This window comes from Microcebus murinus, chromosome 11, assembly GCF_040939455.1.
Source record: "Microcebus murinus isolate Inina chromosome 11, M.murinus_Inina_mat1.0, whole genome shotgun sequence".
Classification (NCBI taxonomy): domain Eukaryota; kingdom Metazoa; phylum Chordata; class Mammalia; order Primates; family Cheirogaleidae; genus Microcebus; species Microcebus murinus.
Window position 1 is genome coordinate 66,346,878 of NC_134114.1, and position 143,771 is coordinate 66,490,648.

The window sequence follows — 143,771 nt, forward strand, 5'->3', positions numbered from 1 at the left end:
AGCTGTATCTAAACCGTCCTTCCCTCCCCTTTTCCTCCTTTGAACTGTTTTGTTTGCTTCTGTCCCTTACTTTGCAGTGCTATAACCTGTTTATACACATATTTTCGCTGCTAAACCAGGTCACCTGAAGCTCACTCAACATATTAACTTGGATACTTAATATGTTTACCTGTCTCTCTTACTAGGCTGAATTTCTTGAAGGCCAGATTTACATCTTCCACTTAACGCTATTCCTTGTGCCTAGTAAAATGACTGGTCCACAGGTGCTCAATAAATGTTTGTTGCATTGAATGGAATCTTGCCATGAAAAGTCACAAAGTACTGAACTAAGCTGTGGATCTCATAAACAGGAATAAAATATATTGCCTGAAGGCGGAGTCGAAGGGAAGGGAGAGGATAGATGAAAGCTATATGTATAAGGGATGTATGTGAAGGTTTAGAGAAGGAAAAGAACGCGGCAATGTAGAGGGCTTCTTAAAGGAGGTGGGATATATGTTAGGCTTAGAAGGATAAGCTAAATTTAGATAAGTAAAGATAGTATGATAGAATAAAGCTAAAAATTAATAACTAAGGGATAGCACTCCCAAAAAACAAAAGTAGAAAACTTTACATTTTAAGTCTAAAAGGAAAGAAAAATTGCAGTTACACAGTAGAACTTAAAAGACATTCCAAAAGCTGTATGTTGAAGTGTTAAGATACAGACCAAGCTATAGGAGAAAATCATTTAAATTAAATTAGAATGAGAATAAACCATTTATTTGAAGATGTTAGAAATGAAGAACAAAATAAACTACTTGAAATTAGGAGAAAGAAATTACCTATGATAAAAATGCAACAACAAAATAAATAGAAAAAATTTTTAAAGAAAATTGATAAAATTAAACACTCTCGTAATCTAGTGTGAACTCATTCTTGGCAATAGCAGTAAAATTCTCAGATTTATGGGAAGTGTAAGAAAGGGAATAGTGCCACTAATAACTTTGGTAGTTTAAAAGGTTTAAAAATATTAAAATACTTTACACAACTTCATGCTGCCAATAAACATTCATGCAAAATGAAATAGTTACATTTTAAGGAAAACAAAGATAATGCAAAAAAGATGGAAAACTGAATTGGCTCAATAACTAGACAGTACTGAAAAAAAAAAAAGATACCAAAGTTCTATACTCTCAGAGAGCATCCAGCCCACTCAGATTTATGAGTGAGCTTTAAAAATACTTGAAGAGCTAATTTGGAGAGTTTCTTAGCTCAATTTTTGAAGCTAGCACAACCCTCAGGATCCTAAAAAACATTCAGAATCACTCAATGTAAGCTCAAAGGTGACAGAGTCTATGCATGTTGCTTACCATGATATCCCGAGTGCCTGGCTCATATTTGATGTTCATTTGTGAATATATATGCAACACCTTAGATGTTAGCAAAATCAATTTGATCTTCTCTGAAGGAGCATTTATCAATAGCCAAATAGTTTAATTTTAATATGCAAAGATAATTCAAAATAAAAATCTGTATTAAATACAATGCTAGGTTAAAGGAGATCTCCCATCCAAGTACTAACCAGGCCTGACCCTGCTTAGCTTTCAAGATCAAATGAGATCAGGCACATTCAGGGTGGTATGGCTATAGACTAGGGAGATTTTAAATGTGAAATAGAGAACTTACTTTTAAAGAAAATGAGTGAACTTCTTAGAAAGATAAAAGATTTAAAAGACCACAGATGTTTATAGCATCTTTATTCATAATTGCCAAAACTTGGAAACAACCAAGAAGTCCTTCAGTAGGTGAATGGATAAACAGTGGTACATCCAGACAATGGAATATTCAGTTCTAAAAAGAAAAGAGCTATCAAGCCATAAAAAGATGTGAAGGAAACTTAAATGCATATTACTAAGTGAAAGAAGCCAATCTGAGAAGGCCACATACTGTATGATTCCAACTATATGACATGCTGGAAAAGGCAAAAACTGGAGGCAGTAAAAAGATAAGTGTTTGCCAGGGGTGAGGAGGAGATAAATAGAATACAGGATTTTTAAGGCAGTGCAACTATTTGACTATAATGGTAGATAAATGTCATTATACATTTGTCAAAAGCCAAGGAACAATCAACACCAAGAGTGAATCTTAATGTAAACGATGGACTTTGGATGATGTAATTCATCAATGTAGGCTTGTCAGTTGTAATAAATGTACCTCTCTAGTGCAAAATGTTGATAGTAGGAGAGGTTGTGCATGTGTAAGAGCAGGGGATACATGCACTGCCTGAACTCTGCCCAATTTTGCTGTGAATCTAAAACTGTCCTAAAAAATAAAGTGTATTTTTTTAAAAAGAAAAAGACTGTTAGAGTATTTAAAATTGGTTACCTCTGGGAAATGGGACACTGATTTCCTATATCAATTGAGGCCTTTTGCTTTTTAGGCCTGTTAAACAATAGTTACTCTGAGTCTTAACTCTTCATTGGATTTCTAGGTTAAACCCACCCATATTTTACATCTCTATCCTGTTATTATGTTTCACTCTTGCTTTGCTGGAGTATATCTTCAGGAAACTCAGAAATGATATATGACAGGTAAACTTTCTGAATTACGTATTTTATTCCCATAATTGTTTTCACACTTGAAATGAAAAATGGAAATGAATGAGGCAGGTGATTATTTTCCTCCTGAACTATATTTAATATACTACATCTATGAATTACTTTGATAAAAATGCAAAGTGGAAGAAAAAGATGTATTTGGACAAAATGTATTCTACCATCCATTGGGAAAATAAAGTTCGATCCACACTTCAGATTTTGTATCAAAATATTCAAGACAAGCTAAAAGTTTAACTGTAAGAAAATAAATTATTAAAAGAACATATAATTATTTTTATATCTTGGACTTTAAAAAGATTTCTTTATCATAATTACCAAAATCAGAACTCACAAAAGAATGATAGATTTGAGTACACAAAAATGTAGAATTTTTTATATGTTTTTAAATAAAATACATGCCAAACAATATGACCAGTGGTTGACTCTGAAGAGAACAATGGGAATTGGGTAAGGGATCAGGAAAGACCCTCAATGGCAATGATTCCTTAATTATGACGCTAAAAGCACAGGCAACAAAAGAAAAAATAGACAAATTGGATTTCATCAAAACTAAAATCTTTGGGGCAGCAAAATTGAAAAGGCAACCCATGTGGGAGAATGGGACAAAACATTTGCAAATTATATATCTGATAAAGGACCCATAATATTTGGAATATATAAAGAACAACAAAATAACAAGTAACCCAATTAAAAGTTAGGCAAAAGACTTAAATAGACATTTATCTAAGAAAGATACACATATGACCAATAAGGACATGAAAAGATGCTCAACATCACTAATCACTAGGGAAATGCAAATCAAAGCCACAATAAAATACCACTTCACACTCCACCCACAAAAACAAACAAAATTTGAAAATACCAAGTGCTGGTGAAGATGTGGAGAAATTGGAACCCTTGTACATTGCAGGTGGGAATGTAAAATGGTAGAGCTGTTGTGGAAAACAAAACAGTGGTTCCTCAAAAAATACATGTGATCCAGCAATTCTACTAAGAGGTATATACTCAAAAGAAATGAAAACAGGGACTCAGACAGATAGTTGCATACCCATCTTTGCAGCAGCATTATTCACAATAGCCAAAAGGTAGAAACAACCCAAATGGCACCAGGGAAATGGAAGACAGTTTTTCCACAGGGAAAGGGGGCACAGAGTCAGAGCTCAGGTGGTGATGCCAGAGATGGGGAGCTGCTATAATTATAGATGAAGCTTTACTAGCTTGCCCAGTGCTCACCTTCTGCTTTATGGCCCCATTACTTACAGGCTGGGGACCAGTACCGGTCCGCAGCCTGAGGGTTGGGGACGGCAGCTTTAGAGGACTCCTGTGTTGGGCAGGAGTGGCCCCACTCTGGTATCTCCACTGACCATCCCCAATGACTGTGCACAGTCATTGGCTGGGTGCAGCCCAGGGTTAGGTGCAGCCTCAGCATGAATGCCGAGGTGGACCTCAAGGCACAGCCGCTGGAGGAGGGTGACTCTGCTCCTCACAGCAGGTTCTCTCCAAGGGAGATTTGAGCAGTCCGCCTTCGCTGCTGTCCCTCCAGCCCTATAAAGCTCTGGAGGGAGAGCATATCAGGAGGACAAAAAGGCAAAGGAAAGGCCCTAAGATAGGATAAAGGTTGGCATATTTGAGAAAGACCAAGAATTTAAGTAAGTTTGAAGCATAATGAGAGTAGCAAAATGGTACAAGAAGTCAGATTGAAAAGCAGAGTCCTAATCATATGGAGCCTAATAGACCATGGTGAGGGGCTAAATTATGACCCAAGTGTAACAGAAATCCCTCAGCAGGTTTAAGCCATGAATTATCATGATCTGATTTAGGTTTTAGATTCAAACTTCCTGAGACAGTAATCTATATTTATAGCACCCATTTCCTCATATTTCATTTTCTCCCACTACACAGCAAATCTGACTTACATTCTTACCTCTCTACTGGAAATGTTTTCACTGGGTTACCAGAGACACTTATTGATTGCTAAGTTCAATTGCTTCTTTTCAGTTCCCATCCTGGTTGTCCCCAGCGTCACATGTGCACACTAACCACTCACTGCTTAACAATCCCTGTCACAACTGCTTTTCACTACTGCTTCCTGGTTTCTTTGGATGGCTTTTTAAAAATCCATTCATTTAGTTTTATCCAAAATGAACTTTTTTCAGAATTCCGTCCTTAATACTTTCATTCTATCTGTAGGCACCCTCACCTCCTAAATTTCACCGACATGCTGATGACTCCAAAATTTGTCAATTTTTTGTTGTTGTTGTTTTTACCTCTAACCCTCAAGTCTCACTCTTTAAACCTAGATTTTCATCAGTGAGTCGTGTATTTCCGCCTCTGGAGCATAATATACCCAAACAAAAATAATTACCTTTTATAAAAATCCTTCTTAACTATTCTCTATCTTGGATCGTCACCAGTCACCCAGTTCACATAACTGCTTGAAATAACGTGTGTGACTCTTCGCGAATGGTCAAAGTATAATTTTCAAAATTTAAGGATATATGACTATTTTACAAATATAGAATGAATATATTTGCAATATCAGTCTCTTTAATGGGGAAACAAGCGAGATGATAAAGCTGGTTTACAGAAAAATCAGAGAAACCGGGTATACATAGCCAGTCACAAGACATATGCTGAAATAAGTTTGCTGATTTATAACGGCCTACAAGTTAACGTTCTGTAGGTCAAAATAAACTGTAATCTTTGAAGTTATCTTCTCAACTAGACAAAAATGGTTTGCATCTCTATTGGCCCAAAATGTACAAATTAACATTTTACACTATCTTAGCCCTAATCAATGATAAATAACAAGTCAAACAAAGGTATATGACCTGGAGAATTAAATAATCATTGGTTAGATTTATTAAGCAATGCTCCAGTGTAACAAACATATGGTCATCCTTTGGCCTATATCCAAGTTTCGGATATTTTTTTCTCATACTTGCCCTTGATCCTAAAACACCATTATGTGGTGATGGAGCTATATGTTAAAGATAAATCTGCCTGACTTCAATGCCTGTGTTTTTCCCCTCAAAGAATATGAGTGGTTGGCAAATTCAGGTAGCACACAGAAGATGAGCAGAAGCAAGGACTGAGAAAGGCCTCTGCTTTTCAAATTTAGTAGGCACAATAATTAAAAGAGTATGGCATTGAACACTAATACAATTCTATGGGAAAAAGAAGATCTTTGCAATAAATGGTGCTGTAGCAACTAGGTATCACACAATAAAGAAATGAACCTTGACTCCTACCTCTCACCATATGTAAAAATTAACTTGGGATGGATCATAGAGCTATTTGTAAAAGAAAACACTACAAACCTTCTGAAAAACCCATAAGAGAATATCTTCATAACATTGGGGCAGATGATATTTCTTAAACAAGACTTTTAAAAACACTAACCAAAAAATTAAAAATTGATAAATTAGACATTATCGAAATTTAAAATGTCTGCTCATCAAAGACATCCTTAGAAAAGTGAAAAGGCAAGTCGCAGACTGGGAAAAAAAATTACAATACATATATCTGGCAAAGAATTACAAATCAGTTATAAAAAATCTAAAAACCCAATAAGAATAATGGATAAAAGGCTTGAATAGGCACTTTGCAAAAGTGGATATCTTAATGGCCAATAAACATATGAAAAAGTATTTAACATCAATAGTTATCAGGAAAATACAAGGAAAACCACAATAATATCATTACACATGCACCAAAATGGCTAAAATTAAATTTAAAAAATTTTAAAGACTAACAATATCAAATGATGGCAAGAATGTGGATCAACTCTCAAACATTGCTGTCATGAGGGTAAAATGATACAACCACTTTGTAAAACTGTCTCTACAAATGTTAAACATTCACTTACCTTATGACACAACAATTTCATTCCTAGGCATATACACAAGAGAACTGGTATGTTCCCAAAGAAACTTTCATAAGACTGTTCATTGCAACTTTATTCACAATAACCCCAGACTGGAAACAACTCAAATGTCCATCAAAAGGTAAAAGAACAAACAAATTGTGGCATATTCAGATAATGGAATACCACCAGTGATAAAAGAAAAAAAAAAAAAAACTACTCATAGTCTACAACAAGGTTGACACCCATGGCTATTGTTTTGAGTGAAATATGTCAGATATAAAAGACTATACACAAATGAGTATGTAGTATATGATTCCATTTATATAAAGTTCAACAACAGGTAGAAATAATTTTATAGAAATTTTATAGAAATCAGAATAGTAGTTATCTATGAGCAGGCAGGGATGGAGGCAGTAGTGGTGGTATGTTCTGAAAAGCAGCACAAAGGAGCTTTATGGAGTCTTGGAAATGTTTTATGCCTTGATCTGCATGGTGGTTACCTGAGTGTATACACATATAACAATCATCTCGCTATCCACTTAACATTAGTGCACTTTATGCATTTTACTATGTATGTTATCCATCAAAAAATATTAGTCATGGTGCCTTTGATTGCAATTTTTGTAGGATTAGGGAAGATAGAATATAAAGGGTTAAGGAATAATGAAGCAGTAAAAAATTAACTTTCAAGAAATTTGACTTGAAAAGAAGGAGAAAATTAAGGAAGAAATAAAGATAGCAACAAGCCAAAGTTATTTTTTAAATTCCTTTAGAATTGGGAATGATTTATCAGGGAGAAGTAGCCAGTAGAGAGGTACAGGTTGAAGATGGGAGTGAAGGAGGAGAAGAGAAAGTTGGTAAGCTTTATCTACTCTATCTAAATAAAGAAAAGGAAGAGATCTACCTCCTAAATCAGAGCAAAGAAAGAGAGGCAGATGAGGAAACTCAGAAACTGTGAGAAGATAATTTGGGGACTTCACTGTACCTAGCCTCCACCTTCTTAGTTAAATATGTGGACATTCACTAAAATTCAGATGTTGGAGGAAAGATGACTGGAGGTAGAGAGCTTGATGAAGTAAATTACCTGTGTCATTAGCTGTGGAACCTTAGGCATGTTACTTTTCTTTTTGAGTTTCCTTATCCCTATGATGGAAATTACACCCATCTCACAGAGTTGCTGTGAAGATTTAATAAGTTAATGTATTTAAAGTGTCCATATAAGGCAAGCAGTAAATGCTAGTTCCCCTTTAAAAAGGTCCAGAGCTGCTGAAAACTATCCCTTATGAATAGCTAGGTGAAAACAGTGTATAATCTGGAGTCTTGATAAAAGATCCAACAGAGGATAAGGAATCCAGTGCAAAGCACTTCCCTACCATTTATGGGGGCTAGTGCAAATGAGAGCCAAAGTAAATTATGTCTAAATATTTAAAAGGTATAAAACAAGTTAGAAAATTATTAAATGAAATACGTTCAATTCTCCTGCTTTAATAAATACAGCTTGTAAAGACTTAAAGTACAGTTTTAAAGTTAGAATTTTCTGGTTCCTCGGAGTTTCACACTGAGTCTTGGTAATATAGGAAAGCCAGACCAACCCTGCCTTCTCTTCCTTCTTCCATCTCTGTCTCACACTATGGGGGCCTCGGGTGTATACCTGTGGATACTCCCACCGGCAAATTCAAGCTCTATGCTCACCATTGGCCCCCTTGGTCACCCTTGGGCTTAGGACTGTACACTCCTATGGCATCATCTTTGCCACACAGAGCCCTTCAAGGCAGGTTCAGAGCCATTTGGGCAGAAAATCCTGAGGTTCCAAGTACCTGGAGCTTCCTCCAGAAGGGGGCAGTGTGGGCTTTATGCCCTTGAGGTTCCTCTCTTCCTCTGGAGGGGCGCAGCTGAAGAAGGGCCAGAGTGGGTTCCAAAGCATGGAGCCCTGAGTAGGGGCCCCTCACATCCAGAGGTAAGGGCAACATATTAGGTCATTAAATATGAAATGTCTGATTTCAAAACAAAAGTTTTGTTTATTATATCACAAACAAGAAGCGGTACAATTAATCAAAGTATGAGCCTAACTTATGGACACAGTTTTTCCATCTTAATGGTAATTTATTTATGCCACCAGTAAAGAAGCCTAGAGAGCGAATGGCAATGAAATTGCAAAAGGCATTTTCCACAGCTTGTTGAGAATTGAATATTTTTCCTTGCAAGAAGTGGTCCAAAGCCTGGAAGAAGTGGTAGTCAGTTGGTGCAAGGTCTGGTGAATACAGGTGGATGACAGAAAGTCTTCAAGTCCATCCTTTATAGTTTGAGCAGCATTGTTTGTGCTACCTGTGGTCCAACGTTGTCTGGCAAGAGGATTGGCCAGTCTCTATTGACCAATCTCAGCTGCTTAATTGCAAGCATCCTCATCATTTCATCCAATTAGTTGCAGTAGACATCCACTGTGATCTCTACTGAACAGGTTTTATGAAGCTATCGTGGAAAATACCAGCGTTGGACCACCAAACAGACACCACTAGCTTTCAGTGATGAATATTTGGTTTTGGACTGTGTTTAGGCACTTCATCTTTACCCAACCACTGTGCCAAATGCTTGCAATAGTGAAAAAGAATCCATTTTTCATCACACATCACAATACAGTGTAAAAAATAGTTCACCTTTATGTTGTGACAGCAAAGAAAGGTAAGCTTCCAAACGATTTCTCTTCTGATGCTCATGTAATTCATGCAGAATTCATCTACCCAGCTTCTTTACCCTGCCCATTTGTTTCAAATGGCCCTATGTTGTTGGAATAGTAACGTCAAACCTTGCCACTAAATCACACCTAAGTTGAGATGATTCACTTCCACTACCACTTTCAGTTCATCATTATCCACCTTGGTCTCAGGTCACCCACATGGCTCATTTTCAAGATTAAAATCATCAGTGTACTATGTGTTCATTAGCCACATCCTTCCCAAACACCTTGTTGATATTTCAAGCTGTATGTGCTGTATTTATGCCATGATGGAACTCATATAAACAAAAGTAACATGAATATTTTACTTATCCATGGTCCACAAAAATTGCTCTTAAAAAACTTTGAAAGATAATCACAAACCAAACTGTGTGTTTGAAAGAATGAGGATTTATCTTTACAATAAAAATAATAGAAGTGTCAAAGTGAAATGTCAGTGATATCAACTGTCAAACTCAATACTTAAGAAAATCAGACATTTCATACTTAATAACTTAATAGCTAGTCACATTTGGATTTAAGATTATTCACACTTCTGGTTCTCACAGTAAATGCAAGTAGACTGTAGTACTGTTGACTAGAAAGAGCAAAAGACTTAAAAATATGCTAAAAAGATATAATGAAAATAAAGTAGAACCTAGAAATCATTAAGAGGCTCTTTTCTACTTAAAAAGTAAGCCACCTAGCCTTTTCTTTTTTTTTTTTTTTTTTTTTTTTTTTTTTTTTTGAGACAGAGTCTCGCTTTGTTGCCCAGGCTAGAATGAGTGCCATGGCATCAGCCTAGCTCACAGCAACCTCAAACTCCTGGGCTCAAGCGATCCTTCTGCCTCAGCCTCCCAAGTGGCTGGGACTACAGGCATGCGCCACCATGCCCGGCTAATTTTTTCTATATATATTATTTGGCCAATTAATTTCTTTCTATTTATAGTAGAGACGGGGTCTCACTCTTGCTCAGGCTGGTTTCGAACTCCTGACCTCGAGCAATCCGCCCGCCTCGGCCTCCCAGAGAGCTAGGATTACAGGCGTGAGCCACCGCGCCCGGCCAACCTAGCCTTTTCAGTTATCTTGATGAATTGAAAGCTTCCCTGTGAAGCATTGCATAAAACTGAAAACTATTTCTTAATCTCAGATAAATTCTTCAAATTATAATTAGTAGCTAGTAATAGTCCGGAACCTGCTTTGTGAGCCTTGGCTAAGGAAAAGGAAATGTCATACTGTCTCTTCTTTGTCTTTTATATTTCTTAAAATCAAGCAAGTTGTATTTAGATATGCATATTTGTAGATTCATGGGATGTCTTTGAACTCAAATGGTGTTCTTATTACAGCAGTCAGAAACAGAGAATTTTGCATTATTTTTTGATGAATTCTCATTAGTAATGAGGCACTAAACATGCTAGTGAATACAATATAGAGGAGAATATTAATAGGGTTATTTTTAGCTACCACCTACATGCAGCATCAAGACAACATCAAAAGCAGGAGGGAAATAATGGTTCTTTTAGTTTAATAAACCATAATGTTCCTGAAAAATTCTTCTCTTTCCTCCCCAAATTGGAGCATCTAATTATATAAGTGATTACTGTGACAACACCTTAGATATGAGGAGAAAGAGAGAGGAATGGGGAGAAGAATGGAGGGAGGGAGGGCGGGAAAGGGGACGTAAGTGAGGATGGGAGGGAAGGAGAATTAGGCCACAACACACACACACACACACACACAAAGTCATTAAAAGAAGAAAATAGTGTTTTTACTAAAGAGTAGAATGTGGGGACTAGTAACTAGAAGAGAAAGGAAACATTGAAAAAACATGTTTAGGATTTAAGCCAGTCACTATCAGAATGTTAAAGTAAAGGTAAACTTTGTGAATGTAGATAAAAGAAGCCATGAATTACAGCAGTAGCTTGCAAAAGATCGGCTAAGGAAATATATATTTTCAGATCATGTAATAAATCCTGCAAGTAAAGTTCAATAGAAGATACTGTGTAAAGTAAGAAGAAACAAAAATTACATTATGTTATATTTTATACATATATTAATACACATATATATCATGTATTATATATTATTTAAATATTTAATGTATTATGTTATATACATAACATCTTTCTATATTACAACTGTTTGAGAAGACAGCTCACATAAAAAGATCTACAAATACCTTTGCACATATGAATTGCTCAGCTTGTTTAAAAATAAGATAAACACTCAAAACTGATGAGATAGAAATTTTTACCCACTGGATTTGCAAAGATCTAAGTTTGGTAATCCAAATTTACTATGGAAAGTGTAACAGGACAAGACTTCCTTAAACATTATGAATGGTTAAGTAACTGGGGCAACTTTTCTGAGGCTTGGAGACAGTATGTATCAAAATTTTAAATACACATACCTTTTGAACCAGCATTTTACTTCTCAGAAATCATTCTTGAGATATACCTGCACTTGTGCATATAGTATGTACAAACTTTATGTAGCTTATTACAGGAAAAGATTCGAGAAATACTTGCATGTCCATGAATATAAGACAGGTTAAATAAATTCATTTACATTTACATTAAATAAATTCATTACATTTATGTCAGGGATTATTATGCACCTGTTAAAAGGAATAAGGTAGATCTGTATGTACTAATATGCAATATATTTGAAATATATCATTAAGTGAAATAAAAGAAAGTGCTGATCAGTATATATAATATACTATCATTTGAGTTAAAAAAAGAACAGTAATAAAGAGGGGCTGGGGCTACTTTATATTGTCAATGTTCTTTAGTCAAAGATCACCAAAAGTATTTACAGTTGAACAAGTTGGGTTTATTATTTTTTGCTGTAAGGGAGAAAGTGCACAATGAGGAACTTGTGTGATGTCTCAGTAAGAATGTGTAGGAAAGGACTTATTAAGGATTTGGCTTTGGTTGGGTCATTTTGAGGAAGATTTAAGGTAGCAGGGGCGATGATTGAGCATCTTAACAAATTTTATCTACAGGGAGGGCAGACTATAGGAGGATAAAGTTGTAATTGGATAAAATGGAAATCTTCCCACTTGGCTTATGCTGGCACGAGTGAGGATGGGGCCATATGTTTTTTTCTCTACTGTTTGGCAATAAATCGGTTATTTTCTAAGAAATTTTCTTTCCTGCTAGCCTGCCCTTTTTCTGGTCCTTTGGCTCAAAGGAGCAGGCTTTTGCTGGGGCTTTTCTTGTTTGCACCCACTGGCATTTCCAGATGGCTGGTTTCTCCAGCACCCCATTCATATGACCAATGTAACAGAAAGAAAACAGGAGAAAAAGGTGTGCTGGAAACCAAATAGGGGGAAATAATCAACTCAGTTGGACTTGGCAAAATTGGTGACTTCATCAAAAGCACATTTAGTGGAATGTTAGTATTGGAAGCCAGATTGGATTAGTTAAAAATAGTCACAGCATTTCTGTTGTCAACAAAGATTTATGCTAAATAAATTTTGAAATTTTTTTTTAAATAGGATTGTAGAGTGGAAGCCATCTTAAACTCACAGGTTTACTGGTAATTGGAGAAAGATTTTTTTCCTTTAAATTGATTCATAATAATATTATGAGTCTAACCTTTCCTGGTGGCCCCTTTCCCCATTATAATTTATAGCAAAGGTTGCAAACTGTCAGCCTTATGACCAGATTTTGCCCATGTATTTTGTTCAAGCTGTATAGTGTTTGCTGATACAGAATTTCTAACATTTGTAATCTTGGAAAGAAAACACGCCTTTTTTTTAGGGATACATATTTTTTTAGGGATACATATTACTAGTCTGTTTACTCTCCCCTCCAAAAAATATCATTTTGTTTCTCATACATTCCTTAGAAAACTATGTAACTGATAGGGAAAAATACCCACCCTGGGGCCCTATGGCTGAACTCAATGCTGCTTGGATACTTTTTGAATCCCACTGCTAATTGGATAACTCCTCGTGCTCCTTGTGCTTGTTGCTGATTGGATGTAAAGCTTGTTGCTGATTGGATGCTTTTTGAATCCCACTACTGATTGTATAACTCCTCATGCTCATAGTTGATTGGTTGTGTGTAACCCTAAGAAGTGTATAAAACTGGAGGAGAAGAAGAAAGCAGTGCTCAGAGGCTGATTCTCCGACCCTTTGTGTGCAGATCGGTTCTTTCCCTGGTCAGTCACTGTTAACACTTGCTGATACACTTGCTGAAACATAACTATTGAAGTATTTACAAATAAGATGACATGATGTCTTTGTCTTCAGAATCATCCAGTGGAGTGGGGGGCGAGTAGTTAGTAGCTGGCCCAGGGTTAATTATGCTATTCTTTCTACATTTGTATGTGATTGAAATTTTCCAGAATAAAAAGGGTTTTGAATGTGGGGAAGAAACTAGGGTAGTTTTTACCATTAAGAAACTTACTACTTGAAAGGCACATTATGTAAGGAGTTAAAACTCAGAAGGCAAGAGGAGAAGAGTGTTCATTGGCAGGAAATATGGCACAATGGAATTTAAAACTATGCCCGTTGACTCTGGAAGCCACACTGCAGGATGGTGGAAGCACAGCAGGATAAACATTCCTGGAGTACTTTGTGCTAATTGCTGTGTATTGTGTTTTGTTTTGTTTTGTTTTGTTTTTTTGAAACAGAGTCTCACTTTGTTGCTCAGGCTAGAGTGAGTGCCGTGGTGTCAGCCTAGCTCACAGCAACCTCAATCTCTTGGGCTCAAGCGATCCTCCTGCCTCAGCCTCCCAAGTAGCTGGGACCACAGGTATGCGCCACCATGCTGGGCTGATTTTTATGATATATTTTTAGTTGGCAAATTAATTTCTTTCTATTTTTAGTAGAGACGGGGTCTCACTCTTGCTGCTCAGGCTGGTTTTGAACTCCTGACCTTGAGCAATCTGCCCACCTCGGCCTCCCAGAGTACTAGGATTATAGGCGTGAGCCACCGCGCCCCGTCTGTGTATTGTGTTTTAAAGGTATTTTCTCATTTACTGCTTACACACATCCTGTGAGGTTGATACATATGCAAAAACAAAAACAAAACAAAACAAAAAACAACCCTGATAGTAAGGAAAGTTAAATTATTTGCTTGGGTCACAAAACTGGTATAGGATACCTTTTAGGAGAGCAATCTCACTGGAAAAGCCAGACTGCAATGGGCTGAGAAAGAGATGACCATAGACTAAAGATCACCTACAGGCTAAATAAGACATACAAAAAGCATGTTTAAAAATGTTTGATTTTGTTGCTAACTTTTAAAAATTAGAAACAAAGAACAAAGACTTTCAACTACTGGCTTTTCTTGAAGAACCGAAGATCTTGCAACATAGGTGCTGTAACACCCCCTCACAGACGGGGCACTGCTGCCCCCTTTGGGTGGGACTTACGCGCTCCTGCTTGCCAGAGTAATGTACTGCTTTCCTTAGTGCATTATGGCCTCTATAGGTATTTGAATTCATTTATATACTAATTACATTCAGCCTGGAGTGTTATGACATGCTAGCGTGGGTCTGATCAGTGAGAGAGAAAGGAGTAGAGTCTTAGAAATTCAATGTGATTTGTCCACCACATGTTGAGAACTACGCTCCAAACCACTTCTCTAGCAATTAATCCCATACTCCATGCCTGCCCTAATGTCTCTTGCAGAGTTTCCTTGTGCTCTAAATGCTAAGTGCCATACGAATGAGTGGTGTGATAATAAATGCTTAGGGATTCAGAGGAGGGCACAATTATTTCTGCAATCATTAAAACAAAGAATTTTAAAAGTTGGATCAAAACTTTATAAGAGAAGAGAAAGCATTCCAGATGGAAAGAAAATTGAAGAAAAAAGCACGAACTTAGGAAAATGTAAACACATGCAGGGAGTGGAAAGTGGGCTGGTGTATTTAAAGCTGAGGCCCCTTCATCCAAATAACTCTCACTTAGGTCTCAATAGAACCACAGAAATGTTAAAACTGGAAATAACTTACAGGTCATCTGTATCTGAAACTCTTTTTACAGATGACAACCAAGATTCCTAAAAACGTTAGGTGATTTGCTTAATGTCACAATGATGAGGAACGGAGATGACATCTGCTTTCCACTGCTCCCCTCTATACTTACCTTCGACGTGGGTCATTTATATTGCACACAAGGAGAAAAAACTCTGAGCTGCTGCTGAGTCCTAGACACATTATTTTTCCTGATCTCAAGTAGTAGTTGTCCTTTTTCTTTCATCACTCAATTTCACTCAAATTCTTAACCAGGAACCAAACTAAGAACATGCTGGGGGAAAATCTGACAAGTGGAGTGAAGGATTAAGAATAGTTGATGCATCATACCACTTTCTGCCATTATGTGATTCCATTTGACCTTCAAAAACAATTTGCTCAGCTTCTAAATTCTATATTACTGCCAAGCTCAGTGAGGGAAAGAAACTACACAATAAATTTTCAACCATCTAAAGTGGGCAGGAGGAAAGGAAGATGTGCTGGCAGGCATGTCTCATGCTCAGCATTTATAATAATAAGGATCGGAATCTGAAAATGGTAGTGAGTTTCAGTGTCGCCTAAAAGGCACTGACAGGCTTCCTCTGGCTTTCACGCCACAGTGGGTGATGCCTAGTTTGCATTTTGGAATTGAGGACTAGCAATAGAGCATAGTGTTAAGGTCATAGGCTCTGGATTTGCGTATGTATTTTAGCATTTGCCAGCTAAGTGATAAGGATTTAACCTCCCCATCATCAGTTCACACATATAAATGGTAACAGGAATAGTTCCTACCATTCTTATTGAGTTATCGTGAGGATTGAGTACCTTAATTTAGGTTTCCCCCAAAGCACACTCCGAAAATAGGATTTGGGTGCAAGTAGTTTATTTGGGAGGTGATACCAGAAAACATGGCGAGAGTGTGATGAAAGGAGACAGGGAAGGGAGAAAAGCCAATAATGACCACGTGAACACATGCATCACTGAGGCAAGCAGGAGGAGCACAGTCCTACCAGGGAAGGACCATGCATCACAGCGCTAGGAAGCTAGGAAGGGTAGTTATCCTCAACCTCACATTCCTCACTGGTTGAGGGTTGCTCCTGGGGCTGTTAACGCCCAGATACTTCTGGCCTCCCCTGAGCACAGGTCAGGAACAATCCAGAGCACAACGAAAGCCCTCCACCAGAAAGATCCAGAGCTTGAGGTAGAACACTTTTGAGTTTTACAGGAACTGTCCATCAAAGCTGCATGTGGCTTCTAGAGGGGGCCAAGGGGATGTGGGCAGGGCATTGACAGCGTCTCCTATAGTGAGATCAAGCATTTATTATACTAGTGCCTGGAACACAGGAAGCACTCAACAAGTGATATAGCTGCTTAAAGTACAAAGTGCTCAGCACCAAGATGGTAAAGGGAGAGGCTTCCCAATTAAAAAAGAGGAAGCATTATTACTAACGAGGTGAGATGAATGGAATCAAGCCAGAAACCTGGAAGTCATCCTTTACTCTGCCATCTTCTCTCCACCCCCCAACCCGCAACTTTTGCTCCATGTCCCATCAATTTGAGCACTTTAACATCTCTCCCTTCTCTCTTCTGCACCCCAGCAACACTACCTCAAAGCAGGCATTTCACATTTCTCGTTTTAAATATCATATCAACCTTCTATCTGGCCTTCCTGTCATTCTCTCCTCCTTGCTTCACTCAACCCATTTATTAGTACTATCAGAATGCTTTTTCAAAAAATCCACTTCTGATGAGGTCACCCTCTACTTCAAACAGTTCAGTGATTCACCACTTATTTCTGGGTGAAATTAAAATTCTCTGGCTTCGGATACAAGACTCCTCATAACCTAATCCTGCTTATTTATGCAATCCTATCTCCCTTCTACCTTACTGTCAACTCCTAAATCCCAGACATAAGATTTAGTGCCTGATCTATGCCATACTTTCTAATCATTCAGTGCTATTGCCTAACTCTGTCTCACCTTTCTCCATCTAAAAAGCTCCTAACTTTTATTCAGGAATTCAAGTTGGTATCATCTCCTATGAAAAACTATTCCTGATATTTCCCCTACCCCCATTGTCTGGATCAGTGATCAAATGGCATGTCTCTTAAAACTCACCATTTGTATTATAGATGCCTGTTTAATTTGTCTTACTAATTAGACCATTATTCTTTGTAAGCAGACACTGAGTATCTGCATTCTTAACAAGTATTCAAGGTGATTTTTATCCACACTGAGTTCTAAAAATCATTTTATTATACTAAGAATTTCCTGAAAAGAAGAATGTTTTTCTTTATAATTCCAGTGTCTAACATAGCTCTTACTTAGTTTGGTGCTCAACAGTAATACTTGAATTAATAAATAACATTATTTAAGTTTTGAATATTTCTACTCTTTCACAGAGATTTTATCAGGTTGCCACCTGTGATAATAAGACTCATTAAAAAATGGTTTCCTGTACAGATGGTATTTTAAATTGGGTATCTCATTGTTGATCTGCCTGACCTCCAGCTAAGTGTCTATTAAACTTGACTGGCTGTTCTATTTTTCACCCTTGGTTGCTTTAAAATCTTTTTCACGAAAAGTATTTAGTCTTATTGGTTTTGTTAATGAAATCTAGAAGAGTGGCTCTCAAATTCAGGTGTATCAGAATGACCTGGAGAGCTTGTTAAAAATAGAGAAGTCTGGGTCCCAGCCCCAAAGATTCTAATTCATTATTTGAGAAGAGACAGGCAAGACTCTGTATTTTTAATAAGATCTTGAAGAAGAAATCATCTTCTATAATAAACAGCTCTACATATCATATAGAAAGTTCAGAGAAAAGGATGACATTTCTACAGACAGATATACCCTTATGTTTTATTTCCTCTAGACAAATACTATGACCTACTTCAAAAGAGGTTATCAGCACACTTTACAAATAGCTCTAGAAATGTAGCAGTGTTGCAATATTATGCCTTGATTGGCTTGCCTAGTAACTTAGTGGACCTAAAGAGGATCCATTCTCTAATATTTTTGTCTTCCCTCTTGGCAGTTACAAAGGTAGGTTGCATACTTACCAAAGTCAGTCAAGAAATTGGGACTGTGGCCATCCAGCTTTGACTTGTGTATGCCCACATGCCTTCCCTCCTGCAGGTAGCCTTCTTAGTAAGTGACAGATCAAATCTTACCCCAAACCTTGAGTCTATTCTTATTTTCCACAACAACCACCGTGGGATCTGCAATTACCTGAACCCTGATGACAATTAAAGAGGCTGTAGGATGAGGACAAGTGTGTACCTTCCTCTTCCTCCTTCTCATAAACTATCCAGTGGCATCTTGGTAGGCTCTCTCCCTGGACCATTTTCAGAGTAACAGGTTTTATAATTTTACACAGGGACCATAAACTGAACCTATCTGTCCCTCTGTTTAATCTTTATCTCCCCTCTAGATTTTTATGTCTACCCTAGAAGGCATCATAAAAGACCAAGCATCTGTCCCAGCTTGGATGTACTCCATCATGGTACTATGCAGAGCAGGGGTGAGAATGAAGCTCTATTTTACTTAATTCAGTTTAAGCTATTATGGTCCCTAAAGTGTAAAGTTTGCTTTAAAAGTGGAATCAGGATACTCAGGAATTGAAAAAGAAAATAGTTTCTTCTTGATGATACCTGGGCTCATGCTGATCTGAAACATTCAAGGAGAACCTGGGAAAATCTCTATCATGGTCAGACAGAGTCAGAATATCTATGAGAGCTTTTGTCTCTCATGCTGTTTTTAGAAATAAAATGGTTCCATAGTAGTACAGAGTGATTCTGTTTCACATAAGACTACAAATATTTATACCATGCAGAAAGTAAATGATATTTGTGAATTTTCTGAGTTTACCTATAAATAAAAATTTTCTGAAATTATATATGTAATTTTCATAAGCCTAAATTTCAAAGTTTTTGGATTGGAGAGTTTTATAAAAGTACATTTTTATTTTATAATAAAAGTCAATAACAAATTAATATTCTATTTAATGAAATATTCCTTTGTAACCAATTTTTTTGTAATGGAGCTATTTAATAAAAGCAAGAGACCCTAGCTTTAGACCATACTTTAGAAAACATTGCTATATAACTGTATATAATATATACCTATTTATTTTATATAATTCCTTTATGAAATTGGTTAGAAACGATTAATTTCATCATTAACTTAATTTTATTATTTGGTTTAGGCTGTTTAACATCTGACAATTTCTTCAGTGAAACATCATCTTTTATTAATATTTTCTTCAATTATGAAAAGCTTTTTGTGTGTTCTAATTCACATCCTACTGAGCTTAATAGATAGAGAATGTAACCTGGAAAGAAAAAGATGAGTAGCCAAGTCTGAAACCTCAATTTGAAAAAGAGTATTAATAATTGCTTGCTAAAAATAAATATTTTTAAAATCAAAGCCTTATAATATGGAAAACAACGTGAAACTTCATGAGAAAAATTACTTTACTGAATTTCTTCAATTAAACCACTAGATGGCAATATCTTTGTTTCTTTGTGAATCAACTAGACAAATCGCTTGTGGAAAAAACACACTTATTTTTTTAAAAGCTCTTAGCCACCAAATTGCTATTCCTCAATTCTAAAGAAAGAAAACTACAGCGGAGAGAACTTTAGGACAATCAGAGAGTATTTCATTGTGTTTGGGTTGTAGTAAATTAATGTCCTTCCTTAGCAATCAGAGAAGTCACTGGGTCACTGAGTCAGAAAAAGGAATGGCTGCACTTTGGAAGACATAAACTTCCAAGATTTTAGGCCTGTAAGGAGACTTCCTACAAAATACAGAGTGACACCAGTATTCTTGAATGTCTTCATTTCTTTTGACTAATATTTTTCCTTCCTCACTTAATTTCACCTTCTCTAAAACTTCTTTTTCTTCTTTGTGCATTAAAAACCAGAGTCAAGGGTAGAAAGAAAGTTTTAAGAGGAGATAACTCTTGTGATGGAGATTTCTCTACCACACATAATTTTGCACACTGCATGGTAAAACGATAGTCACCATAGCCAAAATGCTCTTTCTACCTCAGGATATCTACTATAAATTTTTGCATAATTTAGGTTTACATATTTAGTAACCTGAGTTTCTTTTTGAACTGAACCTACTAAAATACAATCAACAAAACATTATGCATTTTACTACTAAATTGTAATGTTCAAAAAGTAAAAATACATATATAATTTTTATTCTCACACAAATATAAAATGAACATAATAGGAAAGATTTTATTCAACTCATTAACAAGGGAATCGGTTTAAAGGAGAATTTCAAAAACACATATGCGTACACACATAAAATCAGGAGAGCTGAAAAAATTTGCTAATAGATGCAAAACTGGCTAATACTCTATAGGTAATCTTTTCCTCGAGGCAGACATCAATTGTATTTCTACCAAACAAAATTAATTGACTTGCATTACTATGTATAAGTATTACTTGCATTATTGTTAAGTTATTGCAAGTTAATTTCTGCCCATATTGAACTGTAAAATAGCCTCCTTATTGGAAAGTGGACCAAAGATATACAACCTTATATAATCAGATAATCTCCAGAAGATTTGCTAAACTCAGTAATCTCTTTTGCCCATTTCCAAGTAGTAGACAATTTTTCCTAACATTGCCATTTTAAAAAAAAATAATTGTGTTGGTGGGATGAGTGATATACAAAAGAGCCTGTTCCATATGCTGCAATATGAGGGCAAACCACAAAGAGATATTTTTTTGCACTAGATTTCCTACACAATTGGTGAGCATAACCAATGATTAAATCAGGGACACTGCCAGTAAATTTTGGAACAAATTAAGCAGATAATGGGTTTTCTTAGCTCTGATAGTAAATGTCCTAGAAGGTAAGCAAAGAATTGTCCCCAAATTAAAAGAAAATGGCCGGGCGAGGTGGCTCACGCCTGTAATCCTAGCACTCTGGGAGGCTGAGGCGGGTGGATTGCTCAGTCAGGAGTTCAAAACCAGCCTGAGCAAGAGCGAGACCCCGTCTCTACTATAAATAGAAAGAAATTAATTGGCCAACTAATATATATAGAAAAAAATTCACCAGGCATGGTGGCTCATGCCTGTAGTCCCAGCTACTTGGGAGGCTGAGGCAGTAGGATTGCTTGAGCCAAGGAGATTGAGGTTGCTGTGAGCTAGGCTGATGCCACAGCACTCACTCTAGCCTGGGCAACAAAGTGAGACAGGAAAGAAAGAAAAGAAAGAAAGCAAGAAAAGCAAGAAAGCAAGCAAGCAAGCAAGCAAGCAAGCAAGCAAGCAAGCAAGAAAGAAAGAAAGAAAGAAAGAAAGAAAGAAAGGAAAATGGAAATGAATTGCCTCTGACTTTGCTCACTATTTTAAGTGTAATGTGTTGCCACTCAACCTTCTCAAATCTGGAGAGGTGTCTGAATTTCTCCAGACACTAGATTTGGAAAAAAAAAAATTAAGAGAATACAATACATCCATGAACTAAGAAAAGTCAAGGTTCGCAAAAACACAAATACCTTCAAGACCAAGGCAGATAAATAAAATGAGTAAAGCAGGCTGGATATAATATATCACACAGTATGGGAACCATGACAGTTTGGGAAGCTCATGCCCCATCTAAAGAGAGAGACAACTCTTTTTTTTTTTTTTTTTTTTTGAGACAGAGTCTCATTTTGTTGCCTGGGCTAGAGTGCTATGGCGTCAGACTAGCTTACAGCAACCTCAAACTCCTGGGCTCAAGCAATCCTTCTGCCTCAGCCTCCCGAGTAGCTGGTACTACAGGCACGCGCCACCATGCCCAGCTAATTTTTTCTATATATTTTTAGTTGGCCAATTAATTTCTTTCTATTTTTAGTAGAGACGGGGTCTTGCTCTTGCTCAGCCTGGTTTTGAACTCCTGACCTTGAGCGATCCTCCTGCCTCAGCCTCCCAGAGTGCTAGGATTACAGGCATGAGCCACCACGCCAGGCCAGAGACCACTCTCTTGATTGATGATAAGTAGAGATACAGACCCCAAATTGCCAGATTTTCATATTTTCAAGAGAAACAAGAAAACAAAATTATGTGCATTCTCCTGATTTTTTTTATTTGCTGACCATTTAACTGAAAAAACAACCTAACAAGCAAACAATTATGTGGCTTCCTTTCTTCCCCCAAAAAAATTGCCCAAGAAAGTTATCTAGAAAACTTCTCTTCCATTTGAAGTTTGTTGAAGGGGCAAGTTCTGGGACATGGGAGTGTAATTGGAGAAGTAGGGGCAAGAATTGAGCAGCAGTGAAGAGCAGGCAAACAGTAAGAATGTATAGACTTGATATCTATGAACCAACTGGGAACAACCAGAAACATAGGGAGATAACTGTACAACATTGGTCTTGGGAATAATTTTTTGGATATGATACCAAACACAGGCAACAAAAGCAAGAATGAACAAGTGGGACTTCATCAAACTAAAAAGTTTCTGCACAGAAAAGGAAACAATAAGAAGAAAATGCAAACAATCAAACAGGAAAAAATATTTGCAAATCATATAAACAATAAGGTGTTAATATTCAAAATATACAAGGAACTCATAAAACTCAATAGTAACAAAACAACCAGATTAAATAATGGGCAAATGGGCAAAAGATCGGATTAGACATTTTTCCAAAGAAGCTATACAAATGGTCAACAGGTATATGGAAAGTTGCTCATATCACTAATCATCAAAGAAATGCAAATCAAAACCACTATGAGATATCACCTCACATCTGGTAGGATAGCTATTATCAAAAAGTCAAAGGATAATAAGTTTTGGTAAGGATCATTATACATTGTTAGTGGGAATGTAAACTGGTACAATCATTGTGGAAAAGAGTATAGAGGTTTCTCAAAAAATTAAAAGTAAACCTACCATATGATGCAGCAATCCCACTTCCGGGTATATATGCAAAGAAAATAAAATCAGTGTGTTGAAGAAGTATCTGTACTTTCATGTTCATTGTAGCATTATTCACAATAGCCAAGATACTTAAAGAACTTAAGTGTTTGTCAACAGATGAATGGATAAAGAAAATGTGGCATACATATACAATGGAATATTATTCTACCTTAATAAAGGAGAAAATTGTGCCATTTGTGACATGGATAATAAACCTGAAGGACATTATGCTGAGCAGATTAAGTCAGACACAGAAAGGCAAATACTGTATGATTTCACTTATATGACTTTTTTTCTAAAAAAAAAGTCAAACTCACAGAAACAGAGAATAGAAGGGTGGTTATCAGGGATAATGGGGTGGGAGAAATGGAAAGATGATGGTCACAGTGAACAAACTTGCAGCTGTGAGAGAATAAGCTTTGGAGATCTAATGTACAGCATGACCATAGTTAATAATAATAATGTATGTGTACTTGACATTTACTGAAAGAGTAGATCTTAAGTATTCTCACCACACACACACAAGTAACTATATGAAGTGATGGATATTTTAATTAGCTTGATTGTAGTAATCATTTCACAATACATATGTATATATCACTTTATATACCCTAAAAATATACAATTTTTATTTGTCAACTATACCTCAATAAAGCTGAAAACAAACTAACAAACATACAAACAGAAACCTGGGTTTCTGTTTACCTTTAGAAGGGGAATAATATTACCAGCAGTGTTTCTTAACCCATGGTCTGAGCACTAGAATCATTTCTGGAAATTTTAAGCACTCACAAATATTTGGGCTTTTAAAATTGCAGACCCCCATAGACACAGTTTTATTTGGTTTCTGTGAATCTCAGGCATTCATACTTTTAAAACTCCCACTTCATTTAAATGTACTGTCAAGGCTGAAAATTGCTATATAAAGAAATTAAAATATGTGTTTATTTATTTTCTTATTTATAAATACCCCTGGATTTTTTTTAAAACTTGGATGACAGGTATGGAATGGTCTGACATAAATTTTGGAGTTGATGGCATACTTGTAATTCACTTTTGGGAGGTCCCTGGATTACCTGATAAAGACTGGCAGTCATTTGCTGAACAATATGTGAACTGCAAAAATCAATCTGTGGTGAGCTGCTTCACACCGTTTCAAACAAGTCGTATGTGGCATCGCAGGTTCCAGGGTGAAGAACAGCAGGATTTTATTTGATAATGGTGAATGGACTCCCATGCAATGCTGGGAAGGCCACTAATTGATGCAATAAAAGTTCAGCTACATGGACACTTTGCAAAGCTCAGCATTTTGGGTAATCATTTTCTGGATAGCTTCATGATCCTTCCTTTAATCTTCAAAACCAGCTTTGACCATGTGGGATGCAAATAGTTCTGGATTGTTTTACAGACTTCTTGTTTGCCTAAGAAGTTTATTGATCATAGTTGAATCTTTTCTTGATAACATAGAATCTTCATTCTACCAACTATCACAGGGTCATCAGTCAAGAAATTGAAGTGGAAGCTGAAAATGCTAAAGTGAGAAGGGATCAGCTAAGGACAATGGGTCAGGAGAACTCCACTTCCTAACTTTCAGGGATTCATTCTTATCATGGCTTCCGTCCAGGATCATATAAGATTAAACTCGTAAGATACTTCACCAGGGGGCTGGATGGTACAAGAATATCAAATTTTCCAAATATTAGTGTTCTAACAATTAGCACATTTTTCCTAGTTATTCAAGAAGTTGAATCAAAATTAGAACCTAATTTATAGATTTATCTTGAAAAATCTCTGTGTCTGGGACTCAAGATTTTTATGCCTAAAAAGTAAAGTCTTCTCTGTTTTTAAGGAGTATAGAGAGGTGGTGGAGAGTGTGCACTCTGGAGACAAACTGCCTGGATCTCAGTCCTGGTTCATTTATCTGTTCCCTGTGTCCAGAAAAGAGTGAGTGAAGGCAAGATATTATTATTTTATTGTGAGGAGCAAATAATGGAAGTGAAACAAAACATTGTTAGGTGTATGATAAATGCTGTAAAAAAAAAAAAAAAACAAGTGCTAAATAAGCAAGCCAATATGAGAGTAAGTCATATTAAAGGATAACTTCAAAAAAAGTTAAAATCATGGCTCTGATATAGATATAAAATGAACATGTGCCAAAGATTCTACTTAGCTCATTCTCAATGAGAGAAATCAGGAAGATGTTATAACTGGTTCAGAGGACAAGTCAAAGAGCAGCGATATCTGTAGATAGAAATGTTGAAATGAATTTGCAAGGGGGACACAAACTGGCTTTTTGGTGTGAGGGTGTCCTGTTGTCCTTCTACCAAACAGGAGTTATTTGCACGTCATCTACAGACAAGAATTTCATGCATTTCTGTAGTCTAACTACCGCTTACTTACAGAGTGGTAAAATAGCTCAAAGGCAATGAAAAGTACAGAATCCCCATACAATCAGATAACCTGAAAGGGTATACTGTGTTGTATACACAATGCATGGCTTTCCCTTGAAGCATAAATTTTTCCCTATAGTCTCTTCTCTGTGATCAAAATAACATCAGACAAATATTATTCTCAAGCACAAAATAAGGCTCGTCTCAGCAGGCTTGGTCTGATTATTTACATAGTACAAAGTGTGAATTACCATACAGTGTGAATTAGTGTGAATTACCATAAAGTGTGAATTACCATACCATACGGGTCTTTTTAAAGATTGCTTCCCAAAATCTAGAGGCATATTGAACAATTACAAAATTAATTTCTGTCTATAAATTTTCATAAGAAATTTTAGACTGGATCTTTAAAAACCACTACTATTTACTACACTTGTGTCCTTAATTCCTTTTTCCCAAAGGCATCAACTACTTTAAAATCTTTTGGTATCATACAATTGTCTACTTTTATACTGCATTTCTTGATTTTTTTTTTTTCTTTTTTTTAGTTTGCCATAATCTACTGACTTCCCACTATGGAAGATAAGTGTTTAACTATTTTTAAATCACTATTCCCTCTCTCCCCACCACAGACACACACTTCCCATTTCCCCAATTTCCCTGTATTTGTTAACAACTTTCCTTTCCTAAAATCTTTTGTTGTTCCTTAAGTTAATAATTTTTTATGTATTTATCACTAATTTCATCATCTAAATATCCTTCAGGAATGTAAATCTCTTCTCAATATGGCTTTCGGTATATGTATTTAAATTTATCAGTGGTGGACTTTAGAATTCTGTAGGGGGCGAGTGGCAAGAAAGTCAAAGTTGGAAAGCATAGAATTTTTTAAAAGCCCTTTGTTTTCTTTTAAAAACGAAACCAGAAATTGCAAGATAAGTAAATATTTTAAAATATGAAGAAATGTCTTAAAGAATCCTAAATTGGTTTTCTCTAGAGATTGGGATTTCGGGGTAGGCAACAATAAGAAAAAACTGCTGGCTTTCTGTTTTTTGTTTTTGTCATTGTTATTAGTCTTGTAATACTATCTGAAGTTTTAATTGAGTATTACTTTGATGAAAATTAAAAGGAATTCTTATATTTTAGGTGAGATAAAGGTATTGTGGCTTTATATAGTCCTTATCTTGTGGACATACAAACCAAAAACAATGAAATATCTACTCTGACTTTACTTCAAAATAATACAAAGGGGGAGGGTAGTGGGAAGGGATTGGTAGTATAGATGAAACAAAATTATGGGTTGATAATTTTTGAAGCTGGGTGATGGGCCAATGTGATTTCATTATGCTATTATACTTTTGTATATATTTAAAATTTTTCTTAACAAGGAATGCTTTAATACATCTATTATTAATACCCTCAGAGATGTCATTATTTTGCGTGGATAAAATAAGAACTGGATGATGTATAGACAATTAGCAAGAAGAAAAAAATAGCTCTTAAAAATATGTAGCAGAAACTTCATAGATATTTTGGATGATATTGTTGAGAAAAATCTCAAGAGTAAACCAAATGAATGGAAAATAGCAGAAAGATGATAAGAAACTTAGAGCAGGTTCTGGGAGTCCCGTGATTTGAATAATAAATGTTCCAAAAAACAAGACAAGAGAAAACAAATCGGAGGATATGATCAATGAAATGATTCAAAAGGATTTATGAAAGTACAGTCTAAAAATGTCAATTTTTAGACTGAAAGGACTGCTTACCAAATGAAGATAGATCCACACCAAGATACAAATCATGAATTTTAAGAATACTAGGTACCAATAAGAGAGCCACCCACCTCCTCATTTTGGGTAGAGGGCATGTGGTTAGACCACATATAAAAGATAAGAATGACTTGAGTCCTTAAAATTTATCCTGGATGCCAGAAGACAAATGAGGAATGCTTTTAAAAATTTTGAGGCCTCTCAACCTTGAATTTTAATTTTGTATACAGCCAAGCTATCAATCAAATGTGATGGTAGAATAGAAACATATTCATATACTGTGGTTGCCTTCTGCTAAAATAAGAAAGTAAACTACTAAAAGGTGAAAAAATATGACATTAAGACACATGGTTTCAACACAAAGCAAAACAAAGGAATCCCCAAGACAATGTTGAGAAAGTTCCTCAAACCACAGGAATCTAGCAACAAAACCATCCATATTAGAGCAGATCAAAAGGCTCTAAGAGATACTTTTTCAAGATGCTAAAACGGGAGTGTGAGGGGGTCGTAACGTTTAGAATATAAACTTTCACTGCACATAAAAAAAATCAAGAAATAGCAGTATAAAAGTAGACAATTATACCAAAAGATCTGAAAGTTAAAGGAATCAAAAGTTGAGAGTAAGGAATTAAGGGAGTAAGTGTAGTAAATAATGGGGGCAACTTACTTTTTCAAGTTAAAAAAAAAAAAAGAACATTTGAACACATATCTCAGGCCCCTCCCAGGGCCTTGAAATGGGCCCATGACTATAGGTTGCTTTACTTCATGGTAAATCTAAATTAGCCTCCAATCTTTCCTGAAATGGGGGGAGAAAACTGACAAATAGTGTAGAGTTAGGGAAGACTTTGGAAGGCTAAATTCCAAACTGAATCAAAAAGACCTTCACCCTGATTCCTAGAGTCACCTTGTACCATCAATTTCTAAGCGTTTTAGGGGGATCTGTGCTATAAGTAAGATCACTTCTTGGCTTTCTTCATTCCTGGACCAGTTTTCAGCTTTCTTGGGTTTGTCAATTCAGTTTTCACTCATCCATCAGCTTTTCAGTATCCAAAAATATTCTTGCTCCTTTATCATTCTTTTTGCTCCTATGAGTTTATCCCATTTAAAAAAAAATGCCTTTCCTGTCATTTTATTAAGAGTTTCAGAAAACAGTAGAAGTTAAGGTGTACACTCAGACTGTCACTCTTAACCCAAAGTGTGAATGTGTCAAATCACGGCTCAAAATTGCTTCACAAGATGACTGGAGCACTTTAAAACACACTTGGCAGCACAGTGTGAAATATCCAATATTCCATATTCTCAAAATTTCTGTCTGGCTAAATTACCTATTTTAATTTTCATTTCCCTGATTACTAGTTCAGCGTTATTTTATATGTTCAGCGTTATTTTATATGTTTATTGGTCCTACGTGTTTCTTCTTCCATGAATAATCTGTTGCTACTCTCAAATATGCCACTTTGGCACAATTGATTATTTTAAGCTGAAAGCAACTAAGAAAATGCAGATGCAGGAAAGCCTCTCTGGCCTCCTCCTTGCTACCTAAAAGCAGGGCATATAACTTCCCATGAGAAAGGTGCCCTCCCTCCCAATATCATGAAAAGAACATTTTTATCACTGGAGATGGGGAGTCAATGACAAGATAAATCTATACAAGCAAACCTCCTAAAATAACCTTTGTCTTCCATTAGTTTCTCTCACATATTTTTTTCTAGTCACTTTCCTACAATTTGCCACCGCTAGCCAAAATTCTTTTTCCTTTGTCTTGTCACATCTCCACAATTTTTTCCTTTCTTTTCTCTTTTCTCTTTCTTCCTTCCTTTCTTTCTCTTTTTTCTTTCTTTTTTTTCTTTCTCTCTCTCCCCCTTCCTTTCTTATTCTTTCTTCTTTTTTCCTTTTTTTTTTTTTTTTGAGACAAAGTCTTTCTTTGTCACCTAGGCTGGAATACAGTGGTATCATAATAGCTCACATCAACCTCGAATTCCTTGGCTCAAGCAATCCTCCTGCCTCAACTTCCCCAGTAGCTGGGACTATAGGAGAGCACCATCACACCCAACTAATTTTTTCTATTTTTAGTAGAGATGGGGTCTCATTCTTGCACAGCTGGTCTCAAATTCCTGACCTCAAGCAATCCTCCCACCTTGGCCTCCCAGAATGCTAGGATTTCAGGTGTGAGCCACTGAATCTAGCCTATCATTTTTTCTTAAATGGGATATAGGCTCTTAGGGCTGTCAGCTTCTGTGGTTCTTCATTTCTTATGTATTAAGGCCTCTGTGTACATGTAAAAATATTAACATCAAATAAAATTTGTTTGCTTTTTTCCTGTTAATCTGTCTTTTGTCCAGCCACAGAACTAAAGAAGGTAGAAGAAGAAAGGTCCTTCCTCCTTTACAGTAGTTTACCTTTTTTTTTTTTTTATTGATTTGTAGGCATTTTTAAAATTGGCTAATAAATTTTTTCTATTATACAACTTGTGACTATTTTCTTCTAATCTTTCTCTCTTTAACTTTCATTATGGCATATAAGTTCTAGGACATTTAAAATTTTGATTTAATTTTGCTTTTTGTTCCTGTATAAAAGCAGAGCTTCCTTATCCTAAGGTGTCAAATATGACTTAAATTTTCTTTTAATAGATGTGTGGTTCTGGTTTTCACATTTGGGTCTTTTAACCCATTTGGAATTCCTTTTTATAATGGCAGGAGCCATTTTTCTCACATCAACAATTTTAAGATTTATCCAATAGTCTTTTATCCAGTGATTTGAAATGCCATATTTATTAACTACTAAAGGCTTATACTAGTATTTTTCTGTTTCTGAGTTCACCATTCTTTCCTACAAATTTGACATCTTTTTCACCAGGTGTTTTTCAAAACTGCACTTCATATAACAAACATCCTTGCAAGAAATCAAATGGAAATTTGCTAATGTTATAAAAAATAGCAATTATAGATTGAAATAAAATGTCCACTTTAATATTTGTTACACAAATGTTTACTTACATTTATCTGAAAGTTATAAGAGGACAATTTGTGCATGTCACATTCATATTACTAACTATATAAGAACAAATAAATACACAGTCATTTATTCAACTATATCAGGATAACATACAAGATTTTTGTTTGTTTTAGGTTTCTCAGTTAGAAGGAAACATCAAGTAAAGAAAATGAATTTCCAAAGATTAAGTATTAACAATATAAATAACAAAAATTACTCCTAAATGCCTTACATTTTAATAACTTTGAATTACACTTACATACTAATATTTCCAAAAATCATAAATTACAACGGTCACTGTCAGGGTGAAAATATATTTTTTAAAAGTTTTAAAAAGATATGTTATTATGCATTAACATCATTTGATTTATTCTTGGCACATGTGGCATCTCAGAAAGTAAAATACACTTTGCCAATTTTATGTTATTGTGCAGGTATGAGAGAAAGACCAGTTTGGGGGCAGACAGACCTGTGTTCACTTACCAGCTTTATCCAAAGTTGTGTTGTTTGATGCTGGTCAGTTACCTCTTGGTGCTGGGGCTAAGATTAAATTTAAAAATGCATATTTAAAATGTATATCAGGGACACCCAATAAATGATAGCCTTCCCCCAATTTATTCACATTGAAGCAATAGCAAAATATCACAGTCTTATATTGTTGTACAATTTGAAAAACTGAAAAAAATAGGGAAATTAAAAAATAACATCAATGTGTTTTAAAAAATTACACTTTTAATAAATATGGAAATCCTTCAGGAGGCTTAAGTATTTTCTAATAAAACATAGTGCCTACTAAACCCTGATTTAAAAATAAAAAAGGCTTAACATGATAAAAATGGTGAATGGTTAAGGACTTTTGGTTTTCCTTTGTGCTACTGATATAAAAATAATGGCTATATTTAAGGCTTATTAAATGATTATAGTTGCCCTGAACCTAATCTATATTCTTGATGTTACACTCATGTGAAACAGACCTACTGCCTTGAATGAGCATCACAGAGAAACTTCTGTGATATTCTGTATTTGAACCAATCATGGCCTCCTTTCTGATTCTAAGTAAAGGTTCATTGGGTGGCATGTGGCAGTTCAGCTCATCTTTCATTAAGGATGACTCATATACACAATACAAGTCCATTTTTCTCTTGCTAAATACACGGTGTTTGGAAGATATGGGATTCCTGAAAATTAAATTTATATTGTCACAAGATATAGACTATTCTAGACAGCAATGCTCACAACCCTATCCTTGTATCTTCTTGTTTCCCACTCTGACCATCTAACAAATCATCCTTCCAAATCTGACTCAAAAGTGCCTCCTTAAGGAAATGTTCCCTAACAAAATTTCACACCCTTTCATTTATATACCTTACACTCATGCATAATATATATTAACTTCAACTTGCATATATTATTAATGTTTTGTGTGCTTTCAACTTCCAGCTATAATGTTGTCTCCTTAACTTTTTAAGCTTCCACAGTGTTTAGCGCAGTGCTGTACATGTATATATGTGACTGTATATGTATGCATGTGGGGTTGTATGTGTGTGTTTGAGTGTTGAATAAATAAATAACTAAAGAAGCTGGGGGTCTGTAGGGTAGAAAAAGTTTCATAATTTTTCAGAAATCAAAATTGCTGGGCCTTCCTAATATTAAAAAATATGATTTCCAAAGCTATCTCAGTTTAGTTTTAGAGACATCCATAATAAAAAGGCAGTGGAAAAAATGTTTAAAAAACCTTTATGAAATATTCCAAAAGGCTTTTTAAGAAATTATTATTAAGAGCACCAAATCAAAACATTTTACCAAATAGTGGTATAAGCTTTCTTATGACTTTATGAATGTAGACTTCTGTATTTAAGACAAAGAATACTGAACAGGAATAGGTGTTGTGAATCAGGATTTAAAAAGGCAATTCACTCTAAGCCAATATCTAGTACATATTTTGCAATTAATTTGAAAATTAATTGAAAATCCTTCTGTAGTACATATGCATGTTATGTTAAAAGAACAGGTTATATCAGGATGTTGTAGATCTTTATAGTTGTTTTGATACTGTAAAACATAACATAATACTGAAATTGCTATTGAACAAGAAAAGTTTTGTTTATAATAACTGTTAATATTAAAATAGGATATAATAAAAAATTATTCTCAATGTGTATATTTTCAGATTTGCCTGACAGTGTCCTTTTGAGAAATCTGACAATTTGCAGTTAGGTTACAGACATTTGAAATTCACTTTCATGATTGAAAATATTACTTACATAATAACAAACAACAATATATAGTAGCTTTTTACTGAAACACTGTGCAATTTATATTTAAAGCTCTGCAATAAAACCAAATTCATAGTACTTTTCATAAGTTAAATCACAAACATATCATGTGTGCTATAATTACAAAAACAATAAATAAACAAAAGGAAGCATAAAAAATTCAGGACCATAATAATGGAATATTTTAGCTGTCATTCTAAATGTTAGTTTATATGTCTGTATTAAGTTCTAATGTATTTTAAACCCAAGAATCTTTATCTTTAAATAATATTCTAAAAAATATCAATTTTGGAGTACAAACATAAAACTCTATATACCTTTTTTCCTAGGTCATCTAGGAAATAAAATAAAACAAATGGGAGGCAAGGACAGTCCTTTCTCTTGTTGCAAAATACCTCCTTGCTTTCCCATATACTTCTGTGTCATTTCTAGAGAAAATATTACAAGATGACAGCTTTGGCAAATTATAAGCTTACTTAAGTGGTTTCTTACTTCGAAGAAAGAAAACAATTTAAACTAAGAATTTCCTTTTTTGGCTTATTCATTCTTAATCTTTTCTCAATCTTTCTTTATACAATAGTGGTAGAAAAGCACTTCTGGAAATGCTCACTATTAACCATGTAAATAGCACAGAATGAATTGGATTAATTTATGTAATTAATCAAAATAGATTATCAGTATAGATACTAGGGTGAGGTCCTAGAATTTGTTACACGTAGAGCTAAGCTTGCAAAAGATCTCATGGCAAAAGTAGAAACTTTGTGACATATCCCAGCTTTTGAAATATAGTTAGAAGCCAATCGAAAAAGCCTTTCAGCACCAAAAGTATTGAAGTGCCCAGGAAGCACCTTTTCTACCAGACCTCTGTCCACTAATTCTATCAGACGTTCACAGGTTCCAACATAGTCATTTATCCTGCTGTACGGGAGCCAGTCAATAAATGATCCATCATACACGACGTCCCCACTGAAGAGAATCTTTCGGTCTTTGTCATGCAAGCAAATGCTGCCCCTGGAGTGACCTGGCATGTGCATAACAGTGAGCTGTCTGTCACCAAGGTTGATCACATCCCCTACAAATGAAAACAAAATTTACAGATAAAGATGTTGTACACTTGACTTCAATCATTTGAAGAACAGAAGAACACTCAATGGTTTCAAAGAAATCGGGAAAGTGATGCTTATTTTACTTTTATTTCATAAATACTATATTTCTTAATGATCATTTAAAAATAAGCTGCCTACATTTCATTCCTATTGTTTGTTAGACTACTGTTTGGCAAAGCAGGTAATGTGGAACACTACGTCAGCAGGTTATTATGATACAAAAAAAAGAAGATGATTCTGTCGTCAAATAATCTGAGGAACTCTCACTTTATAAGCAGCTTTCTTTTCTTCAAGACTTCTAAAACTTTTAATATACTAGCATATATTGTGGATACACACACAGTAGATATAGTTGTACAATTTCTCAAACTTTTTTGACCATGAAACTTTTACTTTTAAGAACATCCATGCTATCAGTATCCCTTAACACAATTCATTAGTGTTGCTCTAGTGAACTGTATTATATTTTGCTCCTTCTTGTGTCACCTTGTTGGAATTCAGACTTCAGGAACTGGTACAAATGATGATGCTCTGGCTAAAGCTATTGCTGTGAGGATTAACTGTCCTTTATCTCTGACCTAGGAAACTTACATCTTCTGTCAGAATCTATTACGCTGGCTAACTTGCTAACTTGAAAGTAGGGTCAAATGTCAGACTTTTCACAGTTATTGACAATGAGGAGAAAATAGAGCTATATTGGTGCAAATCTGCTGTGTTTCATTGAAATTTTATCAGTATTAACTTGAAGTAAATTATAAATTAAAATATTCACATCATAGTTGTTCATGCAAACACACACATAGGGAAAAAACAAAAAAATATATAGCTAAAAAGTTAATAGAGGAATTAACATGGTATAATAATCAGGATTCATTAAACATAAAAACACAGAGATTGTCAGAATGAATTAAAAAGCAATAAATACACAGTCTGCAAGATAAACTATAAGGTCAAAGACAAAAATAGGTTGAAAAGTTTCATCATGTAAATATTAATGAATGGGAACTACAGTGGGAATATTAATATAAGATAAAATAGATTTTAACATAAGAAACATTACTAAAGAAAAGAGTTATATTTTACGAAGATATATGTTAAGTCAATACATTAAAAAAATAACAATTATAAGCCTGGCATGGTGGCTCAAGCTTATAGTCTCAGCACTGTGGGAGGCCAAGGCAGGAGAATTGCTTGAGGCCAGGAGTTTGAGACCAGCCTGGGTAACACAGTGAGACCCAGCTAAAAGAAAAATTAGCCAGGCATAGTGGCCTGCACCTGTAGTCCTAGCTACTCTGGAGGCTGACTCAGGAAGACTGCTTAAGCCGAAGAGTTGGATGTTGTAGTGAGCTACGACTGTGTCCCTTCACTCTAGCCAGGGCAACAGAGTGAGACCCTGTCTCCAAAAAATAAAAAAAAGGAAAAGAAAAAGAAAAAAAAGATAATTATAAATATATATATATATATATATATATTCACCTATAACAAAGACCAAAAATGTAAATAGAAAATCACTGTGAATACAGAATACTCCAACAATTCTATCAACCAACTTGATTTAAGTGACATAAATAAAATACTTTACTCCAAAATAGCAAAGTGCACATTCTTTTCAATTGCACTGGATTATTCACCAGGCCATAGACCAAGATTCAATAAATTTAAAAGGATTAAAATCATACAAAGTATGTTCTCTGACCACAATATAATTAACATATAAATAAAAAAATGAACAGATAATTTATAATGTGTTTTTTTTAATTATTATTATTTTTTTAGAGATGAGGTTTCAGTATGTTGCCTAGGCTAGACTTGAACATACTGGTTCAAGCAATTTTCCTGCCTCAGCCTCCCAAGTGGCTGGGACTACAGGCATGCACCATAGTGCCCAGCTTATCTAATTTTAATAAACAAAAATAACAATAGAATTAAATAAAAAATAACCAATAAATATGGGAAATAGCCAAATAATTATATATGTAAATTAACCATCACATTTCTACATAGCTTATGGATCAAGAGGAAATCAAAAGGGAAATTAGAAAATATCCTGAATGAATGAAAATAAAATCAAAACTTACAAAATTTGTGGAATAGAGCTAAAGCTGTGCTTTGGAGAAAATCAATTGCTTCAAATGCTTATTTTATAAAGGATTAAACATTAAAATCAATAACCAAAGTTACTATTTTTAGGAGTTAGGAAAAGAAGAGCAAATCAAACACAAAGTAAGTATTAAGAAAGAAATAATAAAGAGCAGAGCAAAAAAAAAATGAAATAGAAAACAAGTTTCAATAGAGACAATCAATGAAACCAACAGCTGTTTCTTTAGAAAATGCAACCATTGATATACCATTAGCTAGACAAATCAAGAAATAATTAGAGAAGACACAAATTGCAAAAATCAGAAATGAAAGAACTATTACTACAGACCGTAATGAAATTAAAAGGATAATAACTGAATATTATGAACAACTTTAAGCCAACAAATTTGAGAACATAGTTGAAATGAATATATTCTTAAAAAGAGATGAATTACCAGAGGTGATTCAAGAAGAAATGAAATCTAAATAGACCTATATTAAGCAAACAATTTGATTAATAATTTAAAATCTTCCCACAAAGAAAAGTTCAGGCTCAAAGATGGCTTCATTGGTCACCTCTGTCAGTCATTTTAAAAAGGTACAGTATCTATTCTACATATTTTCAGAACATAGATAAGGTGAGAAAACTTACTAGCTCAATTTTACCCTGATAAAATCCAGACCAAGACAATGTTAAAACACACTCTCACACACACAAATAAACTACAAACAAATATTCTTAATAAATGTAGTCTCAAAATCCTTTGGCAAATCAAATCCAGCAATTTATAAATAGGATAATGACCAAGTGGGGTTTATCTCAGTAATATTAAGTTTGGTTTAACTTCTGAGACCAAGTGGGATTTATCCTAGAAATGCAAGTTTGGTTTAACTTTTGAAAATAAATTAATGTAATATACTATATTAATAAAATAAAAGAGAAACAATATGATTATCTCAGTAGATGCAGGAAAAGCATATAATAAAATCCAATTCTCATTCTTGATGCAAACTAGGAATAGAAGGGAAGGTCCTGAACTTTATAAAGGGCACCTATGAAAAACCTATGGGGACTATCTCTCTGAATAGAAAGACTACATGCTTTCCTCTTAAGACAAAAACAAAGCAGAATGTCTGCTCTTACCATTTCTAGCCAACATTATACTGAAGATACTAGCCAGTGCAATAAGCCAAGGAAAAGAGAATAAAGTCACACAGATTAGAGAAGAAAAAGTTAACCTGTCTTTATTCAGAGACAACATGATCTAATATACAGAAAATCCTATGTAGGAAAAAGCTAGTGAACTAAAAAACAAGTTAAACAATGTCACAGGATACAAAATCAACACACAAAAATCATTTTATTTCTATACGCTACAAAGTAATATCAAAAAATGAATTTAAAAACCTATTCAAAATAACATAAAAGTATTTACAAAAAATTTAAACAAAAGATGTTTTGTAACATCTGCATTTTGAAAACTATAACACTGTCAAGAGAAATTTAAAAAGACCAAAAAAAAAAAGGGAGAGATATGCTATGTCTATTGATTGGAAGATGGTAATGTAACCCAATTTTTCCAAAGCTGCCCTAATAGAACTTGCTATAATGATTGAAATATTCATTGTCAATACTCTCCAATATTGTAGCTACCAGCTACATGTGGCTAATAGCACTTCATATAAGGCTTGTGCAACTAAGAAATTAAAATTTTAATGTTAATCAATCTTAATCATTATAAGTTTATATTTAGATAGCCACATGTGGTTAGTGGTTACTGTAATGGTCAGTGTGGATCAGGTGTCCTCAAACTACGGCCGTGGGCCACATGCGGGTGTTTTTGCCCGTTTGTTTTTTTACTTCAAAATAAGACATGTGCAGTGTGCCCAGGAATTTGTTCATAGTTTTTTTAAACTATAGTCCGGCCCTCCAACGGTTTGAGGGACAGTGAACTAGCCCCCTGTTTAAAAAGTTTGAGGACCCCCGGTGTGGATTCAGCACAATCTCAATTAAAATCTTGACAGTTTTCTGAAGAAGTTTAAAATCTGATTCTAAAATTTATGTGGAAATGCAAACCTCAATTATGAAAAAGAAGACTAAAGTTGGATGACTTATACTACCTAATTTCAAGAATTACAATAAAGCTACAATAATCAAGACACTGTGTTACTGGCTAAATGATAAACATCAATAGAAGAGAACAGAGAGTCCAGAAGTAAACACTCACAGTTTTGTCAATGGATTTCTGACAAAGGTCAGCCAAGGTAATTCAATGGGTAAAAGTCTATTCAAGAAATTGGAATGGGACACTTTGGATATCCATATGCAAACAAACAAACAAACAAGAATCTCTCAACCCTTACTTCACAATATTCACAAAAGCTAACTCAAAATAGGTGATAAACCTAAATGTGGGAACTTCTAGAAAAAATGGAGAAAATCTTACTGATCTTAGGCTAGTCATAGAACACAATAAGCATTACACATGAGGGAAAAATGAGTAATTAGAGTTCATCAAAGTTATAAACATTCCTGCTTAAAAGACACCATTAAGAAAATGAAAAGGCAGGCCACACCCTGGAGAAAAATATTTGCAGAAAGGCCACATACTGGGAGAAAATATTCACAGAATGTATACCTGATAAAGAACTAGTAGCCAGAATATATAAAGAACTCTTGTAAGTCAATAATAAGAAAAAAACTCAATTTTTAAAAAGGAGAAAAGATTTTAGTAGACCATTTAACAGTGAGGACATTTAGTAAGTAAGAATCTGAAAAGATGCTCAACATCATTAGTCATTGAAACGCAAATTAAATCACAATGAAATTCCATTACACTAGAATGGCTAAATACTAAAGGGCTGATTTGGTTGGTTCAATTAAAAAATAAAAAATAAAAAAACTGACAAAACCATGTGTTAACAAAGTGGTGGAGAAAATGGAACACTTTCACTGCATAAAATGGAGTATTATTTGGTAATAAAAATAAATGAAGTACTGATCAATGCTTCAACATGGATAAAATTTGAACTCATTATACCAAGTAATAAAAGCCAGGCACAGAGGTTCACACGTTGTGTTATTCCATTTATATGAAATATCCAGAATACACAAATGTGGGGGTGGGGGAATGGCTAGAGAATTTAAGGGGTGATGGCTAAGGGATATGGGGTTTACACTACTTTGTGAATATACAAAAAAACCAATGAATTGTACATGTTAAATAGGGGAATTTTATGGTATATTGATATAAAAAATTTTATGGTATATTATGGTAAGTGACTGAGGCAAAGGTCTTAATCAATGGAGGTTCATTAAGCCAAAGTTTGAGGACATGCCCAAGAAAAACACAAACCACACACAGATCTGTGGCTGTTTTTCTGGAGTGACATACGGGAATGCAGGTTTTAAAGGGGATAGGGCATACAGAAAGGAACAAAGAGGAGAGTGGGTAGTAAGACAAAATGTTTCCATTCCTGTGAGACTCAGGAAATCTACATTTTCGTAAAATAAGGCAAATGTTAGAAGAGAAAAAGGGAGTGAAGGAAGCATAAATTATGCAGATGTCCCTGGGTAGGTGGAAGACTATTTTATCTTGTCTTATCTTTATCTTGTCTTGTCTCTGTTCTGCACCTGAAACATAAACCTATAATCAACATCATTAGTGTGAAATGGAACAAGACTAGTTTTAGGAGCCAGTCTTAGCCTAGAGACCCAAAGTTACAATTTGCATGTCCTTGTTTATGGGAGGCCAGCAAAGAATTTCCTGATCAATGATCTGCTGGGGCAGCCCTTCACAGATGCCTGAGGCCTTTACCTTTCTGTGGGTATCTGGCTGATGCAAAATGTTATTAATAGTTACAGCTATTCATTAAGAAGGGGGTGTTGCATGACTCAGCCTCCTTCCCTTTTGCATAAGGTATTTGGAGGGGTGGTCCTGAGATTGTTATCCCTTACAATATTAATTATATCTAATCCATATAGAGCTATCAAAAAGGGATATGAATGAAAAAATTTGCAATAATTTTAAAGATAAACATAATACTTCGAATACATTTTCTGAATCTGATGTGTACTTCCAGCTTCTGCTTTACAAGCCCAGGGATTCACATTCTTTCTCTTCTGAATTTAGGAGTAAAGAAATTCTTTTTTATTTGAGCATCATTAGTACTAAAAATTTTAAAAAAAAGATGACCTAGGGGGCGGAGCAAGATGGCTGACGAATAACACCGCCAGACAGAGGGTCTCTACAGAAAAGACCAATTCTAGCAGAAACTAGAGGAAAGAAGCAAGAAGACGAGCATACAGCGGACAAGGGCCGGAAGGAGGGGTACCTGAGACCCCGGGAGACTCCACGGGAGGAGGCTGCGGAGGAGAACTGGAGGCTGAGACCACCGGAGCAGCCCGGAGACCAGCGGCAAGGGTAGGTGGAATTGCTGTTTCCCCTCCCCTGCATTCGGGACTGCTGGCGGGCTCCCCAGCGGGTGGAGAGACCTGCGGACATCAGCCCAGAGACTGCCGCCGCTTGCCAACGGTGAGCCTGTAGCAGACGTGGCACCAGGTTCCCAACTTCCTCCGGGCACCTCCGTGTGCACGGACCCGAGCCGCGCGGCAGGCGCCATATTGCCTCCTCCTCCCCTCCGCCGACCCTACCCGCGGCTGCCCAGAGAGACAATACAGCCACCAGCCGGAGGCACCTCCAGGGAACGGGACCTTCCCGTTTGGGACCCCGCCCGCCCTCCCAGGTGCTGCTGGCACCGTGTTCCCAGGAAAACGGTGCCGACTCAGAGGCTGAGAGACATAGATCCAGCTTGGGCTCCCTGTGGGTGAATTAGGACCGGAAATCCTCTCCCTGGTGGGAATACAGTTTGAACTCTGGGTCCCAGAGGTCGGACCTGCAGACCAGATCCCCTGCACCGAGGGCTAGCATTGCCCCGGGCACAGAAGGATTATACGCGAACAGCCTACTGAGGGCTGTGTGCCTCCAGGGGCAGATCGGTGTCCTAGAGGGCAACCCTCCTCCCAGGAGGAGGCCGTGCGCCCAACCCAGGTGGCGTTCCTGTGCAGGGAACCTCCCCGCCGGCACCACAGTCCGGGGAGGCCTGGTGGCTTGTGGTCTGGCCTGCTGGCAGAGGCCCAGGAGTAGCTGCAGAGTTGGGGAGGGTGGAAAGAAGCGAGGCCTGCTGCAGACTGCGGGTCTCAGACAGCCCCACCCCCACCTCCAGACTTTCTGGCTGAGCAGGACCATTCCAGCCCTGCCCTGACAGCTTTCCCTGTAAGCTGAGAACAGAACTTTGACCCCTGCTAACGGCCTGAGGGCAGGCTTACCCAACCCAGCTCCGCCCAGAACGAGAGCTGATAACAGGACTCAAAATCAACACCATAGCCTGTTCCTCCAAGCAAACGCCACCTACTGACAGGGGCGGCACCTTGCACAGCCTTTCCACGGCATCCACTGACTCAATATACAGGGAGTGGTCCAATTTCACCCACAGGCACCACCTAACGCCTCAGAAACTAAACAAGGTGTGTGAATACCCAAACAATAACCTAAGGAAAGAAACAACAACTGATCGACATGGGAAGAAATCAGCGAAAGAACTCAGGAAATATGAAGAACCAAACGGAAAACACACCCCCAAGGAGGAGCACCAGCCCCCTAGAAACGGACACCGACCAAAATCAGGCAACCAATATGACAGAAAAGGAATTTCGTATGTGGATCATAAGAACACTCACCCAGCTGCAACAACAACTCAATAACCAACACCAAGAAAACACAAAAAACCTCCAAGAAATGGAACAAAGGTTCAACAAAGAGATTGACACAGTGAAGAAAACTTTAACCGAAGTCCTGGAGATGAAGAATCAACTCAGAGAACTACAAAATACTGTGGAAAGTCTCAAGAACAGGGTAGATCAAGCAGAAGAAAGAATCTCAGAGCTTGAAGATAACACCTTCCAATTAAATAAATCAGTCACAGAAATACAGCAGAGAAACAAGAGAAAAGACCAAAGCCTACAAGAGCTGTGGGATTATGTGAAAAAACCTAACGTGAGGGTCATAGGTTTAGCCGAAGGGGAGGAAGACAACACTCAAGGGCTGGACAAGCTTTTTGAAGATATAATAGAGGAAAATTTCCCAGGCCTTGCTCAAAATCTCGATATACAAGTTCAAGAAACCCAGAGGACCCCTGGGAGATTCAATGCAAGCAGGAAGACGTCACGTCATGCAGTCATCAGACTGACCAAAGTATCAACTAAAGAGGCCCTTCTAAGAGCTGTAAGACAAAAGAAGCAAGTGACATACAAGGGAAAGCCAATTCGAATAACATCAGACTTCTCTAATGAGACTTTACAAGCAAGGAGAGACTGGGGCCCCATTCTCACTCTTTTGAAACAAAACAATGCCCAGCCTAGAATATTATTTCTGCAAAACTAAGCTTCATATATGAAGGAGAAATAAAAACATTCTCAGACAAGCAAAGGCTCAGAGAATTCACCAAGACAAGACCAGCCCTACAAGAAGTACTTAAAACAGCGTTACACACGGAACATCATAATAATAATCCACGGATATAAAAACAACCAAAACCCAAAGATATTAAAGGCCAGATATTACAATGGCTCAAGACAGAAATCATAGCAACAACATCCAACCCAACAGAATGATCAGTAATCTACCTTACCTATCAGTTCTCTCAATAAATGTGAATGGCTTAAACTCTCCACTCAAGAGACATAGGCTGGCTGAATGGATAAGAAAATACAGGCCAAGTATATGCTGTCTTCAGGAAACACATTTAACCTGCAAGGATGCACATAGACTAAAAATAAAAGGGTGGAGATCAATATTCCAAGCAAATAGAAACCAAAAGAAGGCTGGTGTGGCAGTTCTAATTTCAGACGATTTAGTTTTTAAACCAACAAAAGTAGTAAAAGACAAAGAGGGTCATTATATAATGGTGAAGGGCACAGTCCAACAAGAGGAGATAACAATTTTAAATATATATGCACCCAACTTAGGTGCACCCAGATTCATAGAGCAAACCTTACTGGAGCTAAGCACATGGATTAATAGCAACTCCATAATCGCCGGAGATTTCAACACCCCACTGACGGCACGAGACAGATCCTCCAAACAGAAAATTAATAAAGAAATAATGGACTTAAATAAAACTCTAGAACAATTGGGTCTGACAGACATCTACAGAACATTCTACCCAAAATCCACTGAATATACGTTCTTCTCATCAGCTCACGGGACATTCTCTAAGATTGACCATATCCTAGGACACAAAGAAAATCTCAAGAAATTTAAAAAAATAGAAATCATACCATGTACTTTCTCAGATCACAGTGGAATAAAACTAGAAATCAACCCTAACAGAAACTCACATTTCTACACAAAAACGTGGAAATTAAACAACCTCCTACTAAATGATTACTTCGTAAATGAAGAAATCAAGACGGAAATAAAAAACTTCTATGAAGAAAACGACAATGGAGAGACAAGTTATCAACTCCTCTGGGACACAGCTAAAGCAGTTCTGAGAGGAAAGTTTATCTCCATAAATGCCTATAACCAAAAGGCAAGAAGATCACAAATAGACAATCTAATGAAACGACTCAAAGAGCTGGAAAAAGAAGAACAGACCAACCCCAAACCCAGCAGAAGAAGTGAAATCAACAAGATCAAATCAGAACTAAACGAAATTGAAAACAGGAAAGCTATTCAGGAGATTAATAAAACAAAAAGTTGGTTCTTTGAAAAAATAAACAAAATTGACACGCCATTGGCTAAGCTAACGAAAAGCAGAAAAGAGAAATCTCTAATAAGCTCCATCAGGAATGAAAAAGGAGATATCACAACTGATCCCAAAGAGATACAAGATACAATTTATGAATACTACAAAAATCTTTATGCACACAAACTGGAAAATGTGGAGGAAATGGACAAATTTCTAGAAACACACAGCCTCCCTAGGCTCAACCAGGAAGAAATAGATTCCCTGAACAGACCAATCTCAACAGCTGAAATAGAAACAGCAATTAAAAATCTCCCTAAAAAGAAAAGTCCCGGTCCAGATGGCTTCACACCTGAATTTTACCATACTTACAAAGAAGAACTAGTACCTATCTTGCAGAAACTATTCCACAACATCGAGAAGAACGGAAACCTCCCCGACACCTTTTATGAAGGGAATATTACTCTGATACCAAAACCAGGAAAGGATGCAACAAAAAAAGAAAACTACAGACCAATATCCCTAATGAATATAGATGCAAAAATTTTCAACAAAATCTTAGCTAACCGAATCCAGACACTTATCAAAAAAATAATCCACCACGACCAAGTGGGCTTCATCCCAGGGATGCAGGGATGGTTCAACATACGTAAATCTATAAATGCAATTCACCACATCAACAGAAGCAAAAACAAAGACCACATGATTCTTTCAATAGATGCAGAAAAAGCTTTTGACAAAATTCAACACCCTTTCATGATACGAACACTTAAGAAAATAGGCATAGAAGGGACATACCTAAAAATGATACAAGCCATATATGACAGACCCATAGCCAACATCATACTGAATGGGGAAAGACTGAAATCATTCCCACTTAGAACTGGAACCAGACAAGGCTGCCCACTATCTCCACTTCTATTCAACATAGTGCTGGAAGTCTTGGCTACAGCAATCAGACAGGAAAATGGAATCAAAGGTATCCAAATAGGGGCAGAAGAGATCAAACTTTCACTGTTTGCTGATGATATGATATTGTATCTAGAAAACCCCAAGGATTCAACCAAGAAACTCCTGGAACTGATCAATGAATTTAGTAAAGTCTCAGGATACAAAATCAATACACAGAAATCAGAGGCATTCATATACGCCAACAACAATCTAATTGAGAACCAAATCAAAGACTCAATTCCCTTCACAATAGCAACAAAGAAATTAAAGTACCTAGGAATATATTTAACCAAAGAGGTAAAAGACCTCTACAGGGAGAACTATGAAACACTGAGGAAGGAAATAGCAGAGGATGTAAACAGATGGAAATCCATACCATGCTCGTGGATCGGCAGACTCAATATCGTCAAAATGTCTATACTACCCAAACTGATCTACAGATTCAATGCAATACCTATTAAAATCCCATCAGCATTCTTCACAGATATAGAAAAAATAATTTTACGCTTCGTATGGAACCAAAGAAGACCCCGAATATCAAGAGCAATTCTAGGCAACAAAAACAAAATGGGAGGCATTAATATGCCAGATATCAAACTATACTACAAAGCTGTAGTAATTAAAACAATATGGTATTGGCACAAAAACAGGAATATTGACCAGTGGAACAGATGTGAGAATCCTGATATAAAACCATCCTCATATAGCCATCTCATCTTTGACAAAGCAGACAAAAACATACGCTGGGGAAAAGAATCCCTCTTCAATAAATGGTGCTGGGAAAACTGGATAGCCACCTGTAGAAGGCTAAAACAGGACCCACACCTTTCACCTCTCACAAAAACCAACTCACGCTGGATAACAGACTTAAACCTAAGATATGAAACTATTAGAACTCTAGAGGAAAAAGTTGGAAACACTCTCCTAGACATCGGCCTGGGCAAAGAGTTTATGAAGAAGTCCCCAAAGGCAATCACAGCAGCAACAAAAATAAATAAATGGGACATGATCAAACTACAAAGCTTCTGCACAGCCAAAGAAATAGTCATGAAAGTAAACAGACAACCTACAGAATGGGAGAAAATTTTTGCATCCTATGCATCCGATAAGGGACTGATAACTAGAATATACTTAGAACTCACGAAAATTAGGAAGAAAAAATCAAATAACCCCATTAAAAAGTGGGCAAAGGACTTGAACAGAAATTTTTCTAAAGAAGACAGAAGAATGGCCAACAAACATATGAAGAAATGCTCAACATCTCTAATCATCAGGGAAATGCAAATCAAAACCACAATGAGATATCACTTAACCCCAGTGAGAATGGCCTTTATCAAAAAATCTCCAAACAATAAATGCTGGCGTGGTTGCGGAGAAAGAGGAACACTCCTACACTGCTGGTGGGACTGCAAACTAGTTCAACCTCTGTGGAAAGCAATATGGAGATACCTTAAAGCGATACAAGTGAATCTACCATTTGATCCAGCAATCCCATTGCTGGGCATCTACCCAAATGATCCAGTGACACTCTACAAAAAAGACACCTGCACTCGAATGTTTATAGCAGCACAATTCATAATTGCAAGACTGTGGAAACAGCCCAAGTGCCCATCAATCAAAGAATGGATTAATAAAATGTGGTATATGTACACCATGGAGTACTATTCAGCTCTAAGAAACAATGGTGATATAGCACACCTTATATTTTCCTGGTTAGAGCTGGAACCCATACTACTAAGTGAAGTATCCCAAGAATGGAAAAACAAGCACCAGATATATTCTCCAGCAAACTGGTATTAACTGAGTAGCACCTAAGTGGACACATAGGTGCTACAGTAATAGGGTATTGGGCAGGTGGGAGGGGGGAGGGGGGCGGGTATATACATACATAGTGAGTGAGATGTGCACCATCTGGGGGATGGTCATGATGGAGACTCAGACTTTTGGGGGGAGGGGGGGAAATGGGCATTTATTGAAACCTTAAAATCTGTACCCCCATAATATGCCAAAATAAAAAAAAATAATTAAAAAAAAAAAAAAAAAAAGATGACCTAAAATTGGGGCAAAAACCTTTTTTTTAGTAGAAGGGACTAAAATTTAAAGTAAATAGTGGGAAACAGTTTGGTTGGGATTTCATTTTAAACAATTACTAAATTTAATGTTATCAGTAAACAATCTTTTTGCTAGTTTACTAGTCAACTTGCCCACAGTCCCAGGTAAGATTAAATTTAGTAATATCATTCCATATAGAGTGATACTTTCTTCTCACACAGAAGGCCCTTTGCACAAAAACACTCATGGGCTCATTGATTTTCCCAAGATCTTTTCTTAAAACTTTTAATTTCTAATTATTTGCTTTTGAAGCACCATCTGCGTCCCTGTCTGTGCCATTTGCCCTTTGTTTAGTGTTAACTGATGTGTCTCTACAACTGTGCAACTCAAAGTGTCATCTGAGGACCAGTAAAACCAGCAGCAGTAGCAGTAGCTTTCCAGGTGTTTTTTATGCATATTGAAAAGCAAATCAAATCCAGGTTTCTAGAATTTGCCTGATTATAAAAATCACCTGCAATACTTATTAAATATACACGTTACTAGACCCACTCTAGTTTCTGATTCACTCTTCTAGGCAAGAGCCTCTGGAATCTGGATGCTGATCAAGGAACCAAGGTGATTCTCATTATCAGGCAAGTCTGGGGAGCCACGAACTACACCAGCCATTTTCAAACTACCGTGTGCATCAGAATCACAGGTAGAGCTTGTTAAAAAACAGACTGCAGGACCCCACCTCTAGTTTCTGATTGGATAGATCTAGGGTAGTGCCCATGAATCTGCATTTCTAACAGGTTCCCAGGCAATATTGAGAGTGCCGGTCCAAGACTGCCTTTTGAGAACTACCGCATAGGAAGTATTGACTTTTCAGTGATGACAACATGTGAAGAAGGATGAAATGGAAACATTGCTACACAATTGTACTACATAATTCTATGCAATCTATTTCTATAAAATAATATTATAGCTCTCAAACTGTGGTATGCAGACCCACTGCATAAGAAACACCTGGAGATTCTGTTAAAAATAAGGATTCCTTAGTCCTACACAAAGGATGCAGTCTTATAATACCCAAAGTTTAGGGTATTGGTGCCTAGAAATTGCTATTTTTAACGGGCTCCCGAAATGGTTCTTTTGCACACCAAAGTTCTAGAACCACTGTCATTAGGCCTAAATGACTTTTCTAACAGATGCTGCCAAGCACTGTGTAACCACAGGGCTAAAGTCTCTGAAAGAATTTTGGTCCTGACTACCCCCAGGACACAAGAGCAAGAAGCCAGAGCCCTGGCATCTATCCTAGGTAGTGGAAATACATTTCAGGGCTTGAAACTGACCCCCAAAGAGGTCTCATTTGCTACTTCATCTTCATATCTGGTCTTGTCTTGAAACCCAGTAATGACATTAAGATGGTATCAGACACTCCCAAATTTCTCCATATTTCAATCACAAGGGGCCAGTATTCCTTTACAGATAATTATTCCAGATTTAATGCACCTCCGGGGACTACAGACCGCTGGCATTTACTGTATGATTGGCAGGTAAGGCAAAGAAATTATCGCTAAGTTGATTAATAATAGAGCTGCTGGAGACCAATTATTTAATAAATGTACAGAAGGGTTGGTTGTAAGAGAAGTTTAATTCTCAAAAGAAGCTGTAGAGAATTACCAATTCAGGGATAGGGTTTTATTGATCTTTGGTTATCCAAGTGGTATTCAAAATCTTTAACAACAGATAAGACATAGGTACCCACCTACCAAAACAGATAGCAACCATAAACAACTATTAAGGCTGAATATATTTACTTCTGCCATTATCCTGTGGCTTAAAAAATGCTTGTCATGTCCTCATAATGCCCAAATATAGAATTTCATGAAAGCCTCTCTTACAAGAACCAGAAATGCCTGTGAAATATAGCACACACACGCACACATACACATAATCCTTCCAAGCCTCACCCTGATCTGGTTGTCCAGATTCCAATCATACTACACTTCTCTTGGTTTCTCAAATGCTTTCCCATATTGCCATCCTCCATTTTTCTGTTTTTACTCAAATATACGTACATATTTTAAATGAAATATTTGAGAAGTGCTTAAAATGCAAGAAAACTGTGTTTGCCCCATTTTCACTCTATCTCCAATCTTGCTATGAAGAGGCAACCACTTTTAACAATTTTAGCTATTTTTTCTAGTAATTACCTCTACCAGATACAGTTATTCCTAAATGTTTATACTCTATTTCTTGATTTACCAATTAGATATACTCTGCTGATTTCATGCACGTGTTATTTCTTGGTCTTAAAATTTTGTTACTTGTTGATTTCCACTGTAAAATAGGATTTTTAGCTCATTTTACTCCCCACTTTCCACACACCATCATTACACGTGTATACATTTCTCATCCTCTCACCCTTTGCCCCCACCATGGCAAAAGAACTAAGATTCAACTGCTCCAGCCCTGCTGTACCCTGGGTACAGAAGGCTCCACTCTGGTGCCCTCTGTATATTTTTTAACCAGATTGGAGCCCTCTGTACCCAGGGTACTATCAGAGTGTCATCCCTTGCATCATCCTGATGTTTTCTTTTGACTTTCGTTTGCATTAGATTTCCTGTTCACAGTATTTGATGTCTTCCTTCTTCTTGGTTTTACTCCTTATTTTGAAGAGGAATATCCTAGTATCCTCCTAAGTGGGAAATAATTTTGGGGGGAAATAATTTAATTATTTAATGGATGAATGCACAATTCTTGGTTGGAAATAATTTTCATTCAAATTTGAAGGCAAATTTTCTTCTTTTCTAGCTTCAAAGCCATTCTGATCTAAATATATGACCCTTTTGTTTAAATTTTGTAGAATCTTCTTTGATTCCTAATGTTCTGAAGCTTTGCAGTAATGTGCTTTGGTTTGGATGTGTTTTCATCCATTGTGCTGAAAACTCTGTGGGCCCTTTCAATCTGGAAATTTATACCCTTTAATTGTGGGATATATTCTTGGATTACCTTTAGTATTCTGGGATTACATCTATTTCTACTATCTCTTCTCTCTCACTTTCTCTATCCTGTCTCTGTACCTATTATTCCAGGGTTGGATTTTCCAAATTGGTCCTCTACTTATCTAGTCTTTTTCTCTCCTTCTTTTCATTTTGCCTATCTGCTCTAAATTTTTCAATTTTATCTTCCAGACTTTCTACTAAGTATATTTTGACATTTTAAATACCTAGAGCTCGTTTTTGTGGGGGTGGGTATTATTCTGTTGTATATTTTTAAACCATCCTTATTGTCTCCTGGATATCTTGAACACAATAGCATGTCTTATCCCCCAATGACAGTCTCCCACTTTCACGTTGCTTTATGCTGTTTGTTTTAATATTTGAACACATGTTAGAAGATTTTCTCAGATTTTTCACAATGCTTGGTTGCCTGTTTAAGAGTGGGTGGAACCAGTTAACATGGCTATTATCAAAAAACCCAGAGATTAACAGATGCTAGCAAGGATGTAGAGAAAGGGGAATGATTGTACACTGTTAGCAGGAATATTAATTAGTATAGCAACTATGAAAAAGAGAATAGAGGTTCCTCAAAAAACTAAAGATAAAAATTCTGTATGATTTAGCAATCTCACTGGTATATATCCAAAAGAAATCAGCATACCAAAAAGATATCTGTACTCTCATTTGTACTGCAACACTGTTCATAATGGCCAAGATATGGAATCAGCCTAAGTGCCCATCAACAGACGAATGAATAAAGAAAACATGCTATATAGACACAATACAATATTATTCAACTATAAAAAGAATGGAATCCTGTCATTTGCAGTGACATGGATGGAACTAGAGGACATTATGCTACACGAAATAAGTCAGGCACGGAAATACAAATATTTAATGTTCTCACTCCTGTGGGAGCTAAAAAAGTTAGAATTGTTACTACAGGCTGGGAAAGAAAGGAGGATGAAGAAAGGTTGGTTAATGGATATAAACATAAAGTTAGAGGAAATAAGTTAGTGTTCAATAGCACAGTAGGGCAACTATAGTTAACAATAATTTATTGCATAGTTCAAATAGCTAGAAGAGAAAATTAGGAATGTTCCCAACACAAAAAATGATAAATGTTTGAGATAATAGATATCCTAATGATTTATTATACATTGTATGCATGTATCAAATATCACCCATACTCCATAAATATTTACATCAATAAAGAATGGGGGACAAAGAAGCTGCCTGAAGCATGTACATGGGTTCTAGTGACCTAAGCTTGACAGTAGACAGAGATAGGCCAGGGATTTCTTAGGGATTTCTCTACCTTGGCATCTTGAAGTCTTCCTGTAGGGGGCAGAATCTTCAGATAAAATTTTTCTAATGTCCAACCAAAGGAGTAAAGGTCTGGCTCTTATCCTTCTGGGAAAATAGTAGTAGATACACACACACATACATACATACACTGTTCCTCCTAAACCCCTGAGCTCAATAGCGTTTGGCATCCTTCAATCAAGAAACTCCTCTTATTTACTATGCCCAGAGAATAAACTAATTGGATTTGGGGTGAGGGTACTCACTTAGGGAGAAGGGTTCGGAGTTTACTTTGTAAAATGTTTTAACCAATTCTATTTATTCTAATATTCTTCCTTTTGCCACCAGTGAGGTACCGGCTATTGCTAATTCCTGAGCCTTTTGAGGATCTTCATCAGTGCAAGTCCCCCAGCCAATCCAGGATTTATACTTAAACAAATCATGGTCCTCTTTAAAGTAGCATTGGTGGGGCTTTGGGAGGGTGTCAAATTAGATGTGTTTGTTCGGTCTGCCACCTTTCTATAATCTGTATTTTTTTGTTTTAACCTCCCCAAATGACTTAAGTCCACCTGAAACCACTCCTTTGAGATAATAGTGTGATAATTCTGGGCAAACTGTTCAAACATGTGTATTAGAGATAGCTAAAAATGCCAGAACTTCGTATTACTTGAATATTGTGAAATATAAGCAAAATGGTATGTGCCCATTCAAGAGTATGTGCTCTATCAATTTTTCTTATAGGAAGATACTATCTCACTATTAGCAAGGTAAGCTGTTTTTCCATCAAAGATAATGCACTGGATGATATGGCTATTTTCTCCTTGTCCCTCATATACAAGTCAGCTTTTCAGTTAGAAAATTAGTCCACAGATTTATGCTTCTCCATTACAGGTGATGATCAATTCATTAAATGAAATGCAATAAACAAATGATTTCAGCTTCCTTGTGTTCTAACCAAAACAATGAAGACTGTGTTGTTTGGACAGGTGTTGTTCATGTGTGTAAGTGTATATGAAGTTTTAATATAAATATTTTATGTCTCCTCCCAGGCATCTAGATTATGTCAATAGCAAGTTATCAGGCCACATCATTCACAAGATACAGGAAATTAATATTCCTGAGAGGAAATTATATACTTCTTGAGAGGGTGAAGCAGTCAGGTTCTAATGAAAAATAACTTTTGATAACACAGTGCTATCACCTTCGAAGTATTTGGTAAATATTAAGCTTTCTTTTCACACCTTGAAAGGCTGAAAGCACCACACAGGTAATTTGCAGGCTCTGTGCAGCCCCCAAAATGCTACAATTCTACCATCAATTAGGATTCAGGAAACCTGGGTTCCAGTCCCAGCTCTTTCCCAAACAGGCTGTATGACCTCTGGCATGATATTCAGGATGGCATGGATCCTTTCTTCATCTATAAATAATCCCAACCATTCTTTGACTATTGATTTCCCCTTGCTCTCACAGAATCAAAAGTAATTTATTCTTTTAAACAATTTAAATATATTTTAATACTAATATAAACCTTCTTTGATCTAGGTGCCAGAATTTGGTCTAAATACCCATCAACTGCATTGAAATCTTACCCCTAATAGTATTATTTTTTTTAATCAAGAAATACAGTGGTTAAAAGTAAATGTACTTTGAATTTAATGTAAATTAAAATTTAATGTAAATGTACCTTTCCTTTATCTCAAATTGTCAGATAATGCAAGACTACCATCTAAACCAGGTTTTTTTAACCTTTAGATTTAAAACTTTAATGAAGAGCCTTGTTGGGTGGGGGGTGAGGTATAAAATCTTGTATTTTTTAATACATCAACTGATCAAGATCTCATCTGTAAGACAAACTGATTTTTGTACAGTATTTCATTATTTGCCATATTGTTTGGTCATGAAAAGTGAGCCTCAATGTACTGCAGCAACTCCATTTTTCTACCTTATAGAGGGATGTTTTAATAAACTAAGTTGAAAATTAAAATGATTTCAAGATAGAAAAGATAATAGGGGGCTTTCACATTCTACCCAGAGTTAACATATTTATGGGGTAAGATTTATGTATGTTCTGCATGCTTTGATTTATTGTGTCTTGGTTCAAATCCTAGCTTTTACCATGATCTTGCTCGGTGGACTCTAGGCAAGCCATATAATTGGGGGTCAGTAGTCTCACTTCAAATGTGTTGTGAGGACAAAATGAAATCAAAGTATTCTAGAAAGAAAACAGAAAATTAATATACCAAATATTGGGGCCATGGTTAATTATTTAAGTGGCTTTGTGGGGACAATGGGCTAAGGGCCTATTCTATATTGTTTTATTCCTTGAATTTCTCTCTGAACCCCATCCTGTCTTTCACAGAGCCAAAGCACCAAGGCTACCTATGTATTGGTCCACATAATTTATCTCCATCGAAAATAACCGTATTAATCTATCTCAGGCTTTGCTTTCAATCAGACCATACATGCGTCATTAAAGAAAGACTCAGACATATTCTCCTTTTATGTTTACTACGAAGCTTTTTATCTCCGGAGGCGACATCAAGAGCAGAAACCTAGCTGAAAGACATGGATGCATGAGAGATTGGAACCACTGCTCTGATAACGGCTTTCCAAGCCTACAGGTGGGAATTACTCATCCTGGTGGTGGTGACTGAGCTGATGAAGTCCGCAGCTCTCAAAAGCACACAGCATGACATGCACTCTCCGCGAGGCGTCATTCCTTAAGAGCCTACTCGCTACTCAAGCGCCTGGGAACGTCAGGCGCTTGAGTATGGGATGGGCAATCTCTAGTCACAAGTCTGGGTGGTGTTACTACTGTTAACAGACTCAGGAAACTGACTACGGGGGTGGTGCCGGCTTTCAAAGGAGTACTCGGAATGGCTACACGGTGCCAGAGTGCTCTCTGACAGAGAAGGCTGCGATGGCCTTGGCAAGGTTCGAGTGGGCTTTTTTTTACTCAGGGAAGGGTGAAACAGAAGTCGTTCTGCGAGATGCCAAAATCATCCCCCTTATGGCCACGCAGGTCCGCAACATGCAGCAGCACTCGGCCAGTCTCTTCCCAATCCCCTCCCTTAGGAGAGCGCGCGCGCCCGCGGGGGCCCATTACCATCCTGCAGGATGAGGGTGGGCTGCACCGCCTGTACCCGGAACTGCCTGGCCCTCCAGCCCGGGCTGGGGGCCCGCACCACCTCGCTATCGGACAGCCAGGTCACGGTCTCAAAGTTGTCCCCGCGAGCCAGCGCCTCGGCCTCGGCGTGGTGCACGGCGACTCGGTCGAACTGGTAGAGGCCGCCGGAGTGGTCGAAGTGCACGTGGGTGGCCACGGCCAGCAGCGGCCGGCGCTCCGCGTCCTCTTCGGCCCCGCAGTCCTGCAAGAGGCCGGAGGAGTAGAGGTACTCCGGGAGGCTGCGTAGCCCCAGGCCTGTATCAATCACCACGTCCTGCTCCGAACCGCGCACCAGCCAGATGTTGGCGCGGTTGCCGGACTCGTAGAAGCGTTCTTGAATCCAGAAGATGCCATCGCCCAGGGACTTGTGGGCGTACCACTCGAGCGCCGACATGCTGGGCAGGGGTGCGGCCGGGCGGGGTGCGTGTGGGCGTGTGTGTCTCCCTCAGGCCGTCCAGACGCTGGGCGCTGCGGCTGTGTGGAGCGGTCTGCCCGCAGTCTGGGAGGCGGCGCCGGGCGCGGAGGGGGCGGAGGATGCGGGGAGGCGCGGGGGAGGCACTGGAGGAGGAAGGACGCGAACCGGCGCTGCCCGGGGTGTCCTGAGTAGCGCAGCCTCCGCAGCCGCAGCACGGAGGAGCGTTATCGCAGGGGCCACTGCGGCAGAATGGAGACCCAGAAGGCGACACTTCCCCCACCCCGGGGGTCTGACTGCAGAGGCCGGTGTCGAGGCGTGGGAAGCGCTAGGCCCGCCCACCCGCTGGCTCGCCGCAACGCGCACTCCCAGCCGGCGCCGAAAGAGTCGCCCGCGCCAGTTGGACGAAGACTACGGCGCCTGCTAAGGGCTAAAAAGCTCTTCGCCGAGGGGGTGGGGCCTAGCCGGGGACTGGGCGGGGCTAGGTGGGGGGGAATCTGAGCGCGGCTCGGCAGCCGCGTGGAGGGCGGCGCGCGCTTCTGCTGAGGTGGAGCCGGCTGCACCCGAATGCGGCGCGGTCTGCCAGCACCCCTTCCCCGCCGGCCGGCACGTGGGCTGCACACTTTTGCCCAGGCCACGAGACTAAGTGAGCAGGTAACAGAGGAAGCAATCGAGGACTTGGGAGGGGGTGGAGAGGGTAAAGAGGAGTTAAAGGGGCACGTGGAGAAAGTGGGGGGAAGTCAGGGGTAGAGATTCATTAGAGAGCCTCTGGATTTAGGGGCGTTGCGAGATAACTTTACCTCCCCTTCTGCTCCCTTTAAAAAATCTGTTTAAATCTTCGTTTCCAGATCTTAACTAGTTTGTACTTTCTGCGACTGTTTGCAGTGAGTTAGAAGCGAATAGATGGTCTTACTGATAGCAGGTGAGTTACCAAATGCGGTGACTATATGATTTGTCTAGGCACTGATCCTTACTGCATATCGCAGCGAAGGACAGACCATTCCGTACCTGTTTTCTTCAACTGTTGGCACTTTACTCTGTATGGTAGGGAAGGGGGTTGTTAATATGGCTTGTCTTTTTTCTAACAAAATTCCATATCTACCCTCCATGGTTAATTTGTCCACTCTTGGAGGAAGGTAAAGAAAGTTGGCAGAAAGGCTCAACTAAGGAGAGGCGGAGCATCTTGTGAGGAGGATGGGTAAAGTGAATAATGACTGGGTGTGGCCCCGCCACCCACAGAACTCATCCCCACCATTAACTTCGGGCCCTTGTCCCTACTCCCCACTTCGCAGCTATGGAAGCATCTATTTGGGCTTTAGAAATTCCCTTGAGAACTTGACTAACCTCTCTACTTGGCCACAAAAAATTATGAGACAGCATTATAAAAGATAATTATGAAAACCCTTATTGTGGCAACTACTAATAAATCTTCATGGAAGGAGAAATAGACTCTTCTCCACCCTCCTAAAGTCTTTGATGGGGATATGGCCTCTCTGAATATTTTGCTAATCTAGGTAGACATTATTTAGTTATTCAGTTGGGGAGCTGTCCTTATTCACAAGTCCCCAAGCTAGATGATGTGTGAAAAACAGAATTCTGTAAAAAAGTCATGATCTTGATCCTCAAGAGTTTGAGGGATAAAAACATGCAAACACTTGCACCATAAAGCAATATGGGCTATACACACACACACACACACACATACATACATACATATATACACCACAGAGGAAGTAAAAACCATGTACACTAAGAATACAGATGGAAGGGATTGTTGAGGAGTGGCATTTGAGCTGGTCTTAAAAGACCACTCGTAGGGCAATCTTAGCAGAGAAATACAGTGTTCTCTGTAGTTTGGGCATTTTTCCTCTAGGCAGAAGAGTACCACTAGGGGTGAAATGGAGTGATATCCTTACTAGGCCATGAACTCAGCAATAATTCACCCAATGATCATTGGACTTTTGCCAGGCTCTGGTTAGTGATGGGGCATAAATAGGTGAATAAGTTTCCAAGGACGCCTTCATACTTACAGGTCCCTTGGCCGGTAATCCACATCCCCTGCATATTCTTTTTCAATTCTCTACCTGGCTTTTTCCCTCACTCTTGTCAGATTTGTGCGTGAATATTATTGAATAAGAGAGGGCTTCTTCAACCATCCTTTCCACAGTAGCACCTGCCTTATTGTTCATATCGCCTACCACTTCCTGACATTTTCTATGAAGTATATTTTGTCCATTTCCCATAGTAGACTATGAGCTGTATGAGAGGAGAGATTTTGTTTTGCTCATTACTGTATTCCCAATGGACAGAAGATGACCTGGTGCAGAGGGTGCTTAATAAATACTTGAATGGATGATTGAAGTGCCTCCCTGGGGAGACAGAGAAGAGATGAGAGTTACAACATGATTGTAAAAAAAGACAGCCATAGAAGCAATGTAGTACTTGGGAAACACAGAAAAGGGAAAGGCCTACCTCCTTGTAGGGTGGAAGAAATGGTCATGGAGAAAGTGTCGTTTGCATGGCATCTGAAAAGTTACTAGGGCTTGCTTAGGTGAATGTAGCAGGACGGGCACTTCAGGCAGAAGGAATAATGCATGCCAGGGCAAGTATGGCTACAGTGTGGGATGTGTGTGGTGTGAGGCAGAAAGTTAGACCCCAGAGCTCTGTTAGTTAAGGAGAGTGACATGTCAAGATTTATATTCTAGAAACATGACTGGAGGGTGGATTGAAAGGGGGAGTCTGGCCATAGGAAATTAATTTTCTTCTATTTCAGAGCTCCAGGTGACAGATGTGAGGGTCTGAACTGAAACAGAGGGGAAGGAAGGGGAACATGGAGAAAGAACAGAATTGATAGTCTTTTACTGTTAGCTAAGGGGATCAAAGGATACAGAGATGAGTCAGAAGGACTTTAGGCTCTTGATTGGGGCAACTTAGGAGTCATTGATCAGGAAAGATACTGTGCCCTTTTACTGCCTCCTTGATTGTTCTGGGGTGTAACCTGTGTGGTTTTTGTGGTTTTTTTTTTTTAAGCTCTCCTGATGATTCCAATGTGCCAACGATGTGTTAAATTTTATAGTTTAGGAAGTTTTTAAAAAAACACAAAAAAACTTTGATAGTAGGCTGACTGAATTGTACTTCTGTGGATAGATTTGCTCATGAAATCACAGTGCATACATAAATAAATAGGGAAAGCTTCACATTAACATATTGACTGCTACACTAGGAAAAAAAAAATTTTCCTTGGGGCCATGGTGTTTTATTACTAAAATAGAATGATCCTTTCTAATTTAATTAAAACTTCTTGTGTTTTATTGTTTTTGTGTGTGTGAGTTATATGGAACTTGAAAAATACTTCATGTGGCTCCCAAGGTGAAGAGATGTGCTTCATGAGGGCTAGGGCTTAAAACTAGCGTGAGTTAAATACAACTCACGTGGCAGTTAATGTGTTAATTGTGGAGCCACTGCTATATAGAAAGCACTGTGCTAGGCGGTGGGGGATATAAATGTCTACTGTTAAAATATTTGAAAAAAAACCAACAAAGAACATAAGTGAAACTCCTCTTTGGGTACAGGGGATTGTAGTCATGATAACCAAACTTAAAAAGAGTTTAGGTTTGTAGGCTAGAATGCCATGTAATTATTAAGGGTTTTTCAGGAGGTAGAATTCCTCCAGGGTTAGTATATACACTAAAACAATTTACATACCCATAGATTGCTATAAAAATGGAAATTTAGAGTCAGCGGAGATTGATCTTTCTCAAGGGGTATTCCACTAAGCAATGCTAGCTGATGCACTCTCTTTTTGGGGTGAGTTTTCATAACTTTCTCAGGTCTACCTGCAAAGATTCTGTTGTAGGTTTGAGGGCTTGAGGAATGCCTGGGACTCCATGTTTAACGAGTCTTCCAGTTAATTCTCATGATCAGGCAAGTCTGCTTTACCTAGAATTGTTCTTGAGTTTTAGTTAATGGCAAATCCTGGAATTGGAATGCAGCCTAGTGGTCTTGCCCTGCCTACTGGGCTCCTGCAGTTGTTTCTTGGCGTGAAGGTGTGAACCGTTCTGCTCAGCAGTTTTCATACTTGGGAGACCAGCTTTCTCTGAGTTCAATATGTGCTTTAGTGACTCAGCAATTGAAATCAGGCCATCTGGGTATTTTCCCTCTCTTTTAGTGTGGATAGATGGAATAAGCTTGGCTATTAAAAAATAATTACCATTCCTGTAGGTAACTAGTGGATAAGGGAAATTGATCACTGGTAGAATTCTAATGAATAAAACAGAAAGAATGGTAAAATTTATATATCACCATTTTAGCATCCATGATAGAATAATGGATTTAGGCAACAATCATTGACTGCTAAAATCGTTAAGTGAAAACTGAGGGCCATTTTATGCTAGATGAAACTGATTGATAGCACCTGAACCCACTGACTAGCCTGATCACCAAGAGGGAGACTTCATGTGCACTTGATGTGATGCAGTAGGAAAAAGAACATCTTCTTTTATTATGCAAAGAAATTACTTGCAAAAAAATAAAAAATAATTACTTGCAAAAAAATCAAACCCAAATATGAGTAAGCCTCTAGTCCACCTATTTATTGGAATTACATATAATGAATAGAGGAATATGTTGAACCACATCTCAGGTGTACAGTCATTCAAATCCAGAATATGGGAAATTGTACAACCTTGCTACTCAAAGTGTGGTCTGCAAATCAGCTTCAGTATCTCCTGAGAGCTTGATAGAAATGCAGATTTTTAGGCACCACTGAAGGACACCTGAATCAGAATCTGCATGTAACAACATTCCTAGGTAATTCACTGTGCCTTAAAATTTGGGAAGCATCCTACAGGACAGCGACCTAGTTTTTTCAACAAATAGTTAGAAAAAAAGGGGGGGGGGAACTACTACAGTTTAAAAAAGGTTTAAAACACGTGTCATTCAAATGTCATTTGTGGGTTTTTTTGTAAATTAACTTGAACAAACTCACTATAAAAAACACTTATGTGATGACTGAGGAAATTTGAACACTGGGTATTAAGATGATAGTAAAGAATTGTTAAAATTTTAGACGTAAAGTTATTGTTTGGTTTTTTTTGAGACAGAATCTTACTCTGCTGCCCAGGCTAGAGTGCTGTGGCATCAGCCTAGCTCACAGCAACCTCAAACTCCTGGCTCAGGCGATCCTACTGCTTCAGCCTCCCAAGTAGCTGGGACTACAAGCAAGTGCCACCATGCCCGGCTAATTTATATATATATATATATATATATATATATATATATATATATGTATAGTTTTAGTTAGTCAATCAATTTCTTTCTATTTGTAGTAGTAGAGACAGGGTTTCGCTTTTGCTCAGGCTTGTCTAGAACTCCTGACCTTGAGTGATCCTACGGCCTTGGCCTCCCAGAGCACTAAGATTACAGGCGTGAGCCACCATGCCCAGCCTTGTTTCTTTTGTTTTTGTTTTTTTTTTTTAAGCCCTTAACTGTTTGTGAAGATACTTACTAAAGAGATCAAATAACCTGAAGCATGGGAGTAGGAGATTATAGATAAAGTAGGATTAGTTATAGATTGATTAATTGTTGAAACTGAGTGGTGGGTACATGGGGGTTTATTATATTGTTCTTTCTAGTTTTGTATATATTAAGTATAGTAAAAGTAAGTGTTAGGTTTCAATGTGAAACTGTCAATTCTTGGCACTCTTATGGCAGAAGAATGACCAGACACACCAAAGTTAGGCAAGCATGAAAATGAGGTTTACTGAGGACAGAAAGATAGGATTATAGGCACTAGCAAGATACAGGTTAACAGAGCACGGTACATACGCTATGGATGACCACTGGACCCATTGTCGCAGCAGGGTAGGCAAAAGGAAGGGCAAAAAGAGAGAGCTTGGCTATGGTCTGTGTCCTATTTTATAGTGTCTGGATAGGGACCTCCCTGTAGTTCAGAGGTCACCATGGAACCACTTTGATTAGGCAGTTGGGAGTCACATGACCTGAGCCTTAACTATGTATGCATGTGGGTTCTAGATCACTTGCCAGACTTTATGGTACCTGTACATCTTGGCCTGTGGGCTAGAGAGTCCTCTGCATTCTTTTGTAGCTGGTGGACCACTTTCTGATTGGCAGATTCATAGGGTATTCCCTCCTCCCTCATGTATGGAGAATCAGGGTTGGGCAGGACCAAGTGGGGCAATAGCACCTACTTTCCTCCCTAGGAGACCTAGAATCCCTCACTATCTTCTTAAGAAAAAAAGTCATAGAGTTGTAGTTTAAAACGGCAGCGTTAAAGATAATAAAATCGACTTTTAATGTTAAGCAGTTATGAAGGAAAATTTTCAGTTATGGAGGCATGTAAGGATGAATTTACAAAATGTGTAATGTAAAATCATATGTGAAAATATTCTCAGTTTCATAGCCATTATATCAAATCAAATGCCATCCTACCTGAGTAATTCACAGAAAAGAGGAAAAAATATTCCATCACAGAGAAATGTTGAATATATGATTTGTTTCTATGTGTGTAACTGGAGCCTTAAATGTCAGAGGCCTTTAAAATTGCCAGTCATTGGACCTCCAAGAGTGGCACTGCTCTTCCATGCAAATGAGTTACAGCTCGGACTGTCACCACATCCTCAGTGCTACATAGATTTATAGCAGTTGCAGTCATCTCACCTTTGAGGTAAATTTCTTTACATCACTAAGGATAATTTGTATAATTTCAAACTCCAAAGATAGGATTTATGAAGACCCTGATTCTACGTGTGTATTTTAACCCAGCTACTACTTTGTAGCTCAGACCTCCACCAGAGCAATTCTCCCAATACTCTAAACACTTGCTGCGTGTTACAATCACCTAGGAAGTTTTTTTTTTTTTTTTTTTTTTTTTTTTTGAGACAGAGTCTTGCTAGAGTGATTGCCTTGGCGTCAGCCTAGCTCACAGCAACCTCAATCTCCTGGCTCAAGCAATCCTCCTGCCTCAGCCTCCCAAGTAGCTGGGACTACAGGCATTCGCCACCATGCCCGGCTAATTTTTTGTATATATTAGTTGGCCAATTAATTTCTTTCTATTTATAGTAGAGATGGGGTCTCGCTCTTGCTCAGGCTGGTTTCGAACTCCTGACCTTGAGCAATCCGCCCGCCTCGGCCTCCCAGAGAGCTAGGATTACAGGCGTGACCCACCGCGCCTGGCCACAATCACCTAGGAAGTTTTTAAAAGGACTCTAGCCCAATCCTCACCCCAAGAGATCTCAATTTGACAATTTGTTTGGTTCAGTTCAGTGATTCACAAACTTTAGCATGCATCAGAATTACCTGGATGACTTCTTAACACATTGACTGCCACACTAGGAAAAAAAATTTTTTCCCTGGGGCCATGGTGTTTATTAAAACAAAACAATCCTTTCTAACTTGTTATTTTTTATTGTTTTCTGTTCCATCAGTTGTATACAATGCAATCCACATTTTTAGAATTGAATTGTCAATATTAATTGTATCAATAAGAACATCAACAAGTAAGATTTTCATAAACCTCCAGAAGGGTTTTGCTTCTCTCGGCCCCAGGCTTGAAACTAGCCTGAGTTAAATACAACTTACATGGCAGTCAATGTGTTAAAACACAAATTCCTGGGCCTACTTCCAGAGTTTATGCTTCTTTAGGTCTGTGGTAGGGCCCAACAATTTGCATTCTACCAGGTTCCAGGTGATGCTGCTGCAGACAGCACTCTTTCCTTTTTCTTTCTCTTTTCTTTTCTTTCTTTCCTCCTTTCCTTTCCATGTCTTTCTTTCTTTTTTTTTTTTTCATTCACTATTTATTTTCTTTTATTATTATTTTTTATTTTTTTATTTCAGGGTGTTATGAGGGTACAAACATTTTGGTTACATTTTATGTCCTTGCCTCTCCCTAGCAAGGGTTAGAGGCATGCCCTTCCCCTCTATAATACTCACCATGTACCCCCATCTATCCATCTTCCTTCCTTCCTTCCTTCCTTCCTTCCTTCCTTCCTTCCTTCCTTCCTTCCTTCCTTCCTTCCTTCCCTCCCTCCCTCCCTCCCTTTTTCTTTAAGAGTGGGGGTCTGGCTCTGTTGCTCATGCTGGAGTGCAGTGGCATTGTCATAGCTCATTGCAGCCATGAACTTCTGGTTTCAAGTGATCCTCCTCCCTCAGCCTCCCAAGTAGCTAGGACTGCAGACAGGCATTGCCTGGCTAATTTTTTTCCACTTTTTTTTTTTTTTTTCTAAGCAATAGTGTCTCCATATGTGGCCCAGGCTGGTCTCAAATGATCCTCCTATTTCAGTCTCCTGAGTAGCAGACAATACTCTTTGAGAACCACACTCTGAGAACCACCATAGCTTATGGTGAGAAGCACCATAAGCTACCCAAGTGATTCTAATGGCAGCCAGAGGTGAGAACTGCTTGCTTTGTAGTGTTGGCCCTGTGATAAAGTGAGCTGGGATTTTTCAGGCTTTTTTTCCCCAGTCATATATATATTCAAATTGTACAGTCAAAAAGATACAAAGAATAGCCTCTTGTTCTTAGGAGGTGTTCCTTCGCCATTAAAGTGACAAAGTGGAGAAGAGTAACATTAGTGACCTTTTATCTTAGCAGGAAACCCTGGTGAAGAGCACAGCAGCGGTGTGAAGTGCTGTGGCTGTATAATTCTGAATGGAGGGCAAGTGACTAGATTGAGAAATAAGACTGAGTGGAGGGGGCTGAAATCAAAAGCATTTCTCTGACTTCGCTCAAGTGGTCCAGAGGATATGTCATTGCTCTGTCGGGCTCACAGGATTACATGAGGCTCAATACTACCGGCTGGAAAAGAGGTGTAAAGAATGTGCATTATAATCATCACTGCAGTTGAACGCAGAGTTCTATTGAAAGAATCCTGGTATACGGATCCCTGTTAATTACACTGCCAGCTCAGATCTCAGATTATAGTGTAACCATGATTCAGACCATTCAGATGTTCAGTGCAAGACTTGGATATGTGATACTGTCCCCAAAGTTGGAGAACAGGTGTAGGTGTACCTTACGTTTAAGAGGAGGACGTTGGGCTAGATTTCAAGGATCCTTTCTAACACTCACATTCTAGGATAAAATTAAAGTTTTACAGTGTATATGACTAATAGTTTTCAATTTGATATGAAAAAGCAAGATGTCCTTTCCTCATCAGCCAGCCTTTTCTCTTCTCCTCTTCTCCTCTTCTCCTCTTCTCCTCTTCTCCTCTTCTCCTCTTCTCCTCTTCTCCTCTTCTCCTCTTCTCCTCTCCTCTCCTCTCCTCTCCTCTCCTCTCCTCTCCTCTCCTCTCCTCTCCTCTCCTCTCCTCTCCCCTCCCCTCCCCTCCCCTCCCCTCCCCTCCCCTCCCCTCCCCCCCCTTCTCTTTCTTTTTTTTTGAGACAGAGTCTCACTCTGTTGCCTGGGCTAGAGTGCTGTGACGTCATCCTAGCTCACAGCAACCTCAAACTCCTGGGCTCAAGCAATCCTTCTTCCTCAGCCTCCAGAGTAGCTGGAACTACAGGCATCCACCTCCATGCCCAGCTAATTTTTTCTATATATTTTTAGTTGGCCAATTAATTTCTTTCTATTATTAGTAGACAAGGGGTCTTGCTCTTGCTCAAGCTGCTTTCAAACTCCTGACCTTGAGCGATCCTCCCCCTCGGCCTCCCAGAGTGCTAGGATTACAGGCATGAGCCACTGTGCCCGGCCAGCCAGCCTTTTCTTGTCCACACGTTTTACATACATCTGAGATCCTGTTGCCAAACGGCAGAGAGGTAGAGAGAATTGCATCAGTTGGCCGTGCAGTGGTCGGGGCAGCATCTCAAAGGAGACCCAGGGTCGGCCCTCCACCCAGGACCTGGGTGAGCATGTACAGGCCATCGTCATACCCCCTGTCAAATGTGGCTGGATGTGAGGGCTTCAGCAAATAGTTGTCACATGTTTATTTCTTCACGTGTTTTGCTTTCCAAAAGTGTTTTAAATCGGTGATGCTACTTAAAGGGTGGAGTTTTATGTTTTGCTTTAAAATGTTGGTTTCTTTTTTGTATGATTCAATAAATCTTAGTCATGAATAGTGTCTTTCAGAATTTGCCTGCTCTTCTAGTGTAACTAGTTCCGATGGCTGGGAATAAAGGAAGAGGACGTGCTGCTTATACCTTCAATATTGAGGCCGTTGGATTTAGCAGAGGAGATAAATTACCTGATGTAGTATTGAAACCACCCCCACTGTTTCCTGTGAGTACATTGACATCTGAATTCCCAAGGTGTGTTTTTTCATGTTTCAGAGAAAATTAAAATTCTCTATAGGACTTGAATATGTAATAACATTATGATATCCTAAAGTATAGAAAGTAAAAGAGTGTGTTTTACTTACCTTTAATGTAAATATTGCCACTGTTCTTCCCTGAAATTTTCCTAATTTTTAGACTGCTTTCTTAAAACACAGAAAATAAAAGTATAAATGCCCTTTTACTCAGTACTGTGTGAACCAAGAAAGAATATGTTTTTAATTTTGCATCTTCTATTGCTGTTATTGATGTATTCCAATATAAAAATTATACTTTGAAAAGTCAAGTTAGGTTTTACAATGGTTGAATTCCCACTCTACTATCCTTCACTTAATGACTTTTTCTCATCTTGTAGCTACAGAATTTAATTTTGTTCCTTAGTATACCACTTGGCCCTTTTTCCCACTGAACTTTTTTTTTTTTTTTTTGCTTATTTCCTTAGTTTATCAACATCATTTTGAATTTTGTTACTGTTTCTCAAAATATTTTAAGTGTTTATACTACATTTAGTGTTGTTTTAAATTTAGCATACTGCAAGCATAACTGACATGATGTTTAATGTTTTTGCTTTATATTTAGCTTAAAATGTAAGCTTACATTTCCAGGTGTGCATGTGCTGCATGCAGTATAAATAATGAAAAATAATAAATAACCAGATACCCTTCCATTCAGGAATCCTTTCTCCATTTGAAAAGGAAAAGTCGTTTGTTGAAGGATTAATGTCAGCAGAGGACCCTGGACAAATGTATCTGGGAATCTAGCATCTCACTTAGGGAGTCTCTGCCTTTTGCTCTTTGTATTTCACCTTTGTGATATTTGGTGCAGCCTAAAAGCAAAGACATATCTCACTAGAAGCATACTGTTACTTTACAGTGATTTCTTTTAAAACACCTCTGTGTGTGAGGCGATTACTTCTAATTGCTGGAAATGTTAGTATATAGTGTTTTTTTTAATCCTTGGAATAAAATTAAAATTCCTTACTCTTGGCTAAGTCTGATCTGGCCTTTTTGTTGTCTTTCTGACCCTTCTCCTTCCACTGTCCTTCTCATTCTCCAGCTGTGCTGGCTTCCTTGTTCCCTCAGACCTTTGCCACTACTGGTTCCCAGCTGGAACCATCTGTTCTCTGTCTGCTTGGATGGCTTCCTGATTTTATCCAGATCTGTGTTTAACGGTGACTTCCTCAAAAGGCCATGCATGCCTACCCTATGTAGCTCAGCCACCTCCATCCTCCATGCACTCTGTAAAGTCACTCTTCCTCTTCCTCTGCCTGCCTTCATTTTCTTTATGTCACGAATCACTACCAGAAATTATATATCGCCTCAATTGTTTACTTATGTGTTGTGGGTTTGTCACCTAGAATGTAAGTTCCATGCAGACAGGGACTTTGACTATTTCATGAGTATCTCCTGTTACCTAACCTTGTCTGAGTTGTGGTAGGTACTCAATAAAACAATAAATTGTTGTGGCATGAACAGTTACATTCTGAGTTGGATTTTAAAAATGTACCTTATCCTCTGAAACCAGCAATATCTTTACCATGTGCCCTGGAAACCCACTTTTTAATAATATACTATTTATATGTATACATATACACACATGTATATGTATACATGCATGTATATAATTTTTAAAAATTGAAATATAGCTTCAAGTTCTTGCTTTGCCATTTACTCATATAGGATTACAAATTGTTTACTTCTCAGTTTATTCACTGTAAAAGGAGAAATATTGTTAGTACTTTAAATGAGATAGTGGATGTTGAATATTGAGTACATCCTGGTCATAATAAATGATAGCTGCTGCTTTTTTTTTTTTTATGCTACTGCTCCTACCAGTAACACCACCACTAGTTGAGTTAATAGAAAACTAACGCAGTTGCTCTCCTGTGCATACCTTGATTTTTAAAAATATCTTTAAAGTAAGACCATATGGAATTACATCAGTCAACAGACTATATGGCAAAATGATTATTAGTAGTGTAGTTTTTAGGGCCAGTAGGAAAATTATGCATATTTTCTACCTCTAAAATAGGAGCAAAGCAGGCATTGGGCTAAAATTTACAGAATACAGAAGCTCAGCATCCTCTAAGTTGACTTTAAAATTTAATGCCTATAAAACATAGTATTTCTATAAAATGACATTTTCTAGAATGTAGATGAAGGGACATTAAAATATTTAATTTATTTAAAAGAAGCTCTGTCTCTAATTTAAATAGGATACAGATTATAAGCCAGTGCCACTGAAAACAGGAGAAAGTGAAGATTATGTACTTGCCTTGAAACAGGAGTTGAGAGAAACAATGAAAAGAATGCCTTATTTTATTGAAACACCAGAAGAAAAACAAGGTGTGTATTAGACTCTTTGATTATGTGGTTTAATTTGTTCAGATGTTTAAGCATAAGTTACGTGATCATTGAATGCTGATTGATTTGATCCAATCAGAATTGATCAACTATCTTAAAAAATATATTTATGTTGATTTAACAGAAAAAATACTTAAAACTTTGTGATATTTTATTTTTAAAAGTGGCTTTCACAATAGAAGTTTTATATGTTCAGTGAAAATTATGAAAAACAGGAATATTTTTAAAAAGTAAAAATTACCCATGCTGTGTCTAAAGAATGACTAGTATTTTATTATATATTCTAGATTTTTTCCTCTTTTGTGTGTATTCTCTTTATAAAATTGAATTCATATTATTTTGTATCTTCATTTTTTTTCTCTATGGCATATTAGCATGTTTACATAACCTTATGATTCTTGGAAAATACAAATTTTAATACCTTTGGTGTTTCATTGTATGGATATAACATTATTGATTGTAACTAATTCCCTGCTATTAGGCTTAAGATTATTTCCAGTTTTTTGCTCATATGTATAATGCCATGATTACTATTATTTTACATACATCTTTATGCATGTCTCTGATTGTTTAATATTTAGGTTAAAATTTTTTAAAGCCTTGACTTTTTGGTTTACCATATATGTATATGATATGATATGAAATATAAAATATATATTCATTGGAGATATATATAAGTATAATATATATATTGAGAAGAAATTATAGTTGGAGAAGGCTTGGCAGTCTCAGACTGGAAGTGGGAAGTGGTTTTATAGGAAGGGAAACTATTCCTAAGTAGCTGTTTAGAACAGTAGAACCATATTGATTTTTAGTTTCTGCCCTTGAGTGTTGAAATTAAAGAGATCAATATCATCTTTGAGTTCTCAAAACAACATCATTAAAACATGAGAAATTCATATAGTATCATCTCATTCCATTAGTACTAAAAGTGCATTCCAGTTCCATTTTTCTCTCTCTAAAAGACTTAGAATTGGCAGAGTCAAAAAAAGGAAGTCTTCTGTAGTGATCTTACATATTATGATTATAAGACATTTTATACAAGTTCATTTAATTTTACAAACATAGCTCCTTGAAGTTATATAATGGTTTGATGAGAGAGATTTTATCTCAAAAATACTGAATTTTTTAACTATCATTATGTTATATGCTTTCATCTGAGCTTAAAAATGAAAGCTGTCATTTTAAAGATTTTTTAAAAGATCAAATGAACTAATAAATATTCTTACTAGAAAAAATAATAGTGCAGAGTATACTTTAGTCCTTTTAAAATTGGTCTTTTCTCTAGATTATGGGACAGTTTTACTTACTTGAATGCACTGTTATTAAAGCAATGTCTAATTTAAAAGTGTATCAAGTCATTAAAGCATTTATTTGAGTCTTTTAGACAGTGACATTAAGAACATAATTTTGTTGTTGATTTGTGGGAGTAGTTGGCTTGTACTTGGATCAAGGGGGTACTTTATCTTTGATAACTATGCGATAAAGTATTTAAAAATATAAGGGATCTTTTGCTTTTGTTTTTTCAGGAGAAAACTCTTGCATAGAATTCTCTAAATGATACAAATACATTTTCCTTGAAATCCTCATTTTTACTTCTTTCCTGAGGCAGTATATTAAAAAAAAAACCTAATGTTGAAAATACAGGTTTTTAATAAAATATATACATTTATATGTGTATATAGGTATATATGATGTGTGTGTAGGTGTATATATACACATACATATTTATATAATATACACACTATGAATGAAAAACAGTTGTCCAGACTGAACAGAAATACCCCCAAATCAGAGGGAACCATATTCCAAATAGTAGTGTTGCATGACTGCACCTTCATCAGCCTTCTACTATCACTTGTCACCTGTGTGCTTTAGGAAAAAGAGATTTGTGTATTACTGTGAAGAACTAAGTCATTAGAGACTAGGACAAAGAATTAGGGTGGGAGATCTCAAGACTTCCTGATAGTCAAGTGGCTGGTGGCTCAGGGCATTGAGATCTATCATGGAATAAACCTATTTCATGTTGTGATGTCTTCAAAGTTTGTTTATAATATTTTCAGGTAGAATTGTAGACATTTTGAGTCTTTTCTGTATAATGACTTTATTATTTTACAACAAAGGAAAAACACCTGTGAATGTTATTTTAATGAATTTTAGCCAGAAGAGAATATAGAGATCTCTATAGGGAACATAGAGTTTCCAGCTCAGGCTCCTGAACCACAGGATCCTCAGACGTGATGGTGTGAGAGTGGTGATGGTTCTCTAAGGCATTTTTGGAACTTCAAAAGCTTAATGGAAATTGCACATTTACCTGCAATTTGGCCACAAAGTCTGTTATTGAATAAATGGAATTTGGCTTATTAATTCTCTCTCTATCATCGGGGTCCATGAGACCCAGTTTTAATTTTAAGTTTTGAGTTTCTTTTTGAGCAGCTCTTACTATTTGTTCCTCCCTGCCCTTGTATGCAAGTGACTTCATGATCTGACTCTGGGCTTTTGTGAATATTCTCACAGGTGAGTCAGGTTGTCGGGTTCTGAGAACCATAATCAGGGTTTATGTCTTTGCTCACCCCCAGCCTATCATGCCCAGCTGCTGCTTGCCACCTTCTTAAGCATGTCATTCTCATTGAACTTTCCAGTATGTGCTCAGGAACACATGATGTACAAATGTAGAAAACTACCTGTGTGTGAAATAAGAGATGTTTCAGTTATCTTAAAGGAATAGCTTAAGTTCAGGTTTCTTCTTGATTTTCCTAATGAATTCTTTGTTCTTTTTTCTTCTAGATATTGAAAGGTATAGTAAAAGATATATGAAGGTCTACAAAGAAGAATGGATACCAGGTAATTACACAACAGACAATATAAAAATACCTCTTAAAGGCTATCACCCTACCCCATATATATATTTTCTTTACCCTATATATATTTTTAGGATGTTTTCTATTATATTTTCACCATAGGAAAACCAAATCTGGTTATTTTCTTGTAATTAGTTAGTAATGTCAATCTTTGGGAAACAAAATGAAAAGATTTTTACACTTTAACAAGGAAGAGTTGAGTATTTTTGTGGAAGTTCTTAAAATACGTTTTTTATAGAAATAGGACTTGCCAAATCCTTTTAAGCTTTCTGGTTTCATTAGCCACCGTCACGATTTTAATTGCTAGTACCAAAAAGCACTTACTTGTTAGCTCCTAAGTGATTTTAGAGCTTCTGAGGAGAAAGTAAAAAATCTAGTTTTAGGAATATTTTAAGGATAATGATAAGCCAAGCTCATGGATCTTCCTTTTTTTCAAACAGACATGGACTATTTTTAGTTGTTAAAGATGCCTTTTTAACAGAACCATACCTAAGAGAGTTTTGTTTTCAGCATTTTACCTTCAATATGGACAAGGTAGAAGGGCTACAGCAGTCTCATCCAGCTTATTCATTTTGTAAATAAAAAATAGCAGTCATATTAGAACCCAGGTCTCATTTTTTAATTGACCACTTTCCTTTTATGTTTTTATCTTTGATATTTTATAGAAACTGCCCTTTTGTAAAAGCATAAATGATATTAACAGCATTCTCTCTTTCACAGGTTATAGTACTCTGTCTTTTCATTGTTGATCATTGATAAGCTTGGGAACACCTGGGAACACTCTTAGTTCTTTCATTTTATTCTTCTTCATTAATCTCCCAAATGATTCTCTTTACATACTCTCTCATAATCTTCTATAATCTTCAATGAGTAGTTTATAAAAACTAAAATATATTCAAAACAAAATTTATTAGTTCAGGTAAAATGGAGATTAAAATGTTTTGTACAAATGCACTGAAATTTCTTTATTGAGCAGGCAGTATTTTTTAATCTAATTTTATGTTGCTTCAATTTTCTGCTTAACTGCTTAAAAATTAGAAGAAAGTGAAAAATTAGAGGAATTCTTTGGGTAGTACACACAAATTTATTCGAGGGAATTTATTTCTCCACAGCTACTTATATTTTCAATCTTTAAGTTTTCAGATAGTTATTAGAAATGTTTCATTTTGCCTGGGTACGATTGTGGTCTCATACTTTAACTTTTGAGAAAAAAATTCTTTATTACAAAAGAAATACCTATCAACTATAGAAAACTTACAAAATACAAAATAGTCAAATAAATAAATAAGAAAAACAGTTATACTCCTAACACCCATGAAGAATTACTGTAAGATTTTGTTCTTAACAAATTTTATAGTGCTATTTCAAAGCTATTTTAATGAACTGATTTTCTTTATAAGAGGAAATATATATCACCATTATATTTTATTATATTTCAGGCTGAATGCATACAGTCAGATACTAAGACATGTTATTGTCATTGGTTGGACAACTGTCTTTGTGTTCCTTAAATAGTTATATCCAGTGCCACTGATTCCTAGAGGAATCTGCAATTTTTATATTTTTCCTTTATACACATAGATTGGAGAAGACTTCCAAGAGAGTTGATGCCAAGGAAAAAATGCAAAAAAGGTACATTGAATAATGTAATAGTAATTCAGGTAGGAAAAGGTTATTGCTTACATTTTATTAATATGGAAATGGCAAGCTGAAGTTATGCTCACTGTTCTGAATGCTTTTTCTTAAAATATTTTGGCATTTTGATTATTTTGCTGAAGCTTGGAGTTTTCTGTTGATTTTTAAGGTTTTTTGTTTGCTTGTTTAGTTGTCCTTTCTTTAATTATGGAATTGTGGATGTACTAGGAAAGACTTTTCAATTATGTAGATCGTTTTATTTGCATATGTGCAAATTTCTTATGATTACACTTGCCACATTCTAAGTTATTAATTAAAACATTTTAAAATTGGGAAACTGGCATAATAGAGCTTTATATTGTATAGAAAAATAGCAAAGTGAATGTTTACATTTTATTTTTCTTTAGTAATTCCATTAAGTAAATAGTTGCCTATCTACTATTGTCAGACACTGCGCTGAGAGGAATAAAACAGTGGGCAAAGTGGGAATAATCCTTGCTCTCAGGGAGCTTGCAGCCACATGCAGTAAAAACATTAAGCAAAAACATTGTCCTTATTAGGAGGTCTAGGAGGGGTTCTTTGAGGACTGGAATTGGAGTTAAGCTTGAAGGATTACTAAGAATTTATTAGAATGAGGTGGGATGAGGGAAATTAGAGAAAGACCAGGTTTGTCAGGGAAAATCATGAGTTCAGTTTAAGGGTATTTAGGATTCCTTTGAGATTTACAAATAGAAATGTTGAATATATTGTTGGATACTGGGAAAGGACCTCAAAATGGAGATGGTAGTCATCGGCAGAGATTCGAACATTGAAGCCATGAGAAAGGGTGAGACTGTCTAGGGTGGAATTAGAGAATTAGAAGAAAGGAGGGGGCCGGGTGAGGTGGCTCACACCTGTAATCCTAGCACTCTGGGAGGCTGAGGCGGGCGGATTGCTCAAGGTCAGGAGTTCAAAACCAGCCTGAGCGAGACCCCGTCTGTACTATAAAAAATAGAAAGAAATTAATTGGCCAACTAATATATATATATATATATATATAAAATTAGCCAGACATGGTGGCGCATGCCTGTGGTCCCAGCTACTCAGAAGGCTGAGGCAGTAGGATTGCTCGAGCCCAGGAGTTTGCGGTTGCTGTGAGCTAGGCTGACGCCACGGCACTCACTCTAGCCTGGGCAACAAAGCAAGACTCTGTCTCAAAAAAAAAGAAAGGAGGGCCCCAGCCTAAGCTTGGAGGAATGCCAATATGTAATGGGCTGGTAGAGGAGATTGAATCAGCCAAGCAAGGAAGTATTAAGAGAGAGGAAGGAGGAGAACCAGAAGAGTGTAGTTACAGAAGCAGGAGTATTCACAAGGGAAGAGTATTTGAGAAGGCCGTCAGCAGTGCTGCTGAGAGATCAAGTAAGATGAAGATTGAAAAATGTTAAATTTTTGACATGTCAATAATTGGTGACTTCAGTGAGAGCTTTTAAAAAGATTTGTGGAAGTAGAATCCAGATCAGAATGGGTTAAACAGTATATAGAAGTTTAGGAAATGGAGACAGCTAGCATAGATAAGTCTTTAGAGAATTTTGCTGTGAAGAATGAAGAGAGAGGAAGTATCCAGAAAGGTTAAGAAGAATGGGGTTAGCAAGAAAAAATTCCCACTCCCCCTTTTAACAGCTTTATTGAGGTATAATTGATATGCAATAAAATGCACATATTTGAAGTACATATACAATTTAAGTTTGTACATATACATTTAATGTGGAAGTATTTTATTTTAAAGGTATAGTATATAATATGTAGCTTGAATATAGAATATTTTGAGATATGACAGTTTATCTCTTTTATACGGTTGTTTTGTATTGGGTAAATGCATTATTTTCATAATAAAATGCATGTACATGAATGATATTGGTCATATCCTAGGGGATCACAGATCTGTAGCTGACTTTAAAGCTAAAAAGAATGTATTAATTCTGGAAGCATTATGTTTTCAAATATATCCCATGTACCACTCTCCACACATTAATCATTGGTAAAATCTTCCAGTGCATCAGGATTGCTATTTGTTAGAAACAAAACAACAACAGAACTTTCTTTTTCCATTCTGCCCTAATGTTTTTTATTGTATATTGTGTAATTTTTGTGTTTTGTTTCTGATAAAAGCCTGTTCTTTCTCGTTTGTTGAGATGGCCTCCATTGATTTACATAAATGTAAACAATACGGAGAGTCAAAGGTTGGAGATGGGTTGTTTCTTGAAGAACCAGCTGTAGGCAGGTGTTGAAAGAAACAAACAAAAAAATCACATATATGCAGATATTCGGCTAAAGATGCAAAAAGTGCATCTTAAAATTTTAAGGTTAAAACAACTCTCATCAATTTTGATAATTTGACACTTCTCCCCTGATTATACATATAAAGATAGACAATGTGTAAAACCAGAATGATAAGTAGCAAAGAATGCTGAATGGACTTGACTGAGTCTTCAACTGACCTTTTTAGCTAAAAATTTAGTAAATTTTAGTAAGTTTATTTACCTGACCATATTCTGTAGTATCCAATTAACAGACTTACGTGTTATGAAATTAAGGAGCTTGATAAAAAGTCCACAGAGAAAAAAATTTCATGATGTGAATAAAATATATTCTTCACTACTGTTTTTGGCATCAAAACAGTAGTGATGTATTGAGGTCTTGTTCATATATGATGCTTTGTTTTATGTGCTACAGTCCACATTAAACAGTCTTTGCCCTCAGGGGGATCAGAGAAAGTTACCATCGTTAAATCTAATGGGTTACTTTTGTTTGAGCAAAACCTCACTAATCTATGTTTGGCAGCTCTCAGCTCAGTAACTGTCCAAGGGGCAGTCTGGTATATCACAGTACATTGTAATTCCATCAGTTACGGGTCATCCACCACAAACTAAAAATTTCTTCTTCTGTAGGTTAAATGTTAATCTTTAACAAAATTACATCTTTCTGAGCTGTATTTTCCTCTTACCTAAATTTCTAGGTATTTAGTTTGATTTTGGAAAGAACTGTAATAGTTTCTGATCACAATAGGACAATTTGGTAGTGTATCATAGTGCTTTGGTAACTCACTGGCAGAAGCTATATGTGAAATAAGACCTGCAGTTTTTCTAGACCCTGCAGTTTCAGAAGAGCCTCAAAATGCAGTATTTTTTTATATGAGTTAAAAAAATTTATATATCCAAAAGCTATTAAAACATTGTATTTCATTTATATGCTTTGAGTTTTCAGATTCACATGATGGGTGTGTTTAGGTTAACTGTTTTTATCATTTCAAAGACAGTTATGTGTTGCACTGCATGTGACTTCTTTCTCATCTCTTTCACCATTGGCAAGTGCATATTTCTCCTGCACTTTTTTAAAATTTTCCAAACCTGGTAAAATTGCTTTTTGCTTAAAGTGAAGTACACTCATCAGTGACTAGGAAGTGAATGCAGATAGATTTGTGGGAACCTTTCCCTGTACCCTAATGTTTCTACCTGAGATAGCATTTTAGCAATTTTGGCCTTAATATTAATTACCAGTACAGATTTTCAATACTGGTAAAAATATATCTGGTTGCAGTCTTATAAATTATACTAATAAGTGACTGTCATTTGTTCCTCATCACTGAGAAATTGGTGACAGGTGATGATTTGTTTTATTTATTCTTTGAGAAAATTAATTTGCTCTGGAAATTATGTGACTGCCTACTCTGACATACCACTATGTGAAACAGCGTATGAAAAGACAAGGAAATATAATACACAGTTGCCATTACAGGAAAACGTGTTAACTGGTAGTTTTACTTCAGCAGGCCCAAAATCCATACAGGCAAAAGATACAGGCAAAGGCACTCCTCTCACTAACACTGCAGATGTGTTGAAAAAAATCGAGGTAAGATTTTCAATTCTTACTACAAAAGTGGACTGACAAAATATAAAAGGTCATACCTCCTTTTGCCTTCTTATTTCAACCTCTCAGCCTTCTTTCCCTTTTTAATGACATATGGGTTTGGCAGAAGTGAGCCTCGCACAGAGGCTAGTTAGGAAGGTTTGAACTTTGTTAGCTGGGAGAGGTGGAGGTTCCATCCTGTCCTTTGCCACTCATTTGGCCACTTGCCTCACCTTCTGCCACCTGCTTGCTTTTCCACTGTATCCCTTTACTCTTGTATTTGGATTATGCAGAGGGAAGGAAACATGAAAAACTCTTTTACAAAACTCTTTTATATAACTCATATGTAAAAGAATTACATATGTAATTCTTTTATAAAACCTCTTATCTTTCCCTCTGTTGGTGTATATATTATATATGTATTTATTTAATGCTTTTTTCCCCCCTGTGTCTTATGTTACCTATAGAAGACTCTATTGAGGGAAAACTCTATTGTATGGAACTCATTTTTGTATCTTTCCTTATTTAAATATTCCAAAAATAAGAAGATACAAAATTCATAAGGTTAATACACTGAAAATTCGTCATTCCATTCTTGTCTGCAGCCATTTAGTTTTTTTCCTGTGGACAACCAATGTTACCAGTTTCTTATATATCTTTTCATAAATATTTCATGCATAGAAAATACAGATTTGGGGTATTTTTTTTAATGACAAAAGTTAGCATGTTATACACTCTTCTGTGTTTTCATTTTGTCACTTAACAAAATATCTTGGGGATGTCCATATCAGTGTGAATAGAGTTACCTCATTCTTTCTTTGGCTGCACTATAAGAATGAACTATAATTTATTTAATTAATGCCCTACCAATGGACATTATGTTTCATCTAGTGTTTCTCTATTATAAATGATGCTGCAATAAATTTGTGTTAATTATGTGATTTTACATTTGTAGAGTAGATTTCTAGAAAGTATTTGTTGGGTCAGTTGTTACGTGTACTATTAACTGTTGCTACATTGCTCTCCATGGAGGCAATACCAATTTACTGTCACTATCAATGCACGTATCATCTTGCATTGATGATGATGATGATGATGATGGTGGTCATGATAGCAGCCAACACTTCTTGTCAGTTTATTCTGTGCCATGCTTTTTGTTGAGCTCTTTATATCCATTATGTCCTTAAGAGTTCTTAACAACAAAGAGAGGTGGGGATTATTCCTTACTTATATATGAGGAAGTCAAGGCTTTAAAACTTTTATTAATATTTGCCTGGCCAAGTTAGCACAGCTACTTGATGGCAGAAACTCATATTTTTGTTATTTTATTTTTTGTCCGGTACTTGAGCTGGGAATAATATATCTGAAAATTAAGGCCAGAGGATTGATGAAGGAATAGTGGTAACTGTCAGGTTTAACTGTGCTGGAATGCAGGACTAGCCTACTTGTATGGATTGAACACAGGTTCTGGCTGTTCTTGAAGCTTCCTGGAGAAAAGTGGCTAAGATGACATGTGCTGTCAGGAAGATTGACCTGGACCATTGGGTGTGGTTTCTCCTCAGAACAAGTTGTGTTTCCTTATTCCCTACATTTAAACACCTTTTTCAGGGCATACACTATTAGAATTGGAATTTTAAATCTAGAATTCCCAAGGAGTTAGCAGATTTAATAGAGCAAAAGTTGTTTCCAGATGACTCTGTTATCATTCATTTCTTCAGCAAAAGCAGTTATAGTTTTTATTATAATAGAACATCTGTGGATGGCGAGGAAGTGACATATGGTCAAATCTCATGCTTAATGTGTCAATAATGAGTAAACTAATATTTGAGCTTGTTATTTCTGCATGACATACAGGAGGCTCTATATGGTTGACTGTATAATATTTAAACTAGTAGAACAGTTCTCTGTACATAAATGGACTGTTTCTAAAGTGTTTTTGTATCATATTATTCATTTTATTCTTAAAACAAATCTGTAAAATAGTAAGGTTAGGTAAGTTTCATCTCACAGAAGAAAAAATGGAGAATACTAAGTAGAAGAGCAGAAACTAGTAGCTTTCAACACAAAAGGAATGAAATCATGAGACAGTGTGGCTCTGAGATCATTTTTTATAAGAAAGCTGCATAAATATGCTATTCCTCTACCTATTTAAGTAGTTTCTGAGTTTGATTTAGGTCCATGTGGTAGAAATAAAGATGGGGTTATTTATTTAAAGATATTTGAGGTGGCAATAAGAGAAATGTAGACTTCCTAGTCCCTATGTAACATGGAATGAATTCCATGTTTAAAAAATATTTTTACATAACTGGTTTAAATAATTATTTTGCAAATTATGAAATAATGTTAATAGGTGATTTTTTTCAGGTATATCTCTCTTGCACAGAGTTAAATACATATAGTACTATAATTCTCTTTCAACTACACAAACTTTTGAGTCGTAGGTCTTTTCATTGTCTGATTATAATAGAAAAGAAAAAAATACCATATTAATATAGCATCATATACATGTGTATCTATCTAATTATAGATGCTTCAAAAGATCTGTGAACACTATTTGTTTACTTGCAGTTTTCCAAAGGGATTGCCAGTTGGAAAAATTGCACACATTGTATTGTAGTATTAAATCATATAAGGCAACATATAGGTCAGTATCAATATAAATCATCTCACAACATTCGGCATGAATGGGTTAAGCAGACACAAAACGTGGAGTTTGAATTTTGATGAGAAATTGAGTCTATCTGATGTAGTTTCTCTATTGCCTTTGATTTCTTTAAATTCAAATTTGAATGTAATTAAAAGGATTTTTAAAGATAAATATTTAAGAACTAATAAAGGATTAGCTAAGATATAGCCACCACAGACACAAAATGTTTTCTCCCCATATGTAATCTACAAAGCAAATAGAGTATTTGCAGATTCATGAATTAGTGTTCTGATTACTGTTTAGGAATAATCACATCTTAGCTAACATAATCTTACGCCTTAATTATGAATATTAACATGTGAAATTATTACTATACCCACATCCTAGAAAACTTAGAAAATTCTGTCATTTATGAACATTGAGCATAGTGCAATTTAGTGAACAGATAGTAACAGTTAATGAAAATAGATTACTTTTTAGCAAATGAAAAAAATTGTTGGTGGTCATAATAGAAATATAAAGATGTGTTTGTACACTATGAGATGGTGTCATAATGATTTTAACAGGGTGGATAAGTGGACCCATCATGGAACCAAAGCTTTTCTAACTCTGCATTTCTCTTTTGTCTTATCTTTTAGAGTTTCTAATAGTGTTGATTGTGATTTGAATTTTAATTTCTTTCTTTCTTCCCAACCTGCCAGATATATTAAGAAGCAAAAATTTCTGGTAATGGAAAGTAAATAATGAGTGAGAAAAGAGATAAAGACATGGATAATCTGCAACTAGGATAATTATTCCAGGATGACTTGATATTAATAGTTTTAAATGATCTTACTTTAAAACATAGACATTGAAAGGTTACTATTACATTCTTTTTTCTCCTTTTATGTTAGAAGGAAAACAAAATATCATTCTGAAAGTTCTAAATCACCTCAGACATTTTAGAAGGAGGTAGGAGAGAAATTATAAAAATAAAGCATTGTGCATTAGGGCTGATAACCCCAGTATTATCTGAGACCCAGCTATTAAGTAACACAATCAAAGGAAATACTAGTGTAATGATAACACAGTGAATTCCTAATTTCTGGAGTTGACTCATAGGTTCCTAGAGGGTGGCCTGGAGGTGGTGGTAAGGTGGGATTGGAGGAAGGTGATAGGTAACTGGATTCTTTTAAGGCTGGGCAGGAAGGTCAAAGGCTAGTGGTTTCCATATAAATTAATGAAACTTACTTATACCAGGAATTGGAAAGGCGAGGTGATGGTGAAAAATCAGATGAAGAAAATGAAGAGAAAGAAGGAAGCAAAGAGAAAAGTAAAGAAGGTGATGACGATGATGATGATGATGCTGCAGAACAGGAGGACTATGATGAAGAAGAGCAAGAGGAGGTAATAGTCCATGGGGAGAGGAGGGTAACAAAGTTATTAAGCCTAAGGATTATCTAATGAGGAGTAGATATATAGGCAACTTTGTATATAGAAGTCTACGACTTAAGGAAATTGATCAGATTAATGCAATTAAGATTTATCAACATAAAAGTTTAGGTCAGCGATTAAGATGATGGAGGGTTTAGTCATATAACTCTAGAGAGGAGTCCCTGCAATGCCACCCTGTTCCCAATTCTAGAGTGCATGTGGACACTATCAGAGAACACTGATAACTTAACCTCAGGTATCTGGCTGAGTCAGGCCTCTGTTTTGGATTTGGGGTTTCCAACTTTTAGAAACACGGTGCATTTCAAAATAACCTGGAATCAATCAAGGTTTTTTTGAGCAGGGTAACTTTGTTGGTCACAGCCCCTTTGGGACTTTGTAGACATGTAACACAGTGACCAAGAGTTTCTTCTCTGTTCTGGTGACTTTTGTCTTCACTCCATTCCAGCTTCTTATTCCTTACTCTGCATCTTTGCTTCTCCTGAAACTACTTCAACTATGAAATTTTTATTATGTGCTTTTAATTATTTTACATTAAATGTTGTATTCCTTTGAAATTTACATTGATATAAAGGGAGACATATTGATTTTATATCTGTTTCCAAATGGCTAGCCAGCTGCCAACTTCATTTGTTAACTAATTTGCTTTCCTTATAATTTGAAATTTTTTCCTTTATCACCTATTAGATTCCCATATCTACTTAGATGTATTTCTGGACTCTGTTCCATTGATTTATTTCTGAACCAACACTAAGCTGTTCCAATTAATAGAAGCTTCTGATTATTCATATTTGTAGGGCATGTCTTCTCTGCTACCCTTCTTTTTCAGAATTTTCCTGAATATTCTCTGTTTATTCTCACAAATTTTAAGTCTAAACATTTAAAATTAAATATATCACATTTGTCTCCAGCTTTCTTTTCAGATCATTCTTTTTTATTCCCATTGCTTTCTGACATGATTGAGACTGTCAGTACTTCTGATCCTTTTTCCCCTTTATTGGATACCTGTCTTACTTTTATTTTCTAAGGAACCTAGACCCTTGCACACCCTTCATGCTCATTCTTGCCATTACTCTTGTCCTCCCAGCACACACTCTAGACCAAAGAAACCTTTGATTAGTTCTACTGTGTCTGCCTCTTTTTCCCTTCAAACATGCCTATCTGAGCATTTCTGAGGAATCACTAAAATTGATGCTACTAAACACCCCATTTTTCTGGCTAACATGTTTTCTGTTTCTCTTGTTAAGTTAGTTTTCTACAGCAATTATTTTAGATTATCTTCTTTCTTCTTAATCCCCCTTCTTTACCACCTTTTCTTTCATTTTATCAGGTGATAGCACTTTCATACAGAAAATGAAGCCATCACAAGGAAACTCCCTTAATTTCATGTTCTCTGCCTTCAAACTCAGTGTCCCCCCTGCTTCTCTTTTTTATCAGTGAAAGGAATCTGCTTCATGGTATTTGAATATGCTTGGAGGAGATGTTCATGTCTAAAACCCAAGTGGCATATGCTTGATTTAAAATACTTGAGTATCCCTTCTTTATTCATTTCCACTTTTATATACAGCTTGGCTGGCTTATATTTCCACACCAATGTCCCTGCCAAGGTCTCATTTATAAGGTGGCCTCATTTGAACTCTCAACCATGCCACCTCTCCCAGGTCCCTGGCTTTAGCCAGGTTTGTAGACATTGCTGGATTTCTTAGCACCATGGAAGCCAGGCCAACTTTCTGGAGCTGGGAAGGGTCTTATCTAGATGCAGAAACTTACAGTAGTTAGGGAAGACAGAGTAATGAAATACTATCTGAATAATGTACATTACCCTTGCATTATTTATATATATTTGTAAAATCCCACCATCCAGATATTAAAAAAGAAAACCTTGAAGAAAATAATAAGGTTTGATATTCAGGAGACTTTCCTTTGAGAATATTATTTTTTTTTTACTGTAGACAATAGAGATGTGAATATTAATTTCTTATTATGGCATATTTCAATCATGTACAAAAATGTAGTGACTAGTAAAATAAAGACCCATGGACTTATCACCTAGCTTTAACAGTAATCAATTTATAGCCAGTCTTTCAAACACTCATTCATACCCAATTCCTGCACGACCCCCCACTTCTACCTTCCATCTGCTTTGGATTATTGTAAGGCAAATCCTAGGCATCATATTGTTTCATCCATGGAGTCAAAAATAAGGAATCTTTAACAACATCACTCATTATTATATCTCATACAATGAAATAAAATTCCTTAATATCATCAAATATGGAGGCAGTGTTAAAATTTTCGTGATTGTCTCAAGTCAGTTTATTTTTTCTAATCAGAATCCAGATACACTCCAACTGGTTAATAACTCTTAAATTTAATTTATATCCAGAAGGGATTTTTGAATTCTTGGTAGAAAGCACAAATATCTTCTGAGGCATTCACAAGGCTGAAAGTCTTAGCCATGAGAAAAAGAAACTGAGAGGCCCCAGACAGGATGTATTAATAATATGGGCATTCTCTAGATTTGGTTTGGTATCATGAAGTCTTTTTTTTTTTATAGAATGCAAAAGTCCCTCTACTTATGCTCAATTATGCTTGGTGACTGAAAGCCTCAGTTCCGTTGTGGTTTAATGAATGTTACTGTAAACACTTTGTTTCTTGAGTGTCTCCTGCATTTGGTGGAATAAATGTTTAATGGTTTTGTAAAGTGAACTATGTATTATCCCACTAAGGTGTAATGTGGTAGTACATGTATCTTGCTACCAAGATGAAATGGGCAGCCCTTTATGTTCTCTTAGCTAGCTGATGCCTGAGAATCGTAGGAGGTGGTGGTCTTGAGGAAGAAAGCAGTACAGGTAGACGTGAATGAAAACTATTATGTTTTTTAAGCAGGTAAAAGAGCAGAGACTTTTCTTTCAAGCCTCGTATATTTCCTTTTAATCATTCATTTAATGTTTATGGAGAAATGTATCATTTCGTTTAGGAAAATGACTACATTAACTCATACTTTGAAGATGGAGATGATTTTGGCGCAGACAGTGATGACAACATGGATGAAGCAACCTATTAGGCATGAAATTTCTCTAAAAATATTTCTATGATGCAACTTCTGAGCATTTGGACAGACTTATTTTCTATTTTATTTCTGATAAGGAATGAGTATTTTATTTTTGTTCCTGTTTTGTTGGACAAATATTTGTTACTTAAACACTCAGAACCACTTTGAGTTTACATACCAGTTACCTTACAAATTAGTCTCTGACACTCTGACATTCCTTCTAAACACCTCCGCTATCCCTCTTAGGTGCTTTAGTCGTTGGTTTTTTGGGTTTTTCTTTTTGTACCATTTGGATTTGAATGTGCCTAAAGAATTTTTGCATCTCAGTCTGTATATTCATACTTGAAAAAATCATTCTTCTTTAACTGCTGATCTTTTGTAAAACTATTACTAGTCATTAGTCATGGATTTCTATAATCTGAAAATTGATTTAATATAGCACATGGAGCACTTTAAAAGCAAAAAAACTTGAAAATAATTTTATTTTTTACTTTTACATGGTATGTTCTATACTACTACATTATGACTACATAAACCTACTTGAGCTCTTACAAGTGCAAATTTATGAAATTAGAGGTTTTGTGATCAAAAACATACAGGGAAAAAAGGCCTAACTGAGCTATATAAATTTCACAGCTCACATCTCAGCCAGTACAAAGAAACACTCATGTGGGATGAATATTATAAATACTTGAATTTGGGGCTTAGTACCATACAGTATATGAGTTAATGATCCCACTGTAATAAGTTTGAGTTCTTCAGATAGTTGGGCTTATGAAAAATTAGGCTGAGACATCTTATTTTTGTACTTCACATAAGTATAGAATAAGTGGAATAGGTTCTGGTCATATAAATATCATTGCAGAATGCATGTGTGTGAACTCTGTGAGGTGTAGCAGCCTCTATTTCAGAGTATTCATAAGCTGTACAATTGATTTATATAATCATGTAGAATAAACTCAGGTCATTTTGAACTTAAGAGTAATCTTTTTTGTTTAACTTAAAAGCTAGCTCCCCTGCCTTTTTATATTTTGGGGGGAAAATACCTAAAAACCTCAGCCTACAAAGACTCTCACAAATGCCAAAGATTTTCAAGGAAATTCATATTATAGATTTCAAAAATTATGTGTTAATATTATCCACCAGAATAAGAAATTTTATTTTTCCCCTTTGGGCAGATTTCACTCATGACCCTCTAACCTGGGAATCAGAGTTCTAGACTCTATTTCTACTTGTACTATTAAACTCAACCTTGAAACTGAGATTGATTAAGTTTCTGTGCCTTAGTTTCTCCACTTGTAAACAATTTCCTGTAAAAATTGTTTAAACACCAACCAAAATTTACCATATGTATTCATTGTCTTACAGAAACAATCATTTCTTAATTTAAATTAAAAAACTTTCCAAACTAAAAAACTGTAGTTTGGAAAGTAACTGAAAATACACTTTTGAGAAACAAACATGTTTTCCTCACAAAATATATTGTAATCTGATTTTCCCATCTTGTTATTTGTGGGGAAAATTGGAGATAATCTGTATTGTCTTGTGCCGTTTTACAACATGACATTCTCAGGAAAAAGACCACTTTCAATGGCAATACTTCCTCAAATAATTCAAGATGAGTGAGGACCCATCTTATACATGAGTAAGTCTACTACTTTAAAGAATCAATCTACTATACTTAGAATAGAAACCTCCTATAAAGTTGTCATTTGAGATTGTCATTTGAGATTAACCATAGATGTTTTATTCTCTCACTTTAGTACCAAAGGCAAATAAATGCCATGTAGTTCTTAGAAATCTCACCTCTACTGTTTTATTTCCTTTGGGGATAACCACTTGAATCAGGCAAATACACTGAAGGTAAAGGTATTTCTTTTCCTAGCTTTTAATTTGTCTGACCATTTTAATCTTGCACATAGTAGGGCAGCCCCTTTGGGCAAGGGTTTACTCTGGGAAGCCCCAGCCATCTCCTTTAAGCACATTCTTCCCCCCTTTGGAATACCTTTTTACAATTTTAAAGTATACTAATTGTGACAACAGGCAGTATCTACAGATTGCTTTACCAGCATGAATCTTATTATCCTGGCTTAAAATCTGAGACTGTGAAGTTATTCTACAGGAAGCTAAATGTTACTTTGTAGAGATAGCCTCATAGATTCATATATATATATATATATATATATATATATATATATATATATATATATAAAATGTACTTGGAAATGTCTTTAAAATTGCTGTAACAAGCAAAACTGTTTGGTTCCTATGTTTATTTTTCTGTGTTTACACATTAAATTCTTACAAAACTGTGTGCTTGTGTTTTATATTAAGATGTTTTATTTTGAACTTAAATATATATCTATTTGGTAGAGAAAACTGATTTGTTAACAGATTTTACCTAGTATTTATTGAACAGAGATGCCTGTATCAAATTTCCTTGAATTCTACCATGAACAAAACTCTAGGTATGTGATTATGAAAAAAGTTGTGATAACAAACAAGATTTGGCAGACAGTATAATATTAGTAGGATTATTAGAGTCTTAGACTGACATACTGGACACCAAAGAATGCTAAGAAATTCAGGGGAGTCTTGTTAACCTTTCCTTCCCTCACCATCCTCAAATGTCCAGTGTCAATATCTTTATTTTAATATGGTTAAAATCTGTGGCAAAAATTTCCTTTTTTATAAAAAAAGTTGTAAACAATTTAAACATCAAAATGCTTTTAAAAATGGAAAAAACAAAGATTATACCGAAAATTCCTCCATTAAAGAACTTTCTCAATTATTTCTGCTATTAATAATTTTTTAAAACTAGTATCCTTGAGGTAGACTTTCACAATAACTTAAAATTTACATATAAATAAAGCAGCTTACATGATTGATCCGTTAACTTCATAACAATTCCTGGACCATTCCTTACTAGGTCTTCTTCTCTGAGGAAAGTCCCCCAAACTACATATATCTAAAATTTGTTTTATTTATGTCCAACAAATAATCCAGTGGATTTTGTTTCAGTGTAACAAGTGACAAATCTGAATTGTAATGTGCTCTATTTTACATAGTATCTCTATATCAAATAGTTTGAAAGTAGAGAAGTTCGCTTTATTCAATTAAATTCACGGGCTTCCACTTTAGATTGAATATTAAAATAGAAACTTTATTAGATTTTGCAGATCTTTTAAAATTTGAAAAATAAGGGGCAAACGTTTTAAAAAACAATTGTACAGATGCACATGCTAACATAATGTTCCATATTTACATTTAAGATTTGTATACATTATACAAAAGATTTATAGGTTTTGTATACATAAAAAGAATTAAAGCATTCAGGTATTTCTATGATCTACCAGTGCAATATGCACATACTTGGAAGAAAAATACTGATTTCCTGAGCAATACTGTTGTAATTCAAAACAAGAATGAATCCTATCATAATGTATCATTTAAATAAAGACTTAAAAAACTCCTTTACCCTATAACACTGATTGGATCCTTGCTTCATAGTATTTCTTAAACAAATTGTATTTTTCATATTCCAACTAGGTAGTTTTATAAATAGATATTACACAACTAATTACTAAGTAGTGGTTCATTTAAAGAACTCTTCAGGCCACTGAACAAGCAGGTAGAATCCAGCAAAAGAAAAGCTATAAAAAAGTCCTCCGGAGGAGGTAACATTACAGTCTTCTAATTCTTAATGTGGATAGCAGACTCTGCAACCCATCTTAATATGTCTTTTGAAGACATGAATCTCATAATTTTCTAGGAGATGGCAAATGTAAATGGCATCCATTAGTTAACCATGTCTACCCAGACTTAAAAAGAAAAAAAAAAAAGAATCTGCCCTAGAAATATCAGATTTTTCTTCATTTGCAACACCAAATTTTTAAGTGAACCAAATGCAGTGATTCTCAATTACTTTTACATTTGCATATGTGCCCACACACAAAAATGTAAAGCCTCAGAGTAAATTAAAAATAGGGGTTTCAACACAAAACAATGTCAAACAATATGTGCTTGTTATTTAGTTATACAAATTCATTTGCATTTGCTATAAATTGAATGTATTTAGTACTTTTTAAAAGCTAAAAGTATTCTAAATGCTTACAAAATTCTTTTCAACAAAGATTAGATCTATAATTCTATATATATGCCATATAGAATTATGTAATTCATATTCAGTTAATTCAAAAATATAATTCAAACAGGAAAAGGAAACTGCCTGATTGTGTCATAAGGATATGTTTTATATTTCCTTCAAAAAGGATACTCTGTGCCATACATAAATGATTTTTAATCAACAAGTACACAGTACGCCTCATTACTTTAAAAATTAAGTTACTTACTTTGGAAATCAGAAACCTCCAATCTGAATTGCAAAGTTCAACTAGAAAAAGGAATCACTGACTCTGTAATTTCATCAATTTGATGTAAACAAATTTCTTCAAAGGATACCTAGCCTGTTCTATCCTAAAATAATCTGCATTTTCTTCCTTGAAACTTGATTTTTCAGCAGGCTTAATAAATACAACGTAAAGTGACCAGTTAACACTGAGCCTAAGTTATATCACACACTTTTCAAGATGCCCAAAGCCCATTAAAACAACTTTTTAAATGTTTAAGAAATTTACTCAAAGAAACAAATTGCAACTTCCCTATTAAACACTTTGTGGAAATTGTCTAGGGTCCTCTCATGCATGCAAGAACTTTAATGTTTGACTTCTTTATCCTTTTAATGATGCTTTTCTCCTGAAAGTACAAAAAACCTCATTTATCATAAATATTTATTTATTCACACCATTTTGTATCAAGATTGGAACTTGAAATATAAAATGACTGATTAAAAGGCTGAAACATTAAAAATTAGGAAATAATGCCCAGAAAATGAGGTGGTATTATGTATCTTAAGATATATACTTTATTATATACAAAACAGGCGATCCAAACTCCACCAAATCTTATTTCTATTGAATCACTTTGGTTACATTTTAAAACACATACTTTTAAAAATTAAACAATGGAGTCGTTATGCAAATGCTTCTTATTTAGCCATACTGCGGCCGATTAATAGCAGATCTTAAAAAGTGGCCCTTTCAACCAATCCACACCTCTTTGGCCTCTGTTACCCAATTTGATGCTATAATGGGAAAAAAAAGAAGTCTAAGTTGGACAAACTCTCTTTGAAAAACAGAGGTTAAGGCATCAATAAATAAAGCAATTTGTCTGCTACTGCTAATGCAAAAGGCCTCTCTTATTTTTGTTTAATGAACCATTTTCTTCAACAGACCCCAGAAGCAGACAATAAAGATTTGTTTTGACCCAATTAACTTGTGCTTGATACTGAAGATGAATTTATATAGCCTATGTAATGAATCCGATTGGGCCATCTGAAATAATGCAGAATTTTAATTTCAAAACTTATATTTACTAAGAAAAAGTAATATAAGGCATTGAATGTAATTAAGGCATGTTACCGTATGTAACAGCAAGGATTTATCACAGTATGTAAGGAATTATTTCCTAAATAATGCTAATCTGTACATGTATAACACTTTTTATCAAACTACAAAAGTGCTTTTAAATATCAGAGGCAAATATAATTGCTTTAAAAACAGAAGCAGAGGTGAGGTTAAAAAAGGGTCTATCTTAAAGAAAGCACTCTTTAAGAGACAACAATTACCTTTAGGTCTTGAACTATTCCAGTGTTCTAATGACTAGATGGCAACTTCCCAACCATAACACATTATTTTGGGGACTTAAAACAATCTATTTGTTAGCCTCTGTTACACAAATCATACATTATGTTCCAATTTCTGTTTCTGCTTACGCTTTCATAGCACGTGCTAAACATGTTTTTAAAGTTTCAAAATGGTGTGTTAAGTATGTGCTATCATAAATAATTTTAGAATCAAATTTTTTTGCAACTAAATATTTTGGTGGTTCACAGTAGTACATTTTTTTTCAGTTGCAGACATCTGATGCTATCATTATTCTGCTTCACAAATTTAACATTAATAACCTTCAACTAAAAATACTTAAAAAAATAAAATTTAAACATAACTAGTCTTGAATAAGAAAAATGACAAATCTTCCAAGAACTTCCTAAGCACACATTTAAATTCATTTCTGCTTTAAGCACTGATACACCAGATTTATGGAATGACTGCTCTCAACATCAACCACCAGAACTGTAGAGATTTTATACACAATCCACCTGTAAATGGCTCAAAAACTTTTCAAAAGGTAAAAAGCAAAAGCATCTTCGATTTCCCTAAATTCTGCCTTTGAAGTAGTTATTGAATATAATTGATTCAACACATTCCAGATATACACACGTGATCACTAACACTGTGATCATGAGTTAATTGCTATGTTTTGTGTTGAGCAGCAGGTGAATGAGAATCTTGACTATACAGTTTATGATCATCTTGTTGGCCAAAATGTATTCCTTTAGTTGGAGCAATTCCATTTTCCATTTCTCTCTGCTGTGATGGGGGTGTGATTCCTGAATGTAAATGTGAAGAGTCCACTGTTGAATGGTGACTAACATCCACCCTAGCTAAAATTTCATAATACAGCAAATAAAACACTGGCGTTATTATACCCACTATCAGCATTATCACTACAGCTGTCCACCACCCTATTCCCCAGTCTGCTCCATAATAGGGATCCTTACGTGGAGTGTTTTTGTTATCAGGTTCAAAACGTATTTGTTGTGCTGTTAAAGCAGACACTACCTCATTAAGGTGCTCTCTCTTGTTGTCTGTACACTTTACTATTTGTTCTATGTCTCGGTCTACTTCTTTTAAAAAGCTACCAGCTGACTCAGTGGAAGAAAGAGAATCATTAGCTGACAAAATTTCCTGTTGTTCTGCAGAGTGCTGAACAGATGAATGACGTGAAGCCTGTCTTCCTTTTGGAGGATAAAGTGTTTCAGTCAAGGAACTAAACTTTTTTACTGGAATTTTGATAGACCTAAGGGCAAAAAAGTCTTGATCGCTGATCAGATTGTTAACCCTCTTGATATCTGCTACCTGTGTAAAAAAAAAAAAAAGCAACATTCAACTGAATTCTAAATTAAAATAGAGCAACACTCATTCATCTCAGTTACTTCCAAAGGAAAAAAAAAGTTGAGCTGAAATATTAGGTGGATTAAGCTACCACCTCCAGAGAGATTTTAATTTTATCTGTAGATGAGAATTCTACACCACTTTTGATCTACCAATCTTAGGAAATCACCTACTTTTTACAATCACCCATATATTAGTAACACTAATGCTAGCCATTTAAATATAATAGATTCTAGTATCCTTTGCTGTTTTCTTTTGTGCATCACACACAAATACTACAGTTCTGCTGCTTGTAAACAATTTGTGAAGGATGGATTATAGATATTTATGTTCTTTATTCCAATTTGACAATTAGAACATAGGCAAATGTTAACTTACCCAACTAAAACCACCATATTTTATCAAAACTAAGATGCCATCGACTCTGAGATACAGCATTATTTTATGTATCTCTAAGGGGGAAAAAACCAAAATGCCACCAAATATATTGAAGATGCCACCATTCAATTTCAAATATATTAAAATGTGTGGAAAAACATAACCTTTTGAATACAATATGACAATTTATCCCCCTGACTTGTCTTCTGAAGCTATTTTTCCCCAAACTTCAGTGTAAATACATTATTCAACTACCTTCAATTATCAGTCATTTTTATAAGCTTTCCCAATACATATTATATATTCTTCTGCCTGTTTGCATACCCTATCCACTGTAGGACATACTTGTCTGTATATCCTATGTCATTTTGATGGGAGAAGAGGGGACTGTTTCTCAGGTTACCAGTCAGGCTCTCCCACCACTTTTATTAGTCCCAGTCATCACTTCCATTAATGCCTTGATCAAAGCCCTTCCTAATCATGTATCACCTGACTGACATCAGATGGGTTAACTGCATCTAGGATGAAAGATTTCTGGTTTGGTCAACTCCATGGATGATATACCATTCAATTCACTAGACATGGAACACTGTAGAGGTCGACGAGAAGAGGATAAATGGAGATGTTAGACATGTTGGCCTTGAAGTACTTGAGATACACAAGTAGAAGGTGTTCAGTAGGCAGTTGTAGGTATGTCTGAAACTCAGAAGTATGATCTTGGCTAGAGATACAGATTTGTGGATTATCAGCAAAACTGAAGTCACAGAATAGACAGATTTACTAGAAAAAGATCAGGGGAAAAGGTGACAAAAATCTCGGAGAAATGCCAACATTTGAGGGGTATGTTGAAAGAAAAATCCACAAACGAGATTACGGAAGAGTAGCCAGAGAGACAATACAGGATGGTGGTTAAAAGCATGGATATCTGGGTTTGAAGCACAGTTCTGACACCTTCTAGCTGTATGATCTGGGGCAAGCTGTTTAACTTCTTTGTCCTTCCAGTTTTCACACCTGTAAAGTGGCAGTAATAAAACTATCTACCTAATATGATGGGATTATTAAGGAATTAAAATGTATGTAGAACACTTACAACAGTGATACACAGTATGTTATATAAGTGTCATTATTAAATATTAATAATAGGAAAGCCAGAAACCTGCAGAGTCAAGGTCAAGCAAAGAGGGTTTTTAGGAGGAAGTAGTGAACAGAATCAACTGTAGATTAGTGATCAAGTACAAAGAAGACTGAAAGAGATCAAATTGAAAAAATTCCCTTGGAGTGTTTACGTGGGGAGATTAGGGGGAAATGATTAAAGAATAACAAGATTAAACAGTAACGATAAAGGGTGCTTTGTCACCTTACTACCTTGACACTGTTTTGTCTTAAAGCAAATGAAGATTCACTGATAAGCCTCAAAGCTTGATTGCACTCTCTGAATGCTCTTTTGCTTGGTATTGTATATTCTTACTAATAACTATTCAATACTGTTTCTGAACAGGCTCTCAAGGTTTAGTTTCTACCTAGGTTCTCTCGCTAAATATCCCTATAATGTTTTCTATGTTATGCTAACTTCCTTGGTTGCATTCAATATTCCAACCTTGGACTTTTCATTTGTCTCATCACTGTTTTGTAACAGTTATATTTTTGATAACTCTAAGACTATAGGTAGAATACAGCACTAAATATTTACTGTATTTTAAAATGATGATAAATGCTTTTGTAAGGTTAATCTTTTTTTGCTAGTTGGGCACCCATCAAAAGGGAGCACTGCTTATCTTAACTCCTGAATTCTGTTGTATCAACTTTCCCATTACTGTGGCCAATGTCATCTCTTCTCTAATGTTAAGCTAATCACTTTCATCATTCTTCAACTCAAATAAGGAATCAGCTGATATATACTGTGATTTCCACCCAAATACATTTTTCTATCAGCTTCTCTATCCTTATCACAAATATTTTAGTCTAAGCTCTGATAATCTTCATTTGAATTATTCCAATAATTTCTTTATTGGATCCCCTCCAACTCACCAGCAGGCTACTTCACCATTTTGCATCACTTCCGGTTAAAACCTTCCAATAATGGTGTTCTCTTACTATATCGATCAAACTGTTCCTCAGTTGTCTCAAAGAGTTTCATCCCAATCAGTCTGTGCTACTCGTTTCTGAAACCTCTATTAAAACTCCTTTTGTTGTCCACCTTATTTCCTCCTTGAAATCTTCTTCATTCTACTGTCACATACCTGAAATACTTTCTTCTTTTCATTTCATTGGAAATATGACCTATTTTTAATCATTCAGATGGCATTTCAAATTTCCCTGCTAAGAGAATTTTCCAGGTTCATTTTAGAGGAAAGGTAACATCTTTCATTAATAAAGTTGCTGAACCACACTCTTTCCTTGAATCTCTACCTTGATGTTTTTAGTCTTGCCTCTCATTTTGAAGTCTTAATTCCATTATCGACTTTCTAAGACACATTCTGTAATTTCTCAGTGATCTTATTTCTCTACAAAACATGTATTCACATGCTTATTTGCATTAAAAATGAAATTAAATATTTTTTGATTTAATAAAGACACGAATGATGTTACCATACATTAGCAATTGTTTTGGGAAAACCCAACTACCTATAGCTTATCTTACTCCATCAAAAAATGAACATCAATAAAATGTTTTATTAAATTTTTAAAACAAAATTTGTAATATATTTGATGAATTGTGAATAATTGCAATAATTAATTTACTCAGAAAAAAAACAATACCTAGAACCATATGGCCACAGAAAATTTTTTTAAAAACTCAATTTTAAATATATAGACACTTATATAAACTCATAAAGATGTACAAGTGCCTATTGCAGAGAAGTATGACAGGCAGTCATAAAAGGTTCTCAAGTATAAAAATGTTTTTACATTATGAAAAATTTGGGGGGAGGATGAAAATATTAAGGAGAAGAAGGAATGATATAAAATTTCATGGTATTAAAAAGAGCTCTAATATACATATATACATATATATTTTTAATAAAGACTTCAGGTAACAAATCCTAGTGGTATCAAGAATTCTGTATATGCATTTAATGAGTATCCTAACAGTCTTATTTAAATGTCAATACTGACAACATTCTGGAAATTATATCCTTTGTAACTATTTTAAGTCATCAGGAAGTATTTTTTCCATAAAAGTATGCAAGGAAGTAGACAGTAAGTATAGTTCAAAATCCTACTGGGAGTATGCGAAAAGTTTGAAAACCAATGTTCTAACCAGTTTTCATATCAATGTGTTTATATGAAAACATATTCTGCTAATGATGCAATATGGATATAAAAACACAGATATAAAATGGGTTCAAACAAGCAGAATTTACTATCTTTTAAAATTAAAAATGCACCACCTTTTATCTAGCAATCTGACTTTTGGGTGTCAATCTAACAGATATTTAGGCACACTATTTAAAGATATAGTTGTGATGATATTCACTACACAATGTAAAACACCAAGAAAATCTTGACTATCCATGAGTAGGGAATAGCTTAATAACACTGGTATATCCATACAATGGACATTACAGCTGTTTAAAATAATGAGTTAGATCTGTAAGGCTATAAGGAATGGTCACAAGGGATGTCCGTGATATACTAAAGAAATGGAAAATGTAAGCTGCAAAGTAATATGCATAATACATAAAGATTACCAGCCTCCTACACAAAAACAAAAAAATATGTATCTCTAAGCACAAAAAAAAAAAATACAGAAAAAAACACATCGAAGTATTAACACTGGTTATCAAAGGAAATTGAGACAGGGAAACACTTTCCCTTACATATTTCTATATTCTCTTACTATTTGAGTAAGAAGAAGATAACATACTTGGATTTTTTCAATACTGAAGATAGAATTATGGATTTCGACATAAATATTCAAGTATTCACTTCAAATTTTAAAAAGTAACCACCTACCAACATGACACAGATTTCTATGCAAAGAAGAAAAAAAGGCAAAAAAGGAAAGAAAGGAATAAATAAGATAAAAGGACATGGAATTTACTTCAATGTGGGCTGGGCTAGTAAATAATTTATTCTGGACTGCATTATGTAAAATTAAAACTCACCGTACAACAGTACTGAAGGGCTATTGCATTTAAAGTATCTCCTTCTTGTACATCTTTTGTTAATACTATAATGTCATCAAGTCTATCTCTTGATGTACTTCTTCGGACTTTCTCTTTTCCTCTGGATCGAAGCTCATACACTTCAGCATCCTCCTCCAATGTCTCAGTGTCTGTACAATTTCCAAATGCATGTATTTGAGCACTCGACTGAACTCCTGGAAGAGGAAAACTACGATTCTGATGCCTTCCTGCCATAATGTTAAAATCTGGAAAGAAAAAACACGAACAAAAAAACAAAGCAGAGAAAACTTTGGAATGTAGCTGATCCATCTTACTGACTTACATGTATCTTACTTTCAGGGCACTTAATCTTGTGTGTTTTTTAGAGAATGGTTTTAGTTATTTGAAAATTCAGGTTCAATTTTTATAACGGTTGAAGTACAATAATATTTGGCAGGGAGACAATGGCATGGGAGAAAGAGATAATCTACTTTTAACAGACCAAAAATCACAAAACATGTGGGAGTAACTGCATTTTAACAAAGGAAATTTTGACAATTTTGTTTAGGTAAAAAAATTAAGTTCCCCTTATTCTGAATTATGTGAAAAAAAATCAGAAATAATTTTGTGTTATGTCTTAAAAATTTGTGATGGTATATACAACTACAGTTCTGATGAAATCTAATTATGTTTTATACACATAATATTTTTAAGAATTCAAAACTTTCTGGCTTGTTCTTCATTATAAGTTCATGAAAGATTGAAATATCTATGGCACTATTAAGTTCTGGATCATGGTGACTTCAGTGTTTATATTATAGTATGTGCCTTTTACAGAGGTTATAATTTTGCTCCTAACCAGGGATTTTTCTTCCCTGGAAGCTTTTTACCCAACTTAAGTTAGAGTCTTCATCAAATTCAATTTATGGTCCATAAAGACTGTGAACAAATTTTAGATCACTTTGTTCATTTATACTTCAGGAAAAAACATTGTAAGGCTGACTGAGAGCGGACCTAAGTTAAAAATACACATCAATGAATACTTTTCATTTACTTGCATACTCACTTTCAACTCACCATCAAGTTCATCTATTCTCATTAAAAAAGAAAACAGGAGCCTAAAAAACTAACTCCACATTCACCGTTTTGGCTTCATATTAATTATTCACATAAGAAAGCTTAGATTGCTTTTAGTCACTGTTGTGAAAGATGGAGAGCAGCAGTAAGAGGCATTTTGGAGATAAAATACTTTGGATGTAATATGAGGTAAGAGAGGTAAGAAGTTATGCATCACACATACTCCTCTAAGGCAGTTTTATTTCCACTTATTTAACCAAGTCTTTTTTATCCTGTGTCTTTAACCTAGAAAATGTCTGTGAATCCTGTGGATGTGCAGGCAAATTTGTAGGAATGTGTACATTTTTCTAGGGAGAATATGTGGCTATACTGACCCAGTTATGCTGTCCCATTAGACTTTTTCTCCCTGATAGTTTGTTCTCAGAACCTCAAAATTGGCTTAGTAGTTATAACTGAAATTCACTAAGCAATGCCCAAAATCCATTTTAGATATGTGTATCAACATCTCTTCATGATATATTGCTAAATAATAGAAATAATAATAACAAAGACCAGAATCTCACCTGTCTCACTATCTCTTCACTCTCCTTTGGAATGAAATGCAAGCAGCGGAATACTGCACCACAAACTAGGTATTCAAAATAATCAAGAACTGGTTGTGTCTCTAATCGAAATGAAAAGCTGGACTCTGGCCCAGGTAATTACCTGAGCCATCTACCTAAAGATTAGAAAGTACACAACATTCAAGTCATCTGGCTCAATTCTTTTCACCTCTCAATTCTCTTAGGGCAGGAAAAAGGCACGCGTCTCCTCTTCTGAACAAACCTCCATGCTATACAGATTACAGGAGGCCACAAAAAGTATAATAATTACCAATGGATACAGTGTTCAGGCTCAGTCACTAACTGAAAATGGTTTCCCAAACACCTGCCCACTGTTTGACAGCTGTTGCCAGTGGTGGGTGTTTCGCGTTGACCCTCCTTACGAAGGCAGGGAAAAATAAAAGGGCCACAGGGCACAACCTAATTTCGCACTGGGACAGAATCACAGGGAACGGCATCCAACAGGGCCAATTCTGTTTTTTCAAACCTAATCTAACTTCCCTCCCTCCCTCTCCATTCCACATGTACAGTTGTTCTTTCCCTGTTATCCCCAGCGGGAATTAAAGCTCAGGTTTTTCTGTCACAGCATCACACTTGGACGATGCGGCGAGACACCGTAAGCTAACACCAACACAAAGTTGTGGGAGAAACGCAGTGTGTTTGGGTGGGAAATGGGACAGGTAGCAGTCCTTCCTTTGAGCCTCTGTTTACCCGACAGTGTGACAAGGGGCCTTGGAGGGGCTGGTCTCGAGGGTCTTCCCTGTCTCGGAGGTGTCCTCCACGCGGGCTGTGTACCGAACCCTGTCCGCTTCTCCCATCACACCTGCGGCCGAAGGCTCCGCACCGCCACCAGCGAGGACGCAGCTGGGGACCAACCCCGCCCGTCGGGGCCTGGGCACCCTCACTTCCCGCCGCCATCTTTACCTGTCCCATTAGCAGGGGGCACGCAGCAAGGAGACAGCTATCAGGTCTGCCGCCAATGCTGATGTCCCCGGCAACTTCATGGCCGAGCCTCTGTTTCCGGCTGTCTCTGTCCGCCACCACCACCGCCAACGCCGCAGCCAACGCCTTTGCCTTCCGGGCCGTGCGCCGCCGCCGCCGCCGCCACGTCCGCAAACCTGCGGTGCGTCATCGCGTCAAGTAGGAGGAGGTGGGAAGGGGCGGGGGAGGAGGTAGGGGGCGGGCGCGAGGGCGAGCCCAGAACCCGGGGCGTCCAACCACAAGCCCACTCCCGGCACGCAGGCGCAAAGACGCCACCCGGGACAGGGGGCGGGGCCGATTCCCAGCCCCTGCCCTGACTCCTCCCCTTCGGCGCTGCGTGCTCACCCGTTGGAGAATAGCTCTGCGGTCAAGTCCGCGGGTCAGCAGTGAGAGCCCCGGCGACCTGTTGGCTGCGCCCTTGTCCAGCATCCACGCGGCGCTGGCAGACCCTGTGCCGAACGCACTGAGGAAGGGGACGGGCTGAGGGTTTGTCGAGGAGCTGTCGTGTGTTTTTCCTTGCTGTTTATTTGCAGTTTTCTTTGGGGTGGGGAAGGACATCTCAAAAGCACTACGTTCACATCCCTGTTTTAGAATATTGTGCTATGCTTATTACCCCTTTCATGCTGAAGCTTCCAGACTGCTGCGGGGGCAAAAGACAGGAGAGAAACGCTTATGGGGTTAAGGGGGAGTCGTTTCAGCTTCTGTGTTTATAGGTAAGGAAAGTGAGCCACCTAGAGTCAGGCCCCGGGAAATGTTTGCCCTGGAACCTCATTCTCAGGGTCAAGGAGTCAAGGCTGTCAACAGAGTGTAACCTAATTTATTTGGTTTGAAAATTAACCGAAAATCGTTGGTAGTCACCTATAGGCTCTATGACATATTAGTTTGTTAAATTACAAACTCGTGACTTCCTGTGTGATTTTTCTCCCTAATGTACTGAATGAGTATGATAATGTGTTTGTATTTATGTAAATGAACGTTAAGTATTTTAATGACGTGTCTGATGTCCCTCAGTGTTGACGTTAGAGACGTTGCACTTTAACGAATATGCCAACTCTATGACAATGTTCATTTGGGGTACAAAAATGGGATGCAGTATGCAGGACACTTCTTTTCAAAGTGTTTGAATATTTACACATCCTGAAGCCTTTGAAGCTTTGTTTTAAATTGTTTTCAAAGGCTATGTTTTTGGTTTTCTGGTAAGTGCTTCAGCAAAGGTTAGATATTCTGCATTGCAATATTACACTTTTATTTGAGGGAATAGGCACTGCCTTCCACAATGCTACAAAAAGAACTGCAGAAGAAACTAAAATAAAAAATTTTTAAAATTCTATTGGGGTTGTTCTGTGTGCTGTTGCCCTTGTGACACTCCTGTCTGTAACCATTTATCACTGAGACATTTTCTCATCAGTAGACAAAGGATATATTCCCTACTTGATATGTAGGGCTTCAGCTGCTTAGCTCTCATGAATGTTAATGGCAATACAACCTTCTTTCTGCATATAGGTTACTTTTCTTATTTTAATGTCAATAGGCAGTGGAATCCATGTGAAAGCCAAAGTGATAGAATTTCAAGCATCTCTATAGGACCGCTACCTGAGTTCTCTGTATAAATAATATAAATACTTTCTCAATGATATCTGCATGCTCTTGAATCATTATTTGTGTTTAACAAAGATTCAGTAATTAAATGTTTTACAAAAAAGCAATAATAGAATTATACTTTATTAGAATACACAAAAGAAGCAGTTAGCCATGAATTTTGGCTGAGTTCCAAAAAGCTGGCCAGTAAAAACAAACACTTTGTCTTTGAGAAAAAGGATGTCCCCAGTGCTCAGCAAAGCCAAAAGAATTTTTAGTGTTTTGAGATCTCATCTGACACAGTTTCCATAAAAAGGCTGTAGATGAAAGAATATGTAGTTTCTAGGAATATGTATTTTTGACACTAATGTTTAGGTTTTGTGGGTTGCTCCAGAGTAAAAGTTGTAATGAGAATATAAATTGATGCAACTTATTAGTAGTATCACTTGGCAACATCTACCAAAATTAGAAATGCAATTGACTGAACTATTACATGGCTAAGTAATTATCTTAGTTTACTCACAGATACACATGTATAAGATTTAATAGATATGTTCAGGAATGTTTACTACAGTAATAGCCAACATCTGAAAATATTATAAATGTTCCTTAGTAGCTCACTGATGCTTCTGGTACATTAAAACAATGTAATATTATACTTTAGATTAAAAGTTAATTTGTATATGCTGATTTATTCATTCATTTACCTAAGAAATTTTTGTTGAAGGAAAAGTATATGCAAGACCTTTGTTCTAGGCATTGGGGATACAGTGCTTAAAAAGACAAAGTCCACTTACTCATGGATCTTGCATGACTGTAGGCATGTAGAGAGATTTCTATAATGTATATTAAAGATAAAAAAGTAAATTCCTATATAGAAGGTATGCTGTTATTCTTTTGAAATAAAATTTTAAATGTACATATCCTACTCTACCCCCAACACACTCCCTCCAACACATGTTTATATTACCATGCAGGTAGATGCATTTAATTTTTTTTTCTGGAAAGTTATTCAAGGAATTTTTAACAGTGGTTGAAAAGGACTAGATGTGGCAGGGAAGTAGGCAGGAGACTTTACCTTTTCCTCTTACACCTTCCTATATAGACTGAATTTTTATTACTACATCTTTTTATTATTATTAAAAATATTAAAGCTGAACACATTTTATTTTTTAAATAACTGGACTTGTTTTCTCTAGCATTTTCCTATAGTTAACCATACATCCTTTAATTATTCCTGAGTCTGTTTGTATTAACGTGGCAAATGCCTGGAGAAAAGAACCAGATCAATTCTCTTACAAATCAAAAAAACAAAGGTAACAAAACTTATAATTCTTTTTACATTTCTTCTCGATTTCCCTGTCTGATTTCTTTCAGCCCTGCTCTTTCACTCTCTGCTCCTTCCTATATCCTCTCATCAGCCTTTTCTTTCCAATTCTATATTCCAGAAGCAAAACTTGGAAGAACTGTTGTACCATAAGGAAATATTTGATCTCAAGTGAATTTAAAATTGGATTATGGGGATTAAAAACTTACCTCACTTCTGATCTTCAAATGATCTATATAGAGCGAAAATTATTGTGTCTCTTCTCTAGAAATCTTGAAAAATAACCAGACTGTATGATTTAGATATGTTCTGGTAGCAGATGTACCAGATGACCTCCATAGTTGCCTTTTACCCTATGATTTTTAAGCATAGTGATTATTATAATTACAGCTATGCCATAATATGGATACAAGAAGAGTTAGGAATCTAGAGGTGCTCATAAATGCTAGTAAGTAATTCATGGACATTAAATATGACTTGAAAATAACCATCACCAATGTCTTTCTTCATACAGACATTGTTCAACTAACTGTACAAATACTATTCTTAAACTCTTCAGCTAGGTAGTTGGTACATGTAGAAAGGAATAGTTACATGTTTATAATTTAGTAGAATATAACTTGAAATGCTTTGTTTCCCATGGCTTTATACTCACTATGAACCTCATAGGCAAATTAGGGCACGTAAATATCCCTGGAAGCTGCAACCTGCTTGTTTTTGTGCCTACTCCTCCAAAGACCTACGATGGTCACACAGAATTCAGTTAAGTCTGAAAGGAAAATATTAGGCATGACCCAGTCTATGGAATTGGCTGAGGGTAGATGGTGATCACCCAGAAGCGGAGAGCAAGTCAAAATGGAGTCCAGACTGTGGGCATCCAGTTAGACTTCTTAGGTGTTCAGTAGTGCATTCACAGGGTTAAGAAGGTTCATAAAAGGAGAATGGAAGAGGCAGTAGCATCTTCTCATTCTACACTAGGTCTTTCCAGAGAGAGACCACGTGACAATCCTCAGCTTACCCAATTGTATCTGAAAAACCAAGAAGTTCAAAAGCAAAACTTCCGTACTCATATAAAGAATAATAGAGTAGCAAGGTATACTACCTAAAGTGAAGGCAGCAGTACTTACCTGACAAAACACAGACGAAATTACATCTATTCATTTAACAAATATTAATTAATTAGCTAGTGTGTTTCAAGCCCTACTTGTAGCACTGGAGATATGCAGTAAACAAACAGGCCAAATCCTTGCTCCTGCGGAGCTTATATTCTTGTGGTAGAAAATAGATAAAAACAAAGTAAATAAATGAAACAATGTGTCAAATTGTGGTGGTAAGTGAATGGAGGAAAATTAAGGAGGGAAGGAGGGTTTTGGGTTGCGGGAGGATCCCACGCTATGAAAATTCTCCCTCCCTGAGGGAGGAGTTGTGCCTAGTGTATTGGAGGAACAGCAGGGGTGCCGACACGGCTGCAGCAGGTCACACATGGAGGGAGCCAAAATGGACAGGACTCCGTAGGCCATTGCAAGGACTAGGGCTTTCACTGAGCAAGATGGGAAACCACTGGAGTGCTCTGAGCAGGGGAGGACATCATCTACCTTTCAAAAGGATCCTGTAGGAAGGTTAGGGTGGAAGTAGGGAGATTAGTTAGGAGGCTATTGAAGTAACTCAGGCAAGAGGGAGGTAGGTGGCTTGAATCAGAGAGGAACACCAAATATCACATTGATTTGGATTAAAAATATTGATTTAAAAATATTTTTTCAAAGCCTCCAATTCCACGAGGATGCTCTATTCTGGTTTTAAAGATATTTTTCACCAGTTCTTTCTTGTATACTTTGATTAATGACTCTATACTTAGGGTTTCTTTTTGCTATTAACTCTAAATAAGCCAGATTTACCACTGTAGCAACTGTGGAATCTAAGTAAAGTTTCACTTCTTCCTTTTCCCATGTTTTCTTTTATTTACAGTCAAGATTGAGCTGAAAATTTTCCTCTTCTTCCCAAGCTTTAATCCTATCTGGCTTCTAAATCTCTTCAGAATTATTTGAAGCAAAGAATGCCTGCTGACTTCAAAGAGTATTTCACACTTGGACTTACTCAGTGGGGGATCTAGCAAAGAGTAGTGGAATCTTCCATCCTTTCCATGCAGAATAATGTCTTTGGCAATGGTATATGCTGATCAATGAGCAATCTGTTAAGAAGAAACATCCAGAAACTCATTTCTTTGGTTTGTTGTTTTGAAAAGTACTTATTTTCATTTGGAATATTTTTCCATTTTAAATCTAATCTGTTAATTTTGTAGGTGAGTCAATTTTTATTAATTAAAACTTGATTAACTTATTTTTCTTACCATGTCCTTAAGATTATGTTACATATTTGGTTATAGATAGCACAACACAATATAAATGAATGCTTGGTTTATAAAGATTTCTAAATCCTATTGTTTGTCATTTCACTGAAAGATAAATATTTTACACCAATTTTATAAGGAAACTTTCTTGTGTGTTCTTCTTGGCTTTGTAAAAGATAATTTGTATAGACTTTATAATTAATGGGGATTCAAAAGAAAGCATTAACTTGAGAAAGAATGATTTTTTGTATACAAATATTATGGGTGGTCATAAAGCAAAGCTATAAAACCCTAACATAATCTATTCTAGTAAAATTGATATGCTACCCCATCTACTTTATTTGGTTTGGATAAGATAGTATTTGGAAGTCAATATGGTGAGACTATACAAAAGGGTTTATAGTAAAATCTTTCTCTTGCCCTGTGCTACTGTCCATGAGCTATGTTTGCCTTTCTCTCAATAACTGCCCTTTAGTCATTAAAATTCTGATTTCATAAAAACTAGAAGTAGAGACTGCTATTGTTAGTTGTATGTGTATATCGAGAGCAACCAGACGTATTGCTAAGGGACTGCAAAACTTCAGCAAAGAGACTATGACAATGGTAACATCTACCTCTTCGAACATTTATGAAGTTAAGGCCATCAGTGCAAAACTATCAATTTAATAGCTATACCAGCTGTTGTCAAAGTGTGATCTGCAGACCCCTGCCAATTCCCAAGATTTCTTCATAGAGCCCTCAAGCATTTTTACAATAATCCTAAGAAAGTTATTGACATTGTTCACTGTGTTATCACTTGCACTCATAGTGAACCCCTAGCAAGAAGTGAGGCTGTGGCAACAAACTATATTAGTAGTCATAGCACTCTTCATTGCTACACACTCATTAAAAAAAAAAAAAAAAGTTTACTTAAAAATGTTCTTTGATTAAGCAGTAAAAAGTATTCATTGTATTAAATATTAACCCTTGAGTACTTGACTTTTTTATTATTCTTTCTGATGAAACTGGAAGTATGCATGAAGCCCTTCTACTACTTATCAAAGAACAATGGTGGTCTAGAGGAAAAGCTCTGATGTTTGAGTGGGAACTGAACAATTCATTTTTATTATTATTATTATTATTATTTTTTATTTCGACATATTATGGGGGTACAGATTTTAAGGTTTCAATAAATGCCCGTTTCCCCCCCTCCCCCCAAAAGTCTGAGTCTCCATCATGACCATCCCCCAGATGGTGCACATCTCACTCATTATGTATGTATATACCTGCCCCCCTCCCCCCTCCCACCTGCCCAATACCCTATTACTGTAGTACCTATGTGACCACTTAGGTGCTGTTCAGTTAATACCAATTTGCTGGTGAGTATATGTGGTGCTTGTTTTTCCATTCTTGGGAAACTTCACTTAATAGTATGGGTTCCAGCTCTAACCAGGAAAATATAAGATGTGCTATGTCACCATTGAACAATTCATTTTTATCAGAGGGCACCATTTGTAGTAGAAATAATGACTGACAAAAACTATGGTTAATCAAGCCTGGATATTTGGTGGACATTTTCTTGAAAATGAACAAAATATGCCAGTCACTTCAAGGAAAACAAGACAATAGTTGCTACCCTTGATAAAACTCAAGTACTCAGGTAATAATTAGACTTTTAGAAAACTTTTATTGCCTCTGTGTGGTTGGCAGCTCCCCAAAACAAAAAAAAATTTTCGATGATCTGTCTTGGTGGTGATATTAATAACATGATTTTTCAAGTATCAAATAATGAAATTTTTGTCAACATTTCGAAAATTCACACAGCTCAGTGAATCAACATTTTCCAGAAAGGTAATGTACAATGCTACAAAATTATGCATATACAAAAAATCCATTCAAAGTGTAAGGCCAAAGGATTTTAATGTGATTATGTGTAAAAATCTTATTCATATACTTTCAGATGCTACATTGCAACTAACCTTTAAGAAACTATCATTTATTGAGTCTTGGTATAGTATCAAAAAAGAATAGAATGTTCACAATTATCTGAAAACGTTATTAAAATCCTTTTCTTTATTCCAACTACATATATAATTGAGTCGAGATTATTTTCGTATACTTCAGCCAAAACAACAGGTAAGAACAGATTAAATGCAGAAAAAATACAAGAATCCCCCTGTCATTAGCAAAGTTACAGAATTCAAGATGGGGCATCAAGAACATTATCAAGAGAGGGGAAAAAAAAAAAAAACCCTGAAGAGTGGGAAAAAATATTTGTAAATAATATATCTGGTCTAGTATCCAGAAATGTAAAGAACACTTATAACTCAACAATGAAAAGACAAATGACTCAATTGAAAAATAGGCCAGAGACTTGAATCGACATTTCTCCAAAGAAGATATACAAATGTCCAACAAGCATTTGAAAAGATGCTCAACATTAGTTATTAGGGAAATGCAAATCAAAACCTGAATTAGATACCACTTCATACCAATAGGATGGTTACAATAGAAAAGACAGATGATAACAAATATTGGTGAGGATGTGAGAAATTGGAACACTCATACATTGCTGGTGGGAATGTAAACTAATAGAGCTGCTGTGAAAAACACTTTGGGAATTCTTCAAAAACTAAAAAATAAAGTTACCATACGACCTAGCATTCTACTCCTAGGTATATACCCAAGAGGTCTGAAAACAGGTGTTCAAAGAAAAACTTGTACATGAATATTCATTGCAGCACTATTCATAATAGCCAAAAGGTAGAAACAACTCAAATGTCCATCAACAGATGAATGGATAAATAAAATGTGGCATACACATACAATTTGAATATTATTCAGCCATAAAAAGAAAAGAAGTACTGCTATATGATACATCATAGATGAACCTTGAAAAGATTGTGCTAAGTGAAAGAAGTCAGACACAAAAGGTCACATATGGTATGATTCCATTTGTATATAATATTCCTAATAGGCAAATCCATGAGACAGAAAGCAGATTCGTTGTTGCCATGTGGAATGGGGAGGGAAGAATAGGCAGTAACTGCTTAATGGTTACAGGCTTTCCTATAGGGATGCTGGAAATGTTCTGATAGTGATCGTGGTTGCACAATATTGTGAATGTACTAAATGACATTGAACGATACACTTTAAAATGGTTAAAATGGTAAATTTTATGTTATATACATTTTATCACAATTTTAAAGAAAAGAATCCACCTATCTTCTATTATGCTACACATTAAAGAGATTTGAAAAATGATAAATGATGTCACTGATCTCACTAAATATTTTTGTTTTGGAAAATATGTTTCCGTAAAAATATATTAACATGAAACGGGTTCTTTACTTGAATTAATTAATAAATATGTGTTTTAAATTGTTCCTAGTTTTAATTTTAATATGGTAAATATTGATAATTATTGCTCACATAATCAAAAGCTTAGGTCCTCAATTTTTAAGAGACTAAAAGAGTCCTGACTAAAAAGTTTGAGAACCACTGAGCTATACTATAAGATGTAGCCTCAGAATTATCTAAGCCGAGTTACTGTGTGAGTTTTAAGGTTCAATGTAAGTCGATGGTGTATCTAAAAGTGGTGGATTAAAAAGCAGAACTAAAAGAAATATTTTTCTGATCTTATTAGTTACCAAACTGTAAATTAGAAGGTTAGAAACTATATCATTAGTGGGAGAAATGGTCTGAAAGGAGGAGTGGAGAAGCTGGAGAATGGTAAGGCAGGGGATTAAAGGAAACACAGTGGGTTCCATCTCTACAACTGGACGGAAGGTGGCCTCAGAGAGAACAGTTACAGGCACCCATCAGGACAGAGGAAGAAAGGTTTGGGAGCACACACAGGCAGTGTCAGCCACTCAGGTCATGGGGATGGGGTTGGGGTTTGTTGGTTGGGAACAGTGAGTGGTGGATAAAGAGGGCGTTGGCCTAAGAAATCCAGGATTCAGTACATTAATTCAATTTGACATATGTATAATAATTTGAAATGTGACATACATGTAATATTTTTAAATGTAATTTTTTTCTGTTGTCTAGGTATCTATGCGAATAATACATAGTTTATACTTACTGAATATTTATTATGTGTCAAGTATTATTCTAAGAGATTTATTATGTGTATGGCATGATTCTTGTTATTTTTAATACAATATTTTGAGGAATGATTTGAGAATAAGCTACAGACATCGTGACACTTCACCCTTAAATATTTCAGCAGATGTTTCCTAAGAACAAGGACATTCTTCTACAAAACCACAACATAATTGTCACTCGAGAATTATAATGTTGATATGATATTACTCTCTAATATTCAATTTATATTTAAATATCCAAGATTGCCCTGATTATGTCCTTTATCTGGTTTTCTTTTTTTTATGTTTACTTTTTCTTCATGATTTTCTTTTTGTGTTTATTTATTTATTTTAAAATGAGGTCCAGGATTTAATCAAAGATCGTGCATTGCATTTAATTGTCATACTCCTTTAGTTACTTTTAATTCAGTGTTCTCCCCAGCTCCCCTTCCTCCATCTCAAATTTTTGGTCTGACATGACCTTGGTATTTTCAAAAAATCTAGGCTGGAGTTGTTTTGTAGACTGTACCTCAATTTGGATTTGCTTGATTGTTTCCTCATGATTAGATTCAGGTTAAATGTTTTTTCACAAGAATCCTATTGGTGATGTTGGATATATCTCAGCACATGATATCATAGGGCATAGTTACCTCAATATTGGCGACTAGGCACTCTTCTAAGTACTATATGTGTTTAATTTTTAAAACAACCTTATGCTGTAGCTATTGCTTTTGTTTCATATAGAATTCAGTACTTTATACATAAGGACACTGAGAGATTAAATACCTTGTCTAAGGTCACAGAGCAGCATTCTGAACTCAGATAGTTTTCCAGAATCTGCAAGATTAGCCAATAACTACATTGTGAAGAGATTGATAACTGACTCTGTGATTCTTAGCTCATCGCCTACCTCCAGAGTATATAAGAGGAGGCTAGGATATTGACCTTAAAGCCTGTAGTAAGAAGTCCTTTAGAGAGAACTGTCACTGTGCTGTGCATTCCACCTCCACTGCCCCCAGGCAGAAGTGGTGGAGTGTCAGAGTATCACTTGGAGAGATTAACTTGGGCAGCTTAACCTGACCCATCCTGAAAAAGTCAAAGGATAAGTTTGACCCTGTCCTGCAGGCAGAATAATGGCAGGTGATAGCGCAGTGTTCTGAGGGCCAGCTGTGGACAGGACAAATGGGTCTAAATTTCTAAAAGTACCCCATCCATAAGACATTTCAGGAGGTGTGAATGCACCCCCATGGAGAGCACCTGTGATGGCCTGACAGAAGGGAAGACCTGGGAGGGTAACTGCAAGGGGCCTGCCCAGGAAGACTTAGCCCATGTCAGATATTCCAACAGATGGAGTCACCAAAGAATTCATTTGGGAAAGAACATTTCTTTACCTGTCTTAGTTTTTGTTTCTTTTTTCCCCCCCCCAACCCTGAAGAAGTTAAAAAAGAGCATAGCGCAAAGGGAGAAATAAAGAGTTGGGAGACATTAAGATAAGGAATAACCATGCCCTCTTTCCCCATTGTAGGTGGCTTTATAACCTGGGTCAGGCTTGAGAAGGCAAAGATCTAACTCTCAGTGCTTAAATGGAGGTTAAACTTTGCCTTGTACTATCTGAGAAATGAGACTACTTGTTAATTGCAAGTGAATGTAAAACATGCGATCTACTCAAGGTTTCATCCTGGGACAGAAAAGAATGATTAACAGTGAAGGCTTAACGAGACAATGGTGAGAAGGAATAGAATTGAGTTAAAGCAATAAATTGGCTATTTAGCCATTGAACCCTTTTGCAGTACTTCCCCCTCAGGTTAATCTGGTTCTGAACTCTGCAAAAGAACTATTTTCTCAGTAACTACCAGGCTGTCCCTAACCTTTGACTTTACTTTGGGAGGAGTTGTTTAAAGGTTATTCTTCTCCTGGGAAATTGTCCTGAATTGTGTGCTGTGTTGCTTTTGTGTGAAGTACAAGTAGAACTCTTCCGGTTGTTGGGTGTAGTGGATTATCACTGGCAACATGAAATATTTTTGCAGAATGCCACCTACATTCTGCCCCTACAATGACAGCCAACTGCCAACCTCAGTTGTCTGAGCACAGGCCAAACATTTGTTTAGATATTGATTCTATTCTGGCTGCTGAGCTCTGGAATACGGTTATTTCCTATCCCCCTACCCTGACCTCCACTCCCAGTGCTATGTCTTTAAATTCAGTTGTGCAGGCAGCTCTCGGTAGAATGTTCTTTTTCTCTTTCAACCCATTCCCATTCTGCCCCTCTTCTCCATCCTTTCTTCTTCTCTGTTCCTAAAATAAACCAGCATCTAATCTTTCAACTTTACCTTCTATTTCCAGCACTAGGCTTTGTCTCTAGAATCTAGAGATGTTGTGTTTCTGATTACAGCTGGGATGAAGAGTTTACCCTTGCCCTCTAGTCCCATTAGGACAAAGTCTCACTCAACCCCACACCAGAAGCCCCTAGTCTTTCCTTTCAGATCTTCCAATGCCCTCAATATGCCTATACTATCTGCCTCTGGACCCCACAATGACCAAAGGGAGGAAACCTGGTGCTTTGCTTAAATCTGCGTCTTGTAGAAAGGGTATACAGTAGAGTTGATCTGGTTCTTCAAATGGAGAAGAGTATCCTCCTTTTATGATCACAAATAGAGAAGGACTTCCTTTGAGTGCCTCATGATACCTAAAAGTAGACCCAAACAGACTGAGGAAGGAGACATTTTAGTATATGCAACTTAAAAATATCTTTCTTAATTAAGGGTGGGGGATACAGAACATTAATTGATTCTTGTATTTATGGAATTCCATATGAGATGGCTAAAAAAGTTAAATAACTTAAAATCAAATCAAGTAAAATAAAATTAAATTAAGTAAATGTCTTTTATCCTATTGAGTGATTATGACAAAGAACAGAACAGGCTGCCATTTCAAATTAGGAAGAAAATTATGTATTGGGTTGAACCATATAAAATTGCAATTATTCAACCATTTTGCCGATATTTGACCATTTTAACATGAGAAAATAAAATTTTATGTGGCTCAGCCTAATATTGATGTTTTAAGACAATTCTGACAGTATTTCCCTGCTGTAAATGCTTTTCCATTTTAGGCATAATATATGTTAGTCTAAGTTTTTCTTTTACATTATTTTCAATTGCTTCAGACTGCCAGTAGAGTGCGTTGGCTGCCTGGTGATATCAATGAAAATTAAGAAATAAAATGTAGGCATATATGCATATGGTTATGATTTGCCTTTCTTGTTTTCCAGTTGCATAATTCAACTTGATGCTGCATAATTCTTTTTCCTTTTATTCCATTCCATATGGTGGCAGAACAACTACCAAAAGATGAATACTTTCACTACCTTTCATATCAAAGCTGCAGCTTTCACATTCTGTTCTATTGATACTGCATTTTGGCAGTGGATAAAGGAACACAGTTAAAGTCTCTGCTTATAATTGGTTTTATTTGGGAAAGATTTTCTTTGAACTAGTGGCCACCCGTGATTTTATAATTATCAGAAATTAACTAGCTCAGCATTTCTTGTAGGAAATATTCACAATTCACTTCCTTGCTTTTAGAAGAAATGAAAAGAAGAAGAAAAGAAAAAGGAAAAGAAAAGGAAAGAACTAAGGAGTATTAGAGAACTCCATTTTGTTTGGGAGTATTAGATGTGGGATTGCTCTAATGCAAAGCTAAGGCTGCATGGTACTCTTTCAAGCACAATCTTAACAACCTTTTTACTTTCTAAGAACTCTACAAAAAAGAAAATTTAAGAGAATTTTTATTTTCTGAAAAGTGAGACAATTCCAGTGTAAGTTTTTTTGATATGATCTGCCTTATATACAAGCTACAGACCAAGCATTAAAGCTTTCTGTAGAGTACTCACATACATTGCAATACTATTTGACAGGTAGAGCACTCCAAACTTAAAATCTGAAACTGCTGGCAGAGATGTCTGTGTTAAGTGGACCAGGCACCCACACGTAAGATATAAACTTTACAAGGCCCTGTGTGATCCCCAAACATACCATTAGTCAACCCTCCCTTCCCACTGGGCTTGATTTTCCCACCCATGTGGGAATAGACAGTGGGAGCTTTGTTTGCAGTGTCTTTGTTTGCTTGCAGCCACTGGTAAAATAAACATTACCTCAGATTGAAGAAGCCCTTGGTAGAGCTTGGGGGTCCTGGGAGAGCTCTTCCTATAATACAACACAGATGACTTCATCAGGTTATCTGGTATAGATTGGTCCCATTTAGGATAATTGGATTGCTGCATCCTGTATATATCCGCATAGGACTGGATGTTAACTGAGAGACTCCTTACCCCTGAAAAGGGATCTGAGGGAGGAATATCGAAGAGAAACTTGCCCTCTTTCATGTTAGCCTGGCCCTATATGTCAATGAAGCATCAAAGGCACTTCAGAGTCTTGTCAGGCAGATCTACAGTCAGGAAAATTTCTCATAATGTCATCTTTGGACACTATTGAATAGCTCTCCACTGAACATAGCCCAGTGATAACTGAAAATGTACACAGGCAATGCTTGGATTGAGAAGTCAGACTCATTTTGTGACCCAATCCACTAGAAATATATGTGATTATAAAATCTTTGAAGAAATCTCAGTATTTTGAAACAGAAAATATCAGTTTTATAATTTTAAATTTGTTGAATGAGAAACATATTAATGCACGAAAGTGATTAAAAAGATTTGGTAGATAACAAGCTTATCCCAGTTCTCATTAATTATGCTTCAAAATGGGGTATATAAAAGTGGAACTTAAAGAATTTTATACTGAAGATTTAAAGATTTTATATAAAAAGATTTATATTGTTCCCCACTTCCATCCTACCTCCCTCATACCTCCCAGGAAATTAACTATTTGAATTCAGCGTTTGGTAAGTTTACAGCAGAACGCAAGATGTTTTTGGAAACTTTAAAGTCTTTTTCACTGTATTATCAGGAATGCAAATGAAAGCTTATTACAGATACTTATGCAAGGACTAGAAACTTGATAGACTATCCTCATAAATAAAACTTTGTACACAGAAATCATAATCTTGGCCCAACTAGAACTTGATGTTAGGAATGAAGGATTTGTTTGCCTTGTCTCCTCCCAAACCTCAAGTAATAAATCTCAAAAGCTTCAATATTGATTCAACAAAATGAATGGCTGAGTCATTTCAGAAGGACTCTGACAAGTGGACAAACGCTGCCATGGTGACATTCTGATATGCAGTGTGGTTCCTGAGCCTTGCTGGCTTCCTCCCCCTGCCATTAAAGCAAAATGACAAACCACGGGAAGTGCCACACACAGCGTGCCTAAACCAGAGGCAACTGGGGAAGAAAAAAAGATTTAATTAGCTGTTCTCAAAGAATTAAAAATTCCACATACAGTTGTATCTGATTTATGGGGAAATCCTTTTAAAATATGAGAAAAACTGTTCTGAGACATGCTTCTTGCTAAGAAATAAAAACTATTATTGATTCTGTAAAGTCTCAGACAGCATTCTCTGCTAATGTTTTGTCAACAGACCTTTGAGAATAAAATATTTTTAGCTTGAGAAGATAAAGATTTAAAACATTTTCCACAGGACATTAAAGTGTACTCAATTCATCTTTTACTGAATAATGTAATAAAATTTTGCACATGGCCAGTAATAAAAATAAAATACAATTGTGTAATAAATACTGCTACTATATAAATTTAGATTTGTAAGGAGATGAGACTATTTGTTAGAAAGCGTACTTGCCTATTACTTGATCTGAATAGTAGTTTGGTGGAGGTACTTAGTACCTATATGTTCTTTTCTTCATCAGTATAAAATATATGTAGATATATTAAAGTCAGATGCAATTCACATCAACGAAAACATGTTATTTTAAAAGTATAAATGGGAAAATTCTTTTAAATATGTGATTATGAGTTTGTTAAATTTATGTATAATTAAACTAGTTTTTTTAATCTTGGATTGGTTAACTCAGAAGAAAAACATTCTCAATTGTGTCTAAAATACAGCTAGACTAGGAAATCAATGCTTTTATTTCTTTGTTTTTCTGTTTGTCAGTTATTGAAGCTTTACTATGTAGAAAACTTCATTATCTCATTCCATCTACACACAAGCCTGTACACTAGGCACTGTAAGACTCCATTTTGCAGATTAAGAAACTGAAGTGTGAAATATTAATAAATTTATCTAAGTTTGTTCAATCTATCTACTTTATACTATCTCTTGACATCATATAGACCTAACCAGATGATACTTTTATATTTGCTTTTTTATGTCTTTGGAAATAGAAACTGTACTACTGACTGATCTTATACAATCTCAGACATCATGTTCTATACATAGACTTCTTGAGCAAAAACATTTTTATCTTAGAAAGATAAATATTTAAAATATTCGCAGTAGAATTTATCATTTTCTTTTTACCTATTAGTTTTAGAAAAATTAAATATTGAGAGTATAAAAATTTATTAATAGAAAAAAGAGACATAGCCAAGTACACAAAAAAGTGAAGTATTAATTCCACATGAAAAAGCAAGACAGAAAAGGATTTTTTGTTGGGTTGGTTTGTTGTCATCACATTTCTGGTTTGAAATTCTAAAATGCCAGCTCAACTTCTGTTGTCTGTGATTGCTTGACTGCTAGCTTGTCAAACATCTCAGTCTTAAATTAAAGACAAACTACTCTTTGTATACTTCATCTACAGAGGGAACAAATCATTTACAGAGAAGGTTTGGCCACGGTACATTAAAGGTTTAAAAAGAGTCATGATAAAACAAGATAAATTGTTCACTTCTAGGTAACCTACCTAGTGTTGATAAGATCCAAGGATTTTGGCAAGACAGGAAAATATGGAGACCAGACTCCTGAGAGCTCTTCAGCCTCTTCCCTATGGCTTACCTGACATCTTTCTGAAAAGCAGCTTTCAGTAGCCCCAATTTTCCCAGACAGAACCAATCAGGGCTTGAGATGTTCCTCATATCTTAACTCCTTTCTGGGATGGTATGGAGCCATCTCTAGCTAGAGCTGTGTCTGAGTCCTTTCAGCCATTCTCCTTAGTCCTGGCTTTCCCCTCACACAATGGTACATGTAGCCATTTTGATAACCTTCCAATCCCTCCAGGCTTCTAGCTTTAAGTTGTTTTCTGATAGAAGCCTTATACCCCTTAGAACGATGTACTCTTCTGAATTTTCTAAGACGTTCCCCAGCTTTTCAGCCTCCTCATAAACCACATATTTTCTCATGTGGTCCTCATTGGTGGGGAATCTCCAGGGGCATCACTCATGTAGATTTCCATGTAAATGGCATTGCCAAGAGTTGTACAACTTCTGTAGCCCTGAAGCAATTGACATAGACAGGCATGGACCCAAACCATAAGAGTGCCAAGCCCCAAGGAAACTTGGTCTCTTTCCATTAACTACCACACTGGAATTCATATCACTTTGATTTTAGACCCACAGTCAGATGTTATTATTGCTTTAAAATGACATTTTCAAAAGTGTTTTGAATATTGCTCTGAATTAGATAGAATAAAAGGTTCTGTGATCAAATAAATTTATGAAATAGTGACTTAAACACACTTAAACTGGTTTATTTACTATAGTACTCAGATCTTTTAATGTCTTACTATATTTTTATTAAGTTATTATTTTAGTGATTTTCTAAGAATGTTTCTCACATTTGTGGTTTGATTATTGAGGCTTTCATCCTTTACAAGATTGGGGAACTGAAATCCATAGTAACATTTTTAGAAATGCTGAGATAACTGGTTTACTGAGAGATTTTAATTCAGTGGGGTTCAAGCACGAATTAGCATTACTGTCTTCAGTCTTTCTTTCCACTGGGTAGCAAATCTCTCGGGCAGATTCCATAACTCCAATATAGTTTAAAACACCAATCTCAAATCATATTTAAAGTTTCCTCCTCTTTACAACTGGATAGACTAATTTGAAGCATGTAGTGTGTAGTGTGTGTGTGTGTGTGTGTGTGTGTGTGTGTGTGTGTGTGTGTGTATGGTGATTCTGATTTTAGGATACCTCTCTTTTCTACCTGCTCCTTTTCAAAGAGTAACTCTTCTGGATACTGAGAGTTGGAAGGGAAAATAACAGAAAGACAAGCATCCCTTTGTTCAATATACTTATAGGTATAGTGCCCTCTTTACAGTTGTTGCTTCTCTGGGTAATAGACTAGCTCTCTTCTGTGTGACTGGCATAATGACTTTCTTAAAGACACACAGGTAAGTTCTGGTGGGTTCTGTGAGCCCACTCCATAGCATGGTTCCTTGAAATGGGTTCTTCCTTAAGCATCTCCTTCACCTATTGCCCAGAAATAGACAGCCTCTTGTTCCTGGGATCTTCCCACAGCATAGGCTGTTCTCTTGGGCCAGATATTGGCAAGATTTAGCTCCCAAGCATCTTCCATGGTATCACAACAATCCCTAGGGGATCTATACATCCTTGTACGAAGGTAACAGTGAGGCTGTTCCCTTGCACTGTTTTGCTGTCTTTCTTTCCCAGTTCTCTTTCCTCTTAGTGGTAGGGTCAGAGTAGATCAATAAGTTATTGATGTCCAACAGGGGAACGAGCTGCCATTCCTCTCTCTCTACCATGGTCTCCAATGTCTACCACAGTGCTTCTGGATGAGAGAGAAAAGCCAGAATCTTCCCACTAGGCTAACTACTTATGGCTGCTTCTTTCCTTTTCCCCTCCCCCTTGGGGTGAGGATGGAGGCATGTGATTGTCCTCTATTCAGTCCTTCCACCTAGTAAAAAGCCATAGAAGCAGAGTCTGGTCCAGATGATTGGCAGCTTTCTTTAGAAGTCAAGTATTTGTTATTTTCTTTAGTCCCAGCTTGTGCTTAATCACCAGTTCCAAGGGAGCAGAAAATGGCCCATTCATTACATTGGTTTATAATATTGTACAATGTCCACAGCAGGTGGACAAGAAGCACCAGTTGGTGCAGATGTTGGTAATAGTTGTTAGAATTTTTTTAAGAGGTTGAGAATGAGGAACTTGAGGCATGTCTGTGAAGGGTCAGAATTTTAGATCAGAGCAAGCAAGAAGTTAATCAGAATCTGGACATACAGCAGTTGTGACAGTCAGATGAAGATATTCATCAGAAACTAGGCAGAGACAAAAGAAAAAAGCAGATGACAAAAACAAGGACCAGGAAGGACAGGGAATGGTTTATATTTCTTGAAAAGAACCATGGCTAGAATATATTTAGCATATAATACAAAGAGTGCCCTTGTGGGAAAAGATAACAAATTCTGCCACAGAATGCTTCTTGAGGGCTGGGACAATATCCTTATTTATCTTTACATCTCCGAACCATCATAATCATTGGCACCCAATAAATGTTTGTTGAGTGAATTAATCAATTTAGGACACCAGCACCAAAAACAACTTGACCCCCAACAAACTTTGGAGAAAATTTTCTAAAAGAGGAACTTGATAATTAAGTAATTTTTGTTTCTGCACAGAGCAGGGGTTGGTAAACTATGGCCCTTGGGCCATTTTTGGCTGCCACCTGTTTTTGTAGGTAAGTTTTAGTTGCACACAGCCGTGCCCATCTGCTTTCATATTGTCTTTGGGTGCATTCATACCATTGTGGCAGAGTTGAATAGTTGGGCCAGAGACTGCATAGTTGATGAGCCTGAAATATTTATTGTCTGGCTCTTTATAATAAAGTTTTCTGACCCTTGGCATAGAGGTGTTAAAACAGTTTTTATGTATGTTTCCTGGTGACTCAGTCACAACATGGCTAACCCAGGTCCTACAGGCAGAGGTGTTTGGGAGCACCTGGCTGTCCTGTCAGAAGGATAACAGCAAGTCCTGGAGCTGAAGCAGGACGGGTGTGAGAGTTCTGTCTGAGCTATGAGGAAAGCCATCTTGATTCATGAGTAATCTCTTTCCTCCCTTCTCCGAACCATCTTCCTTTATATCTCTCTGATTGCACTGGTCACATTGTACTTTGGATTTATATCTTCTTTTTCTTACTCAATGTGGGCTAGAGGAGGGCAAAGACCATATTTTGCCCATGTTCATACTTGCAGTGTCTAACAATGCCTGTGAATAAATAAGTACTCATTTAAGGTATGCATTGCAGCTAGCAGGATTATGGTGTTATCAGAAGAAGAAGAAAAGCAAGATCTGGCAGCTCAGAGGCAGTAGGCCTTTAAGTATTACTAAGCAAAATATGAGTTAAATGAAAAATAGTTTTGAGCACAGTGTTTTAGTAAGTGGTAGCACCAAGAGGAGAGACTGTTTAGGAACTTGCTCAGATTTTCTGGTGCTTTTTATTTCCAAAAGGCCCCAAAATATTGAGTCTTTTTCTGACCCAGAAGCAGATTCTCAGGCTTTAAGTATTCTCCATTGTTATATGGATTCTCTGATCCTTTTGGGACAGGAAATTACTTCCTTTGGCTCACAAATTCTGATTCTGGATCTGACAGTGGGGCTTCCTTCTCATTTATTTGTCCAATCACGTCACTCATTGAACAAATGTTTAATGAGCTATTACTGTGTGCCTGGCTCTTTGCGAACTTGGATTTAAGCTCTGTTTCTTTTTCGTTATTGATATGGTTTGAATATTTAACCCCTCTAAACTTCATGTTGAAATTTGATCCCCACTGTTGGAGGTAGGGCCTAATGGGAAATGTTTGGATCTTAGGGGCAGATCCCTCATGAATGGTTTGGGACTGTTCTCTCAGTAATGTGTGAGTTCTCTCTTCAGTAGTACCCACGAGAGCTGTTGTTAAAAACAGCCCCACACACCTCTCACCTCTTTCTCTCTTGCTTCCTTTCTTGTCATGTGATTTCTGCACATGCTGGCTCTGCTTGGCCTTCTGCCTTGAGTGGAAGCAGCCTGAGACCTTACTAGAAGCCAATGTTGGCACCATGCTTCTTGTACAGCCTGCAGAACTGTGAGCCAAATAAACCACTTTTCTTTATAAATTACCCAGCCTCAGGCATTCCTTTATAGCAACACAAAATGGATTAAGATAATTATGGAGTTCTAAAATGATAAACACTAAAATTTATTGAGAACATTACTACATATTGGTGTGGAAGTCTGGGGAGGGGTGTTGAGGCTACTGGGTGCCTTATTTTTAGATTCCAGGTTGGTCAGAACCTGGCAGTGGGAAGAGAAAGAGGGGTCCAGGTTTGTGGCAAACTCCTGACAATCCCTAATATATTTCCTATCTGAAACTCGGGGCCCAAAGAGAAGCCACCTTTGGCAGACAGATTTAGCACTCCTTTTTTATTTATTTTTATTTTTTGGAGACACAGACTCGCTCTGTGGCCTAGGCTAGAGTACAGTGGCATCATCATATCTCACTGGAACATCAAACTCCTCAGCTCAAGCAATCCTCATTCCTCACTAAGCCTTTAAGAGACAGATTTGGGCCTCTTTTTTCTTTTGAGATAAGGTCTTTCTCTGTCACCCAGGCTAAAGTGCAGTGGTGTCATCATAGCTCATTGCAACCATTAACTCTTAGGCTCAAGTGATCCTCCTGCCTCAGTCTTCCAAATAGCTGGGACTACAGGAATGCACCACCAGGCCTGGCTAATTTTTATTTTTACTTTTTTTGTAGAGACAGGTGTCTCTGGCCATTGCCCAGGCTGGTCTCAAACTCCTGGCCTCAAGCGATCCTCCTGCCTTGGCCTCCCAAAGTGCTAAGATTACAAGTGTGAGCCACTGCACCCAGACTGGATGCCCTTGAAGTAACATCTTATCTCTACTTTTCCTGGGGTAAGAGTGCATAGATACTGCCTAAACTTGGTTTTGTTGCTTGGGTGAAATTCCTTTCAGCATGCCTAAACTTGGATATGTGAAACCTCAAATTTAAGAAATACCTTTTTCAAGGAATAAAAAGATCTTTTGAGAAGATTTATAAGGTTTACTTAGTATGTGAGACTAATTAACTTGGAGTAGGGAGGAAAATTGCATGGCATCAGCACTTTTCTTACTGGGTTTAAGAAAATTAATTACTCTATATAGTGTGAAATTTAATGTTATTGAATTGATTTGATGGAATGTATTATAGGGGAAAAGGCTTACACTCCGTTGATGTTGCATTTAATTAGGATTGGGAATTGGGCTAACTGTGTCTTTGGAACCTTCAGCTTTTCTTTTAACACCCTTCTCTCTCAGTGGCACCTGCCACCTCCCACCTCCAGGTGCCTAGGAATCCTTTTCCTTTTTGTTTTCCTTATCAAAGCATGATTTGAAGAACAAAGTCTCTCTAACATATAAATGATGAATGAGGTTTAAAATATCTCTGATTTATGTGTATTTGTATTTTACATGGGATCAATTCTTATGTTTTCTAAGGTTGGATTGTGAAATATAAGGAAATGAGCTCTGGGAAACTTTCTGATATGACAGCCTTCAGGGTCTTCACAGAATCTTGTTATTAATAACAAGAGTTATACAAGAGTAGTAAGTTTCTATTGTGTCTCAGAGCCTATTCTAGCTGCTGGGTATAGAACAGTGAATGAGAGAGCCGTGGAACCTACCCCATGGGGCTTTCATTCTTATGGGCAGATAAAAACACCTAAATAATAAATAAGATATTTATTAGGGTTATATTATATAAATTAAATAGAACATGGTAATGGCTAAGAAGTTATCAGTGCTAAGAAGTGTCTGTGGAAGTTATCAGGACAGGCACCTCTGAGGAAGAGATAGCTGAGGTACCCCTTAAATGAAGGATATGATAGGAGCCAGCTATATGAAGATCTCTAGGAACAGTGTGCCAGGCAGAAGGAAAAGCTTATGCAAAGGCCCTGAGGCAGGAATGATTTTGCTGTGTTTGAGCCAAAGAAAGAGGGTCAGTGTGACAGGATCCACAGTGAAGTAGGGGGAGAGTGGTACAAGATGAGGATGGGGAGTTTAAGAGGGACAGAATCCTATAGGGTCTTTTGATCCACGTAAGCAGTTTGGATTTACATTAAATGAGCATTGGTTGAATAATTTCAGTATTTGATATCATCTCACTACTTTGTCAAGTACATGTGCTAAAAATATCAGCTATATTATATCCTACAGTTTTATTCTTCAACGCAAAGATTGTTAGGTTAGCTCTTTGGAGAAGCCTTCACCAATTGATACACTCTCTTCCTCTTAAAGCCTTTCTAGAACTCTCTGGACTGCTCATTTTTTGCTTGGCACATTCTGAGTTTTGGTCAATTAAATTTTCACCTCAGAAAGAGTGCAAGCTCAGTAAACTTAGGGTTGTTTTAGAGATCACTGTTTTTCTCACAGTGTCTTCCAGGATCTTCTGCTTCCTAAACATTCAGTAATAATTATTAATGAATTATTTCGTTCCTTGAGATAGACTGGGAGGTTAAATTTTCATTTCAACTCATCACAGTCCTAGGGTAATGTCATAGACAGAGTGAAGATAAATGCTAAGTCCAGTTGGGGGAATGTGTTTAATCGTGAGACTTGGTGAAACAAGGATAAAGATGGAATATTTGGTTGCTAGACATTGACTTTGTCAGGGTCTTAATAAAAGTAACATTTGGCCACAAATAAAGCCTTTATGCATGCTAATAAAAGAATAAAACGGTGGGTTGAATATATATTTTACTATACAATTTAAATGTCTCTTACTGTTTTCTGTTTCACGTTATGGCTGCATGGATCATTGATTCAGTGTTTTGACTTTCAATTGTCTTCAAGATTCAGTTAATATATCACAGGATTTAGTAAGCATGTCTGTCTGTGTCTACTCTGTTAATATGCTCGATGGATTTACAGCTTCTAGACCCAGGTCCAACCTTTGTAGTTTGGCCTCATAGGAAAGCTGTTCAATCTCTCTGATCATCTAAGTTACACTATCTTTTTATAGGGCCTTAAAGCAGCAGCATTTACATTTCCTCACGGGGAACCTGGGGCCTTGGGGCCACATGTGGCCTTCTGGATCCTTGAGTGCAGCCTTTTGACTGAATCCAAATTGTACAAAACAAATCCTTTTAATAAAGGGATTTGTTCTGGGAAGTTTGGATTCGGTAGAGGGGCTGCACTAGGGGATCTGGGGGGCTACCTGTGGCCTTGAGGCTGCAGGTTCTCCACCCCTTATTCCAGTTATTCCTATTCTGATTCATTAGGAAGGGTACCTATGTGTGCTGCATCTAGAATTAGGAGACCAAGGACCCAGTCTTGTCTCTGCCTTTAAGCCACTCAATCAGCTCTTAATTTAGTTAGTTTTTTTTTTCTTTTTTTCCATAAAAAGCAGTGAGGTGGTGTTGAATTGCTAATCTTGAACCTCCTTCCTGGTTTGAAACTTCTGTGATTTTAATAATGCTACATTTGCTTTGAAAAATCTCTGGGGCAGATAGGGATTTGCACATTGCTGATGTTATGGTCTGACACTGGGGCCTTTACTTTTAAGCCCTTAAAAAAATAAACAACATTTTTTGAGAGTTTGTCACGTGCCAAGCATACTGTAAGGAGTTGCACTTCACACACCATCTCATCCATCTAATCCTTCTCACGGATGTATGGGGTAGGAATGAATAATCCTATTTTATAAATGAGGAGAACGATAATTTATCTCAGATGTTGACCTCAATCCTTGCTTTATAAGCGTAGGTGGGGGCAAACCCTTTATTTCTAACACTTCGTGAATTTATGCTCAAATTCTCATGGGGTGAGCACCTCAGGGAGTGTTTCAGTCAACGTCAAAAGAAATACCCTTTTAGGAACAGAACAAGACTCCGTTAAGTAGGTTTTCTCTCCGGAAGGAAAACTAGGAACAGTGGAGGACCCAGGGCAGAGTGCCCCCGCAGTCTACACGGGGAGTTTCCTCCCCAGGGAGGAAGCTGGATAGAAAGTTCAGCTAAAGAGGACGACTGGAAAGCGCCCACCGCTCTCTCAAGCTGGGACGCGCGGGGAGAGGCAGGACCAGCGCGCTCTGGAGCCGGGGCAGGTCAGCTTAGGCGCCCTGCTGCTGGAAGAGTCCACCGGGAATGGCCGAGGCAGGGTGTTCCCGACGCCGCAGCGCGGCCCTGACTGCCCGCTGCGCCGAGAGGGGCGCGCGCTGGCGTGGGCGGCCACCCCCTCTCGGCTGGTCTGGTGAGCGCAGCCCCGGGAGCCCTGGGTCCTATTGGAGCAGGAGGAGGATGGAGGGGGAGGGAGGAGAGGCAGGGGGCGAAGGGGGAGGAGGATGGAACCCTCCTCCTGACCGGATAGCGGGAGAAAGAGTCTCCAGCCCAGGCGAGGCGTGGGGACTGGCGCGAGAGGCAGAGCGAGGGTGTGTGAAGAGGGGAAGACCGGCGGGGACCGCAGGGCGCGCGCGGATGTCGGTGTTCCCGGGGCCAGGTAGGCTAGGCGGAGGGGCGGTGACGTGAGCATCCCGCTCGCTGCCTCAGGGGAGCGCCTCGGCGTCGGCACCTGTTGCTGGAGGTGGGCGGCGAGGGCGGCGCGGAGGGCGGGCCACCGCGCGGGCGCCCGGGGCGGCGGGGAACCGGGCAGAGCTTTCCGCGTCCGTTCCGCGTAGGGCTGAGGCTTCGCGGCCAGCCTCGGGTTCGCGCTGCCCCCTCACGCCCGCGCCTTTTCCAAAGCTGCCTGACCCCAGAGACGGTGAGAAGTGCATGAGCAGAGTGACAAGTTTCCTTTTTTTTTTTTCCTCTTTCTGCCTGTGTGAAACTCAAACCCTAGCTTTAATTTTAAAAAAGTCTGTCTGGAAAATAACTGGTCAGGAACGGCGCGCCATAGGTAATAGTTGATAATGGGAAGGTTGAGGTAAACTTATGGAGTCTTGTTTATGTTCCAAAATAACCATTGTGGGGAGGAATTTCAGTGAAATATATTGATTTTAGGGAGTTTGGGATTAGCCTGGAGCTGTAGAATTTTATATATATATATGTATATATATACATATTATACATTGTCATAAACTATTATATCTTAAATTGATTTTTTCTTAAAACTGATACTAAGAAATCTGACAGAGTTCATCGGGGGGAAAACTAATTTTAAGATGCAGTGTTAACTTATATGTAACTTTTGTTTTAAGCCAACTTTTCATATTTCACGAAATCCAGTATACTGCACACTCTTTTAGAAACTAATATAAAGTTTTAAGGATGCATAATTACTGAGAGTTAGGATAAAGGTCAAATACCTTAACTAATACAGCATTATTAAAAAATTCTTGCCGAAGTTATAATTACCTTAAATTATGAAAGTGTTTTTGCCTCCCCTTGTGTGTCACTTATCAAAAGTACTAGATCACCACCCGCCAAAAAAAAAAAAAAGATTTTAAAGAAAAGAAAAATAGATGTTTTAGTCAGTTTACAAATGAACACAAGGCATTTATTTTTGGATAACTTCCTAGGCTAAGTGGCAAACTCTTAAGCCTATGTAATTTGAGAAAAATGTAGGCTACAGGGAGTGCCAAATACACTCTGAACTGTGTTATAATAAAATATGTCAAATATATGTGATTGAATATAACATCCTGGCTCTCCCATTAACTTACAGTGACCTTGGACATTCACCCATCCTTCTGGGCTTTAGTTTGTTCATTTATTTATAAAATAAAGATTGGATTAGGTGATTGCAAAGACTTATTTCAGTTAAAAAAATTGTATGATTATATCTCTCAATACTATAAATTTTATATACTATATAACTTTTATATGATATGTACACTTTTATAGTAACCAAAATATATACACTTAAAAAAAGTGTGACTGCATCTTATTTGCATGTTGTTATATCCGTGATGAATGAAAATAGCAGTCACTATTTATTGACTGCCTGTGTAGTGAATTCTGAGAAGCCCTTTATGTAGATTATCTTCTTTAACACAACACCCCCATAAATTGAATAGTATTATACTAATTTACAGATAATGCTACTGAGGCATGGAAAGTTTAAGCTCCTTATTCAAAGTTTCCCAGTTAGTAAAAATCTAGATCAAAGATTTTTCTGGAATGCTCTTAGTTAGCACCTACACTAGACTGAATGTGAGGAGTTAAAGCTAAACTGCCTATAAATTGAGGTAATCTTAGACTACAATGTGAGTCCATAATGAGTCTTGATGCCATTAGATATAGACATCATGTTTCAGTCAACATTTATTACATTTTAATAACAATCATCAGTTTATACTGTATGTTTTTAGTACATTGAATGACAATTGTAGTCCTTATCAGAAAATGATAATATGAGATATGTTTGGAGCACAAGTGCTTTTATGGTAATAAAAATAACTATTAGAAATAATATGGGAGGGCAGAAAAGTATGTTAGATGTCTTTTTACTTGAAAGTGTCCATGCTCAAGACAGTAATGCTACACCTAAGGCAAAAAGGTATTCAGAGCAAAATTAGGTGTGACTAAACTCTTTTGTTCATATTTCCATATCATTTGATAATGGTATGCCACTATTACTGAATGTAACTATATATCAGAAATTATCTTAAGCTCTTCAATAGAGTAACTTTATATTAAACCATGAATTAAATAGTATTAACCTTATTTGCAGATGAAGAAACTGAGGCAGAAAGATATATGCTCTGGGAGGACCCACAAAGAAAACACCTTTTATCTTAGATTAAGTGTGTGATCCTTTATTGCTCCGAAGTTCACAGGCTGTGAACACAACATGAAATCCTGAAGCAGTAGGAGGAGATTTGGAGCTGAATTAGACCAACCTCTTTATTTTATATTTGAGGAAACTGAGACCTAGAAAAGTTAAGAGACTCACTTAAGGTCACATATTCTACTTTTCTAATTTTGACTTTAGGCACTTGCACATTCTTGTAAACTAAGTGAGAAATATCCTAACAGGTTACCTTGATCATTAACTGTTTTAGTTATTGCCACTCAACCAAATGCCACCTCATGCCCTTTCTTATATTGCTGCCCCATTTTTATTGAAAATTTCAAGGTTGCCCCAATTAAAATACAAAATCTTTGAGGACAGTGACTGTATTATATATTTCTCTAGTATCTGTAGGGGGTTAACACAGTGGTTAATCTATTGAATAAGTGGCTTTGTTACCTATTTGTCTGTGACAAGTCATTATTTTTTGCACTGAGTCCAAAATCTGCACAGTGGAAGCACTGTGCCATCACCATTTCTACTTCACATAGAGAACAACTAGACTATTTACAGATCCTTGTAAAGTATATTGATTTCCTTAGGTGATGGTTTAATTTGGTTATAAAATGATGTGTGTTACCACGGGGAGATTTGGATGGATATTTCCTTGATTTTCTTTGGAAAAATCACACAGCTATATATCATATGTAGTTCAATCAACCAGCCTCCCCCCTCTCTACCTCCCTCTGTCTTTCTCTCTCTCTCTCTTCCTTTTTGATTTGAAAATAACTTTCTTTTCCTGTTTGCAAAGATAATACAAAGTCATGTAGGAAATTCAAACAGTATAGAATTAAGAAAAAAAAAATCATCAGAAACACTGGAGTCTAAAGGTTTTGGTGACTATCCAGCCAGAGAAATATTTTTCTTCCCTTAACTCCTGTTGAATTAGGGTGAGAGCCGAATTATTTATTAAAACCGTTTATAGTGTAAAGCCCTAATTTAGTCTTAATGTTCTGTCACTCCCAGGCAGTTCAGACTTTATGTAAAGATATTTGTTGAGAAATGAAGATAAACATACTACTAATAAACCAGACTACTCCATGCAGAATGAAGTAGTATAGAAAGTTGATATCCCCCACATTGCATGCCTAATTTTTTCCTTTCACAAGGCAGGACAAGGGGCACAGGTGGCATTTTTGCATGTATGGAGAGTTCCCCACTATGCCATGATGTCAGGCCACACAGGAAGCTGCAGCACCCCAGTTCTGTTGCCCCGACAGAGGTGTGGCAGAGGAGGAGAAGGGTGGGGCTGAGGCACAGGAGGCAGTGGTAATACAAAGGCTATGTTTCTTGACTCCACTGTGACACACTATACACTTTAAAATGTACCAGACCAAGTCCTTCCCCCAGCTGCTGGGCAGGTGGTCATGGGGCCCTTTTCTGGTGCAGTCAGGCGTAAGTCTGGCTTTACCTCAGAATGAGGGCAGGATGCTGATAGGGCATTTCTCTTTCATTTATTCAGGATTCTGAAAAACTAGAATGGATTCTCTTTCATATAAAGGAGAAACACTGGCTGTTAGAATAATTGTCCATAAATGAGTTTTGAAGTAATACTTGCAAAATTATTAGATATAAAGAGAGGCTTGGGGGAGGGTCTCTTTGAGAGAGAGGCAATGATAGCTCTTTCTATATGCATTTGAATGTAATTACATTAAAATATTTATGTTTTGCAGATTATGTTATTTGATTATTTTAATTTCATAAACTTATTTGTTATTCAAGCCCCCTTTTCCTTAGGCATATTTTCTTGGTTTATGCTGTACCTTTGAGCATAGAGTCCTTTCATGCTTTACTTTATTAGGGGCTTAACATGTCTTTAATCCAACCATCTGTTCGCATCTTGGCACGTCAGCACATTGGAGGTGCTGGTAGGGGCGAAGTAAATTTCCCACATTTAAAGGTTAGGGAAAGAGCTACCTTTATGAATAGATTTCAAATGATTCTCAGCAAGACAATGGTGTAGAAGTGGAGTAAAAATGCATTTCATTCTCTGAAGCACAAGGTCCCCTGTCTGTCTTTAGTTTTGCTGAAAAGCAATTAGCATTTCAACTAGCCAATTTGGTTACATGCAATGAAGCACTTGGGTTTATAATTTGCTGCTCTCTGTCTGAGGCTGTTGAGTGCTAGGTCTTATGTAATCCTCTCCAAGTAGCCTTCTCTCCAGCATAGTTATTGTTGCTGGTCTTAAATAACTAATCAACAGAGCGTTTTCCTTGCCTCCAACTGTAGGGTGCCATAGGGCAAGGAAAATGAAATACCAAGCGAATAAGGGGATGATTGTAATTATAAATAGTCATTATTGAAATGTGGCACAGGATAAAAGGTATAGAATAGCTTCAAGTAAAATGCAACTCCAAAGAGGCATTATGTGGCATTGTTAATAGTTTATTTTTGCATGCAGTATACACAATAAACATAAGATATATATATATATTATATATATATATAGGCATTAATTGAGTTAACATGATTTAAAATTAACAAAGAAGGAACAATTCTTAATTATTTATATTGACTTTGTTTATGCAAAAAGAATTCTGTAAATGTAAAAGAGAAAAGATTCTCAAATGTTATAATAAATGAACAGGTGCTCTGAGGCATATTGTAGAAATAATTCAAGGTTTTATATTTGTGTGCTAATTTAAAATTAGAGTTTGGTGGCTTCTTTAGTCATGAATTTTGATAATTAGGTAATATTAATATACTTTGTGTATACACTCACATGCCTCTGAAGGATCACTGTATGTTATGATAATCCTTTTGTTAGGATAATTGGAATAATACTATCCTATAATCTATGTCATGGGGCAGTAATTCACAGTAGCTCATCTTTTAATGCAACACCGTGTTTGTATAGTTGTACTTATGTAAATCTTTGGAAGTAAAATAATGCATTTCTCATTCTTCAAATAATGTTTAACTGAAGGAAGGCATAGTAGGAAAAAGTGTTTTAGATACAAGCCTTGCAAGTGATCAGTATAATTTTGAGAGCATATATGAAATAATTGATTATCTTCTGTATTTTCAATCTGGAAGTATAAATTACTCTTTGCAGTTAGAGTGATCCGCATTTATTCAACTAAATTCAACAGTGTTGAAGAGCAGCAATAAAATGAAGAGGGCTTGTTGGTTCTCTGCAGAGTAAGATTGAAAAATGTTCTGGAAAAAGTAAGACTTGATCTGGACTTTGAAAAATGATGGAGAAAAGGGATCAGGGAGAGGTAGAGAGAAGAGCCTGGAGAGTAGTTTAGATCAAAAGTATAGAGGCAAGAATAAACTAGGTGTCTTGTCCTAGACACATTTTAGATTAACCTGATTAGAACTGTTGAAGGAAGAGAAAGAGATGGCTGGAAGTGCAGAGCAGGTTGAATTTTTTAGAGAAATAATTGAGATATAATTCACATATGAAAAAAACCTCGCTTTTTAAAGTATGTAATTCAGTGGTATTTAATATATTTACAGAGTTGTGTAACCATCACCACTGTCTCTTCCAGAACATTTTTATACACTTGAGAAGAAACCCTGTGCCCATTAGCTTTCACTCCCCATCTCACTCTCCTCTACCACTCTTTAGTCCTCATCAACCAGTAACCTATTTTCTGTTTCATAGATGTGCCTCTTCTGAACATTTCATATAAATGGAATCATATGATATGTGGCCTTTTTTGTCTATCTTCTTTCACTTAGCATAATGTTTTTAAGATTCATCCATGTTGTAACATGTATCAGTACTTCAATCCTTTTTTATTGCCAAATAATATTCTACTATAATGGATATACCACATTTCTTATATCCATTTATCAATTGGTGGGTATTTGGGTTGGTTCCACTTTTTAACTGTTATGAATAATGTTGCTGTGAACATTTGTGAATAAGTTTTTGTGCAGACATGTTTGTAGTTCTCTTGGCAATGTATCTGGGAGTTGAATTGCTGGGTCATATGGTCACTCCATGTTTCACTTTTTGAAGAATTACCAACTATCTTCCAAAATGCATGTACATTTTATATCCCCACCAGCTATGTATGAGTGATCCAATTTCTCATATCCTCACTAACACTTGGTATTGTCTGTCCTTTTGATTCTAGCCATCCTAGTAGGTGTGAAGTGATATCTCATTCAGGTTTTGATTTGCATTACCATAATTAGTGATGTTGAGCATCATTTCATTTCACTTGCTTTTCATTTGTATATCTTCTTTGGAGACATGTCTATTCAAGTCCTTTGCCCATTTTTAAATTGTGCAGGGGACTCACATAGACATTTGTTTTTTATTAAGTTGTAAGAATTCTTTGTACATTCCGGATACTTATCCTTTATCAGATGTATTATTTGCAAATATTTTCTTTCATTGTTCAGATTGTCTTTTTAGTTTCTTGATGGTGTCCTTTGAAGCAAAAAAGTTTTAATTATGATTAGTTAATTTATTTAATTTTTCTTTGGTTGCTTGGGCTTTTGGTGTCATGTCTAAGAAACCATTGCCTAATCCAAGATCACAAAGATTTACACCTATGCTTTCTTCTTAGATTTTATAGTTTTAGCTCTTACATTTAGGTCTTTATAACATTTTATGCTAATTTTTTATGTTATGTGAATTAGGAGTCCAACTTCCTTCATTTGAAGGTGGTTATTCAGTTGTCCAGGCACCATTTGTTGAAGTAATTATCTTTTCTCATTGAATTGGCTTAGCATCGTTGTTAAGAATCAATTGATAATAAATGTTTGCATTGGTAGTAATGACCCTTCTTGAGGTTCTCATTTCAGTAATTTGAATCTTCTTTATTTCTTAGTCAGTCTAGCTAAAAGTTTGTTACTTTTGTTGATTTTTTCAAAGAGCCAACTTTTGGTTTTCTTGATTTTCTCTATTGTAATTCTCTATTTTGTTTATTTCCACTCAAATATTTATTATTTCTTTAATTCTGCTTGATTTGGATTTAGTTTGCTCTTTTTTCTACCTTCTTTAAGGTGGAAGAATACATTATTTGACATCATTCTTCTTTTTTAAAATGTACATTTGTCCCTATAAATTTTTCTCCAAGCATTAATTTAGTTGCCTCCTGTAAGTTCTGGCATGTTGTGTTTTTGTTTTCATTCATCTCAAATTATTTTCTAATTTACTTCATGATTTACTTTTCGACCCTTTGGTCATTTAGGATTGTGTTGCTTAATTTCCACACATTTGTATATTTCCCACATTTTTTTCCTGTTATTAATTTTAATTTCATTCTCTTGTGGTTGGAGATTCACGTTGTATGATTTAAGTCTGTTAAATTTATTGAGACTTGTTTTATGGCCTTAATGTGGCCTGGAGATTGTTTCACGTACACTTGGTGTGATATATATTCTACTGTTATGGGGAAAGTGTTCTCTATATATGTGTTAAGTCTAGTTTATAGTATTGTTTAACTCTTCTCTTTCTTATTAATCTTCTATTTAGTTGTCTTATCTATTACTGAACATGGGATATTGAAGTCACTAACTATTATTGTTGAATTGTTTGTTCCTTTCTTCGGTTTGGTCAGTTTTTGATTCATGTGTTTTGGGATTCTATTGTTATGTGCATATATGTTTATAACTGTTATATATTTCTGATAAATCGAGCCTTTTATCATTATAAAATATCCTTCTTTGTCTCTTGTAACATTTTCAGCCCTAAAATCTATTTTGTCTAATATTAGTGTCTTAGTTTGTTTTCTGCTGCTATAACAGAATACCAGAGGTGGGGTAATTTATAAACAATAGAAGCTTATTTGGCTTTGATTTTGGAGGCTGAGAAGTCCAAGAACTTGGCTCTGACATCTGGCAAGGGCTTTTGTGCTATGTTATTCCATGGCAGAAAGGGAGAGGGCAAGTGAACACATGAGAAAGAGAGAAGTCAGGTCAAACTCATCCTTTTACCCTTCTGTAATAACTAACCCACTCCCCCAATAATGGCATTAATACATTCATGAGGGCAGAGCCTTCATGACCTACTCACTTCTTAAAGGTCCTACCTCTCAACACTGTTACAATGGAAAGTAAATTTCAATAAGAGTTTTGGAGGGGACATTCAAACCATAGCAATTAATATAGTCATTTCAGCTTTCTTTTGCTTACTTTTTGCATAGTATGCTTTTTCTATCCTTTTATTTTCAGCCTGTGTGTGGCTTTGAATTTAAAGTGCATCACTTGTGAAGAGCATATAATTGGGTCATTTTTAAAATCCATTCTGCCAACTTCTTTCTTTTAATTGGAGGACTTATGTCAGCCCTTTTCCTATTTGTTTTTCATGTCTATGTTTTTTTCCTCTCTATTCCTCCTTTTCTGCCTTTTATTTTAAACAGATGGTTTCTAATGTATTATTTTAATTTCATGGTGGTTTCTTATAATACTTTTCCTTAATTTTTTATTGGTTGACATGGGGATTATAATTAGAATCATAACCTACAACACTCTAGTTCAGATTAATACCAACTTAGTTTTAATAATATGCACAAACTTACCTCCTATATAATTCCATATCTTCCCCTTCCTTGTACTGTTATTGTTGTACAAATTACTTCCTATACATTGGGTGCTCTTTAATACCACTCTATTACTGTTGCTTTATGTAGTTGACTTATAAATCAGATAGTGTAAAAAAGACCTTTAACAAAAATACATTTATGTGATATTTTATATTTATTCTTCATCTAACCTTTTCTCGTACTTTATATTTCTTCATGTGGATTCAAGTTACTCTCCAGTGTCCTTTCATTTCACCATGAAAGACTTCCTTTTGTATTTCTTCTTTTTTTAAAATTTTTTTTTGAGACAGGGTCTCACTTTGTTGCCCAGGCTATAGTGCCGTGGTATCAGTCTAGCTCACAGCAACCTCAAACTTCTGGGCTCAAGTGATCCTACTGCCTCAGCCTCCTGAATAGGTGGGACTATAGGCATGCGCCACCATGCCTGGCTAATTTTTTTTCCTATATATTTTTAGTTGGCCAATTAATTTCTTTCTATTTTTAGTAGAGACAGCATCTCTCTCTTCTTCAGGCTGGTTTCGAACTCCTGACCTTGAGCAATCCTCCCGCCTTGGCCTCCCAGAGTGCTAGGATTACAGGTGTGAGCCACCGCACTGGCCCTTTTGTATTTCTTGAAGGGAAATTTCCTAGCAACAAATTGTCTCAGTTTTTGTTTATCTAGGAATGTCTTAATGGCTCTTTCAAATGACAATTTTGCTATATGTAGTATTCTTGGTTGACATTCTCTTTGTCTGTTAGCACTTTAAGTTCATCATCCCACAACCTTCTAGTCTGCTTGGTTTATCACGCGAAATTAAATGTTAATCACGCTCAGTTTTATGTGATTGCTTGCTTCTCCCTTCCTCTTTCAAGACTCTCTGTCTTTTGCTTTTGACATATGTATCTAGATATGGATCTCTGAGTTTATCTTACTTAAAGTTTATTGAGCTTTTTAGATATGTAGATTAAAGTTTTTCATCAAATTTGGGAATCCTTCAGACATTATTTCTTCAAATATTTCTTAAGTCTTTTTCTCTTGCTCCTCTTTTTCTGGGACTTCCACTGTGCATATGTTGTTATATTTGATGGTGTCCAATAGGACTCTGAGGCTCTGTTCATTTTTTCTTCCTTCATTTGCCTTTTTGATCTTCAGACTGGATAATTTCAATTTTCTTTGAGTTCACAGATTCACTCTTCTGCATGTTCAAATCAGCTGTTGTGTTCCTCTAATTATAAAGTAAAATAAAGTTTTAAGGCTCACCCCCCCCCCACCGGCTGACTAAATGGACCCCCTCGTGGCCAAAGGAATATCCTACAACTAAATTGCCTGCCAGGAGGAGGGAGGTCAGACATGTCTTACCATGCCCCCCTCCCTTCTTGGGGCATCCTTGGTAACCCATTAACAGGCCTAAGAGTATGCAAGAGAAACCTGCAGGTCCTCAATTTACACAACAAATCTATGTCCAGTGGTTTATCTCTGATAACAGCTCCTTATGTTAAAATATTCCAAGCCTTTAGACAAAGCTTCCTGTCTTTAACCACTTACAAGCCAAAGAATCTTTAAAACCACCTATAACCTGCAAGCCCCTGCTTCGAGATGGTCCACTTTTCGGGCCAAACCAATGTATGCCTCCCACATATTGATTGATGACTTTACTTGTAACCCCTGTCTTCCTGAAATATATAAAACCAAACTGTAACCCTGCCACAGCAAGTCCAGTGCTCAAGGCTTCTGGAGCATGGCTCCAGGTCATAGTCCTCAAATTGGGCTCAGAATAAATCTCTTTAAAATTATTTTACAGAGTTTGCCTTTTTTTCCATTGACATAATGAATTTTTCAATATAGTTAATGTACTTCTTAACCACAGAATTTCTATTTTTTTAAAAAGCAATTTCTATCTTTTTATTGATATTGTCCATTTGGTGAGAAATCATTTTTATACTTTTTAGTTTTAGTTATATAGACATGGTTTCTGTAAATTCTTTGAAAATATTTACAACAACCAATGCGAAGTCTTTGTCTAATGAGTCCAACATCTGGCATGTTCACACAGGACAATTTCTTTTGAATGCTTTTTTACTGTGTATTGGCCATACTCTCTTGTTTCTTTCCATGTTTGGTAATGTGTATTTTTTATTAAAACTAGTCGTTTTAAGTAAATATAATTCATTTCTTTGAAAATCAGATTTTCCCACTTCCCAGAGATTGTTGTTGTTACCACTGCTTTTGTTGAAATATGTTTGTTTTGTAAATTTCCTGAAGTAATTTTTTTGAAGTATGTATTCTCTGTGATGTGTAGCCACTGTAGTCTCTGCTTGGTTAGTTTAGTGGTCAGCTAATGATTGGACAGAGATTTTCTTAAATCCTGGGAAGCAGTAAGTCTCCCAGTTTTTGCTGAGGAGCTGCATATGCATGTTGGATCATGTCTTCAGCACTCAGCCAGGAAGTTTTCAACTCTGCCTTGTCCTTCACTTTCACTTTGACACAGCCTCAAAGTCAGCAAGAGGTGAGAATGCAGGGCTTTCACAGGTGTTTCATGAGCGCGTGCACAGCCCTACACCTGTGTGTCATCTTCTAGATTCCAGGAATATGTCAGTGCTTTTTAAATCCCTTGTGGGCTTTTCATTGCCCAGTTTTTCCTTTTAAGCTTTTAGGTAGCTTATTATTAATATTTGCCCCAGCTATTATCTACTACCTTTGGCAGCTACTAGGTTAAATAATTGCCTTTAAATATTTTTGACAAGCACGCCAAGGGAAAGCATTTTCTACACTGGGCAAACTTTGAGTCAGGCCCTGTGAGTGAGGTCTTCCAAGGATCAAACAACGACAGTTCTCTGTGAGTAAGGCTTTGATGGATTTCCTACTCAATCCTGTTGCCTTCAGTGGCTGCCACGCTGCTGGATTTCACTGTGATTGCAGGCTGTTGGTTTTTAAGACAACCTCAGAGCCCAGGAGGGTTGTGTGGATTTGATCAAGTTTAAATACAACAAAGTCCACTGTTCTTCTGGAGATTCAGCTATTTTTTTAAATAAATGCTCCTTGGAATTCTATAAGCCTTTGGTTCATTTCTAAAGTTCTGCAAACATTGATTCTGACAATTTTGCCAGTGTTTTCAATATTTTTATGGAGAAGAGGAATTTAGGAGGCCCTTGCCCTTGGATTTGTACTGGTTTGGATTTTCAGGAGCAAGGATCAAGGTTTTTTTTCCCCCTTCTCTTACTAGGCCGTTAGGGAATCACTGTCAGAGTTTGAACAATAGATTGATACAAAAAGTCTGGAAGATTATTCTCTTGATGGTGTTTGGGAGGTTGATTGAAATGGGCAGCATAGAGCAGATTCACAAAGGCAATAACAATGGGTGTATGATGATAAGGTCTTGTTTTGGGTAGAAGCAAAACAATGTAAAATGAGGGCTAAGTGTGGCACTTAAAGAAAGTATCGGCAATACTTAGTGACGTTTTGCATAACTTCTTTGTTTAAGCATGGTCAATGTCTGTAAAATAATGTGAAGGGAAGTTCTTCTGAAGAATATGCCATCCATCCAATTATCCATTCATTCACCAAATATATGTGGGCTGCTGTACTAGATGTTAGGAACAAGAGTGAACAATTCTCAAAGTAAAAAAATTGAGACCATCTGGACCATCTGGTGTGTATTTTGGGACTAGCCTTGGAAAAGGGGAGGGTCTTTTGTACTTTGAGAGAGGAGAAAAGAAAGTAATTGAGAGAAAGGGGAAGGAGAAGGGACTGAATAGGAAGGATGAAGCACCAGAGAATCAATCTATCCATTCCCCCTCCTAACCAGCCAGGGAGAGTGGACAAATCAGCCAGAAGGCATTTAGAAGGAATTTATCCCTTTTCTTCTGTATATTCTGTTAAACTCAGGGTCAAGTTATGGGGCAGATGCATCACATATGGCCTGAAGGTTTATCACTTAGAACTTTGCTTACATAGATCTCTGCCAATTGACTAAGGAATTTAAGGCCACCAAATTGTGAGAACACAAAATAATGTAACACTTTCCAACCCACAGCTTCTCCTGCAGTAGGTCTTCCTAAGAAGGAAAGCATGGTAGTGGTGGACATAATGATTGACCTATTCAGGATATGCTAAAGTTAGAAATGTGATTGGATATTATCTGATGCTTATTGAATCTAGTTCCCTGATGGCTTCTGTGTTTTCGGTAGGGACTTACAGAAATTAAAGTCATGTATTACTTAACAATGGGAATATCTTCTGAGAAATGTGTTAGGCACTTTCGTCCTTGTTCAAACATCATAGAGTGTACTTACACAATCTTAGATGTATAGCCTATACTAACACCTAGGCTACATAGTATAGCTTATTCAAGTCTACAAACCAGTACTGCATCTTACTGCAATGAATACTGTAGGCAGTTGTAACACAATGGTAAGTATTTGTGTATCTAAACATAGAAAAGGTATAGTAAAAATACCATATTATAATCTTATGGGACCACCTTTGAATATGCATTCCATTGTTGACTGAAACATCATTATGCAGTACGTAACTGTATATTGGATGAACTGCCAAAATGAGAAATGATTACTTTTTCATCTAAGACAAATTACTGGAAATTTAAAATGTTATTTTTTTAGTGAGAGAAATTCAATAAATCACTTGATTGAGAACCGGGCTTTAAGTAAAAAATAAGTCCAGTTCACTAATGTATTATCAGATATTGTTTGTCAATATCTTATACAATCTGTTTCTTAGATGTTGTTAATTCATGTGTGTGTGTGTATTTGGGTGCATGTGTGTATTTATTTCTATGAAACTTTAATTTTCTGAATTCATTTGATATCCTTTATAAAGCAAATTGTCATTTTACCAATTTGTTTAATTTTGACAAAACCAAAATATTTTAAACTTAAAAAAAACTATAACATGTACTTACTTAGTACTTTATGATATGCAATATATGTTCACATAAATTATGTAATATGATTAACCAAATGACTGTAAGTTGTTAACTATTTTTACTTTATAGATGATGAATCTAAAATTCATAAAATTCAAAAAGATAAATTAAAAACAACAGCAAACTCAGATCTTCAGTGTCCAAAAGTTGTCTACTCATTGATAATAATCACAATAATGATCATAATGTAATATTTCATTATTTTGATGTCTCACAAAAATATTTTTATTAACTTTAAAATGAATTCACTTCTTAAATTCCTAATATAAATAAATATGTAAATATAAGTAAATCTGTATTGGACCTTTTCATCGGGTAGTGTTACATTGAAAACATCAGTATAATAACATTTCCAAACATCATTCAGAAATTCACTTGTTTTGAACATTTGTTACCAAATTATAAATAGTTGGAAACAGTCTTTGAATATCATTGTAAAGCATTTGATCTTTGTGTAGCAGTTTTACATAGTATTTAAGAAAGTCAGGAAACTTCGGAAATTGTTAATGTTTTTAGGTGGCTAGAGTACCCTAGCTTCTAGTCAGTAGTAGACCTACTAGTTGAGACCTTAGAATAGTATCTGACTGATAGACTTTCCTGAAGCTATTTCAGCTTGCAAAGGATTTTACTTCATCCCTTTTTTATTTTTCACTGATATTCATGAGTGATATTATATTGAGGTTTGGTCAGTAATTCATTCTTGTTTATTGATGCACTCTAACATGGGCTTGTAAAACACATCATTCAAGTTGGTGATTTCTACTTTCACATTTTATTATAGCTACTGGCCTCAAAACTTGTTCAGATTTTACAATGATTTTTAGTGATATTTTAACACCCTTCTGATTTCATGGCACCATACACAGTGGAAATCCTATTCCTACTCCTCTAGCCACCCTACACTCTTCCCCCACTCCCCAGGAACACTTCTTTCATCACAGGAGATGAATGTAACCATGGATAGAACCAGGATTCCATACTTGCCTTCTTTCATTTGCTTTTGCTCTATTAGAGTATCACTCACAACAGCCAGAAATAACATTTATATCTACAACTAATTACCTTGAAAATGGCAATTCATTGTGGGTTTGAAATTGTAAAGAATATGGCTGTTGCTATTACATAGCTAAGCATCAGGTGTAAAGGCCCTTCTATTCCTTATCATTGGAAATAACAGACTATGATGCTGTTAAGAGACTGAGTTTGATTCTAGAGAGAAGAGAATAAAATGTGCACTTTTCATTTAATGATTTTTTAAAATGATAGGTGCTAAACATATAGTGACCTTTAAAATTATCTTCCCTATATGACTATTAGTAAGATTCTTTTGTTAATAAAGAATGTAAATTTAGAACTTAGTTAAGAGTGTGGGATCTGGACTTTGATGGCTTGAGTTTGTATCCTTGCTTTGCATTTCCAAGGTATAATTTGGCAAATATATTTAATCTCTCTGTATCTCAGGTTCCTCATCTAAAAATGGTCATAGTGATAGTACCTGTCTTATACAGTATTTCAGCTGGTTTCTGTGAGGATCAACCGAGTTAATATAGGCATAGCTGCTGGAACCAGCACTTAGTAGAGTTAGATACTATTAGCTAATATTGTGACACATAAAATTCAAATTATTGATGATTAAGTGTACCTAACGGATACCTTATTCCTTAGTTTTTTTTTTTCCTCTTCTAGATTCCTGAAGAGGATTTAACTTTACCTTGAGCTCTGCGAGAGCTCAAGCTTCAGTTCTTAGCAATTTTGTATTTAATTTTTACTCTCCATTTGAACAGGACTCCCAAATTTATGTATATGCTTCAGGTATAATCAACCACTCTAAAAGTTAATGGCTTAAAATAACCACTTACTTTGCTCATGAATCTGCAATTTGGGTAGGGCTTGGTGGGGACAGCGTGTCTCTGCTCCACACAGTGTCCACTCAGGCAGCCCACTTGGGGCTGGAAGATCCTCTTCCAAAATGTGTCATTCAAGATGGCTGGCAAATTGATGCCAGATGTCAGTCAGTTCCTCTCCATGTGAACCACTCTCTGGGGTGACTTGAGCTTCCTCACAGCATGGTGATTAGGTTTCATGAGAGTCATTGAGCAAGTATTGCAAGAGACAGCAAATGAAAGCTGCCAGTCTTTAAATATATGGGCCTAGAAGCTAGCACAATATTTATTTCTACTGTATTCTATTCGTCAAATAGCCATAGAAACCAGATTTAAGAAGAGGGGACATATAGCTCACCTTTCAATGGAGAAATGTAAAAAAAATTGTGGGGCCGTGTTTTAAAACTGCTACACTACTGTTGCTATTAATAAAAATAATAGCAAGCAAAGTAGCTATCATGGACTACTTTGTTGAAGTGTAACAATTTGGCAGAGGTTGGTTTCTGGGTTACTTTAAAAAGGGAAAAAGTCACTTTGATCTCCTGATGATGATATACTCATATATTTTTTAAATCGGAAGTTTCAGCTGAGGCACCAAATATATATATATATATATAACAGATGTCAAAATTAGCTGTGAGGAATTATCAACACACAGAACTTCAAAGACTATAACTGGAAACCAGTTACATAACTTTTGAATCCCCTCACTTACATTGAGTAAATAAAAAATTCAAGAGTAAAATCTGATAGAGGATTTTCTGAGGAGAATTTATTGGGAGAACTGTGGAAGTGCTGTGAGTATCCCCTGTCCCTTTGTCCCTCCTGTGTTTCTGGGCATCACCTTAAGTGTGGCAAGGGGGCTTCAACAAAACTACCTGGAGAGTTTGATTTGTGCTTGAGGGTGACAGCAAACAAAAAGTCCTGATTAATTTCTTGGATGGCTGGGGTGATCTTCGGCAGCAGGATGGAGAGAGGAGTCTGGGATGAACTGCAGGGGCAATGGAAGTGAGCCCCAGGGGTGGCTGTGAATCCCACAGTAGGTAAGGGTATTAGGCTGAGGTCATCATAATGGGATCCTGCCCCAAGAGGGCAGCCTGTTGGGCAGCATTGCCCAGTAGTAATTTGCTGTGGGTATATTGCCTGGGGCGGAAGCTGAGGGAGGATCTGGATCAGGTAGCTGAAAGGGAAACATAGCCTGTATGTTGGGGATTGAAGCTGATGGGCCCTGGCAGTGAAACCTTCGTGGATACTTCAGAAGTATCCCTGAGAACAACTCAGCCAGGGCCACAGAGAACAAAGCCACATGCATTCCAATCAAGTAAGAACCCTTCTAACCCCTTTACCTCTCTTCCATCCTGACCTCACCCAACCCACACCTTGCTCCTCTCTTAGTGAGGATGGGAAACCAGTTGGCCAGCTGAGGGAGGAAGAGAACTATAGATAGGTAAAGAGAAAAGAATAGTAACCCTTTCTTAACAGTAAGCAACCAGCCTGCAGAAGAGTTGATGCTAAATTCAGGTTAGAGCTTTGATTATTATGTGGAGGTTGCCCTTAAACATTTTTCATTATGAAAGCTTTCAAACATATTATAGAAGTAGAGAGAATGGTAAAATGAACTGGTTTATATGCATGACCTAGAATTAGCAATTATTAAGATTTGCTGACCAGGCATGGTGTCTCACACCTGTAATCCTAGCATTCTGGGAGGCTGAGGCGGGAGTACTGCTTGAGCTCAGGAGTTCTAGACAAGCCTGAGCAAGAGCGAGACCCCATCTTTACTAAAAATAGAAAAAGTTAGCCAGGTGTGGTGATGTGTACCTGTAGTCCCAGCTACTCGGGAGGCTGAGGCAGGAGGATCGTTGGAGCCCAGGAGTTTGAGGTTTCTGTGAGCTAGGCTGATGTAACGGCACTCTAGCCTGAATGACAGAGTGAGACTCTGTCTCAAGGAAAAAAAAAGACTTTTCATACTTGTTTCATGTATTGTTACATATTACATACACACACACACATATATAGAATATATGGATATTTACTTCCATAACCACAATACTATTATCCTACGTAACAAAATTAACAATAATTCCGTGGTAGCATTCAATAATGAAAATAGTGAGTCCATATTCAGGTTTCCTTGATTGTCTTGAAAATGTCTTTTTATACTTGGTTTCTTCCAACTAGGATATAAAGAAGCTCTAGATATTCATCTGACAGTCTCTGTAACTCTCCTTGCATCTCCTTCTCCCTTCCCCATACCAGTGATTTGTTGAAGAAACTTTGTAATTTGTCCCATAGAATGTCCATGTTCTGAATATTTGTTCCCTTACTTTTGGATCACTTAACATGTTTCTTTATCCCTCATTTTCCTTATAAACTGGAAGTTAGCTTGTAAATCCTCAGATTCAGGTTCTGCTTATTGGGCAAGAATGCTACATGGGTGGTGCTATGAACTTGATATTACATCACATCAGGAGGCACACCATGGCTGGCTGTGTCACCTCAGTGACAATAGGATTCAGCAGTGGGTCCAAGTGTTGACAGCCTAATTCCTCTGTTGTCAGGCTTCCCATCAACTTTTCTTTTCTTTTCTTTTTTTTTTTTTTCTCAGCTTGCCAAATATGATTTTCAGGAACCGTCAACTTTTTGTCTGATTGTTTCATCTACCAACGCTCACTTTCTTGATTAATTATTGTATTAGGAGTTACAAACAGGTGCGTTTGTAACTCTGTCATTCTTGCACATTTGCTGGAATTTTTCTGTAAGGAAAAATAGCCTAGGACAACTAGGCTATTTGGTTACCCTGAACAGGAATTTACCTAGGATAGGTAGGATAAATGTTTAATTCTTTCTCTTTAAATGTTAATTTCAGAGTAAGGAGATGGTGCCCTAGTTACCTTCAGTGATGGTCATTGAACTAACTCTTCCTTCCTCCCCCAACTCCCTTTATTTCTTTCTTGGTATCCTTGTGAATTTATGAATTTATATAATCCATGTATTTTGAACAACTACAGTCATTATCCTTTTAGATACTAAAAAATTTTAATCTTTGGCCAGTGGGAACCCTTTCATGTCCCTCCTGTGTACTTTTGACATGACCCTATTTCTCTTCTGTAGCTTCCTTGCCAGTACAAGACGTTCAGGCTCATTTCCCTCCCCAGACACCTGTCATCTTCTAAAGAGCCCTGGTTCCTTGTAGTGGGGAATGGTGTGCAGAGCTAAAAATCTGGATACTGGTGATGCTGTTGTTACTGAGTTGTAATTACTCATAAGCTTTTTTTAATGGGCAAACCCGGAAATATGTATTTTTTTTTTGAGACAGAGTCTCGCTTTGTTGCCCAGGCTAGAGTGAGTGCCGTGACGTCAGCCTAGCTCACAGCAACCTCAAACTCCTGGCTCAAGCAATCCTCCTGCCTCAGCCTCCCAAGTAGCTGGGACTACAGGCATTCGCCACCATGCCCGGCTAATTTTTTGTATATATTAGTTGGCCAATTAATTTCTTTCTATTTATAGTAGAGACGGGGTCTCGCTCTTGCTCAGGCTGGTTTCGAACTCCTGACCTTGAGCAATCCGCCCGCCTCGGCCTCCCAGAGAGCTAGGATTATAGGCGTGAGCCACCGCGCCCGGCCGGGAAATATGTATTTTTACAAAGAAAAAAAATTCATGAGTTGATACTGATATTTCAAATTTATGTATCATCTTACGGAAACTGTATATAATTTTATTTATTGATTTTATTATCATTTCTTTCTTTTTTTTTTGAGACAGAGTCTCACTTTGTTGCCCAGGCTAGGGTGAGTGCGATGCATCAGCCTGGCTCACAGCAACCTCAAACTCCTGAGCTCAAGTGATCCTACTGCCTCAGCCTCCTGAGTAGCTGGGACTACAGGAATGTGCCACCATGCCCGGCTAATTTTTTGTGTATATATATATATTTTTTTTAGTTGGTCAATTAATTTCTTTCTATTTTTTGGTAGAGACGGGGTCTTGCTCAGGCTGGTTTTGAACTCCTGACCTCGAGCAATCCACCTGCCTCGGCCTCCCAGAGTGCTAGGATTACAGGTGTGAGCCACCATGCCTGGCCTATCATTTGTTTCTTATGTAATTATTACTTACTATATTCCACAACATATGTAATTTTAAAATATGTATTCTATAGCACATATAGTCTACAATATAAAATTTAATTTCAACATAATAATATGGATATTACCACTAAGAATATTTAATTATTACCTTTTTTGGAGCTCAACTTGTCCTTAGAATTTATTCTACTGAGGATAAAGAGTCAAAGTACTATATTCTAAAGCTACTAGAAAGAATTTTTTTGTCTGTGAATTGTATCACTGTTGCTTTATTTGTCTACCCATATATATGCTTATATTTGTAAAATCAACATTGTCTACCTAAATCAAAATCAGTAGAAATGGTTATCTATAGAGGGAGGAAGGGAATAGGTGAATGGAAGTGAGAATTCTCTGAATATACCATGTTATATGGGTTCAACCTTGGATTCATGTAAATGTGCTATATATGCAGAAAATAAAATTAGATTAAAAAATCTTCAGCTGGAGATGTCAAATAGTCCATTGGAAATATGAGTTTAGAATTTAGGGGAGAAGTTAGACTGGAGATATAAATTTGCGAGATGGTGTTTAAAATCTGGGGTGAATGAGACCACAGGGAGAGTGAATATAGATAGAGAAGAGGTCTGGGTCTTTGAGCTGGGATGTTCTATCATGTGGAAGTCAGGAAGAAGGCGAGGATCCAGTGAAGAAGGATGAGGGGCACCTAGTGAGATAAGAAGGAAAACTAGAGGAGTGTGGCATCAGGAAGCCCATGAAAAAGTGACTTAAGAAGGAGGAAGTGACTACCTGCTCTTTCAGTCACTTTTTGTATTGCTATCCTTCCATATATCCTAAACTGCAAGTGAGTATTTAAAGAGTTACAGGAAGTAGCTGAAGTTAGGCAAACAGGAGATATTTAGAGGGGGAGAGGATGACTCTGTTAAGGGAAATGTGAGTTCAAGTTAGAAAAGAAATTCAAGGAAGACAATACATGTAAAACTTTCACTCTTAACCTAACTACCTTCCAAAAACCTCAGCATTCTCGGTTGATTTTGTAAAATGTAAATAGAACTCTGGAATTAAAAGAAAATCAAATTAAAATTTAAAGTTGGAATAATAAGAAACAAAAACAAGTCTTGTCTTCCATGAATTACAAGAAAGTAAAAGAGAAAAATAAAGATATCTTCTTTTTTTTTTTTTTTTTTTTTTAAAAAAAAAAAAAGCCCATTGATTAGCCTAAATTTTACGGTTGAAGAAAGTGACAATTACCATGTTAGAAAGTGAGGGCAGAGTGGGTGGTATAACTTCAAAGTGTTCTGCACCCTGGACACATTGATCAAAGGCAAAATAATAAAAGAAGCAAGTCTGAGGGAGTCATTACATCATTAGAAAAAGACTCCCTGTATTTCAATATGTGGCACCAGAGTTCCCAAGGCTAAGTCAAGAGATGAAAGATATCATAGTTGATGCACTCAACGAATTCTATTAAAGCCTTCCTTTTCACTTGTGAGTTTTCTTCAAAGGTAGGTTTTAGGTACAAAGGATTTTCACAGAAGGATGTGAAATACATCTGTGTGGAGAGAAACTGGCTTCTCTCCTCAAGTAATGTATTGCAGCTGAGAAAGAAAATGGAGCATGGAAGATAAGGAAGAAAACAGCTTGGGAAAAGTACAAGAGATGATCCAAGATTTGTTTTAATGTGTATATTCCTGTTTTGATTAAATGATATTTCTGCCTTTTTATTTTATAAAAACACTCATGTATGAAACATGCCAAAAAGTTCTCTGTTTTGCTTATGGGTTGAAAATACATTCATTTAATTCTAACTATAAGGTTGTAGTTAAGCTCTGGGTGTTTATACCCACAATTAAAGTGTTAAAATAGGAGTGTAAAGTGATCTTACTTTTAAGATTTTGGTTCAGAGTTGTAATTCTTGGTACTTTGCTTTTCAAAAACAGCATCAGAAATGAGCAGAGTAAAACACAAAACTCAATACAGAATCTATGGAAAACATAGAAAAAACACACAAAACCCCCAAATCATTTGAAACATCTCTACTTAAGGTTTCCTGCTGTTCTTCCAGTAGTTTTCTATGTATATACTCACTGGTATGCATAAATGTATATCTATATTTATTTTAATACGCAATATTTTATTATAGATTAACGTACTATATCATAAAATTTATTTAAAATGTACTCTATCTCATTTCATAATATGACTTTCCTCATTATTTAAAATAATATGTAGTAAGAATTAAAATGACACATTATATTATATTTGATTTGGAGAATTAATGTATAATAAAGCAGCAAGATCAGAAACAGAGATGTTTCAGTTACCTATTGTACATAATAAACCATCCCCAAACTGAGTGACTTACATTAATTTATGATGATCTCTCACAGTTCTGGGCTTTGAAGGACTTAGCTGGGCTCTTCTTGCTTGGGGTTCATTATAAAACTGTGGCCAGATAATGGCTGAGGCTGAAGTCATCTGACTGCTTAATCACTCATATGTCTGAAGTCTGAGTTGTGATGTCATGCCACAACACATGGACAGGACTTTCCATGTAGCCTCTCCATGTTGACTAATTTTGGCTTCTTGGACGTATGGCAGTCTCAGATAGTCAGACTTCTTACATCGTGGTGGCTTCTGCTGGGGCAAGCATTCCAGAGGACTCGGCAGAAGCTTCATAACTGCTTATGACTTAGCCTCAGAAGACCCAGAATGTAACATTTCTTATGCATTTATTTTTGGTTAAGTAAGTCT

The 143,771-nt window shown here is 36.6% G+C and overlaps 3 protein-coding genes across 5 annotated transcripts; 1 reads left to right on the plus strand and 2 right to left on the minus strand.

Annotated features, from left to right (window-relative positions):
- Positions 1-27,668: 27,668 nt before the first annotated feature.
- Positions 27,669-54,688, minus strand: MBLAC2 (metallo-beta-lactamase domain containing 2). The gene is made up of 2 exons (XM_012781487.3): positions 53,817-54,688; positions 27,669-33,556 (listed from the first exon to the last, which is right to left on the minus strand). Exons 1-2 carry the CDS (start codon positions 54,268-54,270, stop codon positions 33,171-33,173), a joined length of 840 nt encoding a protein of 279 aa, XP_012636941.1. The 5' UTR covers positions 54,271-54,688; the 3' UTR covers positions 27,669-33,170.
- A 79-nt stretch (positions 54,689-54,767) lies between these two features.
- Positions 54,768-84,625, plus strand: POLR3G (RNA polymerase III subunit G). Of its 2 annotated transcripts, XM_012781493.3 has the most exons (9): positions 54,768-54,942; positions 55,137-55,210; positions 64,372-64,521; positions 66,790-66,919; positions 69,725-69,781; positions 71,380-71,430; positions 75,239-75,321; positions 79,205-79,351; positions 82,377-84,625. In XM_012781493.3, exons 3-9 carry the CDS (start codon positions 64,405-64,407, stop codon positions 82,461-82,463), a joined length of 672 nt encoding a protein of 223 aa, XP_012636947.3. In that variant the 5' UTR covers positions 54,768-54,942; positions 55,137-55,210; positions 64,372-64,404; the 3' UTR covers positions 82,464-84,625. The 2 variants fall into 2 exon arrangements, with proteins under 2 accessions (XP_012636947.3, XP_012636945.3); XM_012781491.3 differs by lacking the exon at positions 54,768-54,942 and having other exon boundaries at positions 55,047-55,210.
- Positions 84,626-85,287: 662 nt separating this feature from the next.
- LYSMD3 (LysM domain containing 3) lies at positions 85,288-96,838 on the minus strand. Of its 2 annotated transcripts, XM_012781497.3 has the most exons (3): positions 96,618-96,838; positions 94,015-94,280; positions 85,290-89,491 (listed from the first exon to the last, which is right to left on the minus strand). In XM_012781497.3, exons 2-3 carry the CDS (start codon positions 94,267-94,269, stop codon positions 88,826-88,828), a joined length of 921 nt encoding a protein of 306 aa, XP_012636951.1. In that variant the 5' UTR covers positions 94,270-94,280; positions 96,618-96,838; the 3' UTR covers positions 85,290-88,825. The 2 variants fall into 2 exon arrangements, with proteins under 2 accessions (XP_075864294.1, XP_012636951.1); XM_076008179.1 differs by lacking the exon at positions 96,618-96,838 and having other exon boundaries at positions 85,288-89,491; positions 94,015-94,279.
- Positions 96,839-143,771: the final 46,933 nt, after the last annotated feature.

What these genes read in the sequence shown, in the direction of transcription:
- MBLAC2 (XM_012781487.3), bottom strand. Translation starts at nt 54,270, where the DNA reads ATGTCGGCGCTCGAGTGGTACGCCCACAAGTCCCTGGGCGATGGCATC. An exon ending in CACCCTCATCCTGCAGGATG is followed by an intron (nt 33,557 to 53,816) that starts GTAATGGGCCCC and finishes TTTCATTTGTAG; the next exon opens with GGGATGTGATCAACCTTGGT.
- POLR3G (XM_012781493.3), top strand. Translation starts at nt 64,405, where the DNA reads ATGGCTGGGAATAAAGGAAGAGGACGTGCTGCTTATACCTTCAATATT. An exon ending in AACCACCCCCACTGTTTCCT is followed by an intron (nt 64,522 to 66,789) that starts GTGAGTACATTG and finishes TAATTTAAATAG; the next exon opens with GATACAGATTATAAGCCAGT. An exon ending in AACACCAGAAGAAAAACAAG is followed by an intron (nt 66,920 to 69,724) that starts GTGTGTATTAGA and finishes TTTTTCTTCTAG; the next exon opens with ATATTGAAAGGTATAGTAAA.
- LYSMD3 (XM_076008179.1), bottom strand. Translation starts at nt 94,269, where the DNA reads ATGGCAGGAAGGCATCAGAATCGTAGTTTTCCTCTTCCAGGAGTTCAG. An exon ending in CCCTTCAGTACTGTTGTACG is followed by an intron (nt 89,492 to 94,014) that starts GTGAGTTTTAAT and finishes TTTTTTACACAG; the next exon opens with GTAGCAGATATCAAGAGGGT.